The sequence below is a fragment of the Dipodomys merriami genome, unplaced genomic scaffold (genome assembly GCF_024711535.1).
Source record: "Dipodomys merriami isolate MVZ:Mamm:240054 unplaced genomic scaffold, mDipMer1.0.p SCAF_7, whole genome shotgun sequence".
Taxonomy (NCBI): Eukaryota; Metazoa; Chordata; class Mammalia; order Rodentia; family Heteromyidae; genus Dipodomys; species Dipodomys merriami.
Window position 1 is genome coordinate 72,248,553 of NW_027206290.1, and position 138,234 is coordinate 72,386,786.

Genomic DNA, 138,234 nt, shown 5'->3' on the forward strand with positions numbered 1-138,234 from the left:
AGCTCAAGTGGTAGAGTGCTCGCCTTGAGCTGGAGAGCTGAGGGACAGCACCCAAGCCCAGAGTTCAAGCCCCATGACCGACAAAAAAAAAAAAAAAAGCAACTAATTTTCTAATTTTGAGCATCTTTTCTACACTAGACACTAGCATTGTCTTCCTTTGCATTTTTTAATCTTACTTATTTTCCCAAGAGCTCTTTGATGAAGGTACCATTAACACACCCATTTTACAGATAAACAATATGATAAAAAAAATTAAGATTAATTTACTAAAGGCTAATTTCTGTCTCAACATATTTGAGGCATCCTACTACTGTGATCTATAGAAGTTGATAAGAAGATGTGGAGTGGTGGGTGGGAGGACATGGGTTATTCTAGCTTTTAGCCCAATGGGCTGGAACTTGGGGGACACGGAGGAGTCTTGAGGCAGGGCTATTGTCTGAGGACCAGGGAACGCCCAGGCCTGGGGTAGGAGCAGGGAAAGGGACTGGGCTTGCTTGGAAGGCCCTCTCCAGGGAAGAGCCCAGGGTTCCTGCCTGGCTCTCACTATAAAGGTGACTAATCACTTTGGTCCCCTCTGGTAATTGCAACCAGATGCTGCTGCTGGCAGCGCTTCAGTCCCGACATGTTTAATTACTGGGACACAGAGTCCCTAGGTCCCCTGCGGCCCCCTCTCCCCCTTCCTGTCAGCAATATTAATGTCAAACTTGAGGGAGAGGAAGGGAGTTTTGAGAAGCCCCTGGCATGGAAAATAATCTTTTCAGGCCCTTCTAGTAGGTAAAGCCTTTCACTTTTATAAATGGTTCTCCATCATTCTCTCATTGGCACTTCACAAAGCATCCTTATAAAGTCAGTAAGCCAGAATATTACTAGAGATAGGAAATAGTGACCTGAAGAAGAATTCTTTACTTAAAAAAAATCTAGCAATTTTCAAAGCAGTTTCCCATTCCTTATGCTCTCTGAAGCTCTTGGAATCTCTCTGAGTCCACTTAGCACAGCACAATGGCTAAGAGACAGCTCTGAGATTGGACAATGATTACTCCAGATGCAAAGGCCCTGAGGTAGGAATGTGCTGGGCATGAATGAGCAGGCAGGGGAAGTTGGTGGGGTTGAAGAAAGTAAGCCAGGGAATAAGTGGTGGGAGATGAAGGCACCCATCGTATATGACCTTGCAAACTATGAACAGGGAGTTTAATTTGAAGTACAGTGGTAAATCCAATGGAAGGATTTTAAGCAGGAGAAATGTAACATAATGACTTAGAGCTAAGCTCCCTGCCTTAAGTCTTGGCTCCCCAATTCACCACTTGTATAATCCCAAATTAATTATTTAATCTTTCTATGTTCCATTTTAATCATAATAAAGAACACTCTGCCTCATAGAGTGGGCATAAATAAAGCCTGAAGTTCAGTGTTTTGTACATAGTATTCTATAAATGTTACTTATTGTTTACATTTTTTAAAAAATCACTTATCTGGGGTTGAAGGTGTGGCTCAGTTAATAGAGCACTAGCCAATGAGTGAAAGCATCAGATACTGAATTTGAGTCACAGTTTTGGACCTAAAAAAATTAAGAAAGAAAAAAAAATCACCTATCGAAATTGTTTCTTTACCTGTAAAATTGGAATAACAAAACCTGTTTCTCAGAGTACTTATAAGAACTGATTGTATTTAAATATGTACTTTCCATGGCTGGAATGTGCTTCACAAGTTACAGTTTTTTTAAAAAAAATATTGCCTTGTTAGTATTGTTCTTATGTCATAAATGAGAAAAATTCTCAGAGAAGTTGAACCATTGACATGAGCTCAAACAAGCTACAAATGACAGCATTAGGACTCAACTCAGCTATCTGACTATGAGTCCATGGCTCTTACCACAGCAAAGACTGAATGATCAGCCTGCAATCAGGGGCTATCCAGGAAGAGGGTCTGGGACCGCCCATCTGTACTCTTCTAATTTGGGGATTCTGTCCTATCTTTGTACATCACTTTCAATTCAGAAGCAGCTACAGCTCAGAGCAAGTTCTCAATGGCTCCCTCTGCTGGTACCATCAATAACTGCACCTTACTAGAGTCATAGAGCCATAAATCAGCTCCAAAGTAGGGGTATTAAAATTTAAAAGTCAGAAATTGTGTGTGTGTGGTGCTGTCTGTTACAGGCAGGGGTACATAAACAAAACATTCTTTCCCCACTATTTTTTTTGGTCTGGTCATGGGGCCTGAACTCTGGGCCTGGGCGCTGTCCCTCAGCTCTTCAGTTCAAGGCTAGTGCTTTACCACTTGAGCCACAGCGCCACTTCCGGATTTTTTTCTTTTACTTATGTGGTGCTGAGGAATCGAACCCAGGGCCTAGAGCATGCAAGGCAAGTGCTCTACCACTGAGCCATCTTCCCAGCCCTCCCCACTATTTTTTTTGTCAGTCAAGGGGGTTGAATTCAGGGCCTGGGCACCATCCCTGAGCTCTTTCTGTTCAAGTCTAGAGCTCTACCACTCTGAGCCACAGTGCCACTTCCAATTTTCTGGTTGTTAATTGGAGATAAGAGTCTCATGGATTAGAAAAAGAAAAAAAAGAGGGGCTGGGAAGGTGGCCCAGTGGTAGAGCGCTTGCCTTGCATGCCAGAGGCCCTGGGTTCAATTCCTCAGCACCACATAAGCAAAAAGAAAAAAGCTGGAAGTGGTGCTGTGGCTCAAGTGGTAGAGTGCTAGCCTTGAGCTGAAGAGCTGAAGGACAGCGCCCAGGCCCAGAGTTCAGGCCCCACGACAGGACCCAATAAATAAATAAATAAAATTTTAAAAAAAGAAAAAAGAAAATAAATAACCATGAAAAAAGAAAAAGATTCTCACAGATTTTCCTGCCCAGGCTAGCTTTGAACCATGATCCTCAGATCTTAGCCTCCTGAGTACCTAGGATTACAGGCATGAGCCACAAGTGCCCACTTCCCCACTTTTAATCTTTATTTAAATTTTTTCCCTTGGAGATGGGAAAGAGGTAGGGAAAGAGAAACAGGCTGGGGACAGGGGGTACTAGCAGAAGGGGAACTAGGCTAAAAAGGATGATGAAAGTATGAATATATTTGCATCTTTTGAAAAAGAACAGTGAAATCTGTTGAAATTGCTTTGGGACAGGAGGAAAAGGGGAGAGAGTGACAGTGGGTGAGATTGACTGGAATATATTGTAAACATATGTGGAAATGTAACAGTAAAATCCTCCCTTGTATAACTAATGTAAGTTAACAAAAACAATTTTTACTCTTTTTTCATAAACCATGATTTGAACTTGGTATCTGATGCTCTCACTCATTGGCTGGTACTTTACCACCTGAGCTATTTTTCTAACCCCATTCCTTTCCTTTTCAATTTTAAACTTGTTTTAAAATATACATTTTATTAGCAGGGTGCTGGTGGCTCATGCCTGTAATCCTAGCTACTCAGGAGACTGAGATTTGAGGATCATGGTTCAAAGGCATACTGGGCAGGAAAGCTCATGGGACGCTTATGTTCAATTAACCATCAGGAAACCGGAAGTGGTGCTGTGGCTCATTACTAATTTTAGAACATGTTCATTATCCCCATTAACAGCACTCCCCATTTCCAATCTCATCTACCAACCACTAATCTACTTTCTGTTTCTAAGGGTTTGCTCATTTTTGACATTCAATATAAATGAAATATAATATACCTCAAGGGTCTAGCTCCTCTCCCTTGGCATAAAGTTTTTCTTTCCTTCTTTCTTTCTTTCTCTTTTTCTTTTTTTTTTCTCTCTCTCTGCCTCTGTCTGTCTGTCTGTCTGTCTCTCTCTCTCTCTCTCTCTCTTTGGTTGTAGGGCTTGAACTCAGGGTCTAGATGTTGTCCCTGAACCAGTCTATCACTTAAAATAGCTCCACTTCTCGTTTTCTGGTGGTTAAGTGGAGATAAGAATCTCACAGACTTTTCTGCCTGGGCTAGCTTTGAACCGCAATCCTCCTCAGCCTCTTGAGTAGCTAGGATTATAGACATAGGCCATAATGCCCAGCTTCAGCAAACATTTTTTAAAACCTGGTAAATCCGCCAACCCAGGTAGGAAAGTCCATGAAACTTAGCTCCAATTAATCACCAGAAAACCGGAAGTGGAGCTGTGGCTTGAGCAGAAAGAGCTCAGGGACAGCATCCAGGCCCTTAGTTCAAGCCTGATTACCAACATATATGTATATGTATATATATATATATAATATTTATGTATTTGTATAATATATTTGTATATATATACCATATATATAGATATAGATATAATTTTTAAGTAGTTGTACAAAGGAGTTGTCACTTCAAACAACTCTGTAAGCTGGGCACTGGTGGCTCACATCTGTAATCCTAGCTACTCAGGAGGCTGAGATCTGAGGATCATAGTTGAGAGCCAGCCCAGGCAGGAAAGCCCATGAGACTCTTATCTCCAATAAATTACTAAAAAGACCAGAAGTGGAGTTAAATGGTAGAGTGCTATCCTTGAGCAAAAAGAAACTCAGGACAGTGCCCAAGCCCTAAGTTCAAGCCCCAGGACCCGCACACAAACCAAAAAAACCCCAAAACACTCTTTGTGTGTATATGTGATAGGGAGGATCATGGGGCTTGAACTCTGGGCCTAGACGCTGTCCCTGAGCTCTTCAGCTCAAGGCAAGCCTCTACCACTTGAGCCACAGCACCACTTTCCTGTCCAGGCTAGCTTTGAACCACAGTCCTCAGATCTCAGCCTCCTGAGTAGCTAGGATTACAAGCATGAGCCACTAGCTCCCGGCTCCAAAAACTCTTTTTAAAAACCAACACATGAGGCTGGGAAGGTGGCTCAATGGTAGAGTGCTTGCCTTGTATGCATGAGGCCCTGGGTTCGATTCCTCAGCACCACATAAGCAGAAAAAGCCAGAAATGGCACTGTGACTCAGGTGGTAGAGCACTAGCCTTCAGCTGAAGAGCTAAGGGACAGCACCCAGGCCCAGAGTTCAGGCCCCATGACTGGCAAAAAAAAAAAAAGTAACACACTTGCCAGGCACCAGTGGCTCATGCCAGAAAAGTGGTAGAGTGCTTGCCTTGAGCTGAAGAACTCAGGGACAGCGCCCAGGACCAGAGTTTAAGACCCACAACTGACAGAAGAAAAAAAAAAGTAACACACATTAGGTATTTAGGATACACTATGTGGAAATGAACTATGCAATGCAACTTGTAGGTAAGGACGGGAGGGAGAAACTGAGGGAAAGTAAAGGAAGGGGTGACATTGTCCAAAAGAGAAATACATGCATTACCTGAATTATGAAATAGTAACCCCTTTGTACAACACCTGAGTAGAAACAATAAAATTATGTTTAAAAAAAAAAAAAAAAGGAATATGGTGCTGGGCACTGATGGCTCACACCTGTAATCCTAGCTACTCAGGAGGCTGAGATCTGAGGGTTGCAGTTCAAAGCCAGCCCAGGCAGGCAAGTCGGTTGAGAATTATCTCCAATAAACCACTCGGAAAACTGGAAGTGACACTGTGGCTTAAGTGGTAGAGCACTAGCCTTGAGCTGAAGAGCTAAGGGACAGCACCCAGGCCCAGAGTTCAAGCCCACGACCAACAAAAAGAAAAAAGAAAAAAAAAGAAACATGCCTTAAAAAGAAAAATAATACGAATTCACAATGAAGACAATTCCCACAGTACAAAGAATGTTCAAGAAGGGTTGAAAGAGTAGGTAATAGCCCACATGCTAAGCATGTACAAGACTCCATCTGGGTTCCAGCCTCAGAACCAAAATTAAAGCTAAAAATAAATAAAAAGGAATGCACAAGGAAAAGTTTCTCTTCCACCCAGACAGAGGTCTTCCAAGTCACTCGAGAAGCAGCCATTTGTATCAGCCTCCTGGATAGTTTCCCAGGCAGTATAGTAATATAATTGAAAAGCTTTGATTGAAGTATGATATTTATACAGAATACATTTGAAGACAGAATTAAACCAAACAAGTATGGTGGCACACATCCCTTAGTGACCAAACTCTGAACAGTGGTGACATGAATACCAGCCCCTGGGCTGGGAATATGGCTTAGCAAAAGAGTGCTTGCCTAGCATGCATGAAGTCCTGAGTTCGATTCCTCAGTACCCATACACAGAAAAAGCCAGAAGTGGCGCTGTGGCTCAAGTGGTAGAGTTCTAGCCTTGAGCAAAAGAAGCTCAGGGACGGACAGTGCCCAGGCCCTGAGTTCAAGCCCCAGGACTGGTGAAAAAAAAAAAAAAAAAGAATACCAGAGTTCCATCAAGAAATGTCAAACTGGGCTAGGAATGTGGCACAGTGTTAGAGTGCTTGCCTAGCATGCACAAAACCCTGGGTTCGATTCCTTAATACCATATAAACAGAAAAAAAAATAGAAGCAGCACTGTGGCCCAAGTGGTAGAGTGCTAGCCTTGAGCAAAAGAAGCTCAGGGACAGACAGTCCCTAGGCCCCAAGTTCAAGCCCCAGTACTGGCACAAAAAAGAAAAGAAAAGTCAAACTTAAGCGGGCTGGTCACTGAGAGCCTGACTAGGTCTGTGGGAAGGGGTTGACATTGCAATGACCCTTGACCACTGAGGCAAGAGCTCCTGAGGGTCAGGAGCAGGAAGAAAATACTCAGATGACAGAGAAGATCAGATTATTGTTGAAATGCCCAATCCAAAGAGAGTCACGGAATCCAACTAACTGTCAAAATCAGTCAACAAGGGGGCCCCAGAGGAAATTACCAACCTTCCCCATGTTCCATGATCTTGCATACCACTGGGCCTATGCACACATTCTTCTTGGAATGCCATCTTCTTTGTCTGCTCAGCATTTTTTTGTGTGTGTTTGTGGCATTGGAGTTTGAACTCAGGGCCTGGTGCTTGCTCAGCTGTCACTCTAGTACTTGAGTCACATCTTCAGGCTAGCTTTTGCCTAGTTATTTTTGGATATAGAGCCTCACAGACTCTTTTACTTGGGCTGGCATTGAAGATTGATTCTCTAGATCTCAGTCTTCTGAGATGGCATGAGCCACAATTGCCTGGCTTTTTAGCCTTTTTCTCCTTCACAATGAAGCCATAACATCTCTGTCTTGTGGAGCCAGCCTCTTCACAGAATTTACCATGCTGAATGTGTGTCACTTGCCTCCCTTGTGAGTCTGTGAACTAAGCCTCTGAGAATGGACAGGGTCTGTGGGTTATTGTTTTTTTGTGTCCCTTCCAGCACATAACAGGTGCTCAGTGTTTATTTACTGGTAAAGCAATGGACTCATGTGGATAGGCAGCAACAAGCTGTTTTCGTTCTATGAACTGGCAATACTTCAATTATCAGCTTGCAGCTAGAGGGACATGATAGTGGTGGGGAGTTTCCTCTGTTGTCCCCTTATGTCTTCCTCAGCTCCCTTCAGTCATTCAAGGTGCTGACATGGACAGAAGAATTAGGGAAAGGAATGGGAAAAACCTAGCATGATAGCTGGCTCAGTACTGTCTGGGCCTCACAGATGTCTATTGTCATCTGTCTCTGATCATCATCAAAGCATCATAGGATGCTTTTATTGGCTCTTCAGGGCTTCCCTGCTGGATGTTTCTTCTGTAGTTCCCTTTGCAAAAGGCATCTTTATCATCAGTGGTCAGTTGATGAACTTCTTATGTCTAGGATTCATTTACCCTTCTGAGATACACTACTAAACAAGACCTAGGGTGTACTCTTATAGGCTCTTAGCCTGCAGTCAGCCTACAGAAAGTATTGCCAACCCAACACAGCAGCACTGTTCTGGGTCTGCCACCACAACTTGGGTTATCTCTTTTTGCTGCATTTTCCCAGGCAGAAATGATGATAATTCAACCTGAGATTACAGGTATGCACAACTCTGCCTGGAAAGTACTTTGTATTCTTGCAATGGATAAAGAGTTAAAGAATTTTCAAGCAGATTTTAGGCTTGTGGGGAGTAGTGTGTTAATATAGCATCATACTTTGAAATTTCACACAGATAATTAAGGAACAAAAAACCCTATGCATCAGTTCAGGATGCCTCTTGTCATAGGCTAGGAAGAATGTAAACCAATGAACAAGGCTGGAGTACAGGCTCCTATTGATAATTAGGATATAAGGTACATTCTCAGTGATAGAATTTAGATGTAAAGGAAGAAGCCCAGTTTACTTGGGGACCAAGGATGGTTATCATTCAAATGATATAATATCCCTCTCCATCCCAGCTTCCTTTGAGGCCTTCTCCCCAGTCTGGTTCATCAGACAGATCTGAGCATAGCCAGGGATGTATTTGTGTTTTGTTTAATCTTTTCCCATAGTGTTCTTGAGTTCCAAATTATGAATACTCTATTATTCCAAATGATCCTAGAACACTACAGGATTTGGGGAGCCTGATGTACACTCTGTACCTAGACAATGAGAGACAATCGTACGCACTCTTGCACAGACAATTCCCATGTCTGCTTTTAAGAAGTTTTTATCTGAGAAACATACAACCTAACTCTTAACAAAGTGCCAGCCAGGTGATGATGGCTCATACCTGCAAACCTAGCTACTTGGGAAATAGACATCTGAAAGATCTTGGTTCCAAGACAGCTAGAGCAAAAAGTTATTAAAAGCCCCATCTTTAATCAATAGCTAGGTGTGGTGTACACACCGCTGCATTTCAGCTATGCATAAGAAGTTTAAATAGGAGAATCACGATTAAGGCTGGCCTGAACAACAATAACAACAAAAAGAGGTACCCTATCTTTAAAAAAATAAAGCCAAAAATGCTGTACGTATTATTCAAACATTCGAAAGGCTTCCTACCAAGCACAAGGTTCTGAATTCAAACCTTTGTACACAGGGGGAAAAAAGTGTTGCATTCTCAGGTTCACCCTCTATTAAAAATTGAGAGCCACTGAGTGGAAGATGTAGGTTGATGGGAGGTTCAATTCAAAGAAAGTACAGAACGAAATTCTGTGAAAGTCACATTTAGGCCATTGAGACTAGGAACCAATCTCTGGTGTTCCAAACGACTCGAATTAAATGCTGTGTGCTGTGTCGCTTGACGCGGATTAACGACATCAGGATCAGTAAGAGAGTAAATCCCGGAGTTGGTCGCCCCGGGGAAATCTAGTTGCGGGAACCAGGCGCGGCGGACGCCCTCCTCGTAATGGCACAGAGGTTCCAGCGCGCAGTACTGCGCAGGCGCATCTGGAGCGCAATCGGATTTACGCATGAGCAGTAAATAACTCTGAAGCCAAAAGGCATGCGTGAGATCCCGGCTTTCCCTCTTCTCAGGTCGTCCATTTCCTGGAATCCAGAGACTCGGGCTGTCTCTACGTCGCGCGAGGAATCTTAGGTCTTAAATCTAATCCCCTCTTTCCTTCTGAACCTTTCCAGGGAGTCTCCTGCCAGTACCCAACATGGCGGGAGGCCGTGCTTTAGCGGCGTGCGTCATCCTGCGGGGCGAGCCCCTCCCCTCCCTGTCCCGAAGGCTCCGGGCGGGAGTTTGGGGGGCGGGGCCTGAGCGCGGGACCCCCAGCCCCCCGCCCCCGGCGGGGCCTCGCCGTGGCTGCCGCCGCTCTTTGGCGGCGGAGCGTTCCGGGAATCCGCGGGCGCCGGTCGTGGTGAGGTGGGGCCGGGGCAGGCGGGGGGGGGGGGGTGCTCGGTAACGGCCTGGGGCCGCCCGCCTGGGCCACGGCCTCGCGTTGGGTCCCGGGCGGTCTCTGAGGCCGTGTGTGGAGCTGGAACCGATCCTAGAGCCCCCAAGACCCCCCAGGGCCTCGCCGGTGCACCGCCGCCGCTCTGGGCTCCACTGGGCGCAGAACGAGGACCTCACGCCTGGGCTCCGCAGCCGAGCAGCCCCGGCCGTGGGGCCGCGGGGCCGCTTCTCCCGCCCTCTTCCCCCCCCCCCCCCCAGCCCCTAGAGCCTTGCAGCTCCCCTTGTCTGTACCCCTCTGCCCCGGATCTGTGCGAAAGTCTGTCCCTCTGGTGTTTGAACTCATAATGTTTCCCGCTTCCCTCCACCCCCCTCACCCCACTGGGCGGGCCTCTCACCAGGATCCTCCCAACTACCTCCTAACCCCTGCACCTGAATAGTTGAGATTAAAGCTGAGCACCGCTACGCCTAGCTTTTTTCTTTTCTTCCTTTCCGTTTCCTTCCTCTCCCCTCCCTTCGCTTTTGCCGAGTAGCCAAGGCTGTCCTGGAACTCACTCGCAATCATCCGGCCTTAGAATTACCAGAGTTTACCCCTTCTCAGTACTGGACCCATGATTCAGGACTCAAGTGTCACTCCTTGGGAACCTCCAGGCGCAATGAACCTCTCTCAGCTTCTGTCCATCTCACAGTCACTTTTCCTGCCCCTCTTTCACGCCCTGAACTGTCTTTGCTCAGACTTATGCTTTGCTTTTTTCATTTTTTTAACCCAGGGTCTAGCGCATGATGATAGTAATAATAGTTAACATTAACTGAATAGTCACACAATGTCAGATGTTACTAAATGCGTGCATAGGTCCATCAAATTCTTATTATGATCTATTTTCGTGGATTCTGTGTCTTCATATTTTGCATTTGAAGAAACCTAGGCGCTTGTAGATCAAGTAATATGATCAACGAATGGAACTAGTGGGAGGGTCTGGAACCTGTCCACAGGACAAGGTGATAAATTCACTAGCTAGCCTTTGGTTTTAGTAAATGGCTGTTATATTGATGTGTGAAGATGATGATTTTCATTTTATTGTGTTAGAAGGCTTAGAAAAGAGAACTGATGTTACCCACATTAATGAGTGACTTCATAACAAACCTAAGGCTAGAAGGGGCTTGTTCTGTGCTCCTTCAGTAACATCCTGCCTTCCTGTCTTCAGAAAGCTGCAGGCATGGGTGTCATTATTTCACCATGTTAGAATTGCTTCTCGCATCAGACAATAATGTATCTGAAAGATCAGAGAAATAATGTTTCTAACCATAAGAGGACTCCTATAGATTATGACAAATGACTTGACATCTGCTTGAGTTTTAAAATGCAGTGCTAAATAATCCACCTCAAAGCTGGCTAGGGGTCTATGAAAAGAATAAGTGCCCCAAATCAAAGACTGTTGGTTGTCTCTAGTAAAAGTAAGTTTTCTCATTAAGCCAACCTGCCTTCTATAAAGTTAAAGTGTTCCAAAAAAAGCTCAGGATTTTCCATTAGGAAAGACCTGTGACGCATTTTAAAGTATAATTGTTTAGCTTCCATTATTGGTGCTGGAGATGGGAGTTTGGTGTATTTGGTTGTTGATGTACTTCAGTGCTGAGTTTAATGACATTCTTAGCTCTTAGAGCATCATTTTGATAAGATGAGCATCATCCATTTCTCTTTAGAGCTGTGGTTTGAGAAATGGCTCATGGTTAGAATCATCCTGTTTGCTGTGGACTGATGTTAGAGAACACTGAGGTAACAAATACTTATGAAAACTGGCTTAAGTCTGAAATTACTTGGTTCATGTAACTTCTACTTTTTTTTTTTTCTGCCGGTCATGGGGCTTGAACTCTGGGCCTGGGCACTGTCCCTCAGCTCTTCAGCTCAAGGCCAGCTCTCTACCACTTGAGCCACAGTGCCACTTCTGGTTTTCTAGTGGTTTATTGGAGATAGGAGTCTCACGGTCTTTCCTGCCAGGGCTGGCTTTGAACCTCGATCCTCAGATCTCAGCCTCCTGAGTAGCTAGGATTACAGGCGTGGGCCACCGGCACCCGGCTTCGACTTTTTTTTTTGTCAGTCATGGGGCTTGAACTCCGGTGGGCCTGGGCGCTATCCCTCAACTCTTGAGCTTGAGACTAGCGCTCTACCACTTGAGCCACAGTGCCACTTCCAGCTTTTTCTGCTTATGTGGTACTGAGGAATCAAACCCAGGGCCTCATGCATGCAAAGCAAGCACTCTACCACTGAGCCACCTTCCCACCCCCTAGCTTCTACTTTTGATAGTGTGGATTTGAAAAAAAAATAGTTCTTGGAAAGTTGGAATATAACCATTTTTGGTGAATTGGAAGGAACATGTTTGTAGTCTATAAATTATTTAGTTATCCTGTGCTGCTGACCTAAATATGTCTTAAGACTATTCAAGGCATTCTTCATTAAAGTCTCTGTGTGTTAATTCAACAGTTCCAATTAATTGTTGTTTTTACTTATTGTAACACAAATATACCTCCGAATATTTATTGATATTTTTACTCAGTCAGACTTGTATTCTTGGAAATAGTCTTATCAAAACTGAACTGTATTATCTCTTCAAATTGAGCTTTAAAACTATTGTCTGGTGATGGTAGTCTATAGAAAGAACTCCAAGTGGTTACCAAAGCAGCTTCCAACAATTTTCACATATATTTCCCCCTCTTCATTTTCCTGCTTTTGTCTCATCCTCTCCCACCTAATCCCGGTGTATTCCTATAGACCACTCTTGGCACTTAGTAAATGGCTGATGAAGTTATTGGTCCTTAATAGCCACAGTTTGGGATGTTGTATCCTGATCTGGATATGAACTGATGTGAGCCACTGTCCCAACTCAAACAGTATATACTGCCAGCCCTCCCCATCTCTTTCCTATGTCCCACTGCACCTTAGAAAATTAGGATCAAATCTTATCAGTAACACCACTTTTGGGTATATTGTCTTACTAGTTTCAGCCTTCAGAGTTATTTTTACAGATTGTTGAAAACCATGATGGCCATTTAGTGTATGTTTGTGTTCTGTTATTTGCCAACTGAACATCAGTTGCAATAAAACATCTTAATTCCTTTCAAATTGCACCCTCAAATCTTCCCACACCAATACCATTTGTTTTGCCACAGGATACTTGGCCTGTATTAAAAAGGCCTAGAAGCCTTTTATTTATTTATTTATTTATTTATTTATTGTTAAACATGAATACAGAGTTGGCAGTTGATGCTGAAATTTGTTAATAGCTCTTCCACAATTACACATGTGAAATATCAAAAAAATTAAATTGGTCTACCTAATTTTTATTGATTTAAAAAAATAAGAATTGCCTCTCAGAGCTCTGATATTATATAATTTGTTAGTTTGGACTCAGTTAACCTTAAAGGTATAGAATTTGTAATCAGATTGGGTTCAGTCTCTGCCTTTCCACTGATCTTTTTACCCCTTCCATTTTTTTTTGGAATCAGTCTTTTTGAATGTGAGAATAATAATCTCTTGGGCTGAGAAGGTGGCTCAGTGGTAGAGTGCTTGCCTTGCATGCATGAGGCCCTGGGTTCGATTCCTCAGCACCACATAAGCAGAAAAAGCCAGAAGTGGCGCTGTAGCTCCAGTGGTAGAGCGCTAGCCTTGAGCTGAAGAGCTGAGGGACAGCACCCAGGCCCAGAGTTCAGGCCCCACAACTGGAAAAAAAAAAAAAAAAAGAGAGAATAATAATCTCTTAAGGTTGTTTTGTTTTGCCAGTCCTGGGGCTTGAACTCAAGGTCTGGACACTGTTCTTCATCTTCTTTTGCTCAAGGTTAGAGCGTAGAGCTCTAACTTGAGCCACAGCATCACCTCCAGCGTTTTCCTGTTTATGTGATACTGAGGAATCCAATCTAGGGCTTCTTGCACACCAGACAAACACTCTGCCACTTAGCCACATTCTCAGCCCCTAAGGTGTTTTGTTTTTTTAAAATGAAGATTGCAAATGATTATTTGGATAAAGTGCTATACAGATTACACATGATCTCTCTTGTTTTTTTTTTTTTTGTGTGTGTATATGTGTGTGGGTGCCAGAGCTTGAAGTCAGAGCCTGGGCACTGCCCCTGATCTTTTGTGCTCAAGGCTATCATTCTACCAACTAAGCCACAACTCCACTTCCAGCTTTTTTTTGTTTTTTCTTTTTTGGTAGTTAATTGGAGATAAGAGTCTCACAGACTTTCCTGCTTGGGCTGGCTTCGAATCTTGATCCTCAGATCTCAGCCTCCTGAGTAGCTAGGATTACAGGTATGAGCCACTGGGCACCTGGCTTCTTTCTGCTATTTGAATGCTTATAGAACTGTCAGTGTTTTGCAAGGCTGTGTATGATAATATGGATCATGTTACCTTATGGCCTTACATCAGTCAAATAATCAGTGGGCACCTCTTAAATGCCAGGGATTGTTTTGGGAGCTGAGAACACAGCGCTAAGTAGAACAATGTTTTTATACTAGTGGGATATATCTTCTTATTACATGTAGCTAAGGATAAAGTGTGGCAAGATGAGTAGAAGTATCAATGTGTATAGAGCATTAGTGGTATTTCAGATGAGTGATTAGGGAAGAAGTGACACCTGAACAGATGTGAAGGCATAGAGGGAGTAAATTGTGAGGATAAGTAGGGAGGGGGTGGGCAAGGCCCTGTAATGTGTGTGGGATATGGGGTATCGTGTGTGCTAAGCACATAGAGCTAGGAGGGCTGAGTGCCCGGAGGGGTTTGAGGAAAGGACAGAGGAGTAGGAAGTGGAATTAAGTCATTTGGGGCTGGGGTCAAATAATTAGGATTGTATAGAGGTCATTATAAAGATTTTAGTTAGAAGGTTCTGAGTGGCATCACCTGTTTTGCTTTTGTTGTTGTTGTTGGTTGTGGGGCTTGAACTCAGAGCCTGGGCATTTCCTTGAGCTCTTTAGCTCAAGGCTAGCACTTTACCACGTTGAGATACAGCACTACTTCTGGTTTTTTGGTGGTTAAATGGAAATAAGAGTCTCATAAACTTTCCTGCCTTGGCTGGTTTCAAACTGTGATCCTCAGATCTCAGCCTCTTGAGTAGCTAGGATTACAGGCACAAGCCACCAGTGCCCAGCCTGTTTCACATTTTATTTTTATTTATTTATTTTGTCAGTCGTAAGGCTTGAACTTGGAGTCTTGGGGCTGTCTGTCCCTGTGCTCTTTTTCTCTAGGCTAGTGCTCTACCACTTGAGTCAAAGCACCACTTCTGGCTTTTTTGAGTAGTTTATTGTAGATAAGAGTCTCACGGGGGGGGGGGGGGGGGGGGCTTTTCTGCCCAGCCTTACTTCAAACTGCAATCCTCAGATCTCAGCCTCCTGAGTAACTAGGATTACAGGCTTGAAACACTTGCACCCAGCTCTGTTTTACAGTTTAAAAAGACCTTCTGACTACCATCTTGAAAAATAAAATTAGGAGGCATCACTTCTATCCAGGAAGCTTTTGCAGTAATTCAAATATATTAGTTTTTTGTGCTGTGCAAGAAATTATCCCAAAATTTAGTAGTTAAAACAAAAATCATGTATTATCTTACATACTTGTTGTGGATCAGAAGTCCAGGAACCCATTAGCTGTGTGTTTGTGGCTTAGGATTCCGCAGTCTGGGGTGTGTGTGTGTGTGTGTGTGTGGTGTGTGTGTGTGTGTGTGTGTGTGTGTGTGTGTGTGTGTGTGTGTGTGTGTGTGTGTGTGTGTGTGTGTGTGTGTGTGTGTGTGTGTGTGTGTGTGTGTCTTCAGTGACTGGTGTGTGTGTGTGTGTGTGTGTGTGTGTGTGTGTGTGTGTGTGTCTTCAGTGACTAGCTGGGCCTGGAAGATCTGCTTTCAAGATGGCTCACTCACAGGGCTGTTGGCAGAGTTCCCAGTTCCTCACCCTCGGGTTTCTTTATGGGGCAGAGCATGTGGCTTCCCTCAGAGAAAGTGATCAGAAAGAGGGAGAGAGAAGAGCAAGCAGAGAGTCCTGGTACCTTTGTGACTTTTTTTTTCATTCCACTTTATTCCAGTCCACTACCAAGTGGTAGAACACCAGCCATGAGCAGAAAAGAAACTGAGTTGTTTTCTGACAGTACTGGGACTTGAACTTGGGACCAGGGTTCTGCGCTATAGCTTTTCACTCAAGGCTGGTGTTCTACTACTTAAGCCACAGCTCCACTTCCAGCTTTTTGGTGGTTAATTGGAGATAAGAGTCTCAGGAACTTTTCTGCCCAAACTTGTTTCACTGTTTCCCCTGTACTCTTCCTACTTTGTTACAGCCCAAGACTGTTTTTGAGAACTCAAGTACATTCAGTTGCCCAGAAGCTATTGTAAATTACCAAATTGAGTTTTTCTCTATGATTCTATTATAAGGAAAACAGTTATGCAGTGCACTGATGAAATCTGCTCTAAGTATAATGGGAGGAAGCTAGAATGAACTAGAGAGTACTCCCCTGTCTGATGGGGACAGGCATTGTTTAACTGCAGCTCAGCACCTTGCCTTGTGGCAGGCATATCGAATAAGGGTCAGTAAGTAGATAATTCTGCTTTTCCAAAGGACCAGAAATAATTTCTTTTTTGGGCTGGGGTGAGGAGGGGTGAGCGAGTACTGGGGGATTGAATTTAAGACGTCACACTGCTAGACAGATGCTCTACCATTTGAGCTACACTCCCCAGTCCTTTTGTTTTTGAGTTTTCATTTCAGATAGGATCATTAATTTTTCCTAGGCTCATCTAAACTATGATTCTCCTTTCTTCTCAAATAGCTGTGACAACAGATGTGTACTACCTGTTAATAGAGGATTGCTAACTTTTGCCAGGGCTGGCATGAAACCAATGTTCTCTTGCCTTTGCCTCTCCAGTACTGGGAATACAGATGTGCATCACATGGCCGGCCCTGTTTTCTTAACCAGTAGTTGGAAGTAAAGCTAGTCCTTAACCCTCTTGGTGAGCACCTTAAGGTTAATAACATGAAAGAGCTCCCCTATTCTATCACCTGTCTTATAGGGAAATTGTGTGTTTCAGAGGCCTAAGAAATTTGTAGGTCATATAGCCATAAAGCTCTGATTTTTGAATGAGGAGACTAAAAGGGCAGTAGCATGCCTATTAGAAGCAGAGCTTGGACCAGCACCCAGAACTTTTTTCTGCTACCATTAGGGAACTAATGGGTATCTGAAGGTCACAGGCTGGCCTCTACTACCTCTTGGTGGCAAGTTGCTCTGTTTGGGCCCAGTTCCTGACAGATGAGAAATAGTTGCCATCCTGCTACAATTGCTTCCTTCCTTCTCTTTTCTGAATCCCTTGCCTGAAATGCCACTCTCCCCTTTTCTTTGTTAGGAGCCAGATTACTTGTGTTCAAATTGTTCATCTACCAAATGCCAGCTATCTGAATTGATAAACTTCCATTGATTCCATTGTAATAGTATGAACAATGACATGATCAGAGGGCATTGGAAGGTTTCAAAATTCTTGTGAAGACAAAAGCATGTAATACACTGGGCAAAGCCACTGCCCCACAGAACCATCAAGTATGAACTATGGTGGTGATGAGCCATATAGCTTATAGCTCCCCAAGCTGGAAGATGTGCCCTTCCTTTGTTTTCCATGCTGTCCTGTGATGTCTGTATGATTACACGTGCCACATTGTGTTGTAATTGTTTATTTTTCTATCTCGCCTGCCAGGCTTAATACCACCTTCACTGATTCAGTAAATGCCTGTTAGTCACTGTGCCAGATGCCAGGGATGCAACAGCAAACCAGGGGCTCCTAGTCTAGTACAATAGCCTTGGGAACTTTTTCCTGGTACATTAAATTTGGGAAATACGATGCTCATCACAGCCCTCTCTTAGAGATTAGTGTCCACCTTAGGGTTGTAAAGGTTCTAATGAGTCTTCTTGTAAAGGAATCTATTTACTTTGTCCAACTCAGATTTACCAGGCTTAAAAAATGTTTGCTGAGTATATTTGTGTCATCTAGTCAATCCTTCCAATTCTTTTATCTACTTTGGTCCCCAGCTCAAGAGGAAGTCAAAGAGGCACAGCAATGTTAGAGACACTGCTGGGAGCATAAAGCCTCTGGGTGCATAAAGACCTGCTAGCTTGCTCTCTGCTGTCCCTATGGAGACAGGCAGCCCTAGGCTGAACATGAAGCCCCAGTCACTGCAGCTGATGCTGGAGGAGCAAGTGCTGGCACTGCAGCAGCAGATGGCAGAGAACCAGGCTACCTCCTGGAGGAAGCTGAAGAACTCCCAGGAGGCCCAGCAAAGGCAAGCAACCCTTGTGAGGAAGCTACAGGCCAAGGTAAGGGAGTTACACTTCTGGGGAGAGAAAGAAAGCACCTATCAGAGCTGGGCACTGGGGTGGGATAAGGACTGGAAGACGCAGAGCTGTAGGGGAAAACAACTCATACCTAGCCAGGTTAGGAGAGTACCTTGACATCCCAGATGTCACCCATGGCTTCTCCTTGGATGTTCACAAATATTCTATGAGTTAAAAATATGTCCTTTCTGTAGATGATGTACACACAGATTAGTTTCTTCAGGTTTGTTCTATTTTAGAGCTAAGATCTCACCCTGGTTTTGCCTCTTCAATATCAGAGGCAGAGAGAAAATTTGGGGTTTATTTTTTTCTGCTTGCTTGTATTTTTTTTTTTTTTATTTATTTATTTTTTTTTTTGGGTCCGGTCGTGGGGCCTGAACTCTGGGCCTGGGCGCTGTCCCTCAGCTCTTCAGCTCAAGGCTAGCGCTCTACCATTTGAGCCACAGCGCCACTTCCGGCTTTTTTCTTTTTGCTTATGTGGTGCTGAGGAATTGAACCCAGGGCCTCAGGCGTGCAAGGCAAGCGCTCTACCACTGAGCCACCTTCCCAGCCCTGCTTGCTTGTATTTTGAGACAGGGTCTTACTACATAGGCCAGGATAGGCTATCCTGCCTTAGTCATCCATTGCTAGAATTATGGGGACATACCACTATGTCAGGCCTAATTTTTTTTTTTTTTGCCAGTCTTGGGGCTTCAACTCAGGGCCTGGGAACTGTCCCTGAGCTTCTTTTGCTCAAGGCTAGTGCTCTACCACTTGAGCCACAGCACCACTTCTTGCTTTTTCTGTTTATGTGGCATTGAGGACTCAAACCCAGGACTTCATACATACTAGGTAAGCACTCTACCACTAAGCCACATTCCAAGCCCTGACCTAGATCCTTTCAGCACTCAAAAGCAATTATAGGATGTCGGGATCTTACCTCACCATCACAATCTGCTTTCTCTATTCACAGCAGATTTGCTCAAGATCTCTGGGGGCCTTTGCTTTGGGCTGTTTGTAATAACTCAGAGCCTGTTGTTTTTTGCCTCAGGTATTGCAGTACCGGAGCTGGTGCCAAGAGCTGGAGAGGCAGCTAGAAGCCACTGGAGTAAGTGAGGTTGAGTCCCATGCTCCCTTGAGCTGTCAGTATGTGTTTAATAGAAGTCTCTCCCATCTTTAGCCCTAGAGATATCTGATCTTCTTAGGATCTTCTTTTTTTTTTTTTTTTTTTTTGTCGGTCGTGGGGCTTGAACTCTGGGCCTGGGCACTGTCCCTCAGCTCTTCAGCTCAAGGCAAGTGCTCTACCACTTGAGCTACAGCGCCACTTCTGGTTTTCTGGTGGTTTATTGGAGATAGGAGTCTCACGGTCTCTCCTGCCTGGGCTGGCTTTGAACCGCGATCCTCAGATCTCAGCCTCCTGAGTAGGATTACAGGCGTGAGCCACCAGCGCCCGGCTTTTCTTAGGATCTTCTTAGTTATTAACCTGAGAGATTCCAGTTCCTCTGTTCTCTAAGGATTAATACGTCAGGGGATTTAATAGGTGCAGTTAATGGGAGGGTGCAATAAATATAAGGGACCACATCTTTCTTCCACCAGGTGTCAGTGTTTATTTGTCAGAGGCCGCTGCAGGCATTCAAAAGCATATTTCTGTTGATACATTTGTCCTATAGGTTGGGTAGGACTGGTCTTTAAAGACCCATGTGCCTTTGTTCCAACTCTCTAAGACACTTTCTCACATTCTCCTCAGGAAAGTTCTCAAAGGAAGGGTACTAAAACATTGAACCCACTCTGTATAGGCCAGTCACCTTTAGGCTTTATCATATAATTATGTCAGTCTTCAACTTTCTGAGGAAAATGATATCACCTTTGTTTTGTAGTTGAAGACACTGTAGCCCAAAGATGATAAGTGATTTCCCAAGGTCCAAAATTAGTGTAATAGAAGTCAAGACAGCCAGATGCTGGTGGCTCATGCCTGTAATCCTAGCTATTCAAGAGGCTGAGATCTGAGGATACAGTTCAAAGTTAGCCTGGGCAGGAAAGTCTGTGAGACTCTTATCGCCAATAAACCACCAAAAAACCAGAAGTGGTACTGTGGCTCAAGTGGTAGAGTTAGCCTTGAGCTGAAGAGCTGAGGGACAGTGTCCAGGCCCAGAGTTCAAGCCCCACAAGTGACAAAAAAAAAAAAAAAAAAAGAAGTCAAGATATTGGTGAAAGAGATCTTATGCTTCTTAGGCCATCTTTTAGGAGAGGTTTATTGTTTTCCTTTTGGAGAAAAGAATACAGTGGATTTGTTTCCAGGACACAGTGGTTGAGAAAAGAAGCGGATTGTTGACAATGTGAAGAAAATTTCAAAAATGGGCTGCTGTAGACAGCATCAGGGAAGCTGGGCACTCGTGGCTCATGGCTATAATCCTAGCTACTGAGGTGGCTGAGCAGTTTGAAGCCAGCTTGGGCAGGAAAGTCCCTGAGACTCATCTCCAAGAAACCACTCAGAAAAAGCTGGAAGTGGTGCTGTGGCTTAAGTGGTAGAACACTAGCCTTGAACAAAAAGATGCTCAAGGACAGTTGTCTAGGCCTTCAGTTCAAGCCCTAGGAGCAGCAAAAAAAAAAAAAAAAGGCATTAGGGAATTGGCCTTAGTTTTAATTGTAAAGGTTTATAAGGTATGTCTCTCTCTGGCTAAGGGACCAATCCCTCGGCAGTGGGAATGCATGGAGGAGCCAAACCTAGAACAGCTGCTAATCCGCCTGGAAGAGGAGCAACAGAGGTGATGGACCCCAAATTTTATGACTTGGGTGCTTGGCCAGAGGGTGGAAAAGGTCAATGGGAAACCTTTCTTCTGAATGCTATCATGGAATAGAACCATAGATTTCAGCCTTAGCCCTCTAATTTCTAGCAATGGACAAATTCCACTGTCATCTTATTTCCCAGAGGGACAAGCATTGGACCAGACCTTTGTTTTGCACTTGTTCTTACCCCGCCCCGGTACAGGTGTGAGAGTCTAGTAGAGGTGAACACTGAGCTTCGGCTGCACATGGAAAAAGCTGATGTGGTGAACAAAGCCCTTCGAGAAGATGTGGAAAAATTAACAGTGGACTGGAGTCAGGCCAAGGATGAACTAATAAGGAAGGAGAACCAGTGGCAGATGGAACAGGAGGTAGGAAGAACTGTGCAAGGAGTGATATGTATGCAGTCTGGCACTGCCCTGGTCAGTGCAAGAAGGGGTTAATTTCAGGACTTGGTGGAAACTGAGCTGTCATTGTTAAAGCCTGTGAGAATCCTCATCCATTTCGACAACTTTGTCCTGGTTAGGCCTTCTGTAATTGTGCCATTGCATGCCTTCTTTAGGCTTTGCTGGCAGGTAGCGTGACATTTAAAGCAACTCTTCTTGTACTCCCTTTATTGTGGGAATCTGTTTATCTAGATGCTAAGAAAGTCATTAAGTTGAATGAGAAGAAAAACTGGTTATGAACCCTGGGGAAATTTTCAGATCCCAGGAAGTAAGCATTTCCTAAGCCTTTGTTCTGTGCTAAAAGAAAAAAATATGTGTATGTATGCTCAAACAGTCCTCTATTGGGAGATACACACATACACTCACACACACCTCTGTCAGACCAGGGGCTGTGGTTCACTTGTCTACCAAGCTTGAGGCCCTGAGTTTAAGGTCCAGTACCAACCTACTTGCCCTCACCCCACCAAAAAAGAATCCAAAACAAATAAAATCCAAAGGTTGGAGACATTGCTTCAGTTGGTACAGCACTAGTCAATGAGCAAAAGCGTCAGGTATCAAGTTCAAAGCCCGGGCTCAGATCAGGAAGAAAAGAAAATCCAAGGTTATTGTCTTCTCTTGAGTGTGACCTGGGTTTCTGAACACAGTTCTTCAAGGGCTATCTGAAAGGGGAACATGGTCGCCTTCTCAGTCTATGGCGGGAGGTGGTGACCTTCAGACGCCACTTCCTGGAAATGAAGTCAGCTACTGACAGGTTAGTGTGGGAACAGAAGGGAGGAGGTTTACCCCTACCAATTCTAGACTTAAGTTAGTGGGCTGCTGTAGAAGGGATCAGACATAGGGTTGGGATAGGGAAGATTTGTTGGATTCAGATGACTTCCCAGACTTGCCTCTCAGGCTTTCTGTCCCCATTCTCTAAATTCTCTTCTTTGGTCCCTGTCGGAATCTGCTCTTTTCCTTGCTTGTACTCAGAGATCTGATGGAGCTAAAGGCTGAACATGCGAGGCTTTCTGGGTCCTTGCTGACATGTTGTCTGCGTTTGACCATGGGAGCACAATCTCGAGAATCTACTGGATCTGGGAAAATGGATGACAGCGAGCCAGCCCAGCAGCTGCAACTGCTAGCCAAGATCCAGGAACTGGAGAAGGAAGCCCATGAGAGGAGCCAGGAGTTAATGCAACTCAGGAGCCAAGGGGATCTGGAGAAGGCTGAACTTCAGGATCGGTGAGATAGCTTGCAGTCCTAGGAAGAGTTCCTAGAGGGAAAGCTGACTTCCCTAGAGAGTTAGGGATAGGCAAGGGAGATATCAAGAGTATTTGCACCAGGATAGAGGAAGGAAGTGTGTCAGAGTAGTCTAGTTTGAAATCCATTGCCACACTTTGGGGCTTGTCACTGACCTCTGCACTCAGGCTACCTTGCAGCTTGATTTCTGTCTTATTAATTTATACAGGTAGCTATCCTCTATCAATAACAAATCTCTTGCTGTTCAATGCTTCTCTGCCCTCATACACGCTTACTTTGACCTGGAATGCTTTCTTCTGTTTCTCCCTGTCCTTTAGGGAAGACATGTCACATCTTCTCTGAAGTATATAACTTTAATAGCCTATTATATTACCAGACTCTGGTCTTTTTGGTCTGCTTGATACAGCATTAATCTCATTAATTGCTTAGGTTTTGTTTTTGTTTTGGTTAGGTCTGTTGATCTGTTTATTTTTGTGGTGCTGGGAATCAGAACCAGGGCAACTGTTCTACTACTGAACTACACTGTTAGCCTGCTGTTTTAATTTTTGGATTGTAATGAAATTTTTTTTAATGATGTTAAGGGCAGGAACATAAGCAGAATCCTATTGGACAAAGCTTATACCCCATGGCTAAAGTTCTTTTTTTTTTTTTTTTTTTGGGGTCCAGTCGTGGGCCTGAACTCTAGGCCTGGGCGCTGTCCCTCAGCTCTTCAGCTCAAGGCTAGCGCTCTAACACTTGAGCCACAGTGCCACTTCCGGCTTTTTGCTTATGTGGTGCTGAGGAATCAAACCCAGGGCCTCATGCATACAAGGCAAGGACTCTACCACTGAGCCACCTTCCCAGCCCCCCATGGCTAAAGTTCTATCTTCACCTATTAATGGTATACATAACTTAGAGGAGTAAAGCTAAACTTAGTGGTACAGCACTTGAAACACTAGGGTAGGAAGAAGCTAGCACAGGCAACTTAGCAAGCCCTGTACCTCCTTACCCTCTTCCCCTACAAAAAAAAGAAATTGGAGAACTATTTTGTTTTGCTTTTTGTTTTGCACAAAGGACAGTCTCACTAAGTTTTGTGTTTCTAGTGCTTTGCCCTCTATATATCTACCATGCATAGGCACTTGATGTTTATTGGATTGATATAATTATTATTTTTGTTTGTTTCCGGTCGTGGGGCCTGAACTCTGTCCTTCAGCTCAAGGCAAGCGCTCTACCACTAGAGCCACAGCGCCACTTCCAGCTTTTTTCTTTTTGCTTATGTGGTGCTGAGGAGTCGAACCCAGGGCCTCATGCATGCAAGGCAAGCACTCTACCACTGAGCCACCTTCCCAGCCCCTGGATTGATATAATTGTTAAATGAATGAATATACAGTGACTTAGGCTCTTAGAGACGATATATAAAAAAATCAGAACTTAACCATCTACACTCCTAGAGGATACTCCTTTGAGAAATACTTGTTTTGCCATCCATATAACAGGCACAGAGGTCCAAGTTGATTGTGCTACATGATAAAAATGTCAGTGATTTTGCTGAACTTTGAGATTAATATCAGAGAGGCTGATTATTCTCTTTTCCAAGTCCCCCTTCCTTTTTTCCTATCAGAGTCAGAACCTGGGCTAGAGGGACCTTGGGGCTATTCCCATGTGGCAATTCTGATGTTCTTATTGGCTTCAGGATGCTTGACTTCAAGATCAAGCGAGGCCTGGAAGGGCCTGGGCCAGGGCTTTCCTTCAGCTCTGGGGCCCCCAAACACGTGTTCCAGCCTTGAGATGTGGTAAATCCCTGCATGTGTCTGAGTGGCTTTGGCTTTCCCTACCAGTTCAAGGCTATATAGCATCATGCATTTAAGGAGTTCAAAAGGGGCTGGGGGTACCCAAGGGATTTGGGGAGATCTGCAGTGGAAAGTGGGAGTGTCTGGGTTGGGGCTTGGGTGTGCTGCATTGCAGCTCCATCCATGGGCTGTCCAGCTGACAGTGCTGTGCTCTTTTCTTTAGGGTGACTGAGCTCTCTGCTCTGCTGGCCCAATCTCAGAAACAAAATGAAGATTATGAAAAGATGGTAAAGGCTCTGAGAGAGACAATGGAGATCCTGGTATAATACACTTTGTTCTGGAAAGGAGTTGGGAGTGGGTTTGTAAGTCACTTGCTCTTTATGGACAGGCACTGCAGGAAAAAAATTAAATGTTCCTTGATGAACTCCTACAAAACTGAAAAATTAATTCTGGCTGAATCTTAAAAGTAATTAACTCATTTATGCATGCAATATATATTAACTATCCACTGTTCGAACCATATTCCTGGTGAGATTACAGTGGTATATGTATGTAATGTGTCATTTTCAGTGAGGGGTGGCACATTCTTTTTTTTGGGGGGGGTGTCTGGTTGTGGGGCCTGAACTCTGGGCCTGGGCACTGTCCCTCAGCTCTTCAGCTCAGGCTAGCACTCTACCACTTGAGCCACAGCACCACTTCTGGCTTTTTTCTTTTTGCTTATGTGGTGCTGAGGAATCGAACCCAGGGCCTCATGCATGCAAGGCAAGCGCTCTACCACTGAACCACCTTCCCAGCCCCTGGTGGCACATTCTTAGGAGGTACTGACTGGAGTATGGCTTCAATGGTATAGTGCTTGTCTAGCAAGCCTGAAGCCCTGAGTTCAAACCCCAGTTTCTGAGAAAAAAGAAAGAAAAAAGAGATACTTATCAAATTAACAAGCCACTAGGAAGGAGATACATGGAGAAATTTAAAACCTCTTCATACTGGTTGAGTAGATCAAGGGGTAGAGCACTTACCTTGCAAGTGTGAGGTGCTGAATTTAAACACCCAGTGCCACCAAAATTTTTTTTAAAAATCGGAAGAAATTTTAGAACATAGACGTTAGGGAAACCACTGAGGAATATAGCAAAGTTTAGGGTAGGTTTGAGGTAGACACAATGGCTGTCATCACATTGTTTGACAATCTGATATTTGGGAAAAGAAAGTTGATATATGTTCATTGTTTTTCAGGGAAGAACCAATATCAGTGGCTAGAAGTTAAAGGGTAGTAGGTTTGGGCTCAAATTAAATTTGTTCATTTGAACATCCTGCTTAGTAAAGGAGTGAGGGTTTGGTCCCTGACAACACTGCCTGCGATGTTCTCTAAGACTGCACATTAGAATCAAATTTTTAGGTCTCTGATTTTAGGTAGCTCCTGAACTGCTGTTCACATGCATACCCCTAATCTTTTTTTTTTTTTTTTTTTTTGACAGTCATAGTGCTTGAACTCAGTGTCTAGGCACTGTCCCTGGGCTTCTTTTGCTGCCACAGCATCACTTCTGGCTTTTTCTGTTTATGTGGTACTAATCTTTTTTTTTTTTTTTTTTCCTGTCGGTCGTGGGGCTTTAACTCTGGGCCTGGGCCCTGTCCCTTAGCTCTTCAGCTCAAGGCTAACACTCTAACTTGAACCACAGCACCACTTCTGGTTTTCTGATGGTTAATTGGAGATAATAGTCTCACAGTCTCTCCTGCCCAGGCTGGCTTTGAACCGAGATCCTCAGATCTCAGCCTCCTGAGTAGCTAGGATTACAGGTTTGAACAACAGGCGCCCTGCCTTCCTAATCTCCTAGTACAAGTTGGGTCCTCTGGAGCTAGCTTTTCTGAGTTTTTTGTTTGTTTGTTTGTTTTGTTATGCCAGTACTGTGGCTTAAACTCTTGTCTCATATTCTTGTTCAGTATATTTGCTCATGACTGGTACTCTACCACTTGAGCTATGCCTCCAGTTCTGGCTTTGTGTTGGTTAATTGGAAATAAGTGTCTTGCATTTGTCTTCCCCAGGCTTACTTCACACCATGATCTTCAGATCTTTTTTTTGTTGTTGTTGTTTTTTGTCGGTTGTGGGGCTTGAACTCTGGGCCTGGGCGCTGTCCCTCAGCTCTTCAGCTCAAGGCGAGTGCTCTACCACTTGAGCTATAGCGCCACTTCCAGTTTTCTGGTGGTTTAGTGGAGATAGGAGTCTCACAGTCTCTCCTGCCCGGGCTGGCTTTGAACCGCGATTCTCAGATCTCAGCCTCCTGAGTAGGATTACAGGCGTGAGCCACCAGCGCCCGGCTTGATCTTCAGATCTTGGCTACAAGTATGAGCCACCCTGGATTGTCTATACATTTCTTATTCCTTTTTGTCAAGAATTTTTTAATTCAAATACTTACAGGACTTAGATAATAAATTAGTCAAGCAGATTGGGTCATAAATTCTGGTTTTCTAGAACTCTCATGTTTAGTTTTCAGTTCTGCAGGAGACAGTTGAGCTCAGTATGAAGGATCCTGAAATAAAATGTCAAGTAGGCATTATACTTTTCAACTTCAGTAAATTATTTCCATCTAAGAATGGGAGCTGAAGTTGTTAACTTTTGTTTTACTTTGTTTTTCTGAGATACGGTCTCACTATATAATATAGCCCAGGCTGGTCTTGAATTTGCAATTCTCTTGCCTCAGCCTCCTAAGTGCTGGGATTAAAGATATGGACTGTCACAATCCTTAACTCTTTGAGATTTTTATGCCAAATTTTTAAATTTGTATTCACTTAAATTTTATATAATAGGCTAAACAAGATATAGTCCATAGGTATATGAGTATGAATTCATAGTATAGGTATATCCCCTAATCTATTCTTCTCAAGCAGCTAGGATTATAGGCTCAAGCCACCAGGCCTAGCTATGAATTTCTCTTAAAACATTGGCCTTGTTCTGTTCCCTGTTCAGGAAACAAATCATGCTGAGTTAATGGAACATGAAGCATCTCTTAGTAGGAATGTCCAAGCGGAGAAGTTGTCTTTGCAGCACGTAATCAAGGACATAACTCAGGTACTAGTAAGCCTTCTGTTGTGGTAACTGGGTAATGCCTTGCTTTTCTCCCCAGGCCTCTATGTCCTATGAGTCTATCTCAGTTCAAGCCATTCTGAAGTTTGGGCTTAGGGTCATGTAAAGGGATATGTTCTCTGAAGTTATTTGAAGGTTGAAACCCTAGGGGGTAGGTAAGCATTCTTGTCCTATTACTGTGTGGTGGCTCTCTTTCCTATTACCAGCAGCAGTTCTCAGGTCATAGGCTAAATCTAGGTTTTATCACAGCAATAGTCTTATCTTCCTACATTTCTTTATCTGTTATTGCTGTACAAGGAATTCTAGCCTTGTTGCTCATCCTAGACTTGAGTGACCAAAGGTGGAAAGTTGTAGGAACAGCCATTTTTGTTACCCTCAGGAGAGGCCCTGAGAAAGAAAAGCTTGGAATACTACAGGCTGTAGTATAAGACCCTCTGTGGATACTTGGCTTCAGTCATTGGGGTGGTGACCACACTGTTTTGGGTCTGTGGACAGTAGGTTTCGGTCAGTGGGTAGTGAGCACACTGTTTTGGGTTTCAGGCTTTGGTGGAAGGAGACAATATAGCTCAAGAGTGTGGTCATGAGAGCTCCCTGCCGTTGGACTCTAGTGGCTTCTCCTCTCAGTTTGACCCCCAGGACCCAGACAAGGCTCTCACTCTGGTGCATTTGGTGCTGACTCGGAGACACCAGACTATTCAGGTGAGAACCCCAGTGCCACTCAGCCATACATCTTGGAGCCAAAATGATGTGTGCCCTAGGTACTTCCCTCGCTTGGACTGCCCCTGTTAGTTGGCCATTCCTGCAATATTTAGTCAGTTCCCCAAAGTGACTATTAGAACCTCCTGTGTTTTTTGCCCTCTTGTGCTTGAGGATAACAAGCACATTCTCCAGCCAGTGACATGCTTTATTTTGCATGTGATCTTGGCATAGCACTAAGAAAAGAATCCTGGGACAGTCTGGGTGTATGTCCATCTCCCTATGCCACTGTGCATTTGAAGATGATGAATAGAGAATAGAGTCACAAAAGCCCAATAACCTCTGGTCCTCTGACTTCTCAACCAGCCCCATCTCTGGTCCAACTTAATCCTTGTTGCACCAACTTTCAGTCTCCTTTTTCCAGCCCTGCTGTCAAGCTTTTGAAATCCTTCCTTTTCTCTTAATCCTTTTGCTAATCATCTCATTTCTGCTGTTCTCCCTCCACAGGACCTACAGCAGCAGCTTTCGGGCTGCCAGGAGGCTATGAACTTCTTGCAGCAGCAGCATGATCAATGGGAAGAAGAGGGAAAAAATCTGAAAGAAAGGCTGCAGACACTTACTGGGGAGCGGGACACTCTGGCAGGGCAGGCTACTGGCCTTCAGGGAGAGGTGGACTCTCTCAGCAAGTGAGCAGATAAGCTTTTCATGCTTGCCTTCCACATCTGGTTTCATTCCTCATTTAGCCACTTATCCCCATCACTCTGTGTGTGAGTGTGTGTGTGTGTGTGTGCGCGCGCACACGCGTGCGTGTGTGTGTGTGTGTGTGTGTGTGTGTGTGTGCGCGCGCGCATGTGTCACATGTCCCCTGGGGCTTGCTCATGGCCAGGGCATTGTTCCTGAGTTTTTGTGCTCTAGGCTTATACTCTACCACTTGAGCCACAGCTCTACCTCTGGCTTTTTTGGTAGTTAATTGGAGATAGGAGTCTCACAAACTCCTGCCCAGGCTGGCTTCTAACCACAATCCTCAGATCTCAGCCTCTAAGTAGCTAAGATTACATTTGTGAGCCACTGTCACCCATTTTTGAATGACTCTTCCTGCTGTCTCTGAGACTTTGGACTGAACAAGGTTGCTTTCTTTTTTGGTCTCTTGTTTTTACATGAAAAGCTTTTGGGTTTTGGGGTTTGACATTATAAAAAATGGTTTCCTGCTCAGAAGGAAGATGAATGTTTAAAGGAAACAAGTATTTCTCTCATTTGACCCTGCTTCCAGCAAGGAATATGGGTCTTGAGATCTGCTCATCTCTAGTCTCCTCTTTACAGGGAGCGAGAGCTCCTGCAGAAGGCCAGAGAAGAGCTACAGCATCAACTGGAGGTGCTGGAGCAGGAGGCATGGAGACTTCGAACTGCCAATATGGAGCTACAGCTGCAGGGTGACACTGCCCAGGGAGAAAAGGAGGAGCAGCAGGAGGAGCTGCATCTGGCTGTCCGAGAGAGGGATCGTCTGTAAGTGGGACCTCTCCTTCTTGGAGTCTAGCCTGCCTTTTGTTCCACACCCTCCTCAATTGACTCCCATCTCTTACGAAGTGAAGACCCAGAAATTTAAAACACAGTAGGTTCAGGGCTGGGAAGGTGGCTCAGTGGTAGAGTGCTTGCCTTGCATGCATGAGGCCCTGGGTTCGATTCCCAAGCACCACATAAGCAAAAAGAAAAAAGCCGGAAGTGGCGCTATGGCTCAAGTGGTAGAGCGCTAGCTTTGAGCTGAAAAGCTGAGGGACAGTGCCCAGGCCCAGAGTTCAGGCCCCATGACCGGACCCAAAAAAAAAAAAAAAAAACCACAGTAGGTTCAGATTCGCTTACTATTCCTTCTTCTGCAGAAAGAGGGATACAAAATTGAGTAAGACAAGCCCTTATTTCAAGAACCTTATGGTGTTATGGAAAAGACAGATAAGTAAACAACTGTGACATGATGTGAGATGAAGTATGAGCTAAATAGAATTTCAAAGCAATATTTAGCACCAGTGGCTCATGCCTGTAATCCTACCTACTCAGGAGGCTGAGATCTGAGGATTGTGGATAGAAGCCAGGTCAAGCAGGAAAGTCTGTGAGACTCTTATCTCTAATAAACTACTCAGAAAACTGGAAGTGATGCTGTGGCTCAAGTGGTAGAGCACTAGCCTTGAGCTGAAGAGCTGACGGATAGCGCCCAGGCCCAGAGTTCAAGCTCTACAATCAACAACAACCAAAAAAAAAAAAAAGTAACATTTATTGAGGAGCATGTAAAGCTTTATGGGAGAAGAGGTAGACCTAGACCTACTTTGATTGATGGGAGAAGTATTTCAAAACAATCCAAACAATAGCAAACTAAAAGCAGAAAGGCTTATTCATGTTCAGAGTAGGCTGGGCTGCTAAAGAATAAGATACACTGTGAGGTAATAAGAAATGAATTGATTGAGAAGGAAAGTCCAAGCCAGGCACAGGTGGCTCATGCCTATAATCCTAGGTACTCAGAAGGTTGAGATCTGAGTATCTTTGAAGCCAGCTGGGACAGGAATGTCTGCAAGACTCGAATCTCCAGTAAACTACTCAGAAAAGGTTGGGAGTGGTACTGTGGCTCAGGTGGTAGAACACGCCTTGAGCAGAGGCTCAGGGGTAGCATCTAAGCACTGAATTCAAACCCAGGATCAGAAAAAAAAAAAGAAGGAGGAGGAGGAAAGTCCAACCAGGCACCAGTGGCTCACACCTGTAATCCTAGCTACTCAGGAGGCTGAGATCTGAGGATCATGGTTTGAAGCCAGCCCAGGCAGGAAAGTACATGAGATTCTTATCTCTAATTAAGCACCAAACAAGCCATAGGTGGAGCAATGGCCAAGTGGTAGAGCATTAACCTAGGGCACAAAGCTTAGGGACACTGCCTAGTCCCTGAGTTCAAGCCCCTGGGATAACACACAAAAAGCAAAGGAAAGTCTAAGCAAGGTGCTGGCATCTCACTTCTGTAATCCTAACTACTCAAGAGACTGAGACCTGAAAGATCTTGGTTCAAAGCTAGCTAGCATTGGCAAACAAGTCTGTTAGACTCTATGTGCATTTAATCAGCAAAATGTCAGACTGGAAGCCTGGTTCAAGTAATAGAATACTGGCTGGGAGCAAAAATGTAAAGGAAGAGGGGCTGGGAAGGTGGCTCAGTGGTAGAGTGCTTGCCTTGCATGTCTGAGGCCCTGGGTTCGATTCCTCAACACCACATAAGCAGAAAAAGCCGGAAGTGGCACTGTGGCTCAAGAGGTAGAGCGCTAGCCTTGAGCTGAAGAGCTGAGGGACAGCGCCCAGGATGAGTTAAGGCCCCACGACTGGCAAAAAAAAAAAAAAATGTAAAGGAAGAGTAAAATAAAAAGGAAGAGGAAGCCAGGCAGTGGTGGTGGCTCACATCTGTTATAATCTTAGCTACTGAGGAGACTGAGATCTGAGGATTACTGTTAGAAGTCAGTCCTGGCAGAAAAGATCATGAGATGCTTCTCTTCAGCTGGAAGTAGCACTATGGCTCAAGTGATAGAGTGCTAGCCTTGAGCAAAAGAAGCGTAAGGACAGCTCCCAGATCTTAAGTTCAATCTCCAAGACTGGCACACACAAAAAATAAAAAATAAAAGAGTATTTCAGTCAGTGGCCTCCACTGATCTGCAAATCTCTCTTATTTGATAGACAAAACAGTGATTCTGGCTCTTCAGATAGTACTGAAGGGTTGGTAGAAAGATTAGAGCAGGTTTTTTTTCTTCTGTGCCAGCATAGATCCTATTATATGGTAGGTCTTGAATAACTGATAGCAGAGGGGCTGAGAATGTGGCTTAGTGGTAGAGTGCTTGCTTAGCATGCATGATGCCCTGGGTTCAATTCCTCAGTACCACATAAACAGAAAAGGCCAGAAGTGGCACTGTGACTGAGGTGGCAGAATGCTAGCCTGGAGCAAAAGCAGCTAAGGGACAGGGTCCAGGCCCTGAGTTCAAGCTCCAGGACTGGCAAATAAATAAATAACTGATAGCAGAGCTATTTCTTTACCCTTGGTGTATACTCCTTCTTTCCTTGTACCTGTAGTCTCTGAAAGTGAAAGTTTGAAGAATTGCCATAAAGATCATGCCTTGTGTTAGAACAGATCACCCCTGTATCAGAGGAAGGATAGATAATTTAATGTAACACACCTGGCTTAATGATATGTTTAATTTTGGGGGGAGGTGCTAGTTCTGGGGCATGAATTCAAGGCCTGGGCTCTGTCCCTGAGCTTTTGCTCAAGGTTAGGACTCTACCACTTGAGCTAGAGCTCTACTTTTGGCTCTTTTGGGGGAAGTTTATTGGAGATGAGTCTCAAGGACTTTCCTGCTCAGGCTGGCTTTGAACTGCAATCCTCAGATTCCAAGTAGCTAGGATTATAGGGGTGAGCCACCAGCACCTAGGTTAATGTTTAAAGTATTAAATAATCTAAAAAGTTATACACAGAGAAGTCTCACATTTTTGCCTTTTCTATCTCATTCTCTCTCTCCTATTGGTAACTAAAATTAATCTCCTCTTTAATTTTCAGTGCTACTTCATTCAAATATAAGCAAATTTTTCTTCTTTTTTTCACAAAAGGCAGTCCATTATATATACTGTCCTGAACCTTGCTTTTTTCACTTGACATGTCTTGGATTTTTTTTTCCCTTAGGCCCTTTTTAAAACTATCCTCATTCTGGGGCTGGGAAGGTGGCTCAGAGGTAGAGTGCTTGCCTTGCATGCCTGAGGCCCTGGGTTCGATTCCTCAGCACACCACATAAGCAAAAAGAAAAAAGCCGGAAGTGACACTGTGGCTCAAGAGGTAGAGCGCTAGCCTTGAGCTGAAGAGCTGAGGGACAGTGCCCAGGCCCAGGGTTCAGGCCTCACGACCAGACCAAAAAAAAAAAAAAAAAACTATCCTCATTCTGTTGCATCAGTAAGGGAATTAATTCTTGTTACCTGTTAGGGTTTGGCTCTGTAGCCTCTTCTCTCCTCTCCTTTTTGTTTTTTTTTTCCAGTCTTGGGGCTCAAACTTTGAGCCTGGGCACTGTTCCTGAGCTCCTTTTGCTCAAGGCTAGTACTCTACCACTTAAGCCACACCGCCATTTCAGGCTTTTTTTGTTTATATGGTACTGAGGAATCGAACCCAGGGCTTCATGCATGCTAGGCAAGCACTCTACCACTAAGCAACATTCTCAGCCCTTCTCCTTCCTTCTTAGTCAGGAGATGTTGATGGGCCTAGAAGCCAAGCAGTCAGAGTCACTCAGTGAACTTATCACTCTTCGCGAAGCCCTGCAGTCAAGTCGCCTGGAAGGAGACTTACTGAGGCAAGAGCAAGCAGAAGTGACTGCAGCACTGACCAGGGTATGTAGATTTCTTCCTCCTCACTTTCTGGGTGTACAGTTTGGAAAGTTGTGTTTCCAGGAAAGGAGTATGAAGCCTGTTTGATTCTCCGCCCTTTAAGTCATCACCTTTATGTCTTCCTTCTTCAATGAGTACTCTGATTCTGGATCCTCTCCCTCCTGATATATCCTCTACATTGGACTTAGATGAGTTCTCTGAAGTTTAAATCCGATTATGTCAGTTTCTTAAAAATATCCAATGGTTTTCCAACTCTAGGGTCACAGTCAAAGCCCTTCTCTACCTGTCAAACTATTTCTGATTTCTCCATCCATGCCAAAACTCTATCCTAACTCCTTGTATCCTTTGCTCTGCCACAGCATATTTGTTTGTTTGTTTGTTTTTTTGGGTCCGGTCCTGGGGCCTGAACTCTGGGCCTGGGCGCTGTCCCTCAGCTCTTAATTAAGCTCTACCACTTGAGCCACAGCGCCACTTCCGGCTTTTTTTCTTTTTGCTTATGTGGTGCTGAGGAATCGAACCCAGGGCCTCATGCATGCAAGGCAAGCACTCTACCACTGAGCCACCTTCCCAGCCCTGCCACAGCATATTTGTATTCACAATTAAGTTTCTTCCTAACTCCCAATACTTTGCATATGCTTTTCTCCTTACCTGGACTGCTTCTTCCCTCCCTGCTTAATAACTATGATTTGTTCATCTCTTAATACCCAACTTAAGTGTCAACTCCTCCGTTGATCATTCTTGACTCTCCCAAACTGATTCAGTGCCATCTTTGACCTCCTAGAGTACTTTGTGTTTACATTTTCTATGGCATCATTACAACTGTACTTATTTATGCATTATTATAGCTGTGTTTCTATACTAAGAGCTCCTTATTCCTAAAAAAATGAATAAATGAATTAATGAAAGGAAAAATTTAATAAGAACATAAGGGAAGAGATGAAGTGATAACATCTTTGTATAAGAAAAGGAGGTAGCAGGGCACCAGTGGTTCACACCTGTAATCCTAGCTATTCAGGAGGCTGAGATCTGAGAGGATCATGGTTCAAAGCCAGCCCCAGCAGGAAAGTCTGTGAAACTTATCTCCAGTTAACCACCAGAAAACCAGAAGTGGCGCTGTGGCTCAAGTGGTAGAGCACCAGCTTTGAGCTGAAGAGCTGAGGGACAGAGCCCAGGTGCAGAGTTCAAGCCCCATGACTGACCCCCCCCAAAAAAAAGGGGGGGGCAGGTATTGGGAATGTTTGAGGAAAACTGGAAATAGGAAACTCCTTAACACTCTTTGTTTTTAGGCAGAACAATCCATTGCTGAGCTGTCAAGTTCTGAGAACGGCCTGAAGGCAGAGGTAGCTGATCTTCGGGCTGCTGCTATCAAGCTCAGTGCCTTAAATGAGGCTTTGGCCTTAGATAAACTTAGGCTAAACCAACAGCTTCTCCAGGTGAGGAAGATTTGTCTGATCTCAGGGTAGGGCTGGGCCAACTTAGGATAAACCAGAGACAGAGTTGATGCTTATAATAGGGTAGGGTGCTGAGTAGTGCACAGGATTAGATTTAGCCACTTGAAATATTTCTTTTCCATACCCCAGCAGAACTACCTTTGATTTTAAGGGTAAATCATTAGGACTAAGAAGGGGCTCCAACCCTGAAAGAAAAATATAGTTTTTAATCCTGTTAACTTGAGATATTAGTGAATACCAGAATAGAATCTGCTGAAGAGCCAAAGTTCCTCCAAATCTCTATATGTTACAAATTTTATCCTATAATTTTAATAAGGGATGTTTTTGCATCCCTGTCCTTTTGAACCCCAGCTGGATTTTACCTTTTTAAATCTCTTTCCTCAGCATCTAGCCAATCTAGCACTTATAACATACAGTTAAACTGAATGGATTTTTCCTGTGTTCATCTCTGGAGGATTGATTCATATGTCACTTGGATTCCAATCTCACCACTTGAGACTATGGAAACTATAACCGCTTGTCTTTGATACTCCATACCCCCTTCCCTTTTTGGCCAGTAGTTGGAGCAGAGCAACCAGTCTGTGTGCAGCAGAGTGGAGGCAGCAGAACAGGCAAGAAGCTCTTTGCAGGTGGACCTCGAAGAGGCAGAGAGAACTAGGGAAGCCCTATGGGAAACGAAGACTCACCTGGAGGTCCAGCTGCAGAAAGCAGAAGGGGCAGGGGCTGAGCTACAGGCAGAACTCAAATGCATCCAAGAAGAAAAGAAAGAACTCAAAGAAAAATTAAGTGAGGTAAGACGATAAAACTGACACCATCACATTAAGGATTCATTCATGCTCCTCTTAAGAAATTAAAACACTACAGGAAGGATTTAGAGTGAAAAAGTCTTACTTCCTTGATCAGACTACTGTTATTATGGCTTATCTTTCCATTGTTTTAAGAAATTTCTATAGGAATTCCTTGCTGATTCCCCACTACTTCCTACTGTCTCCCACAGTTTGTTTATTTATTTATTTATTTTGGGCACTGTCCCTCAGATCTTCAGCTCAAGGCGAGCGTTCTACCGCTGGAGCCACAGCGCCACTTCAGTTTTCGAGTGGTTTATTGGAGATGAGTCTCATGGATTTTCCTGCCTGGGCTGGCTTCAAACCATGATCCTCAGATCTCAGCCTCCTGAGTAGCTAGGATTATAGGTGTGAGCCACTGGCGCCTGGCTCTCCCACAGTTTAAATTACATGCTTCTCCTATATGCTCCACTACACATTTTCTTTTCAACCACGACTCACATCATACTATAATTGTTTGTTTGCATGGCCTTGAAGACAAGTCTGTCTTACTTGTTTCATTCCTCTAGCTTTTAGCTCTGTGCCAAACACAAGACAGGGCTCTACATTTTTTTTACTGAATCAATAAATGATCTAGCTGAAACATCACCTTCTTCTGGTACCAAATGAGGCCCTCTCATTGCTTCAGTTATTTTATGCAATCTCACTTCAGGGTCTTTCTCAAGACACTGATCACTTTCTCCCTGGCATTTTGTATGTGTATTAAAACTGAGAGCTTGGGCTGGGAAGGTGGCTCAGTGGTAGAGCGCTTGCCTTGCATGCATGAGGCCCTGGGTTCGATTCCTCAGAACCACATAAACAGAAGAAAAAAGAAGCCAGAAGTGGCACTGTGGCTCAAGTAGTAGAGCGCTAGCCTTGAGGTGAAGAGCTGAGGGACAGCACCCAGGCCCAGAGAGTTCAGGCCCACGACTGGACCAAAAATAAAATAAAACTGAGAGCTCGGGGCTGGGAATGTAACTTAGTGGTAGAGTGTTTGCCTAGCATGCATGAAGCTCTGGGTTCGATTCTTCAGTACCACATAAACAGAAAAAGCCAAAAGTGGCACTGTGGCTCAAGTGGTAGAGTGCAAAAGAAGCTCAGGGACAGTGCCTAGTCCTGAGTTCAAGCCCCAGGACTGGCAGGAAAAAAAAAAACAAAAAACTTAGAGCTCCTTGGGGCAGGTCTACTGCTATTCCTAGCACAGGGTCGTTCTTGTCCATTGAAGGGTATCCTTCCTAAGTTATCAGCTCTCTGAGTTGATAAAGGAGATTAATATATACTATTCCTTATTGAGTGAGCATTGCGCAAGCTTATAGTGTTGGGTTCAGAATCTTCGAAGAGCCGATGGCCCTCACCTGGTAGTAGCAGCCCTACAATTCTGCCTGTTCTCTGCCTCTCACTAATTTCTTCCCTTCAGGCACATCACCAACAGGAAACAGCCACAGCTCAGCTGGAGCAGCTTCATCAGGAGGCAAAGCGACAGGAAGAAATACTTACCAGGGCAGTCCAAGAGAAGGAGGCCCTAGTACGGGAGAGAGCGGCTCTAGAGGTGCGGCTGCAGGCTGTGGAACGAGACCGCCAGGATCTAACTGAACAACTTCTGGGACTTAGGTAGGGGCCAGACCTAGGTCAGCCAGGCACAGAGAGCTTTGCAAGGCAAAGCATAGCCAAGCTCCCTGCCCTAAATATATGAATTCGCTTTTTTTTTTTTGGTCAGTCATGGGGCTTGAACTCTGGGGCTGAATGCTGTCCCTCAGCTCTTCAGCTCAAGGCTACCGCTTGAGCTACAGCGCCATTCGGCTTTTTCTGTTTATGTGGTGCTGAGGAATCCAACTAGGGCCTCATGCATGCGAGGCAAGCACTCTACCACTGAGCCACCTTCTCAGCTCCATATATGAACTTTGTATCATGAATTTATAATTGCCCTCCTCCTAAATTCTCTAAGAAACCATTTTTTAGAACCCAATTCCTCTTAAGAAAAGGTCAGGGGCTTGATGGGTAAGAGCTCTTCTCAACTGAATCTCACAGCTCAGCCAAGGAGCAACTGGAGAGCAGTCTGTTTGAGGCTCAACAACAGATTTCTGTAATAGAGGTCACCAGAGGGCAGCTGGAGGTCCAGATTCAAACTATCACTCAAGCTAAGGAAGTAATCCAAGGTAAGAGTCCAGCTGGAATGGGACCATTCCATGGAGATGTCGAGAGCCAGGCAGCAAGATATTGGGAGGCCTTCTCTAGCCAGGCTCGGGTCTGCCAAGATGGGAGTTGCTCCTGAGGTTAGAAGAGTAGAGTGGAAAGCAAGAGAATATCATGAGGTAAAAGCAGCTGGGCAGAGATTCATAAAGCTGCTTCTTCCTGGTTTCCTAGGGGAGGTAAAGTGCCTGAAGCTGGAACTGGACACAGAAAGATGCCGGGCAGAGCAGGAACGGGATGCAGTTGCCCAACAACTGGCCCAGGTTGAGCAAGAGGGACAGACTGCCTTAGAGCAGCAGAAGATGGCCCACAAGGAAGAAGTAAATCAACTCATAGAGAAATGGGTAGGTGGTTGAAGTGGCTGGTAGGGAGGAGCAGACATGGCTTCCCTTTTGTGATTGTGCCATCAGCTGACTCTTGGTCCATGATTACAACTTAAAAGAGGAAAATTTAGTTACCAAAGTGTAAAATCTAATTTTTAGCTATTAAAGGAGTTAATATATGAATAAACATCAAGAATAGTTTATGGCTGGATACTATAGCTCATGCCTATAATCCTAGCTACTAGGGGCTTAGATTTGAGCATTGTGATTTGAAGCTAGCCAGGCCAGGAAAGTCCATGAGATTCTTACCTCCAGTTACCTACCAGAAGACCAGAGTGGAGCTGTGGCTCAAAGTGATAGACTGCTAGCCTTGAGCATAAAGGCTCAGAAACAATGCCCATGACCAACAAATAAAAATAATAGGTTCTGGCCGGGCACCCCTGTAATCCTAGCTACTCAGGAGGCTGAGATCTGAGGATCGTGGTTCAAAGCCAACTGGGCAAGAAAGTCTGAGAAACTGTTATCTCCAATTAACTACCAGAAAACCAGAAGTGGCTCTGTGGCTCAAGTGATAGAGCGCTTGCCTTGAGCTAGGACAGCACCCAGGCTGAGAGTTTAAGCCCCACAACTGACAAAAAAAAAAAAAAAGTTTCTGGTTAGTTAACCATTATTATTACGGTTTTGTTTTTTGTTGGTTGCGGGGCTTAAAGTGAAGAATGGACCTGGGATTGATAGCTATTAAACTGGCTCAAGATTATACATTTTTTGGTCAATATTCTTTTATGCATGCTAGACTTTCTATTTAATTTATTTTTCTTCTTTTTTTTTTTTTTTTGGTCATGGAGCTTGAACTCAGCCTGTCCCTAAGCTCTTCATATCTGCTGATTGAAAGTGTAGACTACAAGTTTATAACTTCTTAAAATATTCTGAGTTAACACATATTCTATTTGTGAGGGGATTTTGTTGCATTTTGTTTGCTAGAGTGTGAACTCTGTGCCTTGTGATGGCTACATAGGTACTTTACCACTGAGTCTTGCCTCCAGGACCTCATTGCGATTTTTTTTTTTTTCTTTGGTTGGTCATGGGGCCTGAAGTCTGGGCCTAGGCTCTCTGTCCCTCAGCTCTTAAGCTCAAGGCTAGTGCTGTACCACTTGAGCTACAGCACCACTTCTGGCTTTTTCTGTTTATGTGGTGCTGAGGAATTGAACCCAGAGCCTCATACATGCAGGGCAAGCACTCTACCATTGAGACACCTTTCCAGCCTTCACTGTGATATTTTTATACATGAATACAGTAAACTGAACAACTTCACACCTCCTCCACCATATTCCCACTGCTTCCCTCCCCCTCTTACAAAGCATATTTCCTAGCCTTCCACCTGGTGCCTGTGTTCCCTGAATAGTAATGATATTTGACATTTATTAAGCACTTCTGCATGCCAACCACTGTGCTGAATACTTTATTGATATAATAAGGAGATACATGATTAAAGAAGTCACTCAGGTATATGGCCAGTAAGTGGTAGACTAGGGATTCAGAGCTCAGACTGCTGGTCTCAGAATGTAGCTCATTGGTAGAATGTGTACTTAGCATACCCAAAGTCTTGACCAAAAACAAACAAACAAAAAAAAACCCCACAAAAAACATAATGGCTCACTCCTATAGTCCTAGCTACTTAAGAAGCTGCGATCTGGGAATCACAGTTTGGATTAGCCTAGGAAGGCAATCCATGCAATTTTTATCTGCAGTTAACCAGTAAAAAGCCAGAAGTAGAGGAGACATAGATCAAGTGGTGGACTATTAGTCATGAGCAAAAGAGCCAAGTAAGAGAGATACCTTCAGAAAAAAAACTCCTAACCATGTCTGCTATGTCTATATGTCTACATTTTCCAAATGGTTGCTTAGCTTCTGTTTTATTTATTTATTTATTTATTTATTTTGCCAGTCCTGGAGCTTGAACTCAGGGCCTAGGCACTCTCCTTGAGCTTCTTTTGCTCAAGGCTAGCACTCTACCACTTGAGCCACAGTGTCACTTTTTTCTGTTTATGTGGTACTGAGGATTTGAACTCAGGGCTTCATGTATGCTAGGCAAGTACTCTACCACTAAGCCATATTCCCTGCCCTTATTCCTTTAATAGCTGCCTATTTTATTTCATGCCAGTACTAAGGCTTGAACTTAGAGCCTATATACTGTCCCTGAGCTTTTTCTGCTCAAAGTAGATTCTCTCTCTGTCTCTCTGTCTCTCTCTGTCTCATCTCTGTCTCTCTCTCTGTCTTTGTCTCTCTCTCTGTCTCTGTCTGTCTGTCTGTCTGTCTCTCTCTCTCTCTCTCTCTCTCTTTCTCTCTCTCTGTCTCTCTGTCTCTCTCTCCTTGGTCATGGGGCCTGAACTGTGGCTCTGGGTGCTGTCCCTCAGCTCTTCAGCTTAAGTTTAGTGCTCCACAACTTGAGCCACAGCACCACTTCTGGCTTTTTCCGCTTATGTGGTGCTGAGGAATTGAAACCAGAGCCTCATGCATGCAAGGCAAGCACTCCACCATTGAGCTACCTTCCCAGCCCAATGCTCTATCTCTTGAGCCACAGCTCCACTTCTGGCTTTTTGGTGATTAATTGGAGATAAGAGTCTCAAGGTGGGCTATGGCTCAAGTGGTAGAGTGCTGCCCTTGAGTAAAAGACGCTCAGGAACAGTGCCTAGGCCATGAGTTTAAGCCCTAGGACGGGCACCAAAAAAAAAAAAAAGTCTCTTAGACTCTACTGCCTGGGCTAGCTTTGAATCATGATCCTCAGATCTCAACCTCCTGAGTAGCTAGAATTATAGATGTGAGCCATCAGCACCCTGCTGAGGTGGTAGCTTTGAAAATAACATTCATAACTCTATATGAGGAACTTTAGAAAGTACAGTTACCCATATTGAGTAGTAGAGATTCCAAACCAGTTCTGCTTCCCCTTCTCACTCATTGGTTTCTAACAGTATCCTTTCCTTTATATGGCCAGAAGAAAGAACGTTCTCTGCACCAGCAGGAGCTGGATAAGGCTCTGGAGAACCTAAAAAAGGAAAGAATGGAGCTGGAAATGAAGCTCAGGGAGCAGCAGACAGAAACCGAGGCTATCCAAGCACAGAGGGAAGAGGAACGGACCCAGGCGGACAATGCCCTCTGCCAGGTGGGAAGCTAAGATTGGAATTGCACATCTTTCTGTAATCCCTCAATCTTTGTCCACTTCCTTTTCTACTTCCAGAAGGATGCCACTCACTTTGCCACCAGTAGTAGGGTGGTCTATTAACTGAAAGGCAGGCAGTATGTCATACTTCCTGAGGGAGGGTTTACATTTACCACATCCTCTCAGTCTGCAAACCAGTGGCAATCTTTGTACTTCCTGGTTCTGAGTCATTGTGCTCAGACTTTTCTTTTCCTTCAGCCTCCACTGTTTGCTGGAAGAGCCCTGGAGCAGCTAGGATGTGCATATAGCCTCCTGGATGAGCATGATAACTTGGAGCCAAATAGCACTTGCCTTTCTGTCCTCCACAGATGCAGCTGGAAACAGAGAAGGAGAGAGTGTCCCTCTTGGAGACACTGCTGCAGACCCAAAAGGAACTTGCAGATGCCAGCCAACAGCTGGAACGACTAAGGCAAGACATGAAGGTTCAGAAGTTAAAGGAACAGGTATGGAAGATAATTCTGGGTGTCCACTCACCCATTCGACAATGAATAATCCTTTGGTACTTTGTAAGCACTATGCCTTGTTCCCGGTGCTGATGCATTACAGGTGCATAAAGGTGTGACCCAGTAGGCAATAGGATGGACACAGTCTTTGTCTTCAACTTGTATTCTGATGGCAGAAACAGATACAAAATGAGCAGATCCAAAAGTAAATGAGATAGATTTTAGTAAGTTGGAAATAAGTAAGATGACATAATTGAGAGTGATTAGACAAAATGATCAGGGAAGACCTCACTGAGACAGTGATATGCTAACTGCAACTTGAAGTTCAAAAGAAGTCAATGCCATGGCACAATACATGCAAACTTAGAAAACCGTATGCCTAGCTGGATGCTGGTGGTTCATGCCTATAATCCTAGCTACTCAGGTAGCTGATATCTGAGGATCGCAATACAAAGCCAACCCAGGTAGAAAAGTCCCCATGAGACTCTGATCTCCAATGAACCCTCAAAAACCAGAAGTGGCACTGTGGCTCAAAGTGTTAGAACACTAGCCTTGAGCAAAAGAGCTCAAGGACAATGCCCACGCCCTGAGTTCAAGCCCCACAGTCGACAAAAAAAAAAAAAAAGAAAACTATGCCAAGGGAGAGGAGCCAGACACATGAGGTATATTATATTCTATTTATATGAAATGCCCACAATAAGCAAATCTTTAGAAATAGAAAGTAGATTAGTGATTGGGAGATGAGATGTGGAATGGGGAATATCTGTTAATGGGGGTGCTTTTGGGGGGTAATGAAAATGTTTAAAACTGATTATAGTAATAGTTGTAAAACTCTGTGGATATACTGAAAAATATAGAATTGTAAAGTATGTCTGAGTGAATTGTATGGTAATCATTATGACTCAATAAAACCTTGAAAAAAGAAATCTGGCAAAATCAAGGCCAGACCCTGCGTCATATTTAAAAAAAAAAAAAAAAAAAGGAGGGGGGACTGAGAAGGTGGCTCAGTGGTAGAGTGCTTGACTTGCATGCCTGAGGCCCTGGGTTCGATTCCTCAGCACCACATAAGCAAAAAGAAAAAAGCCGGAAGTGGTGCTGTGGCTCAAGTGGTAGAGCTCTAGCCTTGAACTGAAGAGCTGAGGGACAGTGCCCAGGCCCAGAGTTCAGGCCCCCCAAAAAAAGAGGAAAAAAAAAAAGGAGGGAGGGAGGGGGGTTGAGTTGGCTTAGCATACATGAATCCCTGGGTTTGATTCCTCAGTACCACATAAACACAAAAAGCCAGAAGACAAAAAAGCAGGAATGACTTCTGGGCAGGGATGTAAAGGGGAAAGTAGAGGAAAGCAAAGGAAGGGGTGACAATTATCCAAAAAAGAAATGTACTCATTACCTGATTTATGAAATGGTAGCCCCTCTGTACAACACCTTAATAATAAAAATTATATTAAAAGGGGAAAAAAAGCATGAGTGATGAGCTCAGGGGCAAGTGGAGAGGTAGGTAGGAGTCGTTCCTTAGTCATAGTAGTTTAGATTTTGTTCTAAGGTCAGTGAGAAACTGAGGGATGGCATTTTAAGATCAGGGATGAGATAGACCTTTTTTTTATGGTACTGGGATTTGAATTCAAGTCCTCATCTATTGGGCTGGTGTACTACAACTTGAGTCACGCCTTCAGCCATTGGTTATTTTAAAGATGAAGTCTAGTGAGGTGGGGCTTTGTTTTGTTTTTTGTTATTTGGGGGGGGGCAGGAGGAGTGTCTGCACACGCGGGCATGTGCTTGTACCAGTTCTAGGATTTGAATTCAGAGCATGGATACTGTCCCTGAGCTTTTGTGCTCAAGGCTAGTGCTCTACCACTTGAGCCACACCTCTATTTCTAGCTATTTTGGTTAGTTAATTGGAAATAAAGAGTTTTTTCTGCTGCAGCTGGCTTTGAACACAATCCTCAGATCCCATCATCCTGAGATTACAGGCTTGACTACCAGTGCCTCACTCTAACTTTTTTGAACTCAGGGCCTGGGCACTGTCCCTGATCTTCTTTTGCTCAAGGCTAGCACTCTACCACTTGAGCATCAGCACCACTAAGCCACATTCCCATTTCACTTTTTTTTTTTTTTTTTTTTGGTTGGTTGGTTGTGCATCTTGAGCTCTGTGCCTGGGAGGTGGTCTCTGAGCTCTTCAGCTCAAGGCTAGTGCTCTACCACTTGAGCCACAGCATCATTTCTGGTGTTAATAGGAGATAAAAATCTCATGGATTTTCCTGTCCAGGCTGTCTTTGAACCATGGTGCTCAGATCTCAGCCTCTTGAGTGGCTAGGATTACAGGTGTGAGCCACTGGCACCTGGCTCTAATTAACTTTTTTTTTTTTAATTTTTATTGTGAAAATACTGTACAGAGGGGTTACAATTACATGGTCTAATTAACTTTTATACTTGGGCTTTCCTTAAACTGTTGTCCTCCAATCTCAGCCTCCTGAGAAGCTAGGATCATAGGCATGAGCCACTGTTGGCCAGTTTCACACACTTCTTTGTAGTACTGGAGAGCAAATCCAAGGCCTTCTGCATGCCAAGACAAACCCAACCACTAAGCCTTCCATATATATTTAATACATTCCCTCAGTTGATGAGAGGAGAGCAGAGGAGGGCAGACTGACTGTGTGAGTAGGAATCAAATCATCTAGTGGTAGGATATGGATAGGCTGTTGCAGTGGTCTGGTGGTCTGGAAGAGGGATTATTACAAAGAAGCATGGATAAGCCTAGATACTTTATGAGGACAGAGGGATACGAAGTGAGAAGTTGAGGTAGAAACAACTGGATTGTTGGTTCTTACCATAGCTCTTGCCCAACCCAACAGAAAGACATTTATACAAGTAGATTTCAAGACTTACTCCCTCCAGGGCAATCATTCCTGCACTTACTATTGCTTCCCCTCTGCAGGAAACTGTTAGTATGCTACACACTCAACTCCAGGAGGCTCAGCGGGATCTGACAGTGGCAGCTCAGCGACACGGAGAAGACCTTGCTGCCCTCCAAGAAAAGGGCAGCACTCTGCTACAGGACAAAATAAACCTGCAGAAACAGGTTCCTCTTCCCAGTCCTGCCCTACAGCCCTTCCCAGAACAGCCAGTACTTCCACCCCCCTCTGCAGGACCCTGCTGCCTGAGCTTGAGAGGTCAGAGACAGGCCCCAACCCTGAGTGGAAAGTTGAAGACTGCTCAGAGTTAAGCACATGCTTCTCAGCCCTGTCTCTGACGATTCTATATCCAGAGATTGAACCGACTGTCAATTGAAAATATTTAGGGATAAAAACTTGAATCTGTACATTTTTTGTCTTGATATTCTCTAGGACAGTGGAGTATAACTATTTACCTAGCATTTATATTGTATTATGTATGACAAATATTACTGAGATGATTTTAAATTAGGAGAGAATGTGCATAGGTTTTATTCAACTACATGAACTGGAGCATCTGCAGACTTTGGTATCTGTGGAAATTGGTTCCAGGAGACCAAAGGACCACTAATATCTTTGTCTGGGGGTGGTCACAGAGCTTAGATTTTCTCAGGCAGATCTAGTTTTCTTTTGTTTATGTTGGTGCAGCTTAAATTCAGTGCACTGTGCTATATTCAGCTTTTTCTCTCGTGGCTGGTACTCTACTACCTAACCATACTTCCAGCAAAGCTTTTTTGCTACTTAATTAATAGAAGATAAAGTCTCTTGCTCAGTTTTAAATCATGAGCCTCCATTTTCAGCCTCCTGAGTAGCTAGAATTACAGGTGTGAAACCCTGGCACCTGGTGGAGCCAGGTATCAATATTTTTTTTTATTCTCATCCTAAATCCAATGCTTTTGCTTATTTTTTTTTAACAGTTTTAACAGTCTGTAGCCTAGGCTGGCCCCAAATTTTAGCTTAGTGTAGTGGTACATGCCTGTAATCACAGCTACTTGGAAGACAGAGGCAGGAGAATTGAGAATTAAAACAGTATCAGGAAAGTTAGTTAGATCCTATTTCAAAACCAATTATAAAAACAAAAGGCTGGGGACATAGCTCATGTGGTAGAATGCTTACCTAGCAAGTGTAAGGCCCTGTGCTTAATCCCCAGTATTGGGGGTTGGGAGGGAAACACCTCATAATTTTGCTTCAGCCTCTAGTGCTAGGATCTTGGGTATGTGCCATCATGTCTAGCTAAGTCCAATGGACTTGAACTCAGAACATCATGCTTTCTCAGTTTGCTTGCTCAGCTGGCATTCTACCACTTTAGCCACTCCTCCAACATACCTTTGTGCAGGTAATTTTGGAGATAAAGTCTCATAGAATTTTCTGGCTTCAAACTGCAGCCAGTCCTGGGCTGGGAAGGTAGCTCAGTGGTAGAGTGCATGCCTTGCATATATGAGGCCCTGGGTTTGATTCCTCAGTACCACATAAGCAGAAAAAGCCAGAAATGGCACTGTGGCTCAAGTGGTACAGCGCTAGTCTTGAGCTTAAGAGCTGAGGGACAGAGCCCAGGCCCAGAGTTCAGGCCCCATGACCAACAACATCAGCAAAAACCTGCAGTTAGTCCTCCAGATCTGAACCTTCTAGGTAACTAGGATTATAGGCATGTGCCATTGCTGACTGATTTAAGTCCAGTTATCTTACATACCAGATTGTATTCCTTACTCCAAATCCTGTAACAGATGATATTCTAATTTTTTATTTAAAAATATATAGTCAACAGCCAGGTGCCATTGGCTCATGTCTATTTCAAGCAAACCAGGGAAGGAAGGTCTAAGAGCCTCCATCTCCAGTTCACTACAGAATGCCAGATTGGAGATGTGGCTCAAGCGAGCACCAGCCATGAGCCAGCAAGCCAAGTTGACAGTGTAAGGCCCTGGGTTCAAGCCCCCTGGTACTATGGGAAAAAGATACTGTCACTATAAATTTACTCCCCACTTTGCCTTTATGTGTAGTTGTATTCAGACAAGATTTTTATTCATATCTACTTTTATATAGTATTTGTGAGGCTGAGAGATAGCCAGGCTAGATGCTATCAGGGAACAAAGAGGTTAAGAACAGTTAGAAGGGCTGGGAAGGTGGCTCAGTGGCAGAGTGCTTGCCTTGAATGCATGGGGTCCTGGGTTTACTTCCTCAGCACCACATAAGCAGAAAAATCTGGAAGTGGTGCTGTGGCTCAAGTGGTAGAGTGCTAGCCTTGAGCTGAAGAGCTGAGGGACAGCACCCAGGCCCAGAGTTCAGGCTCCACAACTGGCAAAAAAAAAAAAAAAAACAGATTGGAATCTCTAGTGTTGTAGAGATAGGCCATTCCCTGTGCGAGACCCTAAAGCCCTAGGCTAGAAGGATACTCCCACTGACCCTCTGCTCTGCCATCTGGTTCTTATGCCTATAACCTTGCAGGTGGAAGATCTGAAGTGTCAGCTGGTGGCCCAGGATAACTCCTACAGGCTGGTGGAGCAAGAGGTTCAGGAGAAGCTGAAAGAAGCCCAGGAATATAGCCGAATTCAGGAGGAACTAGAGAGAGAGAGAGCCAGGTAGGCTAGACACAGAGGTGGCTTTTGCCTTTCTGACTGCAAGGGTTATGTGGCAATAATCTGACAGTTCTTTTCTCTGGTCACATCCTCTTTCATGTCTAGCTCTGGTATATATATGCAGCCATATAGAGAAGGATGTATTTCTGCCCTCAAAGCTGAAATTTCATTCAGAGTAAATACTTGGAGACACTATGCCAGAATTGGGGACACAGTGATAAACAGGACAGTGTGGTCCCTGCCTCAGTAGAACTACAGTTTTGTGGGGAAGACTTTAATCAAGTAATTATTATAGACTATGATACTTAGTGTGGAGAAAGAAACAGTGTGAAATGGAAATAAGAACAGAGATCTGCTTTGGAAAGGTGTTTGGGAAAGACTTTCTCAGACGGTTGTATTTAAACTAGCACTGAAGGTTGAATTGGAGTCACCCACACAGAGGAGTGAAGGAGAATTCTAAACAGTAAAATCAGAAATCCTGTTCAAAGACCCTGAGATGAAGTGTGGAACATGGTAAATGAAGAAAGCTAGACAAATCCATCTCATTCAGGATATTGTAGACAATGGCAAAGGGTTTATGGATTTTTGTTTTTGTTTTGTTTTTTGGTGCTGGTGCTGGGGCTTGAACTAAGTGCCTGTGTGTGGTCCCTGAGCTTTTGGTGGTGGTGGTAGTGGTCATAGGGCTTGAACTCAGGACTTGGGCACTATATCTGAGCTTTTTGCTCAAAGCTAGCACTCTACCACTTTGAGCCACAGCTTCACTAACAGGTTTTAGGTGATTTATTGGTGATAAAAGTCTCCCTGCTGGCCTTGAACCACAACCTTTAGATCTCAGCCTCCTGACTGGCATTACAGGCATGAGCTATCAGTGCCCAGCTCCTGAACTTCAGTTTGCTCAAGGCTAGTGTTCTACCATGTGAGGCAGAGCTTCACTTCCAGCTTTATTTTTGGGAAGAGGTCATTTCATTAAAAATTAGAGTCTCACAGGCTTTCCTATCTGGGCTGCCTTTGAACCACGATCCTCAGACGTCAGCCTCCTGAGTAACTAGGATTACAGGTATGAACCACCTGTAATTATTGTTTAGTAGAAAAATGCTGGAGAATTTCAAGCAGGAAAATGAATATTATCCAATTTATGATGTATTAAAAGGGTTTAGTAATGGTATGAAACATCAGGAGTAACATAAGACCATTCAGAATGGAAAGCAACATACATTTTCAGTGTTACCAGAGTTTGAAAAGTGACAGATCATTTTGGTAGTAACACTAAAGGCAGAAAGAACATCTGGAAACCAGTACAAATACCCAGAAGAGATACTGAGTTTAATCCTGGGTAGGTAATTGGGAAGAGGAGGATGGAAAGAGTCTAAGAGATGTTCAGAGAATTATGTGTAGTGATGGGTTAGATATGGGTAGGATGAAGGAGAACTCTGTGAAGAGGTCAAGGTTTCTATGTTGTGATCCTGTGATAAAGAGAGGCTAGAGAGAATAATAGGAGATGATTAGGTTAGAGTTGAAGGTTCAGAAGGCATGGGAAGATTGGACATACCAAATTTGATACATGTGAAATTTAGTAGAGAAGGATAGGTAAGTTGAAATGAGGTAATTTACCTAGGAGCACTTAGTAGGTATTCAATAAATGGTACCTTTTATGGTGACACTGATTGCTATTACTATTTCTATTTTAATAGTGCTATGAATTAGAATAGACCAATTCTTACTCCTAGAGAGAATGACATACCCTCTGACTCCTTTATTTTTAGCTTGACTCTGTCACTGGTGGAAAAGGAACAGAGACTCATTGTTTTACAAGAAACTGACAGTGTTCGACAGCAAGAGCTGAACTCCTTGCACCAGGCCACGCAGGAGGCCCAGAAAGGGCAGAAAGAGCTCAGTATGCAGGTACGTTCCTCTATGGCTATACACCCTGCTTCTTGGTGGAGGACACATCTCTTTTTCCTAATAACAGGATAGGCTGGGCCTCAACAACCCTGTCAGAACAGCTGGGCAAGGTCAGGGTTAGGGAACATGACTCAGATGAGAATGGACCCTGTAGGGAACCTGACAGTATGAAACAGTGTCCAGAGCAGCAGAGCCCAGGCAGGCCTAGTCCTTGTATAGTCACTTGCACATGTGCTTGGCCTTTTGGCAAAATATAGCAGTGAGGATTGAACAGTGAGAAATACTAGAAGTAGGTAATAGCAAGGTAACCTTCAGGGATTCATTCTTCTCACAGCTGTACCCTTGGAACTTGAGGGGAAGTGAGGGAGTAAAAGTGAGACAGGTAAAGACAAGTTTCCTTTTAGACAGTCTGCATTTGACTATACTAGGGGTTTCAGAGCTGAGATCATAACACGGAGTTGACAGATCTGTCTACTTGGGAAGCCAGAGCCTGAGCCCATTATTGTAGTCTGGGCCCAGGTGTCTGGGCCTAGCTGGTCATCTCTAGATGTCAGAGTGCTACTTATTCAGAGTCCTCCCTACCCACGAGAGAGCTGAGTCTTCTGAAACCTTTCTTGCTCTGGTCAGGCTCTGCATAGGGATTGAGTAGACTGATGCCTGGAAGAATATCTACTCCCTACTCAAAATGAGTTCACTTCCTCCCTGGCAGGTGGAATTGCTCAAGCAGGAGGTAAAGAAAAGGGAGGCCGACTTTGTGGCCCAGGAAGCACAGCTGCTGGAGGAGCTGGAGGCCTGTCGGCTCACAGAGCAGCAGCTTCGAGCTTCCTTGTGGACCCAGGAAGCCAAGACAACTCAACTGCAGCTACGCCTGCACAGCACTGAGAGCCAGCTGGAGGCTCTGGCAGCAGAGCAGCAGCCTGTGAACCAGGCCCAGGCCCAGCTGGCCAGCCTCTACTCTGTCCTGCAAGAGGCCCTGGGATCTGTATATGAAAGCAGACCTGAACTAAGGGGAGGAGGGGACTCTGCTCCCCCACTCTGGGGCCCAGAGCCAGGTGAGGCTTAAGTTCTTTGGACCAAAACCAGGCGTAATTCCCAGGGGAGAAGTGAGAGAAATGTAGATCCTTAAGCAATAGTGCATCAAGGTTAAGGCCACAGGCTCTGGGATTCATTCTACATGAGTTTGAACCCCATCTCTGCTGTTTGCTAGATGTGTGACCAAGGAAGAATCCTATAATTTCTCTGAGTTTGATTTCCTCAACTGTAAAAGGAGAATGTTCAAAGTATTTACATACCTTAGTATTTTTCCAAGGAGCTAGTAGCTATAAGTAGCTCCTGCAATTCCTGTCATGTAAATGAAACACTAGCTAACATTATATAGTTCCCACCACAGTGTCTGACATGTATGTGAATGAATTGCCAAGAAAGCATTCTTTGAGGACAGTAGAGGCCAATAGGAAGGCTATCTCTCCCTGTTGGGGAAGAGATAACTGTTTCTTTACATAATGGCAGCCAGGTGAGAAGATTTTCATTTCTTCAGATCAGAATGGAGCTAGGAACCTTTTTAAGAGAGGACCCCTCCTGACTGCTTTCTCAGCTGAGGCCGTGGCATCTGCCCTCCACAAGCTTCACCAAGACCTGTGCAAGACTCAGCAGGCCCGGGTAGGTTCTCTGTCCTCTTTCCAAGAACTCTTAACTCTGCTGAAAGTCTGAGACACACTATGCAGTTTGGAATATGCAGTTTGAGATTCAGTTTGGGATGACTGCCCTGTCTGTTACTTACTGCCTGGCAACTGGGACCAAAGCAGTTGGATCTCCTGGGCCTTGTTTTCAACTACAAAGTAGGGCAGATAAGGCCTACCTCCCAGGATTATTGTGAGGATTAAGTGACTAACTGCAAGACCTGAATACACATGTCATTTTGTTTTGCATCATTTTCTCAGCCATGAATTTAATTTTGGTACCCAGGCTTCCAAGAGAAGCGTGGGAGGTTGGAGACCACTAAGATTTGAGGTTGCTACTTATAAACTCATTCTAGGCATAAAACGGAACTAAAGGTCCCACAAATTCCACCTTCAGTGCCACTCATACACCAGCCACTCTGAGCAGGTGATACAAAGAGACCTGATCTCTTCTGTCCTTAAGAGGGCTGTTGGTTGAGAGACCAAACTTTATTCTGATAGAAAACATAACTGATGAGAGTAATTGGCTTCTTCACAGTCGTGAATAATACACTGTTGGAAGTAGGAGAGAGAAACAACTTCTCCTAGTAGCTTGGAGAGGTCTAGAAAGAAAAGGTAAAAAGGTGACTTTGGGCTGACAAATTTTAAGGTAGGCATTTGGGAGGGAAGAAATGTACCCTATGAACAGTTCTGTTTCAAAAAACTTAGACAATAGGTCAGAGAGTCTTTCTGATTCAAATCAATTAGAACAAAACTCATCTTTATGTCAGGGAACTAAACACATATAAGTTCAGATTTTTTTTTTTTTTGGTTGTTTAAACAAACAAAAATCCTCAAGGAGCTGAGACTGGGGTTATAATGGCAGACCACCTCAGAGCCTACGAGTGAGAACAGAGCTTGAGCCCAGACTGGGATAGATTTGTACAGATGAGGAGCTCAAGTTCAAACCTTCCCTTCCTTTCCCAGGATAATCTGAGTGACCAGGTCCAGAAGTTGGCCCAGAGTCTAACTAGTGTTGAGGCCGAGAAGAACCAGATCCAGTCAGAGTTAAAGGACCTGCAGAAACAGCTCTTCCAGAACCAGGAAGGTGAGGCATGCAGGTGGGCAGATGTGAAGGAGGACAGATAGGAAGACTTGAACTGGCAGGAATTAGCTTAGCAGCACTCTACATTGTTTACCCACAACTGTGAGATGACGTCTAATTCATCTGCAAAGAGATGATGTCTAATTCATCTGCAAAAGGCAATGAGTCCCTTGACTGTTGTTCTGCTTTGTGAGCCACCTTGGGAAGGGATTAGAAGGGAAAGATTTGGCATACCGAGACTTCAGTGTTCTGTCTTCAGTTTTTTAATATAATTTTTATTACTTTTTTTTGGTTGGTTGTGGGGCTTGAACTCAGGGCCTGGGCACTGTCCTGAGCCTCTTTTTTTTTCAAGGCTAGCACAACCACTGGAGCCACTACTTCCTGTTTTTGAATGGTTAATTGGAGATAAGAGTCTCACGGGGACTTTTCTACCTGGGCTGGCTTGGAACTGCAATCCTTAGATCTCAGCCTCTTGAGTAGCTAGGCTTACATACATGAGCCACCAGTACCCAGCTATGTGGTACTGAGGTTTTTATATGGTACTGAAGAATTGAACCCGGACCTCATAAATGCTAGGCAAGCACTCAGCCACTAAGCCACATTCCCAGTTGCGTTCATAGAAATTTTAAAACAAAAATAAAAAAACCTAGAAATGTAAGAGTTGATAAAAGGAGACCTCCATGCATTTTGAGGAGAAGAGAGTTTATTGGGAGAACCAGCTTACCAGCTTGTAGCAGATGTATGTGTGCAGATTGAGAACTAATGATTATATAGGGGAGGGAAGAAGGAAGTGTGATTGCAGCATATGAGGAAGTGACCTCAGAGGATGAGGAAGTGACCTCAGAGCCTAGGGGACCTCCTACTGCCCCCAGGTGTGCCAGTTACCTGGGTGACAGGTGCTGGATGGGGGTCTTTGTAGAGAGGGCCACATGGAGTCCTACATGGAGAGAGAATGGGCCATTTTCCTGTGCAGACCTAACATTCCAGCCTTTTGATAAAGAAATGATGACTCTCTCTGGCCTACTTCCTGCTGACAAGGAGCATCTACATTAGGAGTAGAAGGTGGAGATGTCTTCCAATCCAGGAGATGGCAGCAGTAACAGTTCCTTGGTGGTGAACGCATTCGCTTGATAAAGTCTGAAAGACATCTTACAAGGCAGGGGCTGAACAGTAAGAAAAACAGCCAGGCACCAGTGGCTCATGGGCCTATAATCCTAGCTACTCAAGAGGCTGAGATAGAAGGACCACAGTTCAAGACAGCCTGGGCAGGAAAATCTGTGAGACACTTATCTCCAATAAATACTCAGAAAAAGGCAGAAGTGGTGCTATGACTCAAGTGGTAGAGCACTAGCCTTGAGCACAAAGAGGCTCAGGACAGAGCACAGACCTTGAGTTCAAGCCCCAGGACTGGCAAAAAAAAAAAAAAGAAGAAAAAAGAAAGAACATATTAGATGGCCTACAAATGGCAGAAGGGCAGAAAAGAAAAACTTGGATGACTTGGCCAGTTCCTGTCTCCTGCATTCCAGGCAGTCCTGGAGTTGGTGGATCATATCCCTAACTGCTTCTGACTGATTAACATCTGGTGACTGGGTAGGGGAGAGCATGGTGGACCGGTTAAGAATAACCAGTCAGAAGCTGGGGCTGGATTTGAGTGGATAAGGGACCAGTAGGAGGCCTTGATCATTGCCTGTAATGGGACTATAGATGTCTGAACTATAGAGTATGAATGGGAGACCTAGGATGGTGCCAAGGCAAACTGTCCTGAGTCAAAGACTCACTATAAATAGAAATACCTAACAGAGGCAAGAATGTAAGTTCCTGTCCAGTTAGAAGACAGGTTCGAGCATTAGATAAGCATGTTTATTAACTATTTTTTTGACCTCCCAGTTCTGGTTAGTTTTGAAAGGGCAAGCACAAAATTACTCCATCCCCTTATCGGTACAGTTCTTTGCAACTGCCTCTGAATGATTACTCCTCTCCATGATCCTTCCTTGCCAGGACTAGCTTTGTCCCATCCCTCTTGCTGGGATGATGTCGCACTTGGTGTTTTTGCTCATTGCTGGGATGGTATGTCCCAGTTAGTGTTTTTGCTCTGCTATTTCTATTTATAGTGAGTCTTGGACTCAAGACAGTTTGCCTTAGCACCTTCCTTCAACAGTTTGGGTTCGAGGAAGCATATTGACTCTTGGAAAGATAGACAAATGGAGGGGATGGGCTGGGAAGGTGGCTCAGTGGTAGAGCACTTGCCTTGCATGCATGAGGCCCTGGGTTCGATTCCCCAGCACCACATAAGCAAAAAGAAAAAAAGCTGGAAGTTGTGCTGTGGCTCAAGTAGTAGAGCGCTAGTCTTGAGCTGAAGAGCTGAGGGACAGCGCCCAGGCCCAGAGTTCAGGCCTCACGACCGGACCCAAAAAAAAAAAAAAAAAAAGTGGAGGGGATCCAGCAACTCCTGACACTATCCCCTCCCGGGTTTCAGCACCAGATGTAAGGGTTAGTGAAAGAGACCTCTCATGATTCAGGCAGAAGAGTTTATTGGGAGAATCAAAATGCCAGCCTGAGCCAGATAGAGGTGTGCAAAGAGAGGACAAATGGCAGAAAGAGATTATATAGGGGAGGGCAAGAAGGAGGCATGACCGCAGTGTATGAGGAAGTGACCTGGGGATCTCTCCCTACCCCCAGGTGCACCAGTTACCTGGGCTACAGGTGCTGGGTGGGGATTTCTTGGTAGGGTCACATGGGATCCTGTACAGAGAGGGAAGGGGCCATTTTCCCGGGTGGGCCTAACAAGAAGCACTAGAAAATAGCCTGAACTACAAAATGAGCCAGGGTTAACTTGGGGTGCATAACAAGACCCGTCTCAAAAGCCAAAACAAGCAAATAACGCCCCCCCCCCACCACCACCAAATGGAGAATTTTGTTTTACCATTTATCTGTATTCTTTTTGTGGGAGTACTAGGAATTGAACTCAATCTCACATTTGCTAGACAGACACTCTACCAACCACACTACCAGCCCCACTTTTTAAAAACATTTTTTTGGTTGGTTATGGTACTTGAACTCAGTACCTGGTCACTGTCCCTGAGCTCTTTTGCTCAAGGCTAGTGCTCTACCACTTTGAGCTGCAGCTCTACTTCCAGTTTTCTAGTTGGAGATAAGAATCTCACAGACTTTCCTACCCAGGCTGGCTTTGAATCACAATCCAGATCTCAGTCTCCTGAGTAGCTAGGATTACAGATGTGAGCCACCCGAGCTCAGCTCCCACTTATTTTTATTATTTCTAATTATGCCATTAAAATAACTTTAGAGGGTAATATGATCATGGGCTTATTTGGGAGAAAGCAAGGAGATGGAATCTGGGGACAGCATATCTCTACCCTAGCCTAGGACTAGGGGGGTGATAACTATTTGGAAACGAGAGGAGGGGGAAGGTTCTTGAGGCTCAAGTTTCTATTGTAGAAGAGAATAAGGCATTTGGGAGTGAGGGAGGTGCTGGGCCTTTTGAGGACAATTTTGATGGCTTCTCAAGATCCACACACGGAGCTGCCTTTTAGAGCATGTTGCAGAAATGAGCGGCAGGCAGCAGAGCCACCAGGTCTCAAGGAACCTCTACAAATTCACATAATTGGGGGCTAGAAGGCACTTCCGTTACCAGCTAGCTCTACCCTGCCTGGAGTTTAAGGTTGAGGATCTTTGTGATAAGGAGGGAAAAGTGTTAGGATGATTACTAGGATTGGCCTGTGAACACAGCAGGGAAGCTAGACCACAGGAGCAGCTGGCAGATGAGTGAAGTCTTAGGACACTGGATGTAATTCTCTCCCTCCTGGCCTCCTTCCCATTTGCTTCTGTGCTCTATCCTCCATCTGCCTCTTCTACTCTGTGTTCTCACACTCCCAACCATGGCCTTGACTCCACTACCTCTGCTCTTCCCAAAGAGAAATCCAAGTGGGAAGGAAAACAAAACTGTCTGGAATCTGAGCTGAAGGACCTGCATGAGACTGTGGCATCCTTACAGAGTCGCCTACGGCAGGCAGAGCTGCAAAGAATGGATGCTCAGGTGAAGTGATACTGGTGTTGTGGGAGGGGTGCCTCAAGGTTTCTACCTTAAGGCCCAAGACTTGACCTCTCAGGCTTAATCTTGGCCTGTGGCTTTATGCTCAGCTTCCTTCAGCAATACTCAGTTCCTCCGGCTGTCCAAATGTCCCTGAAGACCAGAATTAAGCTCCTAATAATTCCTTCAATTACTTTTTTCTGAAATGTGGATGAGATTTTTATCACTTGCTCTGTAAGAACAGAGTCTGAGATGACTCATTCACAGTAGACCCTTTCTCCTGGGAATAGCAGAGCCATACTTGTGTGGTGGTACAGATGCTCATTTACAGGATCAGCAAAAATGGAATGCATCACTTACTTTGCCCAAGGTACCGCTGAGACCACAGAATAAGGCAAGTGCTAGAGTGTATTGTAGTATCAGGGACGTATCCCAATCTAAGGTAGTTTTGCCCCTTGTTTTCCAGAGTGAGCAAGATTTACTTCGGGCAGCGAAGGAGAACCTAATGGCTCAAGTGGACCGCCTGCAAGCATGTGTTGCAGAAGCCAGGGCCCAAGCAAATGTGGCTGAGATTCTGGAAGAAGATCTGCGAACAGCTCGCTCAGCACTGAAACTGAAAAAAGAAGAGGTAGAGAGTGAACGGGAAAGAGCTCAGGCTCTGCAAGAGCAGGGAGAGCTGAAGATGGCTCAGGGCAAGGCTTTGCAGGAGAATCTGGCTCTACTGGCCCAGACCCTGTCTGAAAGAGAAGGGGAGGTGGAGACTTTGCAGGGAAAAATCCAGGAACTGGAGAAACAGAGGGAAATGCAGAAGGCTGCTTTGGAACTGCTGTCTCTGGACCTGAAGAAGAGGAATCAAGAGGTGGATCTGCAACAAGAACAGATTCAGGAGCTGGAGAAGTGTAGATCTGTCTTAGAACACCTACCTATGGCTGTGCAGGAGCGAGAGCAGAAGCTGACTGTGCAGAGGGAACAGATCAAAGAGCTTGAGAAGGACCGAGAGACCCAGCAAAATGTCTTGGAGAATCAACTTCTGGAACTGGAGAAGAAGACCCAAGTGATTGAGTCCCAGAGAGGACAGATTCAGGATCTAAAAAAGCAGTTAGTAACTCTGGAACGCCTGGCCGTGGAAGTGGAAGAAAGCCATCACAAAGTGGAGAGCCTACAGAAGATGATTGAGGAGCTGGAGGGGCAGAGGGAAATGCAGAGGGTGGCCCTGACGCACCTCACACTAGACCTGGAAGAAAGGAGCCAGGAGCTGCAAGTGAAAAGCAGCCAGCTCCATGAGCAGGAGAGCCACAGCACCCTTCTGGCAAGAAAGCTTCAGGACAGGGACCAGGAGGTAAAGTCCCAGCGCCTACAGATTGAGGATCTGCAAAGGCAGAAGGAACATCTGACTCAGGACCTAGTGCAGAGAGGCCAGGAGCTGATACTGCAGAAGGAAAGGATTCAGGTTCTAGAAGATCAGAGGACATTGCAGACCAAGATCTTAGAGGAGGACCTGGAGCAGATCAAACTGTCCTTGAGAGAACATGGCCGAGAGATGGCCTCTCAGAGACCCTCAGTACAGGAACGGGTAGAGGAAGCAAAGAGTCCTAGTAAAGCACAGCGCGGGAGCCTAGAGCACATGAAGCTGATCCTGCGTGAGAAGGAAAAGGAGGTAGAATGCCAGCAGGAGCACATCCAGGAACTTCGAGAGCACAAGGAGCAGCTGGAACAGCAGCTCCAGGGCCTGCATAGGAAGGTAGGTGAGTCCAACCTGCTACTGACCCAGCAGGAACAAGAGATAGTGATCCTACAGCGGCACCTGCAGGAAGCAAAGGAACAAGGGGAACTAAAAGAGCAATCACTTCAATGTCAGCTGGAAGAGGCCCAGAGAGCCCTGACCCAAAGGGACCAGGAACTTGAAACCCTAGAACGAGAACAGCAACAGGCACAGACCCGAGAGGAGAGTCTGAAGGAAAAGGAAAGTGCACTCCAGGCAGCTCTGGATGAGGCCCACAGGACCCTGAGGGAGCACCAAGGAGAGCTGGAGGAGCAGAGAGAGCAGGTACGAAGACTCCAGGAAGAGCTGGCACTGGAAGGACGGCAGGTGCAGGCCCTGCAGGAGGTGTTGGGAGATCTGAGGGCCGAGTCTCGGGAACAGGAAAAGGCTCTACTGGCCCTTCAGCAACAGTGTGCAGAGCAGGTGCAGGAGCATGAGGCCAAAGCCAGAGCCTTGCAGGACAGCTGCCTCCAAGCAGAAGCCACACTCAAGGAACGGGACCAGGAGCTAGAGGCTCTGCAGGCAGAAAACCAGACCTTTAGGCAGCAGGAGAAGGCTGCATGGGGTCAGGCAGAGGCTCTGCAGAAGGCCCTCAGCAAAGCCCACACCTCCCTCCAGGAGAAGGAACAGAGTCTCCTTGAGCAGGCCAAATTGAGCCACAGTCTAGAGGCCAGCAGTACTACCCTGAGATCCACCCTGGATGCCTGCCAGGCACATGCCCGACAGCTGGAGGAGGCCCTAAGGATTCGAGAAGGTGAGATTCAAGACCAGGATCTCAGACATCAAGAGGACATGCGGCAGCTCCAGCAGGCACTTGCCCAGAGGGATAAAGAGCTGAGGCAGCAAAAGGAACAGGGACAGCTTCTGGAGAAGTCTCTGGCCCAGAGGACTCAAGAGAAGCAGAGTCAGGAGCAAGAAAGAAAAGAGACCAGGGGTCTTCGTGAGAGTCTAAGGGAGCTACAGCTGATTCTAGCCCAAAAGGAAGAGGAAATCCTGGAGCTGAGAGGGGCCTTTTCCCCCAGCTCCAAAGCCTCCCCAGTGGAGGAACCATCCTCAAAACTAGATTCTTTAGGGCCCAAGCTGCAGCTGGAGTTGGAGCGACTACAGGTAGCCCTGAGACAGACAGAAGCCAGGGAGATTGAGTGGAGAGAGAAAGCTCGGGACTTGGCACTGTCCTTAGCCCAGAGCAAAGCCAGTGTCAGCAGTCTGCAAGAAGTAACCATGTTCCTACAAGCTTCTGTCCTGGAGCAGGAATCGGAACAGCAAAGATTGCAGGTGAGTCACTCCAGGGGGAGTAAGGACCAAGGACAGAGCCTATCTGGCTAAGCTCAGAGGCTGTCGGCCACCTGGGCCTTGAGGCACCTTAAAAGTAAGCATACCAGGGTTGGGAAGGTGGCTCAGTGGTAGAGTACTTGCCTTGCATTCATGAGGCCCTGGGTTTGATTCCTCAGCACCACATAAGCACAAAAAGCCGGAAGTGGCGCTGTGGCTCAAGTGGTAGAGCACTGTCCTTGAGCTGAAGAGTTGAGGGACAATAACCAGGCCCAGAGTTCAGGCCCCAGGACTGGCAAAAAAAAAAGGAAAAAAAGTGAGCATATCTCCCCAAGAAGAAGGCACTCATCAGTGAAATTCCTTGTCTGTTTCCATCCTCATAGACACAGCAGAAAAAGAAAAAACAGCATGTAGCTGGTGAGGAAGGCATTTCCTAGCCATGCTCATGAGTTACTGCACAGTGTTCCCTCACTGATATAACTGGAGTAGGGCATTTCACCCACTCTTCCTCAAATACTCAAAGGCATCTTTTAGGTACAACTCTTCATCCTTTAAAGCATTTTACATGCCAGCCCCACTTTCCCTTTCTTTCACTGTCCTGGAAAAAAAGGAACTGACACTACTCATTTTATAGTTGAGATATGGCAATCAGAGGTTAACTTGTTTCAAGTCATAGCTGGTAACTGGCCAAAGTAGATTGGATCTAACAGTCTGATTCAAACTCAAGCTCTTGCCAGGCACTGGTGGCTCACGCGTATAATCCTAGCTACTCAGGAGGCTGACATCTGAAGATCACGGTTCAAAGCCAGCCCAATCCATGAGAATCTCATCTCCAGTAAACCACCAGAAAACTGAAAGTGGCGCCATGGCTCAAGTGATAGAGTGCTCGCCTTGAGCCAATGAGCTGAGGGACAGCGCCCAGGCCCATGACCGCCCCCCCCCCCAAAAAAAAAACCCTCAAGCTCTTCCTTTCACACTCTACCACACCCACACTCCTTTCCTCTGTTCTGACCTCTTTCTTGACTGTTACTGTTTACAAAACATAGGGTGCCTAAAAATGAGTTACATTTCCCCATTCATCCATATTTTTTGGAACTTGTAGTCACTTGTAAAGGGGAAATTTGGAGTTTGGAGCAAACTCATTTTTTGACCCAAGTCATTTAGTTAATAAGTGGTAATGTTGCATCCCACTCTGCATGACTCAAGTCTTTGCTTTCCGGAACATGTCAATGTCCCAGGTCATCACCTGACTTTATTGTGATCCAAGACGAGATGGGAGTTCTGAACCTAGTTCACTTGAATGCTCACCCTGAAATCTTAGGAATATTCCTCGTTTCATTCATCTGGAAAATGAAGGTTCTAGAATAGCTAAGAGGTTCCAGGAATTCTAAGTCTACTCTCTGTAAGGAAATGGAATTTGTTTTTATGAGGATGGAGAGAGCAGAGGAAGATCTGACTAAAAAATTGGCAAGTGTGATTTTTGTCCCTTACCTCCATATTCCAGGAGGAGCTGGCACTCACCAGACAGACTCTAGAGAAGGAGCGGCTACACAGCCCCTGCTCAGCCTACCCAGCAGAGCAGGAGCCCCGAGCAGAACAGGGAGTACAGCCTGAAGAGGTGAGCTGTTGGGAACTCCTAACAGAGCATTCCTGTCAGGGCTTTTTCTCCTCCTTGGGGGTTGGATCCCTGATGCCCAACCTGCCATACTGTTTCTTTTGCTCTCCATTTGATCCCCATAGCTGCATGTTGGGCTGTCCAGGTGAGATTCACAAGTCTTCTCCACAGGTCATAGGAGCAGAGGCTGAGCCTAGTACTTGTATGGAGGAGAAGCAGTCATGGAAACAAAGGCTTGAGCATCTACAGCAAGCAGTGGCACGGCTAGAGATTGACCGAAGTAGGTTACAGCGCCACAATGTCCAGCTGCGGATCACCTTGGAGCAGGTCAGTAATGTCTGCTGTCTTCAGTGAGTATGTATGTCTACTCACATCCCAACCTGTAGGACAAACCCACCTATTTCTCAAATACAATTTTAGGGCTGGGCAGGTGGTTTAGTGTTAGCCTAGCATGCTTGAAGTCGATACCTTAGCACCACATAAACAGAAAAGGCTGTGGTACTGTGGCTCAAAGTGGTAGAGTGCTAGCCTTGAGCAAAAAGAAGCTCAGGGACAGTGCTCAGGCCCTGAGTTCAAGCCTCAGGACTGGCAAAAAAAAAGTTAAAATACAATTTTATTGGATCACAACCATATGTTGTCTGTGGAAGTTTGCCCATGGAGATGGGCAGTTGTGAATGGCCCATAAAACCTGAGATACTTGTTACAGAAAATGTTTGCTTACCTTTTCTCTAAGAGCCTGAGATATGGCTTACCTCCTCTGCCCCAGGAACATGTCTTTGCTCTCCCCAGCCTAAGGAGTCTTGAATCCTATTGCTATCCCTTTATACTCACCACTGTACATGCACTGCTCCAAGCCAAGATCTGATTTCTCACTTGCATGTGGGCAGGTGGAGCGAGAGCGGAGGAAGCTGAAGAGGGATTCCATGCGCACATCCCGAGCTGGGTCCCAGGAGATGAGTGAAGCCATGGCCTCTTCACCCATACAACAGGTTTATCTCTTTTCCCATCTGCACCCCTAGCTATCAGAAACTCAACCCTTTCTAGTGCATGTTCCAAGCCATCCTCCGATGTAGAAACAGCCATTGTAGCCACTCCTGATTGGATTCCACACTGCTTAGTCTGTCCTAGCCCTGAGAAAGGAGGCCCAAGATGAGTTGGTGGGTGAAGGCTAGTAGCCCTGCATTCACAGGAATTTGTATCTGTACATTCTCAGGCATGCATCTCTGGCTCACCTGGGAAATAACAGAGGAATCCTTGGGAGAAGGAAGCTAGCCAGAATCTTGGGCATAGGGTTATTGATCTCCGCTTTGGAGATTTCATAGATGTCTTTATAGAACTAAGTTTATAAGATGTAGGTCTGTCATTTCAGGGAACAGCATCCCTTTTTCTCATAAAGAGGTTTGAGACTTCCTAAACTATCACTAAGCTGAGGTTTGCCCTTCAAACCTCAACAGGCTTGGCCTGTTGAAGAGGGACTGGCAGAGAGGGACTATTTCTGATGATTTTATGTCTCTAGCTCTCCAGCTCTCTTACAGAGAAAGCTTCCCAAGGGCAGGCATCTTATCTTTTTTCACCCTGGCATCCTCACCTCACATCCCAGGCTTGGTATAAAGCAGATGCATGGTATATTTCCGTTAAATAAAAAAAGTTCTTGGGCTGGGCATGTGGCCTAGTGGTAGAGTGCTTGCCTAGCTTGCATGAAGCTCTGGGTTCAATTCCTCAGTATCACATAAACAGAAAGGCCGGAAGTGGCTGAAGTGGTAGAGTGCTTGCTTTGAGCAAAAAGAAGCTCAGGGACAATGCTCAGGGCCTGAGTTCAAGACCGAGGACTAGCAAAAAACAAACAACACAAAAGGACCTCACAGAAGCAAATACCATTCAAGCTTTTTGGACATTTAGCATCAAGTCCCCCATGGCAGTGCCCATTATACTGCTGTGGGCCCTCTTGTCTCCTTACCCCAGGCTATGCCCTGTAGAGGTTTAGTCTTGAGTTCAGGTACTTCTAGGCCGTAGCCCATGCCCAGCCCATTGCAACAAGACAGATGTTTGTCTTCCTCAGGATGATAAAGGAGTACAGAGGGTGTCTTCAGATGCCAAGCATGTGATTGAACTGCAGAAAGAGGTAGGTGTTGGAAGGATCCACCTTCTAAGCCCCTTTTCTCTCCCTTACATGTAGGCAGTAAGGGTTTAGTGTCTATTGTGTGTTTGGCCCTTTGTGCGTCACTGGCAAGAAGAGGGGCTGTAGCTCCTGCCTTTAGAGAAATTTGTCTTCAATGGATACAAGAAAGACTTCAGTGCCAACTTCACCTGGGGACAGTCACAGAAAGCATAAGGAAAAAGGAAGGAGCTGAGGGGAACACAGAAGTGTAGAACCGGCTAGAGCAGGCAGTTTGGTGCCCTGGAGGCACAACTGTCACCAGCAGAACAGAAACAGGAGCTGGGATAGCTCTGCCATCCTTGGGGAAACTACGCCTACTTGTCTCATGAGGCTCCCATATCTCTTTTCAAAGACTGAGAGTAATAAGTGTGGGATTTTGATGTGTTTTTATTTTGTTCTTTTGATTTTTTTTTTTTTTTTTTTTGGGTCCGGTCGTGGGCCTGAACTCTGGGCCTGGGCGCTGCACCTCAGCTCTTCAGCTCAAGGCTAGCGCTCTACCACTTGAGCCACAGTGCAACTTCCGGCTTTTTTTTTTCTGCTTATGTGGTGCTGAGGAATCGAACCCAGGGCCTCACGCATGCAAGGCAAGCGCTTTACCACTGAGCCACCTTCCCAGCCCTATTTTGTTCTTTTGAGACAGGTCTCACTGTGTAGCACAGATTAACCTCAGTTCTCTATCCTCCTGCTTCTGTCTCCTGAATGTTGGGATTACAGGAGTAATTTTTATTTCTAGCCCTCTTTCAATAATCATTCACAGGGCTGGGAATGTGGCCTAGTGGTAGACTGCTTACCTAGCATGCGTGAAGCCTTGGGTTTGATTTTCCTCAGTACCACATAAACAGAAAAAGCTGAAAGTGATTCTCAACCCTGGCTGTACATTTGATCTACTGGGGAGCTTTGAAAAAGTACTAATACCAGGCCTCACCTCAATCTAATTGAGTTGGATTATTTTCTAAAATATCCCAAAAGGAGAATAATAGGATTTTCTACAGAGATTAAAATAATCTGTATCAAATCAGGCACTGGTGGCTCCTGCTTGTAATCCTAGCTACTCAAGAGGCTGAGAGCTGAGGATCTCTGTTCAAAGTACAGGCAAGAAAGTCCATGGCACTGTTATTTTCAATAAATTTCCAAAAAGTTAAAAGTAGAGCTCTGGTCCAGGCATAGAGTTGTGGTGCCAGATGCTGGTAGCTCATGCCTGTAATCCTAGCTACTCAGGAGGCTGAGATCTGAGGATTGCGTTTGAAAGCCAGCCCGGGCAGGAAAGTCCATGAGACTCTTAGCTCCAATAAAAACCACTCAGAAAACCAGAAGTGGTGCTGTGACTCAAGTGGTAGAGCACTCACTTTGATCTGAAGAGCTGAGGGACAGCACCCAGACCCAGAGTTCAAGCCCCACAACCAACCAAAAAAAAAAAAAGTAGAGCTGTGGCTTAAGTGCTAGAGTGCTAGCCTTGAGCAAAAACGCTCAGGGACAGTGCCCGGACCCTGAATTTAAGCCCAGGACTGGCACATGCACGCATGTGCTCACGCACATGCGCGCGCACACACACACAGCTCCGAATCTTGGTTAGGATAGTACATCCATCAAAATATACATATATCATCAAATTGTATACTTAAAAACCTGGACACATGGACTGGGAATGTGGCTTAGTGGTATAGTGCTTACCTAGCATGCACGACCCCTTGAGTTTTATTCCTCAGTACCATATAAACAGAAAAAGCTGGAAGTGGCGCTATGGCTTAAGTGGTAGAGTGCTAGCCTTGAACAAAAGAAATTCAGGCCCTGAGTTCAAGTCCCAGGATTGGCATGAAAACAAAAAAAAACAAAAAAAAAAACCTGGACACTTTATTACATGCATATTTTCCTGTAGTAAAGTTGATGGGTCATGGGGCCTGAACTCTGGGCCTGGGCGCTGTCCCTCAGCTCTTCAGCTCAAGGCTAGCGCTCTACCACTTGAGCCACAGTGCCACTTGCGGCTTTTTTCTTTTTGCTTATGTGGTGCTGAGGAATCGAACCCAGGGCCTTGAGCATGCAAGGCAAGCACTCTACCAATGAGCCACCTTCCCAGCCCCTTTGTTGCTGTCTTAAGCTCTTGATTTATTGTACATGTGCAGCCAGTAGTGAGAATCACTATGTTCTCTCTTAGTTCATAGTATACTTTCCCCCAAACACTCTAAAGCCTGATTTGGAGATCCATTATATGGTAGATTCATTCCAGTGGTGTACCAAGAGCCACATGAACACAGAGCAGAAGAATTGGGACTACTTCAGAGTCCTTAATTGCTGTCCTTGGTTTTCCTACCCATTAGGTGGCCCTGCTGCGGTCCCAGCTGGCCTTGGAACGGAAGCAGAGGCAGGATTACATCGCTCGCTCAGTGCAGACCAGTCGTGAACTAGCAGGCCTGCACCACAGCCTGTCCCACTCACTTCTCACTGTAGCCCAGGCCCCAGAGGCCACTGTCCTAGAGGCTGAGACCCGCAAGCTAGATGAGTCCCTAACTCAAAGTCTGACATCCCCCGGACCACCAGTCCTGCTACACCCCAGCCCCAGCACCTCCCAGGTCACCTCCAGGTAGCACCCACAGCCAGGGAAGGATACAGTCTAGCTTGGTGGCTTACACTCAGATGACTGTAAAATGGCTCATGGGCCCTTCACACAGCTATAAGAAAGGATCTGGTATTGTTCCCCAACCCAGCTGCCATTCCTAGGAAGAGGATGGAAACCTGCAAGGCTGGAGAAGGCCCCAGCTCATGTGGGAATGAGGCAAGTCACCTTTGCCTGCTAACATACAGTGCCTGGGGAGTGCTTTCTCCTGACCAACAAGACAGCCCTGCTTTCTTATCACCTGATGAACCTACTAGTCCACACTAGGCCTGGAGGCTCCAGTGATACACACAGCCTGTGGATGGTATGTTGTGAACATTCTGCGTGTATCAAGTGCAGGGAGGTCCAGTTTACTTCCTGTCTGGAATGTATTTTCCCAGCACTTCAACAATAAACCCTGGATCTGTGTGTCCTTGGCTGCTATCTCTCTGTGTACCTGGATAGCAGAAGCTCTTCAGGGAAATTAAGGAAAATGTACAGATTCCTGTCAGGTTGCAGGAATTTCTGCCTGAGATGATGTAATTTGGAAAAGCCACTGACAGCCTGGAGGCCAATTGATTAAGACCAGATTAACACTCATAAGTGAATCAGAGAATTAGGTACACTGGCTAGAAGAAATTTTAGGGACTGAGGAAAGGAGGCATGCTCCGGTGCTTGAAGGACGGGGGAAGCTGAGCTAAGCACACTGGTGGGAAGATCGATCTGGTTGTGACAGAGAATGGAGGCTGAGATTGGGAGAGGTAGATTATGGAGGCCCTTCAGTTCTAACTCCTAGACAATGAGGAACTACCAAATGATCTTGACTTAAAAGTTCTGGACCTTTCCAGGTGCTGGTGGCTCACACCTGTAATCTTAGCTATTCAGGAGGCTGAGATCTAAGGATTGCAGTTCAGAGCCAACTTGGGCAGGAAAGTACATGAGACTCTTATCTCCAATTAACCACCATAAAACTGGAAGTGGTACTATGGCTCAAGTGGTACATGCTCACCTTGAGCTGACAACACCACCCCATGACCGACAAAAAGAAAATATGACATTTGTCCTTAGCTGAAGTTAGATGGAGTTGAGTCTCCATCTGTCCTCATTCTCCTTGATACATGGGTGTGTGCACAAATACCTTTTTTGTGTGTATGAGCTGGTCCTAGGGCTTGAACTCAGGACTTGGGCACTGTCCCTGAGCCTCTTTGTGCTCAAACTATCATTCTCCCACTTGCCACAGTGCCACTTCCAGCTTTTTTGAGGAGTTTATTGGAGATGAGAGTCTCACAGGAACTTTTCTGCCCAAAGTGGCTTTGAACTGTGATCCTCAGATCTCACCCTTCTGCCACCGGCACCCAGCTCACAAAAACCTTTTAAGTGTCTCTTCCTGGATACATCAACTAGAACTGACTCTCGTACCCATATATTCAGCCAGTCAAGAAGATTGATTATGGCAGAACTGGTCATTTATACATGACCTGGTAGACACAGATTACACTGAACCCAGCTCTTGGGCCTAAGACCATTGTCAGTCAACTTCGTCAAAGCTGAAGAACAACTCCTCTTCTGCCTCCATTCTTTGTATGTTGGAGCAACAATCTTTGTGCCATGCTCACCTGTACTCTCTGGTTTCCCATCCAAGATGTCCAGCATCTTGGTCACCAAAAGCTATCTAGCATGAAGTGCATACTAGAGGAGAAGCTACCATTGTCTGTTGGGATGAGGCAGGTGGGATCATTTGATCACAGCCTAGTGTGAAGGCACAGTCCACTTGCCACTAAGAAGTGAAGAGCATGGACTTCTAATCACTCACTCCTGAGTTCTAGCACCAAACTTGGAGGCCCCATTGATCGAGCAGAGAAAGTAGTCAAGGACAAGGTGCAGCTCAGAGCCCTAAACTGACCCTCCACCAGCCTCTAAAGGCAAGATGGCCTCCAGTTCTATCAAAGGTTCAGGGACTTTTGGAAGCAGACACCCCCTGCTGGTTGAAGCGGGTTTTGTAGCAGGCCTACCAGGTTTAGGTGCCAGAACCTCCACAGCACTTGGGCCAGCAGCAGGACTTCAAGAAGTTCCTGTGGAGCTGGAGGCGTCAAGGCAACCTCTCAGCTCAGCTCTGCTTGCAGGTGTCATCATGGTCCATGGGACAGGTCCCCTGCAACTAAAGTCTGACTTGAGAAGAGAGAACACCTTCAGCTCTCACATCCTGCCTCCTGACCCTCTACTCAGAAGAAAAGGGCAGAAAGAAACAGGAGCTTCCAGAGTGCTCCACAAAGTGAGCCCCCTGTGACTGAACATTGTGAAGGAGCGCAAGCTCAATTCTGCTTACTACACATAAGACAGTGGCAAATGAAGAAGGACCACAACACAGACTCCCAAGGCCCTGGGATTTTATTCCCTCCACCTGCTGGGACCATGGTTTGCCAGGACAGAGAGAGAGGTAAAGACTAGAGGTGAGGCTTCCCTGGACTGTGCTCCCGCCTCACTGTCCCTATTCTATTTAGTTGCATCAGTAGACTATTTCCAGAGGGAGTTTTATGGCCTCTTCTTTTCCTTAGCCCTTTGCTATCAATGCCACTGGACTTTTAGATGCCTTCATAGGGACTGAAGCTTGCTCAGGCGGGAGGACTTGGGGTAAAATATTGAATGGCCCAGGAGTCAGGAGAAAGTGTGTATAAGGCTGAGAAGGGTGTACCTGAGAATTCTTAGGAATCTCTTGCCACATAGCGACACTCCCAGGTAAGATGGGCTGTTGCTGCCCCTAATCCAGCTCCTCATTCTTTTGACAAAGCTCCACAATGAATACTGAAAAGGAAGAGCTTAGCTCCAGGAGAAATAGAATCAGTACCCAGGCAAGCACTGACACAACAGCCTACATGCCAACAAGAGACCTCTGGTGATCCAATGAGGCCAGGAAAAGGGCCATGGAAGATTCTGGAGGAAGAGGAGATGGAGGGCCCTTCCCTAGTACTTGTTAAGAGCCAGTGAGAATCAGGCATGATAGCTCAAACCTATAATCCTAGCCACTTGGCAGATTAAGGGATAGTGCTTTGAGGCCAGTCCTGGCAAAGAAAGTTTACAAGGTTTCATCTCAGCTGGGTGTGATGGCTCACACCTGTTAATTCAGTAGCACAAATGGAAGGATCACAGTCCAGGCCCGAGCATAAACTGAAAAACTCAAAAGTAACACAAAAGGAGGAGGTGTTGGGGTTGCTCAATTGTTCTAGCAAGCATAAGGCACTGAGTAAAAAGAAATAAAAAAGCCAGACTGGGGAGGTGGCTCAGTGGTAGAGTGCTTGCCTTGCATGCATGAGGCCCTGGGTTCAATTCCTCAGTACCACATAAGCAGAAAAAGCTGGAAGTAGTGCTGTGTCTCAAGTGGTAGAGTGCTAGCCTTGAGCTAAAGAGCTGAGGGACAGCGCCCAGGCCCACAGTTCAGGCCCACAACTGGCCAAAAAAGAAAAAGAAAAAATCCAACTAAAAGAGTAGAGTCAAAAGATGAATCTATTGGTCCAGGAGCAATATCAGGCTGTCAAGGAGAATCAGCTAGCCCATTCAGGTTAGCGCTGATCCAAAAGCAGAATTCCCCACAAGTGAGCATCAAGACTTCCCAGGAACATCAAAGCCCCCATTAAAACTACATTCTTGGTCCAGGCACTAGTGGCTCACACCTATAATCCTAGCTACTCAGGAGGCTGAGATCTGAGGATCGCAGTTCAAAGCCAGTCCGGGCACAAAAGACTCTTATCTCCAATAAACCATTCAGAAAACCAGAAGTGGCGCTGTGGCTCAAGTGGTAGAGTGCTAGTCTTGAGCTGAAGAGCTGAGGGACAGCACCCAAGCCCAGAATTCAAGCCTCAGGACTGACAAAAAAAAAAAACTATATTCTTGGCCAGGCATGAGCAGCTCACGCCTGCAATCCTAGATTCTCAGGAGACTGAGACTGGGAAGATTGTAATTTGAAGCAAGCAAGAAAAGTCTGCAAGATGTCATCTCCAGTTAAATGGCAAAATGCCAAACTGGAGGAGGCATGGTTCAAGTGGTAGACTGCTAGCCATGATTAGGAAAGCTGAGCAAAAGTATGAAGCCTGGGTTCAAGCCCTGTGCCCTGGTACCAGCAAATGTACATACATACACATATACATAAAACCCTACATTCTTGTTCTGTGTGGCAAAGCACATGGTTAGTGCAGGCTGAGGGTGACACAGGCAATGGACATGTAGGGAACTCTGGTTACAAACTCTACCAGCATATCACTGCCCAGTTGACTTCCATCCCTCTCAACCTTCCAGCACCTTACTGCTTGGCTGTCCACCTGTTAGGTCCTAAAGGGTGCTCTACTGGAAGATTAGGGGAGGGAGAAGAAAGTGGCATTTGGTGGTGTGCTGTGGTCTGGTTTTTTTTTTTTTTTTTTTTTGGTTTTTTTGGGGGTTTTTTTTTTGGTTTTTTGGTTTTGCTTTTATTTTTTCCAGTCATGGGGCTTGAACTCAGGGCCTGGGTACTTTCCCTGAATTTTTTGACTCAAGGCTAGTGTGCTACCACTTTGAGCCACAGCACCACTTCCAGGAGACAAAATTCTCATGGACTTCCCTGCCAGGGCTGGCTTCAAACCATGATCCTCAGATCTCTCTCCCCCCCACCCTCTCTCTCCATACATATGTGTGTACACACACACACACACACACACACATATATGTATATACATATATATGTATATATATACATATATATGTTCTGAATTTCTTTTTGGCTCCTAGTAATGTTAACATAATTTACTCCATGATATTATATAGTTTCAATAAATAATACCAACACTATATTAAATGTAATAAGTGAAGTTTCAAATTATATATTTTTTTCATCTACAGAAAATAAGCCTACAAAAGACGCCTAGTCATGTATAGCACTCTTTGTGTTATTGTTGGTTGTGGGACTTGAACTCAAGTCCTGGGCACTGTCCCTGAGCTTTGTGCTCAAGGCTAGTGCTCTACCCCTTGAGCCACAGCGCCACTTCTGGCTTTTTCTGTTTGTGTGGTGCTGAGGAATCAAACCCAAGGCCTCATGAATGAGAGGCAACCACTGAGCCACCTTCCCAGCCCTATGTATAGCACTCTTTCTTTTTTCTTTTTTCTTTTTGTCAGTCATGGGGCTTGGGCACTGCCTCTGAGCTCTTGAGCTCAAGGCTAACTCTCTACCATTTGAGCCACAGCACTACTTCTGGTTTTTTTCTACTTATGTGGTGCTGAGGAATCGAACCCAGGGCCTCATACATGCAAGGCAAACACTCTACCACTGAGCCACTTTCCTAGCCTTTGTATAGCACTCTGAGAGGAATCTGAGAGAAGTGACTTGGGTTTTATTCAGTAGCAGAACGATCTCTAGCAGGTCCACTTGCAGCTCCATCACTCTCGCACTCCAGTTCCCTTTGGCTTCCTGCCTGCCTCCTTGGGCCTCGAGTGGAACAGTTTCCACTGGAGATGGCTACCTTCCCCTCAGTACTGCAGCTTAATGATGACCTGTTCTTTTGGGAACCTTTGCATGATGTCCTTCAACACATAGCCATCATCCCAGTAATGGGACTGTCTTTTGAGATAATCAGTCCCCAAACTGAACAGGGATACCTGGGATAAGACAGAAGATAGTCATGGCGGGCTGGATCCTGCCCTCACCCTTGCCACTCCAGGAAACACACACCAACACTGAGGGTGCAGCTTTCTTCTTGGGGAAGGAATTCATCTTCTGGGAAAGTAGACTCTGAAAATCAGAGTAACCGCAGAGCCCATCATTACCCATCAGACTGAGGGTATAGAGGATTTCCCAGGTGTGTGAGAACACATAAGAAATCTGATGTGTAATTCTGGCGCTGGTGGCTCACACCTGTAACCCAAACTACTCAGGAGGCTAATATCTAAGGATCACAGTTCAAAGCCAGCCCAGGCAGGAAAGGCCTTTTTGTTGTTGGTGGTGGTTGTGGGGCTTGAACTCTGGGCCTGGGCACTGTCCCTCAGCTCTTCATCTCAAGACTAGCGCTCTACTACTTGAGCCACAATGCCACTTCCGGTTTCTCTGGTGGTTTATTGGAGATAAGAGTCTCACAGACTTTCCTGCCTGGGCTGGCTTTGATCCTCAGATCTCAGCCTCTTGAGTAGCTAGAATTACAGGTGTGAGCCACTGGTACCCAGCTTCTTTGAGACTCTTATCTCCAATTGACCAGAAAACTAGAAGTGGCGCTGTGGCTCAAAATGGTGGAGCATTAGCCTTGAACAAAAAGAGCTCAGGGACAGAGCCCAGGCCCTAAATTAAATCCCCATGACCAACAAAACAAAGAAAGCTGATGTGAAAGAAACTCCAAGGCACCCTGTGTGGAAGCCTGGAAGAGAGGAGAGGAGCAGTCAGATCATACAGGGCTTTGAAGGCCAGGCAGAGTCCCTGGGAAGACAGAAATTTGGGATGGAATGAAGATCTGTGAGTAGCAGATGCCTTACCCTGGTCACAAATGTGCAAGGCATAAGCTAGAGCCTCAGACCCCAAAGACAGACACTGACCCTGGCTTCTCAGCCAATATTCCTGGATTTATACAAGAAGGAGAGGTGGATCACCAGAATCTGGAGAAAATGGAGGAGAGTGCTAACTAGAAACCTGTCCCTGTGACCCTACACAGCCACATCCTCCTTTCCCTTTTCCTTCCTGGAGACCTCACCTCATCTTTGTTCTCTGATTCCAAGAGGAAACTTGACTATCCAAAATGTTAAAAGGGATTGGCATGGGGGGGGGGGGGAGGAGTAAGAAGATATTAGAGTCATTTGACACACCAAGCTCAAGTGCCCAGGATTCAACAAGGCTCTCTCACAAGTCCCCACAGTCTCTTGACCTCCAGGCAGAGCTCTTTTCCCATAGTATTTTTATGACCCACTCTGGATGAATTCAGTGGAAGCAGCAGCGGCGGAGTGCCAAGGTCCTGTGCACTGGTAACCTCAGGGGGCATCATGTGCAGTGGTCTCGTTCCCCACATCTGCCTCAAAGCCTTGGACAGGAGGGGCCCAATTTCTCCTGGAAGGAAGGGCAGGATGTTCATTTGGAAAAGAAAAAATAGGAGGTGGAGGAGGGCTTGGCCTGATTTTACCTCCTCTGCACTCACCTGAGCACCAAGTCCTGTTGGTTGATCATGGAGCCGACACTAGAGCTCCACAAGGATCTTGAGATTCCCACTACTGCACAGGTCCAGCAGCTAGATCCCACAAGGTGCAGGGGGCGTTTGGGCGGTACATCTGCCAGCTGACTGCTCTCCACCTCCTTCTCAGACTTGCCTCTCTGCAGATTCTAAGGAGCCGTGGGGGAAGGAATTTAGTTGTTCAGCCCATGTCTCCTTGTAGAAGGTTAGAACCTGAGGTTGGGATGCAGGGGCCAGATAAAGACCAAGAATGTACTGACCAGCCATAAGAGCAGAGCATCATAGGACACGGAATTTGATCTGTCCAGGAGCTGGATGACCCTTCTGAAGACTCTGTCAACCCCATCAGACTCTCCAGGAGCCTGGAGGCGGGCAGTGCCCGCGTAGCCCTCACACAGGCAGCTGCACTTTCTGGAAGAATTTTTGGAACTGTGGCAGGACCTTGACCATATTCTGTTCATATGATGGAGATGGTTCTGGTTGAACTTCTGGTTCGGGAAGGAGGCCATCAGCCACAATGAAAATATACAGGCAGCTACTAGACCCACATTCCAGTATCGAATCATCTCTGACCGCAATGACAGTGCCCCTGACAAGTAGTGAATTTGCTTTGATAGTTGGCCTAGGGAAGGAAGAAGACTGAAGGTCACAGTAATTCTTAGTGAACCTTGTCCTGGTGGCTTCTTTCTTCTCCTAGTCCTCCACAGCACACCTTCCAACACTTCACTATGGCCTCCCTACTCCAGATCACCACTCAAGATAGTGATCAAGGCCTGAGAGGTAGAATGGGCAGGTGGTACTCCTTGTGTCCAGTGGCTCCCCCAAGGACATTGAGACCTAATGAGGTCTTCCTAGCCAATCCAGCTATATCAGGGTCCTACCTCCTCACAAAGGCTGCATTGTGATTTCCTCTATATAGACTCACAAGCAAGGCCTCCTCCTTCACTTTACCATTCACACCAGAGCACAAGGAAGGCTTGGGAGCAGAGCTTCATGGAACAGAAGGATAAAGAGTGTGAAGATGCATGTCAAGGCTGAACTGGATGAGTAGGAGGCAGAAAGGGACAAGGGAGGTTACTTGGAACAGAGAAAATTTATCATATTGATAAAAGGGACTAGAATCAAGTCTTAAAAAAATACAAAAAACCTCCCAGAGTAGACTTTATTTTCTGATTTATTTTTGGATCTTTCATTGTTGTTATTAGATAAGACCTGTGTGTTGGCTGGAGGCCTGGCTCAAGTAGCAGAGCACCAGCCTAGCAAGTGCAAGGTCTTGAGATCAAACCCTAATTCTGGGGCGCGTTGGTGATCTAGTGGTATAGATGCCTTCCAAACACCAGTTCTGAAAGAAAAAAAAAAAAGATTGTGCAGTCCAGACTGACCTTGAACTTGAAATCTCAGCCTCTTGAATTATGGGATTAAAGATATGTATCACCATACCTGGCTTTCTTTTCCATTTGACAACTGTTACCAAGGTAAATACATGTGATTTTTTTTTAAATCACATTGTTGGGGCTGGGAAGGTGGCTCAGTGGTAGAGTGTTTGCCTAGCATGCATGAGGCACCACATAAGCAAAAAAAAAAAAAAAAAAAAGCTGGAAGTGGCGCTGTGGCTCAAGTGGTAGGGCTCTCACCTGGAGCTGAAGAGCTGAGGGACAGTGCCCAGGCCCAGAGTTCAAGCCCCACGACCAACAAAAAAAAAAAAGTCACATTGTTCAGAAAGGGTTTTTGTTGCAGATGTTGATTTCTGAAAAGTTTTGTTTTTCTGTATTTGTTTTATGGCACTGGAGCTTGAAGAACTCAGAGCCTAGGCACTGTTGCTGAGCTTTTTTTTGCTCAGAACTAGGGCTTTACTACTTTAGCCATAGCACCACTTGTGGCTTTTTGGTGGTTAATTAGAGATAAGAGTCTCAAGCCTGTCCAGGCTGACTTTGAACCTTGATCCTCAAATCTTAGCCTCCAGAGTAGCTAGAATTACAGGCATGAGCTACTGGTGCCCAGCTAAAATGTAATTCATAAAGGGGCACTTATTTTATATCCTAGAATGAGATTCCTGAACAGCCAGCACTTGTAACCCAGCTATGTGGGCCTCTAAGATACAGGGATAGTTTGAGTCCAGCAGTTTGTGTCCAGCCCAGGCAACAAGCAAGACCCTATATCAAAACAACAAACAAAATTCTATGTGTACTTTTAGTTATACAGCTGTTTTTATTTTCTTACATTCCCTTTTTTTTGGTCTGTAACAGTTTGAACGTAGGATCTTAGCTTTTGGCTTTTTTCTATTCGTGACTAGCATTTTATCACTTGAGCCTCACTCCAGCTCCAACTTTTGCTGGTTAATTAAGAGATAAGAGTCTCTCAGATTTATCCCCCAGATCTTCAACCTTCATACATTCGGGTCTCAGGCACCCAAATAGCTAGATTATAGTCCAGGGCCCATAATCCTGCCTAGAGACAATGGATTGCAATATGAAGCAGCAGTGGAGGTGCTTAACCTCTACACCACTTGGGTCTAGGCCCGGAGGGGTAGAGTATGCCAGTGAGGAGCCCAGGTTCTGAAAAACGATTTGAAGTAATCAAGAAAGCAGCGTTCAACAGCGGTACTGGAATGATGTTTGAGTAAAATTAACCCAAAAGGCCTTGCTTCCAAGATTTCTTTGAGGTGCAGAACTGGGTTGGAATCCAGTCCTGATATTAATCAGCTTGCTCTTGGGAAAGGGAAGTTAACACCGACTTTCCAAGAGGGAAGCTCACAGGTTAACTGTGTCAGAATCTTCATGGTGCCATCCTGGGTTTTCTGACTGGTTGATGAGAACCAATTATTTGCATTTCTAATTAGTTCCCAGGCGATCTTTGCCGCTGGTCAGGGGACACTTTGAAACCACTGTTCTAGGAGGTCAAGAATTTAAAGTGAAAACACTTGGCACAGTTTCTGACACAGGCAAGTGAACGCCAACATGGTCCCTGTTTCTAGCTGGCAGAGATCTCCTCCTAGCAGCCCCGTCGCTCCACTAACTCAAGTCTGGGAGCCTCGCGGGTAGCGCCCTGTTCCAGCTAGGGGGCGTGGCACCAGGGGCCGGCCGCCTGTCACGTCGCTTATTGAGTCGTGAGGGCAGGCGAGCGAGCGCACCGCTGCGCGCCTGCGTGAGGGAGCGAGGGGGCGTGGTCCCGGCCTCCGGGCCGGAAGCGGGAGATTGCAAGGGCGGGCCGACTGGCATTCCCCTTTCCGGCAGGTCCCCATGGAGGCGCTGGGGAAGCTGAAGCAGTTCGATGCCTACCCCAAGACTCTGGAGGACTTCCGGGTCAAGACCTGCGGGGGCGCCACGGGTAGGCCTCGGCGGGGCCGGGGTTGCGGGGAGGGGGTGTCTCAGAGCTCGGCCCGGACGCCTGGACCCTGACCGGCCCGCTACAGTCTGAGGGAGTAGAAGAGAGGCCATTCTGACCCTCGCTTCCCGCCCTGCAGTGACCATCGTCAGTGGCCTCCTCATGCTCCTACTATTCCTGTCCGAGCTGCAATATTACCTCACCACGGAGGTAAGGGGCGGGGCCTAGGGCAGGGGCGGGGCGCCCTAGGGGCAGGGCCGCGAGTGGGAGTGGGGAAGAGGAGGCTGGGGGCCGGATCTTACAGAGGTAGCGCTGCCCCAGGTGCATCCTGAGCTCTACGTGGACAAGTCACGGGGAGACAAACTGAAGATCAACATCGATGTTCTCTTCCCACACATGCCCTGTGCCTGTGAGTACATCACCATGGATGGGAGTTGGTAGTCCCAAGTTCCCAGATTCACACCTCCAGCCTTAGGTTCTGGACCCAGGGACAGCCTCCTTTGCCCTTAGCCAAGTTCTGCCACAAGACAAGTTCTTTCCCTCCAAGACCCAGATCACCATGCCTCCTGAGTCCTAGCGCCTTAACTTGAGTTCACACTTCCAGATTTGAGCATTGATGCCATGGATGTGGCGGGGGAACAGCAGCTGGACGTGGAACACAACCTGTTCAAGCAACGACTAGACAAGGATGGCATCCCCGTGAGCTCAGAGGCTGAGCGGCATGGTAACCAGGGGAGGGGGACAGGTCTTAGATCCCAGAGCTGTAAGTACCCAATCCCTACCTTCCAGCAAGTAAGCTGTTGGAGGCACAGTGACATATTAACAGTCAACATCTAGGACAGTCAACTGCCTTGCCTATGGCTCCTCAGCTATTAAGAGTCAGAGTGGAGGGCTGGGAAGGTGGCTCAGTGGTAGAGCGCTTGCCTTGCATGCCTGAGGCCCTGGGTTCCATTCCTCAGCACCACATAAGCAAAAAGAAAAAAGCCGGAAGTGGCGCTGTGGCTCAAGTGGTAGAGCGCTAGCCTTGAGATGAAGAGCTGAGGGACAGCTTCCAGACCCAGAGTTCAGGCCCCATGACCGGACCCCAAAAAAAGAAAAAAAAGTCAGAGTGGACTGAAATCCAGACTTCTAGACTCTGTATGTTCAGTTACTCTGTATGCTTTCTTAATTTGAGTAACAGAAGCTTGAGGATGGGTCTTATATGTCATAGTATTGGTGGAAATTCTTTAGATAACAAACTCTTTTTCACCCCATTGGCTGAAATCAGCCTTTGATGTTTGTCCCCAAGAGTTTAGATTCTCAAATCCAATTGTCTGGGTTCCTAGCTAGCTTTGCCTTTTGCAGTCTGAGCCTCAACTATAAAGCAGAGATTAAAGAACAATACCAATCACTTTGGAATAGAAGGATCAAATGAAATCCATACAGATGATTCCCAGCTTCAGGCTGTTCAATTTAAGAATTTTTGACTTTATGATGGTATGAAAGCACACACATTGTTTTCCTCTTTCAGTTCAGTATTCAGTTACCTAAAGTATTTAAACCTTATCATAAAACAGGTTTTTTTGTTTTTGTGTTTTTTTGTCAGTCATAGGGCTTGAACTCTGGGCCTGGGTGCTGTCCCTCAGCGCTTCAGCTCAAGGCGAACACTCTACCCCTTGAGTCACAGTGCCACTTCCCGTTGGTGGTTCTGGTGGTTTATTGGAGATAACAGTCTCACTTTGCTGCCTGGACTGGCTTTGAACTGAGATCCTCAGATCTCAGCCCCCTAAGTAGCTAGGCATGAGCCACGGGCACCAAGCAAAACAGTCTTTCTATTGGATGATTTTCCCCAACTGTAGGGGCTACTATAAGTATTCTGTGCATGCTTAAAGTAGGGCAGGCTAAGCTATCATGTTCAGTAGGTTAAGCATATTAAATTCTTTTTTTTTTCTTTTTTTTTTTTTGTCAGTAATGGGGCTTGAACTCTTGGCCTGTGCATTGTCCCTCAGCTCTTCAGCTCAAGGCGAGCACTTTACCACTTGAGCCACAGGGATACTTCTGGTTTTCTGTGGAGATAAGAGTCTCACAGACTTTCTTGCCCAAGCTGGCTTTGAACCATGATCCTCAGATCTCAGCCTCCTGAGTAGCTAGGATTACAGGCATGAGCCACTGGCACCCAGCCTTAAGTTCATTTTTGATATGATATTTTACAGTGGTTTATTAATATGTAACACCATTGTACATGGAAGAGTATTTATGTATAAAATATCTGGTACAGGGTGGGTGTTCATTTTTAACTTCTTTTTCATGCTCTTAGTGGTATCCTGTAATAGATGTCTGTTAGCCAGCTTCAGATCAGTCATTATGGGGACAAGGTACATAAACTACAGTGACCGGTAGCCAACGAACACTTAGTGTCCACGGTTACAGTTTTATTTTTTCCTTTTTTCTACACTGGTGTTTGAACTCAGGGCCTCATGTTTATTAGGTAGGTGCCTCCAGCTCTTTTTTGTGCTGGTTATCTTGGAGAAAAACTCTCACTTCATGTCCAGGTACATTCTTGGACTGCAGTATGCTTGTTTTAGGCATCTCATTGTAGTAGGCTATGCTACCACAGGATGACAGACCTGTTCCACCACACCCAGCTTCTTCCGTTGAGATGGAGCATCACAATGTTTTCTTCCTGAGCTGTCCTTGAACCAAGATCCTTCTGCTCTCAGCCTCCCAAATAGCTAGGATTATATCTGTGAGCTACTGGCACCCAGCTGTCACTATTTCTTACTATTGTATTGAAAGACTTAATATGTATATAGAAAAACCTAATGCCTGATCTATAGTATAGTATCTATAGTATAAAATCTAGGTACTATTTTAACTTTGATTATTTCCAACTCATTGGCCAAGACTGCTCACGAACTAAGACTACAGATGTACCACTATCATCTGTCCCCAGCTCATGTTTCTGCCTTCCCCGTAGAACTTGGGAAAGTGGAGGTGACAGTGTTTGATCCAGATTCCCTGGACCCTGATCGCTGTGAGAGCTGCTATGGAGCTGAGTCGGAAGACATCAAGTGAGCCAGGCCCTGGGGGTGGGTAGATGGGTTCTCAAGTGCTGATAGCCAGCCTCAGCCTTGGTCATATTGTGACAGGTGGGGAGAATAGACTAAAAATTTAGAGGACTAGGGTACATGCCCCCATCAGGGATCATGGTGCAAGTGACTAAGGCTTTCTAAGCTAAGCAAGCTCTGCCTGGAAACTGCAAACTAGGGGTGAGGCTAAAGAGGTCCCTGCTCTTCAGCCTAGAGAAATATTCCAGTGGTGTTCTCTAGAGTCCTTCTGCCTTGCATCCTAGTCCCAGTAGTAGCACCTGTCTATATGAAGAAGGACAATTGCGTCCCCCCTTTACTTATATTGTATGTGAAGCTTTGAGGTAGAAGGTCTAGCCCAAATTAATAAACTACAAGATATCGTAACTGTTGTGTTATTTGTTACCCATGCCCTGACCTGAGAGGCTGACACAACAGGTCTGGGTAGGACCTGGAAATACATACTTTAAAACATTTATTTGTAAGGGGAGGATGTTCGGAGTGTGGCCATAATTTGCTTGTACAAGGCCCCTGTGTTTTTTGTTTGTTTGTTTGTTTTTTTGTCAGTCATGGGGGCTGAACTCTGGGCCTGGGCGCTGTCCCTCAGCTCTTCAGCTCAAGGCTAGCACCCTACCACTTGAGCCACAGTGCCACTTCCAGCTTTTTTCTGCTTATGTGGTGCTGAGGAATCGAACTCAGGGCCTCATGCATGCGAGGCAAGCACTCTACCACTGAGCTAACTTCCCAACCCCTGTTTGCATCCCATCACCACACTCACAAAAAATGGTTTTTGTATTTCTTTGGTAGTCAAATACATGTGGCAGAAAATTTGTCATTTTAACCTTATGCAACATTTATGTTTGTATATGGAATGGAAACCCATGTTTTGAGCAGTGCTAATACCTCTGTGGAACATTGAGAACATGTGGTGGTCAGGGATGAGGCTAACAGAGGCTCCATGGCAGACAGAACTGATGGTGCCCTTCCCTCCCTCCCCGCCAGGTGCTGCAACACCTGTGAAGATGTCCGGGAGGCGTATCGCCGTCGAGGCTGGGCCTTCAAAAACCCAGACACTATTGAACAGTGCCGGCGAGAGGGCTTCAGCCAGAAGATGCAAGAGCAGAAGAATGAAGGTTGCCAGGTGTATGGCTTCTTGGAAGTCAACAAGGTACCAGGAAGGACTGAGGCAAGGCAGGGGAACTGGTTGTGCTGGGCTGGAGCTCCCACCATGAACCAAGAGACCACTCAGGCCTTCAAGCGAAGGCAGGACATGGCTGGAGAATGAGAGGACATATCCCCCACAGGTGGCTGGCAACTTCCACTTTGCCCCTGGGAAGAGCTTCCAGCAATCCCATGTGCACGGTGAGTAGTCCCACGTCAGCTGGGGCAGTATAGACCCTAGATGAGCTGGTATGCCTCTAACCTGCCTGACGCTCTTGTCTTTGCCTTCTCTGGGCCAGAAGCTTGGCCCCATCGTTAAGAGTGGACGCTGAAGAGCCAGACTGGCTGGGTTCAGATTTCAAACTTCTGGCTGTGTGACTCCAAGAAAGTTTCTTAATTTTTTTTTTTGAGTTTCAGTTTCCTTCTTTATAAAATGGTGATGATTAACAGTACTTACCTTACATGGAGTTTGTGCAGGTTAAAAAGTATAGCTCAATGGTAGAGTGCCTGCCTAGCACATGTAAGGCCCTGGGTTCAATCCCTAGAACTAACAGAAAGAAAAGAGAAGAGAATAGCACCAAGCCTGGGTTTCGTAGGCACTCGTATCAATGGTAGCTCCCCAAATCAAATTATTTGAGCCAGGGCAGGTGGTATCACAAAATGTTAATATGCTGTCAGAAATTACCATGTAAAGAGAGCAAAGGTGATGTTCCAAAGAGGAAAGAAAAAAAAAAAAATCCCTGGAGTGAAGTTCTTGAGAAGGAGAGAGAAAGAGAGTCTGATGTCAGACATGGAGAAAGACCAGATTCCACAGTCAGAGGAAAGAAGACTCCAGGCACAGGCAGGGAAGTAGCTAGAGCACTAAAAAGCCCGTGAACAGCCTCTTCTAAGCTGTTCTTTTTCTTTGTGATGTAAGTCACAAGGTCACCAGCTGAGGATAAGACGGTAAGGGAAATGTAAGTAGTACTGTGAGAGTGAGAGAGAACATAGACCATGAAGTGGAAATGGGTTGCTAGGCAACCCCAGGGCCTCCCTGGTACCCAGAGCAATGATTGGAAAGTAAGACCCCCTCATCATCAGGGCAGCTGTTTGGGGTGGCTTAGAGTGAGTGACACAGCATTGGGATTACCTCTGTGAGTGTTTCTAGGCACTTATAAAGGCAAGGGAGTCAAAGAAATATGTAAAGAAGTGTTCTAGTGCTAGATCGTGGGCAATAAGATGGTAAAGGCAGAAGTGAGACTGTAGGGGCTTGAGGTGAAAGTGGACACCAATGAGCAAGCAAAAGAAACAATGCACCCTTGGTATGGGGCCAAAGAATCGTTGGGTTTGAGGTACTGGAGAGAAGTGGGAGAAAATTAGTGGTAGTTGAGCATAAGGTACTTGAAGTTACCTGAGGCATGTAGTTATTGTCAAAGTTTAGGGAACCACCCAGCAGAGCTGGTGGCTCAGGTAGGTAGAGGATAAGTCCAAGAAGAAGGGGGATATGTAGGAATTGAGAAACCAGGGAACACTGGAAAACTGGTGGACGTGACTATAGAAATCATGAGGAGCTTCAGGGATGGGCTGTTGCTAAAAACCTTGGGAAAAGGTATGGAAGAATTGTTCCAGGAGTTCTCTGTGGGCTTTTTTTTTTTTTTTTTTTTTTTTTTTTTTGTCGGTCGTGGGGCTTGAACTCTGGGCCTGGGAGCTGTCTCTCAGCTCTTCAGCTCTAGGCGAGCGCTCTACCACTTGAGCTACAGCGCCACTTCCGATTTTCTGGTGGTTTATTGGAGATAGGAGTCTCACGGTCTCTCCTGCCCGGGCTGGCTTTGAACCGCGATCCTCAGATCTCAGCCTCCTGAGTAGCTAGGATTACAGGCGTGAGCCACCAGCACCCGGCTCTGTGGGCTTTCTTGACTAAAACAAGTAAGGACTGTTCTCTGTGAGCTTTGGAGCTGGGACTTTAAGGGAAGATCAAAGGTCATAGATGTGAAAGTGGAAGTAAGGAGCCAAGACCTCCCTTTTGGCCAGAGGGGATGGGTGTGAGAGACCAAGTGGCCAGCTGTGGAGAGTGGAGGGGCTAATCAGAGGTTGAAGACAGGTGTTACCGATGACTGAGATGACTGAGCTGACTGAGCGAGCAGCCCAGTGAGAGGTCAGCTGGGGAGAACAGGAGTCAGAATTACATTGAGGAGCCAGGTGCCAGTGGCTCATGCCTGTAATCCTAGCTACTCAGGAGACTGAGATCTGAGGATCATGGTTCAAAGCCAGCCCAGGCAGGAAAGTCCATGAGACTTATCTCCAAATAGCCACCAGAAAACCGGAAATGGTGCTGTGGCTCAAGTGGTAGAGCACTAGCCTTGAGCTGAAGAGCTGAGGGGCAGCGCCCAGGCCCAGAGTTCAAGCCCCATGACTGACAAAAAAAAAAAAGTATTACATTGAGGATAAGTGAAGCCACGTTGTGAAAAGCCCTGGGAATGAGCAAGGGCTGTGTCAGCCCTGAGCTACTCCAGGTAAAGGAAGCAGGCAGGAAGAGGGGTCCTGTGTGATATCCGTGTTGTCTTCCAGAAAGCCCGTTGAATAGGGAGGGCAGAAGTGGTTCTGGAGGACCCTGTTAGTCCCGAGGAAGCCAAGGGAGAGCCGCTCTCACTGAGACTATGGGAAGGTGTTCAGGGTCAAGCTGTGACTCTGAAACTTGCAGACATTGAGTGAGAGGTATGGCTGAGAAAATAGTAGCCTCTCTGCCTTTCTGCGGGGGCTGTCATCAGGCCATGGACCCCAGAGCAAGGCGTAACCAGTGATCTGCCTGAATTTAGACCTGGGACCGACTTTCTGACATCCTGTTGTGACTAGGGGTATAGTATAATCTTACATGGTAAAATAGAATCTTACATTGCAAAATTGATAAATACTTTCTTCTCTTAGATACTATCAGAGTCTTAGGATAGCTCCTTGTGGACTTGAACATAGACCCAGAAAGAGCAGTGATTTGCCCAAAGTCACACAACTAGGAAAGGGATTCCTGGGCTCTAGGTCTATTGTTCTTACTAGGCCACCAGACTTCTGTCCCTAAGACCTCAAGCAAGGAAGAGTTCCCTTTAGGAGGGAACTAAAGAGAGGCCTGTTGGCTGGGCCAGACCCTGTTGCTGAGGCAAAAATAGTGTGATCCTATGTATCGTGTTCCATAGATCTCATTGTGAACCTCTGAATCTTTGTTCTCTTCCTCCCGTCCCTCTCCTCCCTCCCCCATGCTGCAGTACATGCTGTGGAGAGTAAGTGGTCCTGCCCCCCCAGGAAGGGCAAACCCCTACTTCTGGGGCAGCCTGTCCTAGATGGGGAGAGGTTTGCATGGGTCTGGGATTGGGCCTTCTTGGCCTGGCCTCTAGGTGGCCATAACAAGCACAGGATGTATCTTGGAGGTAGGGTTCCTTGTAGCAGGAGGGGGTTGGGTTTAGCAGACAGGAAGGGCTTGTTGTGGAGCAGTTGATACAGGGTGTCCATGGGATTCCTTTTAGGGAGCTGTGAGAGGAGAATCAGAGAAAGCTTAGATGGCAGTCTTGGGTCTCTCCTTACTTTGGAGTTAAGTGATTTGTCATATCCAGTTAATGTGAGATCAGAATCAGGGTTTTGTTTCCTTAGACACAGGCAGGATTTGGTGGGAACAAAGGCCTGATTTTCCCTGTATATGTCAGCTAAGAAACCGGGTCTGTGTTGAGTTTACATGGACTCAGGCAGGCCCTCTCTGGTTGTCCTTAAGTAGGATCAGGAAATGCCAGGCCGGAGGGTGAGTGGGTTTGGGGGGGGGGGGGGGAAGGGGGATGTTAACGGAGAGCCAGATAGACCTTACTGCAGAGGGAGGAGGGTGGAGGGAAGAAGACGCAGGGTGCCGGGAGACTAGTCCTGCTCCCCATGCTGACCCTTTCTCCCTTTTCTCCTAGTCCATGACTTGCAGAGCTTCGGTCTTGACAATGTATGTACCAGGTGGAAGCCACGGAGGTCAGGTGGGGTTGAGACTGGGCTGCTTCCTTCATTTCTCTGAGGTGGGGTTGCATGTAGATCACTATATACCCAGTCTTGCAGGGGGCCCAGTCTGTGGGTTGGGTGAGAGAAGGTCTTCTGGACTAAGATCAGAGCAGGCTAGGGGATGCAGTTGGACAGGAGCAGCCCCAACAAAGGGAACCTCGGGACAAAGTCTCAAGGAGTGTGGCGCTGGTCTGCCAGGGCAGGTGTGGATGGAGAGGTTGATGGGGCCAGAGCACACAGGACTCAGGCTACACTCAGGAGTCTGGCTTTCCTCTGAAAACAGAGGGAAGTTGTTGGCCTACTTTAACCAAGGGCATGATTTTAATCAGATTAGCATTTTTTTTTTAAAGATTCCTCCAGGGGGCTATGAAGGTAGCTCAGTGGTAGTGCTTGCTTTGCATGCATGAGGCCCTGGGTTCGATTTCTCAGCACCACATAAGCAGAAAAAGCTGAAAGTGGCGCTGTGGCTCAAGTGGTAGACTGCTAGCCTTGAGCTAAAGAGCTGAGGGACAGCGCCCAGGCCAAGTTCAGACCCCATGACCAGCAAAAAAAAAAAAAAAAAAAAGATTCCTCAAGTGGCTGAGTTTGCTATAAAATAGAGCCGGAAAGAAGCAAAAAAGCTGGAGATCAGAGGCCTCTAGCCTAGCCTTCATGACTTTGACCCTCCCAGCAGAGCTAGCACCCGCCATGTAAGTCAGCAGCTGGCCTGTGCAACCAGCAGATGAGCGAAGCCAGTGCCTTAAACCCTGGAGTGTCAAGAGTGTAGACTGTGAGGAATTCACAGGCAGGTTTTCTCCTTAAAGCCATAGCTTCTCACACACGGGACCTCCTGCCTTCATCATTCTTCCTCCACACACGACAAATCCAAGCATCCCTGTCAGCTACTGTAGTAGAGCTTTGCCTGGGTTGGGGACTCAGGCCTCAGGCACTGGCATTGTTTGCAGATCAACATGACTCACTACATCCAGCACCTTTCATTTGGGGAGGACTATCCAGGCATCGTGAACCCCCTGGACCACACCAACGTCACTGCGCCCCAAGGTACCATCTTGGGAGGTAGCCCCTTGCTACCAAAGCCCTGCCTGGCACCTATGCCCAGTGCTGTCTTCTCCCCACAGCCTCCATGATGTTCCAGTACTTTGTGAAGGTGGTACCCACAGTGTACATGAAAGTAGATGGGGAGGTGAGTCTGAGGGAGTGCAACTGTCAGTCTCCTGCCTGGTGCCAAGCACTTGAGGTCCTTCATTTAGTCCCTTCAGCCTGGGGAGTAAATGCTGCTCTTATCCCCATATAATGGAGGAAACATTGAAGTTCAGAGGGTAGGTGATTTACTCTCACAGGCCAAGGTCAAGCCTGGGGTGCTGCCAGTGCGGGGGCAGTCGGGCTGAGCGTTCTGGGCCAGTTCCATTCCTGCTGTGGCCTGTGGAGCAGCCTCTCCAGAGTGGCAGAATGCAGGGGGCTGAGAGTGACAAAGTCAGTCCAGCCTTAGGGTACATTGTAGGGGACCTGCCTCTCATTCCTGGGCCTCCAGTGAGAGCATGCACCAGATGTAGCTGGGATGGGTAAATGGTAAGGAGCTAGTGACTGGAGTGGAAATCAGGATGAAAACAATAGGCCAGGGGACCTGTTACCAAGCTAGCACCTCATTTTCTCCCTTTACACAGTCAGGGTACACCAAGACAAGGGGCAGGAATGGCAGTGCTGGGGAAGGTCGGGTGCCAGATCCTAGACCTAACTCCAGCCCTGGCTCCCTTCCCACTCCAGGTGCTGAGGACTAATCAGTTCTCTGTGACCAGACATGAGAAGGTAGCCAATGGGCTGCTGGGTGACCAGGGCCTTCCTGGAGTCTTTGTGCTGTATGAGCTCTCACCCATGATGGTGAAACTGACAGAGAAGCACAGGTGAGGGGAGGCGTGGGGTGGTGGCGAGGGCTTGTGTCTGTAGGAACAGGACGCCCACTGAGCCCCCCTGCTCCCTCCGCCAGGTCCTTCACCCACTTCCTGACCGGCGTGTGTGCCATCATTGGGGGCATGTTCACAGGTAAGAAGCCCCACGGTACCTGTTTGGAAGTTGGGGAGTGGTGGGAGTCTGAAGCTGGGGTGTTCCAGATTTGGGGTTGGAAAAGAAAGGGGTACCTTGAGAGCTGGTGGAGATGCTGGCCTGGCCAGGAGGCTCAGGAAGTCAAACCAAAGCCCCAAATGGGCCAGTGCCAGCCCTTCTCTCTCCCCCCAGTGGCTGGACTCATCGATTCACTCATCTACCACTCTGCCCGAGCCATCCAGAAGAAAATTGAGCTAGGGAAGACAACGTAGTCATCTTCCCCCTTCCCCCTACCCCCTTTCTCTTCTTTCTCTTTGACCTGTGGTTATATCCTCTACCCTCTTCCACCTGCCCCACCTCCCGCCTCCTCAGTCTACCCCAGCCCAAGGTTGATAAATATGGATTGTGATAGTACTATTGGTCTCTGTGTGATTCTTGGCCAGAACCTAGGCACAGCCACCCATCTTAGCCATGTACTGAAGTCAGTCATGACTGACAAGTCACAGCCCAGCCCTCTGGAAGCCCCCCATGGGCATCCCGTGGCAAATAGGACTCTTTCCACATCAGATTGCTGTCCACTCCACGGTTCTGCCCTCAGTTTCTCCATAGGGACCAGATGGACCCTTCCAAGTGAGCATCCTAGATCCACGGGCTCCCTGGCCGATGGAGTAGCTAACTCCAGTGCCATGTGCAGGGATCCTAGCGCAGTTGTGGTTTGTCACTTCAATAACAGCCACCTCAACTCAGCCCCCTGATGGCATCTTGTTCACTGTCCCTGCCCTGAGCCAAGCCCCAACTTAGCTCTTGGCACAGAGAGAAAAATCCTTGTAGGTCCCTTCAGGCTCCTGAATGGAAGCAAAACTGAAAAATGAGGGAAGATGGAGGTGCCATCATAGAGCAGGGCCAGCACCAGGACCCTGGCTCAGGACCTAACTAGGGCTTCCCATTAAGAGTCCTTTCTGCAGGTTGGCCTTGAACTGCAGTCCTCTAATCCCTGCCTCCTAGGATTACAGGCGTGAACCACCCTGCCTGCCCCTCCTTGGACATGATTTAATCCCCCTTCAGGCATACCAATCTATGGGAGTGGAGAAAAGACAGGACTGGCTACAATGAGCCTTGTGTTTTGTCACCCAGGGACCCTTCTCCTCACCAGTATGCTGAAGTTCCTCTGGGAACCCCTCTCTGTCCGCTCAGCTACAGGACTTGAGAGGAGGGTTGGTCTCCCACCCCAAACTCACCAGAGATGCTCACAGCCTGCACATCCCCCCCTGGCCACAGCAGCCAGGGCAAGCCAAGCCTGTCACCTTGCAGATCCAAGGGGGAGAACCTGCCTACAGACGAGCTTCCCCTGCGGGACAGCACAGCTTGCCAAGTGGCAGAGACAACCACACCCTGTGACAAACTACATCAACCAAACTGCACCTTGCTGGTTTAATTTGGGCTGGGATTTCTGTCGCTGCTGCCGAGTTCTGACACTAGAACTTCCATACAGGTGTGCTTACCCTCAGGGCTGGTGAGGGACATGTTAACTGGTTTATTTCCCAGTTCACATCTAAGAATGTCATGGAATGCCCTAACCGCTTCGGTGGGAGGGCCCCAGCCACTGAGCACTGGCAAGGATAGGAGCAGCAAATGGGCTGTTTGGAGGAAAGAGCCACTGAGTGGCTCTCAGCCTCCCTCCAAGGTCCCAATCTGATTTGAGGGGTGTGAGCAGTCTCCCAGTGTGTTTAGCAACCCCCACCCAACACCTGTAGCAGCCACTCAAGAGCATCTGTGCAGCCAGGCATCGGTGGCTACTCAGGAAGCTGAGATCTGAGGATCACAATTCAAAGCCAGCCCGGGGTGGAAAATCCATGAGATTCCTCTCCAGTTAACCACCAGAAAACCAGAAGTGGCGCTGTGGCTCAAGTGGTAGATCCCTGGCCTTGAGCTGAAGAGCTGAGGGACAGTGCCCAGGCCCAGAGTTCAAACCCCATGACTGTCAAAAAAAAAAAAAATCTCTGCCCTACTCCCTGTTGGAGCTGGTCCTGCAGACATATAATTCATGGTCGTTGGTACTATAGGGTTTATTGAGCACTGAACTCTGGCATAACTATTATTAGGCTGAAGAAATTCAGACAGGGGGGGGGGTGCTGAAAGGGTGCTGAAGGTCAGTCAGAGTCAGAGGATTTGTGGAGAGGGCTAAAGATGGCCTTGCTGATCTGTCCCGGAATGGTGTAGAAGACGAGGAGGAGGAAGATGGTGATGAGCAGCAAGAGGAGCAGCAGCAGCAGGATGTGCCAGTACCGGTACCAGATGAAGAAGATGAAGGTCTTCAGCGGATTCACCAGCCAGTTGAAGGAGGTTTTGGGGCGGCTGTTGGGAGAAGGGAGGAATCAGGGTGATCAGAAGCCTCGAGCCCTCTGGCCCAACAAGGACCAGGCTGCCTGGGCTCCACTCACTTGGGTTTCTCCAGGGGCTCCGGCTCCTTCCGCCCCTTCCCCACTGGCCTTTTCTCTGCCTCTTCCACGGGGAGCAGCTCGAACTCAGCCTCCACCTTCCCCTGGGAAAGAAGAGACACTGCGTCGCTGGGAGCTGAGGCCCGGCCTGGCCAGGCCTGGTGACTGCTGGGCTGCGCTCACTGCTCGCACCATGAGCGCATAGACATGGCCGCCGCTGTCTGTGAATTCCAGGTCCTCTGGGCGCCCCTTCCTTCTCCTCTTCCTCCTCCTCTTCCTGCTGGCCTCACGGGCCTCACGGGCCTCATCCTCCGCCTCCCGCAGCTTCACCACTGGCCACCAGCCCCGCAAGCGGCGGCAGCGGAACAGGTTGCACCTGGGTCCAGCCCCATCACGGGCCAGTTGAATGGAGCAGAGCTCTGGGGTCCGGGACCCCCGTACCATGTCAGGTAACTGCAGCTCCAGGGATCCTGGAAGAGCAGAGCTCACTGTGTTAGGCAAATCCAGGCGGGCCAGGTGGGGGAGAGGCAGCGCACCTGGGCTGAAGTTGGGACACCAAAAGTGAGGATGCCCGGGTCAGGCTAAGGCCACCCACTACCAGACCACAGCCCAGCTGCCAGCACGTGGTCTGCTGCCTGCCAAAGAGGGCCTTGGGCCGGGATCAGACTTCCAAGCCTGCCAAAGAGGGCCTTGGGCTGGGATCAGACTTCCAAACCAAGGCCCAAAGGCTACCACGGGGAGGGTCCCAGGGAGTCTAGGGGGACTTCAGTAGGATCAAATCAGGGATCTTCCTTAAATGTTGATGACTGTGGTCAGGGCTTAATGAGAAAACAAAGGTTCAAGCCTGGAGTCTGAGAGCCCAGGACTTGGAGTTAAAATAGGTGATCCAAGGGTTAAGGAGACAATGAGGTAGTAAGGATAGATACTTGAGGTTGGGAAAGGCCAGGCAGTACCAAGGAAGTCGTTGGCAGAGATGCGGTCATAATCCCAGACCTGCAGGACCAGCACGGCTGGCTGCCGGAACTCAGCCTCCTCCAGGGTGAACGGTCCAGCCTTGCGACGGACGCTCACCTCCCGCTCGGTGGGCAGGTAGTCAAAGCGAAATACAAAGCGCCAGTTGAAGTTCCCCTCCCCAGTCAGGGAGTTGAAGTGGACATCTGTCTCCTGTTTGTCATGCTCCAGCCCCTTCACCCAGCTGGGACCAAGAGGAAGGGGACAAATCAGGGCCCATGGGTGTCAGAGCTGGGACAAATGTAGAACTTGGCTTCTTACCTAGCTCTAGACTTAAATAGAGGCCCGGAGGACAGGGCTCTGGATTTAATCCCATTAGGAGACAGCAGACACCCGTTTGGCCAGCCCCATTTATAGCCCTACCTTTTTACATAAATGTCACTTGACATCTCTCCAGTGAGTGGATTCACATCATCCAGAACTACATCTTCGGTGTTCCAGATGACAACTCTGAGCTCATAGCTGGGGGACAGGTTGGGGGATGGTTAGCAGACTGCAAAGAGGGGTCCTGGGAGGGACTGTGAGAATGGGAAGGACCTGGGCCAGGGCCACTAACATTCACTGATCACTCAGTTTGGGTCTGGCCAGGTAATCAGGATATCTGTGGTTCCATGAAGGGTTAGCCCAGATGACCACTGACCACCCCCAGCTACGGTGAGGGCACCAGGAAGAGTCTCCTGACCCACGCCAGTCCAGTGAGGTTCTCTTTCCCTTATGTTGTGCTGTATGGTGGTCACTCAGGTCTAATGAGGTGAGCTGAAGTTTGGTGGTACAGAAAGTAAGGAGTGAGGGGCTGGGAATGTGGCTTAGTGGTAGAGTGCTTGCTTTGAGCACAGAGAGGTTCAAGGACAGTGCCCAGGCTCTGAGTTCAAGCCCTAGGACCAGTGAAAGAAAGAAGGAGAGAAAGAAGGAAGGAAGGAAGGAAGGAAGGAGAAAGAGTAAGGAGTAAGCAGAGAAAGCCAGTGTTGCAAGGAGAAGTAGGAAGATGGGGGATAAATACATGCAGCCATGGGGGACAGAGAGGCACAACATTCTAGACTCCACCCTCATGTGGCCCTGTCACATGTGGCTGTCACAGAATTGCCTAACGCTGTTTTCCCTGGATATCCATTTTCCTCGCCCAGCATCAATCTCTCTATGTTGTTAACAATATCCTGATTTTCTGCTGATAACCCTCACTAGGGTCACATCATCTATCTATGTGATTCTGGTAAGATAGGATCCTACCTGGCTATAGGCTTGGGGACATCAGCTAGGGCTGGATGATCAGTGCATTACAGCCCCTGAGCACAATAAGAGGTCCAGGGAGCAGCATTTGACCCAAGCTAGTCTAATGAGGAGTGACTCTAGATTTGGCTCTACCTAGGAAAAAGCATATTTTTTGCCTTGTATTGTTTAAAGCCACTACAAAAGTTGGGCATTGGAGTCTCATACCTATAATCCTAACTACCCAGGAGGTTGAGATCTGAGGGTCGCAGTTCAAAGCCAACCCAGGCAGGAAAGTTCATGAGATTCTTTTTTTTTTTTTTTGGGGGGGGGGGTCCGGTCGTGGGGCCTGAACTCTGGGCCTCAAGGCTAGCACTCTACCACTTGAGCCACAGCGCCACTTCCGGCTTTTATCTTTTTGCTTATGTGGTGCTGAGGAATGGAACCCAGGGCCTCAGGCATGCAAGGCAAGCGCTCTACCACTGAGCCACCTTCCCAGCCCCATTCATGAGATTCTTATCTTTGGTGAACCACCAAAAAGCTGGAAGGAGACTGTGGCTCAAAAGGTAGAATGTTGGGGCTGGGAAGTTGGCTCAGTGGTAGAATGCTTGCCTTGCATGCATGAGGCCCTGGGTTCGATTCCTCAGCACCACATAAGCAAAAAGAAAAAAGCCGGAAGTGGCGCTTTGGCTCAAGTGGTAGAGCACTAGCCTTGAGCTGAAGAGCTGAGGGACAGCGCACAGACCCAGAGTTCAGGCCCCACGACCAGATCCCCCCCCCCCAAAAAAAAAAGGTAGAATGTTGGCCTTAAACAAAAAAGTTCAGGCCCTGAGTTCAAGCCCCAAGATTGGCACAAAAAAAAAAAAAAAAAAACTACAGAAGTCTTCCTGAGAGAGGAACTAAGGAAAGCAGAGTCCAGAAATAGATACCATCTGTACAGATTGATAGGCCCAGCCCTGAAGTGTCCAAACAGGGCTCTGCTCATATTAGCTCAGGTGGGAACACTAAAGTGTTTGGATTCTCTGTTTACAAATGACAGATACCTGGCTCACTGGCTTGTGTGGGGCAGAAGGGGCATTTAATGACTCATCTATTACCCATAAGCCTACCTTCAGAAGTTTCTCCTGCTTCAATGGGGGCTTGGATTTCCAGAGAACCCTGGTACACTAGAGCAAGACATGCTCTGCTCCTTGGGAGGCAAGGCTAGAATTCTCTCACCTGATTGGCTGCCGAGGTTTGATGTCAACTGGAGGTGGGGCAGGCACATCGCTGGGGAAGATGTCAATCCACATATGAAGGGATCCCTAGGAGCAGAGGATTAGGCTTGGAGGGTTTTACTAGGGTCCCCACCTCCTTTGACAACCTGTGGCCCAGAGGCTGTGCCTTGCCCCAGATGGATCTTGGGGGAAAAGGATGGAGGAGGAGACTGAAGTAAAGATTCCGGTGTCAACGTCAGGTCAAAGGTTTGTTTGGGTTTGTTTGTTTGTTTGTTTTTTGTCGGTCATGGGGCTTGAACTCTGGTCCTGAGTGCTGTCCCTCAGCTCTTCAGCTCAAAGCTAGCGCTCTACCACTTGAGCTACACAGTGCCACTTCCGGCTTTCTGGTGGTTTATTGGAGATGAGTTTCATAAACTTTCCTGCCAGGGCTGGCTTTGAACCTCAACCCTCAGATCTCAGTCTCCTGAGTAGCTAGGACTACAGGCATACGCCACCGGCACCTGGCTTTTAGGTCGAAGGTTAAGGACAGGTCCCAGAAGTGAAAGAAAATTGAAATTGAAAGACATGAGGTCAAAGGCCCCAAGACATAGGAATGCTGGCAACCTGCAGGTAGAGAGCTACCCAGGCAGAGGTCTTGAGGAAGGGGCATCCTGAGACTCAGACCCACAATCAAAGAGAAATCCCAGGATTCTGAGAGCTTTGAGAGCTCTGGGTACCCCTCACCTGCAGCAGTCCTGGGCTGTGGGGATGGTAGAGGGGCCGTGTTTCTACATGCTCAGGTACCAGCTGGATCCCAAGCCCTGGCATCTCCTGCCAACGCCGCAGCACAAGCAATGCCTGGGCCTCCTCAGAGGCCCCGCTAGCCACCTTGGAACCCACATCACCTGAAACAAAAGGTGTGTGAGATTGGATTCCACACAGTTCCCAACTCCCCTCTCCTCTCTTTACCCCTCTACAGGAACTCTAAGCTGAGGCCACTACACTGGATAAAAGCTTAGAAGGGGAGGGCAAGTCTGCCATACACAAAAAAGGAGATGTGGTTATGTGGTTGCTATTACAACAATTCTGCCAGTGAAGAGCCAGCAGTCATGGACATCAGGACAGTGGAGAGCCTGTAGCTTCTGCTCAGATCCTATTCAAAAACATCACTAGCCATGTTTGAGACAGCAGCTCAATTCTGCTCAATTGTGCTGTTGTCAGAATGCTCAGTGGGGCTGCCCTGTGTCCTGGAAACTTGATTAATTGTGATTCTGAGAGGTCCACTGAAAGATCATTTTCTTCCCAGAACCTTATCAAAGAACCTTATCCTTAACCAAATATGTTCTCTGGCTGCTGCCTTCAGCAGGTTATTTTGGGGAGCACACTACACTGACACCAAGGAATCTCTACCTCCATCTTGTTCCCTTTGATCTGTCCAGAAGAGAGGGGTTGGTACCTGGGGGCAGGGTCTCAGGCGGTGTCAGAAATACTTTGCTGCCCACCTTGACAGCCTGGACTCTGTACTCAGGAGCAGGGAGGCCACACCGCTGGCACAGCCCTGCCAGGATCTGCGAAGGTCGGAAGGCATCCCGCCAGGTATTGTACCCATCCCTGCAGGTAGGAAAGGAAGATGCCTCATCTGGGACCAGTGCGTGGACACAGGTGGGCACAGGGAAATGAAGACCCTTGAAGACAGGAATCCAGTTAAGAACTCCGATGAGAGACAGGTTAGGGGGCTTGGAAGTTGGCTCAGTGGTAGAGCGCTTGCCTTGCATGCCTGAGGCCCTGGGTTCGATTCCTTAGCACCACATAAGAAAAAAAAAAGCCAGAAGTGGCGCTGTGGCTCAAGTGGTAGAGTGCTAGCCTTGAGCTGAAGAGCTGAGGGACAGCGCCCAGGCCCCACAACCGGACCCCCTCCCCCCAAAAAAAAGAGAGACAGATTAGTCCTCAAAGAAATGGTAGAAAATCAAAGGTGCTTCTAGGAAGGTATTAGGATATAATCTCTATTTGGCAAGGAGGCTGAGCAATTTATCCATTACAGGACCTTAACAACTAAGTCCAAATTCTGGCCATTAAATTCAGTAGAGAGGTAGACAGTTTCTCTTCTATGAAAACCTAAGACCTAGGGTCCAGGAGTGGAAATGTGAGCTTGCACGTGCTTGGTCAGAGATTAAGAGCAGTTCCTGAAGACACTGTCAGACTCACATGTCATACTGGGAGGCCAACCCACAATTTGCTCTGTGGTGGCTATAGAATCGGTTCTCCAGATCAATGTGAGTCTCCCCAATGAGGTCATCAGAACCCACGAGGTCGTGATCAAATACAGCCACTGTCAGCTCTGGTTCAGCAGGGAGAGAGATGCTCAACTCCAGGACCCTGACCAAGTGAGAGAGAAACTGAGGACATGGCCCTGCCCTGAGAGGGTGCTGGGGTTTGGGAGTCCACTCCCTCAACATCACCAAGACAGCCACTTGGCGAGAGCACTTAGGCCCAAGGGCTCCCACATCCCCAGCCACCGGGCCCAGCCTCACTCTCCAAAGATGGGGTTGAGCTGCTTGGGGATGTAGCGCTCCTTCGTGTCTTTCCGCTCCTTGCCAGCGCTAACCACAACATAGGGGTCTGCTTTGCCATTGGGGTCAGCAGGAGCCAGGTTTGTAGCCTAGGAGAACAATATGGAGTGAATCTGGAAGAAAGCATCATCACAGCCCTGACCCTTGCTGAACCGCATCTCAGGGTAAGTGTACACAAAGGGCCCGACGGGGTGTCTCACATTGAGAGTGAGCAAGACAACTTTTCTCTTCAAAACTGCCTAGGAAATATGTAAGACAGACAGACAAGTGTAATGAAAAAAACATAAAGAAACCAAATATTTGGAAAGGTAGATCTTTAACATAATAATCTCTCATGATAGACTTTTTTTGTGTGTGTGCCAGTCCTTGGGCTTGAACTCAGGGCCTGAGCACTGTCCCTAATGCTTCTTTTTGCTCAAGGATAGCACTCTACCATTTGAGTCACAGCGTGAATCACTTCTGGCTTTTTCTGTTTATGAATTGAACCAGGGCTTTGTGCATGGTAAGCAAGCACTCTACCACTAAGCCACATTCCTAGCCCTAAAAACACCTGGCATTATTGCTATATTGTACTTCTTTATTATTGTTGTTGGTTGTAGTGCTTGAACTTAGGGCCTGGGCAGTGTCCATGAGCTTTTTTTGTGTTGTCGGTTGTGGGGCTTGAACTCTGGGCCTGGGTACTGTCCCTCAGCTTTTCAGCTCAAGGCAAGTGCTCTACCACTTGAGCCATAGTGCCACTTCCAGTTTTCTGGTGGTTTATTGGAGATAAGAGTCTGATGGACTTTCCTGCCCAGGCTGTCTTTGAACTGTGATCCTCAGATCTCAGCCTCCTGAGTAGCTAGGATTACAGGTGTGAGCCTGGCTGTGCTTTGTTTTTATGAGCTAACATTCATTTAAAAGACAGTTTAATCTGGCATTTCTACATTATTTTTTTGGTCCGGTTGTGGGGCCTGAACTCTGGGCCTGGGTGCTGTCCCTCAGCTCTTCAGCTCAAGGCTAGCACTCTACCTCTTGAGCCACAGCGCCACTTCCAGCTTTTTTCTTTTTGCTTATGTGGTGTTGAGGAATCAAACCCAGGTCCTCAGGCATGCAAGGCAAGCGCTCTACCACTGAGCCACCTTCCCAGCCCCCGGCTTTTTTCTTTTTGCTTATGTGGTCCTGAGGAATTGAACCCAGGGCCTCAGGCATGCAAGGCAAGCGCTCTACCACTGAGCCACCTTCCCAGCCCCCATTTCTACATTTATTATACAAGAAATTTCTCTCAGAACATCTAGCCTATCATATTGCTAGAAACAGGTGAAGAAGACCCCATTACCTAGTCTTAGATTAGGGTAGAACACACATGTCTCTTCAAATGGCCCCTTCTTCAGAATCTCTATGTTTAAACCACATACAAGTAGCCAGGCACAGGTGGCTCATGCCTATAAGTCCTAGCTTCTCAGGTAGCTGAGATCTAAGGTTCACAGTTTAAAGCCAACCTGGGCAGGAAAGTCTGTGAGATTCTTATCTCCAGTTAACCACACTCAAAAAAGCTGAAAGAAGGGTTGGGAAGGTGGCTCAGTGGTAGAGCGCTTGCCTTGCATGCATGAGGCCCTGGGTTCGATTCTTCAGCACCACATAAGCAGAAAAAGCTGGAAGTGGCACTGTGGCTCAAGTGGTAGAGGGCTAACCTTGAGCTGAAGAGCTGAGGGACAGTGCCCAGGCCCAGAATTCAGGCCTACAACCGACAAAAAAAAAAAAAAAAAAAAAAGCTATCCTTGACCAAAAAAGCTAAAGGACAGCACCCAGGCCCTGAATACAAGCCCAAATACCAGCACACACACACACACACACACGCGCGCACGCACGCACGCACGCACGCACAGAACTGATACATGAAAAAATTGAAGGCTGATGCCCAAGGCTCCTTCAGAAGTCTTCAATCCGTGATTTCATGTTCATCACCTTTTCTAGCACTGGAGGTGTGTCAGGGCTATGAACACTCACCTTTACAATGTAAACTCTGACCAGGAGCTTGATGGGTCGGTTCTGGGGGATCCCTCTGGATATCTGGGGCTCAGAGAAGGTCAATGCCTCTGACTCAGGGTAAATGAGAAAGGAGCCCTAAAGTGGAGGGAGAAAAAAAAAGGACTGAATCTCTTGGCCTGTGCTCCTGTGTTTCCCTGGCCTTCCTGAAACACACCTTGAACTTGCCCACTAGGTTTCTAGACCCCTCTTGCTCTCCATCACCATCCTGGCCTCCATGCCCTCGGTATAGGGGAAATACATTCAGCCAGTCTTCAAAGTTGTTGAACTCTTCCTCCAGGGTGCTATTGTAGATCTGAAAGGTGACAGACAGCCTCAGATACAGACCAATATCCAGAATCCCGGGACACTCCCCTCTCCCCAGCAGCCCATCACCTTCAGGGTGGCAATGGATTTTTTCTGAGATGTAAAGCCTTTGACATCAGCTTCACCCTGGTCCTGGGCCTCCCCATCCATAGAAATGAAGTTGGCCCCATCTGGGAAGAACAGGAGTGACACAGGTCAGTGGGGAAAGGGTAAAAAAAATGAATCAAGAACAAGAGCAACAACAACAACAATAAATCTCCTACCTGAATCCCCAGGATCGTCCATTTCATCCTCATCCAAGTTGGGCTAAAACCAAAGGTCAGGACAGAGATTTCATCTCTACCATCTTCCTTAGTCTACTCCTTTCCCAGCATAGAGTTCTAGCTGTGTAGTCCCTTTTTCAAAGACTTCATTCATCATCTGCCCTTGCCTTATCCAAGACAGTCATCACTGATACATGTAGTTTTGAAACTGTTAAAATTGAGATGTGTTGTGAGTATGAAATATACACCAAAGTGGCTCGTGTCTGTAACCCTAGCTACTCAGGAAGCTGAGAACTGAGGATCGTGGTTCAAAGCCAGCTCAGGCAGGAAAGTCCCTGAGACTTTTTTTTTTTTTGCCAGACCTTGGGCTTGAACTCAGGGCCTGGGCACTATCCCTGAGCTTCTTTTATTCAGGGCTAGCACTCTACCACTTGAACCAGAGTGCCCCTTCCATTTTTTTCTGTATTTGTGATACTGAGGAATTGAATCCAGGGCTTTATGCATGCAAGGCAAGCACTCTACCACTGAGCTACCTTCCCAGCCCCACCCCATGAGACTCTTATCTCCAATGAACCACCAGAAAACTGGAAGCGATGCTGTGGCTCAAAGTGGTAGAGTGCTAGCCTAGAGCAGAAAGAACCCAGGGACAGTGTCCATGCCCTGATTTCAAGCCCCAGACTGACCCCAAAAAAAATTGTAATAAGGAACTTTGAGAAACTTCAGTGCTCCAATATTTGAAGATAATGATTATTCTTCCTGCATTTCTACCCTCAGTTCCCACTCTGGGCACCCCCCTCACCTGCCTCTGGAGCTCCTGCAGCGAGGCATAGTACTTGGACCACCAGTCAAGCTCTTCTGGGTCTGGAATGTCCTCTTCCAGCTCCGGACCTTGACCTAAGAGACCTCCCAGGGCGAGTTTCTTCAGAGGAGTCTGAGGGAAAGAGGTCACAGTCTCACTAAGGCAGCACAACCCAAGCCCTGCCAGCCCTTCCTGCACAGCACAGCACCTTCAGGAGCCCTCTGGATCTCCCCGCTTCATCCAGAGCAGGATCCAAAGACTTCTTTCCTGGGAGGCAGGAAATGGAGCCATGAGGGGCTTAGGCAAGTCTCAGTCAGGCACTATGCCCCCTTGGAAGGTCCCGGAGCCATCTCTGTCAAGAGCCAGAGGGGCTGCAGGCTTGTGACACCTCAGAAGAAAGCCCCTAACCTTGAGGTCTCTTTGGCATTGCGTCCCCTGTCTCTTCCTCCTCTCCTTCCTCTTCAAGGGGATCTTCATGACCATGGAGTGTGAATCGCAGCATGTGGGGGACAATGTGGGAACCTACTAGGACTGTGCGGCCAAAAGCCCGACGCTCGATCACCAGGATGCTGAGCGGGGGCTGCAGATATGGCTGTTCCGGTAAGTCCTGAGCAAGGAGAGAGGAATGTCTCCACAGCGCTAGAAGGCAGTACGGACAGGTAGGAGAACAACACATCTAGACCGGCATTCTACACTCAGCTCTGCTGCAGCCTCAGTGACATCTCTGATATGTCATTGCCTGGGGCCTAGACTCAAATTATCGCTTCAAGGGCTGGGAAGGTGGCTCAGTGGTAGAGCGCTTGCCTTGCACGCATGAGGCCCTGGGTTCGATTCCTCAGCACCACATAAACAAAAAAAAAAATATTGCTTCAAGTCAGCACAGTGGGTCACACTTCTAATCCTAGAACAGAGATCCAGAAGATTGGGCTTTGAGGTCAGCCTGGGCAAAAACATTTGGAAGACCTTATCTCTAACAATAAAATCTGAGTGTTCACAGCTATGAACAGAAGCATAAATAAGAGGATCACAGTCCATGCTAGACAAGGACAAAACTGTGAGACACTATTTGAAAAATGACTATAGCAAAAAGGATTGAGGCTGTAACTCAAGTGGCAGAACATTTTGTTTGTTTGTTTGTTTTGTCAGTTGTGGGTCGTGAACTCTGGGCCTGGGCACTGTCCCTCAGCTCTTCAGCTGAAGGCTAGAGCTCTATCACTTGAGCCACAGCGCCACTTCCAGTTTTCTGAGTGGTTTACTGGAGATAAGAGTCTCACGGACATTCCTTCTCGGGCTGGCTTTGAACCGAGATCCTCAGATCTCAGCCTCTGAGTAGCTAGGATTACAGGAGTGAGCCACCGGTGCCCGGCTGGCAGAACATTTTTACCTCACAAGTTCAAAGCCCAAGATATAGAGTTTAAACACACTAATATATATAATTATATACATACATATGTGTATATATAATATATACATGTGTGTATATACATATATGTATACATATCTGTGTTACTGCATTTATCTTTTTATATATTTGACATAACACAAATGAGAAAGGAAAAACAGAGCTATACTGAAAAACAGTTTCTATAATTCACTGGAATTAAATTATTATTAATCAAGCTGGGCACAGATGGCTCCTGCCTGTAATCCTAGCTACTCAGAAAGCTGAGATCTGGGGATCATGGTTCAAAAACAGCATTGGAAGATGTCTGTCTGTAAGATTCTTTTTTTTGGGGGGGAGGGGTCCAGTCATGGGGCCTGAACTCTGGGCCTGGGCGCTGTCCCTCAGCTCTTCAGCTCAAGGCTAGCGCTCTACCACTTGAGCCACAGCGCCACTTCCGGCTTTTTTCTTTTTGCTTATGTGGTGCTGAGGAATCGAACACAGGGCCTCAGGCATGCAAGGCAAGCACTCTACCACTGAGCCACCTTCCCAGCCCTGTCTATAAGATTCTTATCTCCAACTAACCCTCAAAAAGCCGAAAGTGGAGCTGTGGCTCAAATGACAGAATGTCAGCCTTGAATGTAAAAGCTAAGGGACAGCACCCACACCCTGAGTTCAAATCCCAGTACTGACACAAAAACAAAAAATTAACACAAATATGAAATAGTTCTGAAACGTCTATATTCCTATTATATCTTTATTTTTTTGGCCAGTTTTAGGGCTTAAACTCAGGGCCTGAGCACTGTCCCTGAGCTTCTTTTTGTTGAAGGCTAGCATTCTACCACATGAGCCACAGCGCCACTTCTGGCTTTTTCTGTGTATGTGGGTGGTACTGAGGAATCAAACCCAGGGCTTCATGCGTGCTAGGCAAGCATTCTACCGCTAAGACACATTCCCAGCCCTCCTATTATATCGTTAGAGCAACAGCTAAGTAAAAATCATCAAAGGAATTTAAGTAGGACACTAATAAACATCTACTTAGCATCAGAGAAAGCATTGAAGGGGAACAAAGGTACACAGGACATAGAACACGAGTATCAGCAACAGCAGATGTAAACCCTAATATCACTAATAAATAAATGTGATGACTGGATTAAACACTAATTAAAGTACAGAGACCCCCCCAGCTGGAAATTGCCCCCTAAACTGCCCAACTCCTTGCTCCCAACCCCCACCTCACCACAGTCAGGTGCCGGACGAGCTCAGTGAAGTTGGGGCTTTCACGGTAGTTGGCCAGGACCTCAGAGTCCACACGTCGCCCTGCCACTTCCAGCACAACCTGAGGCTGCTCCACTTCAAACAGGTGCACACGACCGAGACCCCTCAGACCCCAGAACAGCACCTAGGTGCAGGAAGGGAGAGATTCAGAGGCCTGCAGCTGACAAATGTCAGGGATTGGGGACATTGAGCTCTTGGGGCTACCTCCACACGGAACTCCCTCAGTACTGGACGCACGCTGGGTGGCAGGGACAGGCGGCCAGAGAGGGGCTCAAGCAGGGATGTCAGATCCTGAGGCTCCACGTCACTGGGCACTGAGGGCTGCAGCAGGAAAGAGGTCAGACGTCAAAGAAGAATGAGGTGAAAGGAGGGAAAGTTGTGGTTTGGAGAAGGGACATGGGGTATTGCTGGGTAAGGACAAATGCTGAAGATCGGGCAAGGCCAGGTTGCAGGAGCTGGGTCTCAGGAAGCAGCCAGATACAGGAAGAAGGGCAGGAGTCTGAGGCTTGCAAGACAGGATGACTCCATGATGAACCCACAGCCTGGCTTCTCCGTGGATAGAAGCCTGGCAAGGTGAACCTAGGGTCTGTCCCCTTAAAGCACACCCTGTAGTCCGGATGACAAATGAAGGACTGGAGGCATGGCTCAAGTGGTAGAGAGCCTGCCTACCGAGAGCAAGGCCTTGGGTTCAAACTCCAGTACCACTAAATGAATAAAGGAGTGAATGTATGAGTGAATGAGTAAATAAATAAATAACATCTAACCTAGGTGATCCAAAGATGTGAGCTCAGGACAAGACCTACATAGCCTGCATTTAACACCTGCAGAAATGTTCCTGGACAAACCCATGCTTTCTTTTCTTTTTTGTCGGTCATGGGGCTTGAATTCGGGGTCTGGGTGCTGACCCTGAAGGCTAGCAATCTACCACATCATTAAGCCACAGCACCCGTTCTGATTTTCTGGTGCAAACCCATATTTTCTATTCCCTGAGGGGGGATGGGCTGATGTGTAACAAGATGGTCCCACCGACCATGCCAGCCAAGGCAGGCTATTCGAACCTCCAGTCCGCTACCATAGTCGAGTTCAATGAGTTCAAATGTGGCAATGAGCTCTCCGGCTGCCCGGGGTCCTTTCCTGAGGGAGAAGAACTGCAGCTCAGGGTGCTGGTATGGGTCCTCTATCAGCTTTACCCGCGGAGCAGCCAGTGCTCTGCCCAGGAACACTGGAGGACCCTGCAGGGAGCAGAGCAGCAAAGACATAAGAGGAAGACGCGCAGGAGCCGGGGGCGAGGCAGCAAGACAATCTGTAGGGTGGGGCCTGGCCACACTCACAAATTTGTTGTGGTCAAAGACATTGATGATCACTAGGGGCAGCTCCTCCTGCAACTGCTCCCGCCTGCCATCCACAATGAGCTGCTCAAACACCAAGAGTTCGTCCCACAGGGGGCTCAGTGTCTGCTCCAGGACCTTGGGGAGCACCAGCAGGTGTCAGAAACCAACTCCCCATGCACGTGCCAGGTGAGCAACTCTCACCCAGAGTGACTTGGTGTGTGTGTGTGTGTGTGTGTGTGTGTGTGTGCACGTGCATGCATGTGCCAATCCTCAGGCTTGAACTCAAGGCTTGAGCACTGTCCCTGAGCTGCTTTTTGCTGAAGGTTAATATTCTGCCACTAGAACCATGGCACCATTTCCAGGTTTTTGCTCAATCATTGGAGATAAGAGTCTCATGGACTTTCCTTCCCCAAGCTGACTTCAAATCATGATCCTCAGATCTCAGCTTCCTGAGAAGCTAGGATTACAGGTGTGAGCTACTGGGCACCCGGCTTCAATGTGAAACTTTTCTTAACTGCATGTCCTCAAGGAGCAGGAGTGGCTGAAGATGAAAAGCATCCTCAGTTTGGGGGTGAGGCTGCCCTTGGGTCTCCCTCCTATCATCTGCCATTCTCAGAGCCCAGCCTTACAATCTGCCCAACAGGATGATTCTTTTCCCTGCAATCTCTGGTTCTGTACTGGCTCCAAAGTCACAACAGACTTATCCACTCTCAGAGCCTCAGTGCCGTCCCACCTTACTTTGTCTCCCAACTCCTCCACACATCCCAGCCCCCGTCCTCACCTTGGTGGTCTGACAGTGGGTAGAGATGAGAACTCGAGCAAACGGGTCTGAGAGGCCACTGTCATCTGCGGCCAGCACACCTCGAGCCTGGTAAAGGTGAGCCCGAAGCTGGAAGTAGCTAAAATCTGGGGTGAGGGAAGGAAGGGGCCAGGCTTGCTTGAGCAGCCATTTAGGCTCCACTGACTCATGAGCTATTTGCCCACCTTGGATAAACGGTGAGACAGGTCCTACATGGGCTTGTACCCACCATCCCGGTACAGGCTGTGGGGCAGCCCAGCTGAGGGCTCAGGCAGCAGGTCTGGAGGCAGCTCGGAGGTGCAGGCCTTGGCTTGTTTGCCCAGCCCCAGCCACAGGAAGAGCTCCAGCTTGGCACAAACATCCCCAGGATTTGCTCCAGGCACCTGTGTGGGAAGCAGCGTGCTGGGACCCCAGGTGCCTCCTGGGTTTTTTTTGTTGTTGTTGTTTGTTTGTTTTGGTTGGTCATGGGGCTTGAACTCTGGGCTTGGGCACTGTCCCTGAGCTCTTCAGCTCAAGGCAAGCACTCTACCGCTTGAGCTACAGAACCAGTTTTCTAGTGGCTTACTGGAGTTAAGAGTCTCACAGACTTTCCTGCCCGGGCTGGCTTGGAACCGTGATCCTCAGATCTCAGCCTCCTGAGTAGCTAGGATTACAGGCGTGAGCCACCGGTGCCTGGCTGTTGTTTGTTTGTTTGTTTGTTTGGCCAGTCCTGGGGCTTGAATTCAGGGTCTCCGGCACTGTCCCTGGGCTTCTTTATGCTCAAAGCTAGCACTTTACTATTGAGCCACAGCACCACTTCCGGCTTTTTCTGTTTCTTAGTACTGAGGAATTGAACCCAGGGCTTCATACATGCTAAGCAAGCATTCTACCACTAAACCACATTCCTAGTCCAGGCCTGCTTCGCCCCCCCCCCCCAAGGATGGCACTCTACCGCTTGAGTCACAGTTCTACTTCTAGCTTTTTCTTTTTTCTGGTTAATTGTAGACAAAAGTCTTTCAGATTCGTCTGCCGAGACTAGCTTTAAACTGCAATCCTCAGATCTCAGCCTCCTGAATAGCTAGAATTACAGGTGTGAGCCACCTCATGTGGCTGCTGCCTTCCCTTCTATCTTCACCACACATGCATTCTCTGTCCTCTTTCCAGAGGGACAGTTTCTCAGCACTAGAGATGACACTTCATTTAGATGTATGTTGCATAGGCTGGGAAGGTGGCTCCGTGGTAGAATGCTTACCTCACATGCATGAGGCCCTGGGTTCAATTCCTCGGCACCACATAAACGGAAAAAGCCAGAAGTGGCACTGTGACTCGAGTGCTAACCTTGAGCTGAAGAGCCGAGGGACAGCGCCCAGGCCCAGAGTTCAAGCCCCATGACCAACAACAACAACAACAAAAAGAAGTATGTTGCTTGCACCCCATTTATACTTGTTAGATGCTAAGTAATCACTGTCTCTTTTCTGTTACCCTGCCTGTGTGACAGAGCCTTGTCAGCCTAAGGCCAGTGCAGGCCCAGGGCTCACAGCTTTGCTGGCATTTCCAAATGGTTCTAGGCAAAGCCACATTCATCTTTTGCTTTTAGGGCAGTTGAAAAGAATCTGGAAACTCCTGATTGGGAATCCCAGGACTCTACCCCTCGTGCCCCACTGCCTCATGCGTGCCCCGCTGTTCCCAGCACCCCCACACCGGGCCCCCTCACTGTGAGCAGCAGACTCTGGATCTTCCCACAGTCTCGACCTCGCTCTTCCTCAACCACAGAAAACAGCACGTTCTGGGCAGGGATCCGAGCAAAGGCCACACGGCGCTGTCCACTGAGCATCCAGACCAGCACGTCGGGCAGAGGTGGCTGAGGCTGTGGGTAGAGAACAGGATCTGAGTTCAAGACCTACAACTGCGAGAGGGAGAGGGAGAGGGAGAGGGAGAGGGAGAGGGAGAGGGAGAGGGAGAGAGACAGAGACAGAGACAGAGACAGAGACAGAGACAGAGACAGAGAACTTTATTGGTCATGAATGAGGCAGCTTGCCATATATAAATCCCAAAGACTCTGGTCACAGAACAAGTCTTTCTCCAGCTTCTCCTACAGACCTGAGGTTTTCAAAAGACTGGGTGCAAGGAAAGAGATTCTCCTTCTGGGTTCTTGAAGGGCAAAGTAATACCCTTAGCAGGAAGCAGAAAAGTATGTGAGCTCAAAGAAATCCACCAGTGAGTGGCTCTATGGGGTTTCAGCTTCTGAAGACTGAAAGAAATTACCCCCACCTGGCTTCCAGCTAGCTAATGCTGAGACACAGCTGGAGTGTCCACAGAAAGGCCTAAAAGCATTCTGCCTTTCAAATGTTCAGGATAAGTCTCCTCCCAGACTAGCAAAAAAAAAAAAAAAATTAGTAAAAAAGGTCATGGAAAGGGAAAGCAAGACTAAAGATCTCCAAAGGCCAGGCGCTGGTGGCTCACGCCTGTAATCCTGGCTACTCAGGAGGCTGAGACCTGAGGATCTCAGTTCTAAGCCAGCCCAGGCAGGAACATCGTGAGACTCTTATCCCCAATTAACCACTAGAAAACCAGAAGTAGCACTGTGACTCAAGTAATAGAGCACTTGCCTTGAGCTGAAGAGCTCAGAGACAATGCCCAAGCCCAGAGTTCAAGCCTCATGACCAAACAAACAAACAAACAAACAAAAAATCTCCAAATGGAGCTGGGAAAGTGGCACAGTGGTAGAGTGCTTGCCTTGTATGCATGAGGCCCTGGGTTCAATTCCTCAGTACCACATATGCAGAAAAAGCCAGAAGTAGAGCTGTGGCTCAAGTTTAGAATGTTAGCTTTGAGCTGAAGAGCTGAGGGACAGCACCTAGGCTCAGAGTTCAAGCCTCATGACTAACAAAAATAAAAATAAAAAAAAATTGTAACAATGAGAAGTACAAAATGTCATGTCAAAACCAGCTTTACGAGCCGGGCGCTGGTGGCTCACGCCTGTAATCCTAGCTACTCAGGAGGCTGAGATCTGAGGATCGCGGTTCAAAGCCAGCCCGGGCAGGAGAGACCGTGAGACTCCTATCTCCAATAAACCACCAGAAAACCGGAAGTGGCACTGTAGCTCAAGTGGTAGAGCGCTCGCCTTGAGCTGAAGAGCTGAAGGACAGAGCCCAGGCCCAGAGTTCAAGCCCCACGACCGACCAAAAAAAAAAAAACAAAAAAAAACCCAGCTTTACAATGTTGGTGTGTGGGGGGGAGGGGGGTATGATTGGGTGGGGGGGAGGGGGGAGGCTGGGAAGGGAGGTGAAGGGTAAACAAAGGAGGAGGCTGCAATGCTTGGTAAGAAATGTATGCATTATCCTGCCCATGTAATTGTAACCCCTCTGTACAGTATGTTCTCAAATAAAATAAAATTTAAAATTAAAAAAAAAAAAAGATCTCCAAAGATGCAGAGAGAATATAGGACATAGAATGAAAGAGAAATAAAAGTGGGAAGACATTACCTCCTGAGCCAGAAAGTGCAGTTTTGCCAAGAGTTTCTTGGCCAGTGCCATCTTCTTTTGCATATTCCCCTGTCCCAGACCCCGCAGAAGCCTCAGTCCTTGCTTTGCCAACAGGTTCTGGAAGGGCAAGAAGAGAGCATGAGTGGAGAGTCCCAGCTAGTTGCCCTTCTTCCCCTCTTCCATCTATACCAGGCTGTGCATTAACAGTTTCCCTCGACATCGATCCAGGGCATTGGGTCGGGTCATCGTTCTGTGTTTAGCATCCCGACAAAATTGTCTGCAGGAATCAATCAAAGGAGAGAACAGGAGAACATCTTGGAATGTCTAATCTCCAATAATTTCCATTAAACTTCTTTTCCATTAAACATCTCTTTTTCATTCTTCTGTAAAAAAGCTGCGCAAATGAGCCAGACACTTGTGGCTCATGCCTGTAATCCTAGCTATTCAGGAGGTTGAGATCTGAGGATTGAAGTTTGAAACCAGTCCAGGCCGGAATGCCTGTGAGACACTTATCTCCAATTAACTAGCAAAAAGACAGAAATAGAGCTGTGGATCAGGTTGTAGAGAGCTAACTTTAGCACAAATGCCCAGGGACAGTGCCAGGGCCTGAGTTCAAGTCCCAAGACAGGCACCCCACCCCTCCCCAACCCCCCCAAAAAAGCTTGAGCAAATAAAGCTGAAAGTCATATTTGGGTCAAAATAGCCACTGTGAGTCCTGGAGCTTTGGGGAACTGGGGAGATAGAGGACATAACTAAGACAACTATTGGGGCTGGGTCTCAGCTCACCTGCTCCCAGCCACCAGCTCTTCCAGAGCCTGTTTGAGCCGGTCACAGGCACCCAGCCCAGACCTTCGTTGTATCTTCTCAACTTCCTGTAGCCCCTGGTCCTGTAGGCAGGGGAAGAGAGGGTTGGAGTCTTTAAGTCCCTGATCCTCACCTTCCCACCCTTCTCCCCTAAAGCTCCATTCCTCACCTCTTAGTCTACCCTTGTTTGGTTTCATCAATTCTGCCTCAATTGTTTTAGGCGTCTATTGATTCCACCCCGGGGGGCCCAGCCATCAGTAGCCATACCAACCTTCTTCATCCAGCCCCTTCCTGGATCCTACAGTTCTGAATTTCTGTCCTCCGACAATTTGAGGAACAGAAGCTATGCTTTTTGCCTCCTGCTCCCCTCTGGCCTTGCTAGCTCCCTCCTGCCCCCCCCCCATTAACAGCTCTGGAGATCCCTCAAAGGCCAAAGTTTCCTGGGGTCTTGTGACCAGCCTTTCCCTACAGCCACCCACCCTGTCCTCACCAGCCTCTCTGCCACTTTGCACACGCAGTTGCTGCTCTGCAGGCGCCACGTGTAATCCTCCCAGCGGCTCCACACCTGCACACAGGGCTTGCGGTGACGCAGCGGCAAGCAGAGGTAGGACCTGGGCCAGACAGAGAAATGGAGGTTTCCCAGTGTCTTGAATGCCCGAAGAACCTCCCAATATCCTCCTTCCAGCTACCACGAGTACTCACCCACTACCATCCACTAGCTCAGGGCGCTCAGCAGGGGTCCCCAGCGCCTTCTCTACTTCCAACTCAGCCCCCATGTTGTCAGACTCTAGGAGAGGCTGTACTTCCGCCACTGTGCCCTCAGCTTTCTCCCCATCCCTGGAACCTCGGCCCAGCTGCTCTTCTCGGCGGCCTGCACAGCCTGCCCCAGAGCAATAAAGATTAGAAGGCAACAGACTGAGAGTCAGACACTTCTCTCAACAGAAGTCAGAATTTACCCTTACTGAAGGCCAATAGCCCCTTCCAGGGACCTCACGTCTGAAATAAGAGTGGCTACCTTCAAACCCGTGACCCTGTGGGATTCAGTTAGGTCACACACCAATGGAAATCTCAAAGCTGATGGGCTGCAGGCCTACAGCAGGGTCAATCATAGTGGCCTCGAAGAGCACTCCAAAAAGCAGGAAGTCTTCACAAGACGCCAAGGCATTCTGGGGAAGGGAGTCAGGTTGGAGTCAGTCCCCGGCTTCCAAAGGAACAGCTTGGACTATACTTGACCACAATGCCCATAGGGAAAAAAAAATCACAACTAGACACAGACATCCTGTGGTATCCATTCTCTCTCTCTCTCTCTCTCTCTCTCTCTCTCTCTCTCTCTCTCTCTCTCTCTCTCTCTCTCTCTCTCTCAGCTCTAACACTTTGGCTCTGAAGACTGAATCTCTCTAGCTCACCTATGATCGGTCAGACATGTGTACAATCTCTCACACACATATGTACCTACATGACACTCTTCACCCAAGTCATCAAAATTGAGAACCAGCCTGTCATCCTAGCTACTCAGAGGGCTGAGATCTGAAGACTGAAGTTCAAAGCCAGCCCAGGCTGGGAAAGTCCATGAAGTTCTTATCTCCAATAAACTACCAAAAAAGCTGGAAGTGGAGCTATGGCTCAAGTGGTAGACCACCAGCGTTGAGCATAAAAGCTCAGGAACAGTTCCTAGGCCTGGAGTTCAAGCCCCAGGATGGGCACACGCACACACACACATATTATTATTATTATTATTATTATTATTATTATTATTATTATTATTATTATTATTATTATTATTTGAGAACTATTCCCCAGTGTTGTTTAGTGTCTGAGAATGGATTACACCCTCAGAGCTGAGTGACTCCAGCCAGCCCTACCTCCGGCAGGGGCAGCAACTCCTCCACCTCCACCTCCATCGCGCTGGGAACCTCAGGCCCATCCGCACTGGAGCTGGTGTTCATAGGCTGTGGAACTCCAGCTGAGGTCTGGCCTCCTCGCTTGGCTTTCTTCTGCTTCTTCTTCTTTCCCGTAAGCCGAGACAATCTGGACCCCTGGGGGGTCTTGGGAGCCTCAGGTTCAGCTCTCCCTTCCAATACCTCCATGGACACAGCCACGAGAAGTCGGCCACGGAACCAAACGCCTTGGCCATGGCCTTCATTGAGCCTTTGAAGATTATCCCGGAACCCCCTGCTGGGGAGCGAGCCATAGAGGGGCACCCAAGCTGGGCCAAAGGTGGGGTTGAACCCCGCTGTGCAGAACAAGAACAAGGTTTTGGGGGTAAGTTGAGGGTAGGTGGCTCCTAGATTAATCTGTGCTCCACATCCTTTTCGCCTCCAAGTTTTGGAGGGTCGGCTGGGGGCCACCACCTGAGACACCTCTAAGCAAGCTCAGCTCCTCAAAGCTCTGCTGATTGGTGGAGGCTAGCCCTGAGGGCGGAGCTACGCGTGGCGGGTAAATTCCGGGAGAGGGGTGCGGGCGAGGGGGCTGGCAGGGGTGCAGATCTGCGGAAGGGAAAGGCTGGAGCTGATCTTGGGGGCGGGGCGGGGTTAGGTGCGGACGGGGCACGCTGGGAGCCGTTCAGTTTTATTGGGCGGGCCCGCATTTGAACGCAGAGCCTCGCGCCTCCTGTCCCCGGAGCAGTTCGTTTTGTGGAGAGGACTCCCCTTAAAATCGACCTGGAGCCGGGCGCCTGTCATCCTAGCTACTCAGGAGGCTGAGATCTGAGGATCGCGGTTCAAAGCCAGCCCGGGCAGGAAAGTCCCTGAGACTTTTATCTCCAAATAAACCACCAGAAAACCGGAAGTGGCTCTGTGTGGTTCCAGCGGTAGAGCGCTCGCCTTGAGCTGCAGAGCGCAGGGACAGCGCCAGGCCCAGAGTTCAAGACCGACGCCCCCACCAAAAAAAATCCACCTGGGTCCCCATAACGGGGTTTGGCTTGAGGGCTCAGAGGGGCGGGAGCGATTGAGGCAGGCCGGGGGACTGGGTGTCGGGGAAGGACGGCCCGGGCAGACGAGCAGGCGCTCACCCGCGCGGCCGGCGTTGGAGATCTGCCTGAGGTCCAGCACGTGCGTGGCGAGCCCCGCGTCCTCCAGGGGCGCGTCGTCCCGCAGCTGCAGCCGAATGCCGCGCGTGAGCGGCGGGAAGAGCTCCACGAAGCTCAGCTGCTCGTTCCACTCGGGCGCCGCGGTCTCGGCGCGCACGGAGGTCTCACCCTGAAGGCGGACACGGACGGAGGGGGGTGGTCAAGGGATGAGGGCCCAGCCACGGAGAAAGGGGACCCGGGAGCCACTGACCTGCTGCCCCAGGAAGGACACCCGCACGTAGGGGTCCAGGAGGACGTGCTGGTCGTACAGGGCCCGCGCCAGACCGCGCAGCAGGCCCGGGCGCAGCGCGGGGAGCCCCTCCGCACGGTACACGCGCACGCGCAGCCGCGCCCACGGCCTCTCGGCCCGCACCCCGCGCGGCAAGAGCAGGTTCCTGGAGAAGCACCGGTAAGATGGGGTCTCAGCGACACCCCCCTCCCCGGTCACACCCCATCTCATCCTCCCTGCCCAGGTCGCCCCAGCTCACTTCTCTATGTCTGCACCCCCGGGGCCGGGGGGGGGCAGTGGAGGGGGCAGGTCCCCGCGCGTCCTCACCGACACAGTGACCTTGACGAAGCCCTTGGTCCCGGCGCGGGTGTCCCGGGGGTCATGCAGAGGGGCCCACTTTTGGTAGAAGTGGCCATCTAAGGGGCAGAGGGACAGGCTGGGGCCAGGAGACACGTGGGAGATTCACCCAGCAGCCACCTAAGGCCGGGTTCCTGGTTGGCCCTGGCCAGGAAGAGCAGGAGTGCAGGAAGGGTCAGCCTCCAGGAGGGATAAAAGTGTTTCAGAAGGCCAGCCCCGGTGGCTCACGCCAGTAATCCTAGCTACTCAGGAGGCTAATATCTGAGGATGATGGTTCGAAACCAGCCGAGTCAGGTAAGTCCATGAGACTCTTATCTCCAATAAACCACCAGAAAACTGGGAAGTGGTGCTGTGGCTTAAGTGGTAGAGCGCACTGGCCTTGAGCTGAAGAGCTGAGAGACAGCACCCAGGCCCAGAGTTCAAGCCCCATGACCAATAAAAAAAGTGTCTCAGAAGTTACTCGTGGTGGAGTCTGTCACCAGTGTCCTTATTGGTGCAGCTGTGTCTCAGTAAGGGGAGGGTTCAGTACCTGGCTGGTCAAAGACCATGCCAAGGTCCATCCTGAAGGTGCCTATCCGAGTGGCCATAAACGGAAGGGTCTGCGAATGGAAAGCCTGGGGAAGGCGGTTGGTGTTAGTTATGGAGTTTGCCAATCCTCCCACCTTTTCTTTTTTTCCCTAAGGGAAATTGCCTTCCCACCCCCCTCTTTACCGTGATCTCCAGCAGCAAGTCTTGGAGGTGAAGCTTGGTCTCATGAAATTCGAACAAGAAGTACTGGGTTGAAGTAGGGGGAGAGGTTAGATGTCTCCTGTGAGTTTGCGCCAGCCTCCCACCATGCCTCTTGCAACCATTTGCTGGATTAGTCCCCCACCCCATCCTCAACCACAGGCCCCACACCCCTGCAATACTGCATCCAGGTTAGGACCCCTCTGGGGACTACTTGCATCTGGGTTGCTCCCTTTGTCTCAGATCCACTCTCCTCCTTGGTGGAACCCACCTCATTGTAAAAGGGGCAGTTAGTGCCACGCTGTGTGGCAGTCATTCTTCTCTGTTCCCCAACGCGTACAGCCACATAAGGGTTAATGTTGACTCCCACCAGCTTCTGAGCCTCAAGCACAGTGACCCCCACCTGAGGGGTGAAGAAAAGGAGAAAGGAAGCTAGATCTTCAAGGATAGGGGGAGGAAGGAGTTTGTACTCAGAGCGTGAACTCTAAGGGAGAGAACCTGGAAGGAGAAAAGTACCTGGAAGTCCTGGGTTCTGGACACCTGGAAAGGATCCCCACGGGCCAGGTTCCTGGTTCGGCTGTGGAGAGGCTTAGGGTCAACTCTGTTTTTCCACTCCCCACCAACACACACACACACACACACACACACACACACACACACACACACACACACACACACACACACGCATGCACACACGCACGCACTTGCTTGGTGATGGGAAAGAGATCTCCTCTGAACTTTCGGATTCTGAATCCTTCTGGGCTTGTCTTGCCTTGCTTCTATCTCAAGTCTACACGCAGAATTTGACTCATTCCTGAAGCCCTGAAACCATTCATTTGCTCAAAATATTTATTGAGCATCTGTTATGTGCCAACACTTTTCTGAGCACTGAAACACTTCAGTGAAGAGGCAAAACTCATCCACATCTAATTTTCATCAACTATGTATGTGTGCCATGTCACTGACTTGAAATGTGATTCTGTATCTGCCTATGAACGAGTGATTCTTGTCCTAGGCTGTCCATTCTCCTCCCATTCCTGTGAAGGGTGGGAGCCCACGTGCATGACCCATGAGACGGACTCACTGGCTGTGTGGAGAAGTAGGTACTTCTGGGTGCAAGTTACCTCCTGAGGGGGCTGAACACCACTCCAGAAAGCTCCACATCTGGTTCATCCTCCAACTCCAGCTCCAGCTCCAGTTCGTTCTCCTCATCATCCTGTGTGCCTAGGCTTCGAGCGAGCCTGCGGCCCAGAGCTACTGCCCGTTGCTCTAGCCGAGCCTCCTCTGGCCTAACAGGAAAGGATCTCAAAGGACATACTTAGGAACTGTCACCCATCCCTGAACATCACTGGACCTCACTGATCCTAGGACTGATGTTTGACCCCCTAAACTGATCTCAGGACAGAGTCTTAACCTGTTACCCCTCTAATTCCAGAATTGACATCTAATTCTAGGACTAGCTTTCTGACCCTGTTCATTTGGTCCTAATTCTACACCCTTAGCTAACCTTGGTGGCACTAGCCCCTAACCCCAAGACTGACCCTGGTGACTTTATGTCATCCCAGTACTTACTCTAGCTCCTGGAAGCCCACATTGGGGATGATCAACTCTGAGCTAGGAGAAGGGGAAATGGAAGGAGTGAGAAGGCCAAGCCTGGCTATAAAGCTGCAGCCCAACTATATTCAGTCTGAGGGTCCAGGGATCCATCAGACCCAGTATGGTACTGGATGCTACGGCTCTTCCCATGATCCATCTACACTGGCATTGATAGGCCTTGCCCAGGTTGCTAGAAGGATTACCTGTCCCTGAGGGGCGTCCCAAAGTCCTCCTCTGCCCACGCTCCAGCAGCACCCTCTGGGGGCTGATACTTCAGGTCAAGCTCCACCTGGATCTGAAACCAGATACAGTGTCCTCTAGTGCCCCTCAAATTGTTTTGGGGGCAAGAGAGGCCCAAGGATGATGCCTTTTACTCCATCTGTAAACAGACACCTTTCTGGCCGGCATCTGGAGTGGGCTGTGCTTGCCCTCTGATCATTAATAATATCAACTATGTTCTTTTTTTTTTTTAATTGTCGGTCGTTGGGCTTGAACCTGAGCACTGTCCTTCAGCTCTTCAGCCCAAGGCTAGCGCTCTACCACTTAAGCCACAGCTCCACTTCTGATTTTCTGAGTGTTTTATTGGAGATAAGAGTCTCACAGAGTTTCTTACTCAGGCTGGCTTTGAACCACAGTCCTCAGATCTCAGCCTCCTGAGTGGCTAGGATTACAGGCATGAGCCACCCGCGCCTAGCTTCAATTTTTTTTTCCAAATTTTTAAAAATTAATTTATTATCTTTCAATAGTTGTACAAAGGAATTGCCATTAAACAAAGCAGTTTATGAATACAATACATCTTTCGGCATTCTCAATCTTCTAAACACCTTAATGCACAAGATAACCTTGTGGGATGAACCACAACTCCGAGGTTCCCTCCGTGTTATTGAAAGACACTATGGCCTTCACTTTTCCGTATGGTCGACTTCCTGCCAGCCTTTCCAGCTCCATCTCGTTCTGGGTTTCTGCTCCTGTTCTCTACCCCAGCTACGCTCCTTCTGGGTGTTGGGATTTTAGTGTATTCAGGTTCCTCTGTTTGGAACTCTGTCCTCTCTCACTTAAAACTATAATGCTTCCATTCAAAATTCAAGCACTACTTCCTTAGAGACCCAGTCCCCAAATGGTTCAGGTGCCACAGTAAACCAGCTCTTTGGAAGTACCCACTCGTTTTTTGTTTGTTTGCTTTATGCCACTCCTGGGGCTTGAACACTGTTTCTGAGATTTTATGTTCAAGGCTAGCGTTCTAGCACTTGAGCACAACTCCACATCCACATTTTTGTTCTTAATTGTAGATAAGAGTCTTGTGGACTTCCCTGCCTGATCCTCCAACCTGAGATCCTCAAATCCCAGCCTACTGAGTAGCTAGGATTACAGGTGTGAGCCACCAGCACCTGGTTGAACCTGGTTTTTATAATCACTGAATCCCCATCGTTCAACATCACAGTTATATAATACTAAGAGCCTAACCAGGGACTGAATAAAAGACTCAACACTTTAAAAAAAAAACAATTCAACACTTGCTATGACTGCATATTGTGTAACTGAAGAAACAACTTAGAATGCTAAATAACTTGTCTATGTTCTGACAAGTCATAGATGTGAAACCAGGTCTACTTCTTTGGGCCATATAATCTTCCACGAAATACCAAGAAAATCCAGCCAGGTCCATCTGTGTCTCCCACAAGAAGTGAGTTTATGCCGGGCGCTGGTGGCTCACGCCTGTAATCCTAGCTACTCAGGAGGCTGAGATCTGAGGATCACGGTTCAAAGCCAGCCCAGGCAGGAAAGACTGTGAAACTCCTATCTCCAATAAACCACCAGAAAACCGGAAGTGGCGCTGGAGCTCAAGTGGTAGAGCACTCGCCTGGAGCTGAAGAGCTGAAGGACAGTGCCCAGGCCCAGAGTTCAAGCCCCACAACCGACAAAAAAAAAAAAGAAGTGAGTTTATGCCAGAGTAGGGGTGTGATGGGGAACGCTGGATCTCCTAAACTGCCACACCCTTAGGCCTCAGAGGCAAATCGGGTTCTGGCACATATATTACTCGAGCAGGCTTGCCACCAAAGAAGCCCTAGAATGGGGGATGGTTGTTACCACTTTGGGTCTTGAATTTTCCCTGGGGTTAAATGGCTGGCACACTCACCGGGGATACTCTCAGTTTCTCATCCACCAGGGCCTCCCGAAGCACTAATCGCCCAGCACTCTGTAGCTGCTGCAGGGAGATCACCAGGGTCCCCAGAGGCCTGGGGAAATGACATGGAGCAGAAGATTAATTGATCTAGAGCAATGATACAAAGCCACCCCCAGATTACCTAGGCCTATTTACCTGGGGCTGAACACATGGCTGCAGTTGATCACCTGTACAGACAGACTCTCCCCAGCCAATGGAGCCCCATAGTGGGGCCAGCGGAACAACTGGAGATAGAACAAAGCTTGTGATACCCGATGCTGGGCTGACTCCCCCCCCCCCCCAAGGCAGAACCTCTTCCCGATCCTGAAATAGAAACCAGCCCTCCAAACACGAGCTAACGCTGGGACTAATATCCTAACGCTGATATCACTGGGTGCTAGTGGTTCATGCCTGTAATTCTAGCCAGTCATGAGGCTGAGATCTGAGGATTATGGTTTGAAGTCAGCCTGGGCAGAAAAGTCTGTGAGACTTTTATCTCCAATAAACTACAAAAAAAAAAAAGCACCAGAAATCTAGCTGTGGCTCAAGTGGTAAAACACTAGCTCTGAGCAAAAGAAGCTCAGAAAGAGTAACTAGGCTCTGAGTTCAAGCTCCAGGACCAGCAATATACTGTACATACACAGCTAAAGTGAATATCTTTCTATTCAAGGGACTGATATGTCCCCCAATGGATCTGATCTCTCAAACCTGAGACTCACCCCACTTCTGGAGACCACTCCTTCCCAAACCCAGGAAGGATCCCATGGAAGGGTCCCAGGATGGGCCTGGAAAGATCCATCTTTTTCCATCCAGGGACCAGTGGTACTGACCTGGCCGATGTCTGCTTCTTGACCACAGTGAATTTTTCTTGTTTTCTGGGTAAAGCCTGCTCAGAACTGAAATGGGTCATTCATCTGTCCCTACACACACACACATACACAAATATCTCCTCCCACTGCTGGCCCACTTGTCCAGTTCCCCTTGATTCACACTTAATTTTAAAAGTAAAAGAGGGAGAGAAAGAGGGCCTTAGAGGAATGGAGCGCTCAGGTGGGGGAGAATGAAGACTAGCTGGGCCAACAACAAGGATTTGGTTAGAGGTCTAGCCACAGAACCCAGAGCGCCCCAGTGTAAAACATCTTTAGAGTACTCTTATCACCAACCTTACCTCGGAAGCTGAGCTTCACTTGTCGGTCGTGGGTGCCGGGCAGCCCTGTTAATCTCTTCACACATACAGTCAGAGCCATGGTCTCAGAGCCACTGGCTCTCCTTCTGCCCGCTTGCCCTCCTACCCACCTGAGTTGTGACTCACTGGGCTCACCCAGCAGGTTCCACAATCCCTGCCCTCTAGTCAAATACACAGGTGGTAAGCCTGGGGTCATGGGTGGAGAGGGAGAGAGGACAGGGAGAATAAGGTCCCTGAGGCCAGCGCGGTGCTTCCTGCCTGCAGCAGCTATAAGCTGGAAGATGCTTTGATCAGGGAGCTAGGATATTGTTTCCTACTCACCTCTGTGTTCTCTGCTTAGGTCAGGATGGAACATATGGTAAGACCCTGAAAACACTGGCCAAAGTACAATATGGTCATACATGCCTGTACTCCCAGCACTTGAGGCTGAAGCAGGAAGATATCCGATTCAAGACCAATTTGGGTTGCATAGGGAGATCCTATCTCAAAACAAACAAACAACAATAACAATAAAACAAAACAAAACAAAAACCCTGGGTAGGAAAATGGATGGATTAACAAATGAATCCCCTAGGCCCTGTGTTAGTGTTAGTGTTCAGGCATTCAGTACAACTACTGAGTTAACAGGTAGTTGAATGTAGCCCTAGCTTGCACATATGATAGTTTTTTTTTCTTGGCTTCTTAACACATGAACCAAAGGTACTTAACTTAGGTTTCTAGAACTCTAATGAGACAAAAGATAGCCTTCAAGGAGTCTTCAATGGCTGGGCGCCAGTGGCTCACACCTGTAATCCTAGCTATTCAGGAGGCTGAGATGTGAGGATTGCAGTTCAAAGCCAGCTTAGACAGAAAAGTCCCCATGAGACTCTTATCTTGAATTAACCACTCAAAACCCAGAAGTAGAGTTGTGGCTCAAGTGGTAAAGCCGTAGCCTTGAGCACACCCCAGGGACAGTGCCCGGGCCTAGAGTTTAAGCCCCACAGCCGAAAGAAAGAAAGAAAGAAAGAAAGAAAGAAAGAAAGAAAGAAAGAAAGAAAGAAAGAAAGAAAGAAAGAAAGAAAGAAAGAAAGAAAGAAAGAAAGAAAGAAAGAAAGAAAGAAAGAAAGGAAGGAAGGAAGGAAGGAAGGAAGGGAGAGAGAAAGGAAGGAAGGGAGAGAGAAAGGAAGGAAGGAAGGGAGAGAGAAACAAAGAAAGAAAGAAAGAAAGAATTAAAGGGAGAAAGAGAAAGAGAGAAAGGGAGAAAGAGAAAGAGAAGAAAAGAAAAGAAAAAGAAAAAGAAAATAATAAGGAAAAAAAGAGTCTGCAAACCTTTGAACTAGTCTGGAAAATGTCAAGTATGTGTGCATTTTCCCAAACATAAAGATCCTGGCTTAGGTTAATAACCCTTAACAGGTATGTAATAATTAAGCTCAGCTATGGGTGAATATATTTAACAGTCTGAACCCATAATAGCTGACAGTAATTATGTGTGAGTGTATTTCATAACCAACCACTTATTCTTTTTTTTTTTTTTGTCAGTCATGGGGCTTGAACTCTGGGCTTGGGCGCTGTCCCTCAGCTCTTCAGCTCAAGGCGAGCACTCTACCACTTGAGCTACAGCACCACTTCCAGTTTTCTAGTGGTTTATAGGAGATGGGAGTCTCACAGTCTTTCCTGCCCGGGCTGGCTTTGAACCGTGATCCTCAGATCTCAGCCTCCTGAGTAGCTAGGATTACAGGCGTGATCTACCGGCACCCAGCCACTTATTTTTAAAAGTATTCTCTCTTCTATGTTCGAAATTGTCAGATGCCCCAATATGTGGTGTAACCACAGAGATGACTCAGATGTGTTCTCCATCTTTCAGGAGAACCATAGGTGCCAATAGATAACATAGCCTAGAAACAACATCCCACAATTACCATTACAGTAGGAATGGGGCCAGACATGATAGTACATGTCTGTAATCCAAGCACTTGGAAGGATGAATCAGAAGCATTTTGAGTTCTAGGCCAGCCTGGACTACATGGTAGGACTATGTCTCAAATAATATAATGAAGTATAGCAACACAGAGTAGAAAGATTTGACTGGACATCCGTAAGAAGGGAGGGCAGAGGGACTTTGCTGAAGAGTGATTGTGTGTGTGTGTGTGTGTGTGTGTGTGTGTGTGTGTGTGTGTGTGTGTGTGTGTGTGTGTGTGTGTGTGTGTGTGTGTGTGTTTTGCCAGCCCTGGAGCTTGAACTCTGGGCCTTGAGCTTCTTTTGCTCAAGGCTAGCACTCTACCACTTGAGCTATAGTGCCATTTCCAGCTTTTTCCATGTATGTGGTATTGAAGAATCAAACCCAGGGCTTCATATATGTGAGGCAAGCACTCTACCACTAAGCCACATTTGCAGCCCAAGCGTGAGTGTTTTAAATGAATTTCTAAAACAAGAGTTAGGAGAAGAGATGGGCATCCAAGCAGTAGAAAGGAATGCAGGGTTGTTCTGGGACCGGTGATTTGTTTGGCTTGAATAAAAGGAATACATAGGCCAGCAGCAACACACAGCATTCAGGGGTGAGAGGAAGTGGGTCTTCCTATGTAACTTTGGGGTAGACAGGCTTCTGTCTGCCTCTAGGCCTCAGCTTTTCCATCTCTATTCTGCCTCTTTCTGTCATTAGATAACCAAATGCATTTTGGAATCTATAAAACATTAGACTAGCTGGGCACTGGCAGCTCGTACCTGTAATCCTAGCTACTCAGCAGGCTGAGATCTGAGGACTGAGGTTCAAAGCCAGGCAAGGCAGGAAAGCACGTGAGATTCTTATCTCAAATCAATCCCAGAAAAAGCTGGAAGTGGCACTGTGGTTCAAGTGGTAAGTGCTAGCCTTGAGCAAAAAGGAGCTCAGGGACAGTGGCCAGACCCAGAGTTTGATCCCCAGGACCAGTAAAAAAAAATTAAAGAACAAATAAAATGAAAACACCAGATAAGGGCTGAAAATGTGACTCAAATGGCAGAGTACCTGTCTAGAAAGCACAAGGCCCTGAGTTCAAGACCCAGCGCTGCCAAAGAAAGAAAGAAAGCACAAAAAAGGTATAGGCTGGGAGCTGATGGCTCATGCCTGCAATCCTAGCTACTCAGGAGGCTGAGGTCTGAGGATCATAGTTCGAAGCCAACCGGGGCAAAAAAATCCATGATGTTAGGTCTACCGGGGAGAAACGGCTCCTTCCCTAGTTCTCTCCCCAGCACCTGAAAATTCCCCACTCAGCACCAGTAACCCAGGCAACTAGCAGGCCTGGGGCAGTGGGAGCCTCCAGCCTCTCATTTCTCTCTCCTCTGAGGTCACTGTGGCATCTGTGTGGTCACACCTCCTCCATTTAACCTTTCTCCTCCGGCTATAAACTCTTTTGCTCTGGCTGCCTCCATCTTGTGGGGTTGGCAGTTTAGTCTCTCTGTCTCTCTCTCTCTCTGTCTCTGTCTCTCTCTCTCCCTCTCTCTCTCAATCAACCCTCTTCCCCTAACTGTGTGTAAGTTCTCTTTCAGATTCTATGTCCAATTAACCACCAGAAAACCAGAAGTGGCGCTGTGGCTCAAAGTGCTAGAGCACTAAGCCTTGAGTGAAAAAGCTCAGGGACAGCACCTGAGCCCTGAGTTCAAGCACCATGAACAATATATATTTCTTTTTTAAAGCAGAGTTCAAATTAGATCTCCCCCGCTCTCTGTGTGCATGCACCTGTGAGCACACACCAGTACTGGGGCTTAATTTCAGGACCTGGACTCTGTCCCTTAACATTTTTATGCAAGGCTAGTGCTCTACCACTTGTGCCACACCTCCACTTCAACTTTTTGATAGTTAATTGGAAGTAAGAGTCTCTTGGATGTTCCTGCTGGGGTTGAGTTTGAACACCGAACCTCAGATCTCAGCCTCCTGAGTAATTAGGATTACAAGCCTGAGCCACTGGTGCCCATTCCAAGTTATATCTGCTTTTTTTTTTTTTTTTTTTTAATACTCTGTTTTTGAGAGACACTGTGAACCAAGGGACTTCACAGTCAAATAGGACACAAGGTAAGAACAGAGGGGATGTTTGAAACATCATTTTTATTTTTTGGGGTCCGGTTGTGAGGCCTGAACTCTGGGCCTGGGCGCTGTCCCTCAGCTCTTCAGCTCAAGGCTAGCGCTCTACCACTTGAGCCACAGTGCCACTTCTGGCTTTTTTCTTTTTGCTTATGTGGTGCTAAGGAATCGAACCCAGGGCCTCATGCATGCAAGGCAAGCGCTCTACCACTGAGCCAACTTCCCAGCCCCTGAAACATCATTTTTTTTTTGAGCCAATACTAAGGCTTGAACTCAGAGCTTTGTGCTCTTACTTGGCTTGATTGCTCACAGTTGGTACTATACCACTTGAGCCATGCTGACAGTCTAATATTTTGCTAGTTAACTGGAGAGAAGATCTCATGGACTTTTCTACCCAGGCTGGCTTCCAACTGCAATCTTCAGGTTTCAGCCTACTGACAAGCAAAGATTACAAGTGTAAGCCACTGGCACCTGGCTTGGATCAGAATTTTTTTAATATATAATTTTATTGTTACTATTAAGGTGCTGTACAGAGGGGTTACCATTTCATAAGTCAGGTAATAAGATGGATCAGAATTCTTTTTTTTTTTTTTTTTGTCAGTTGTGGAACTTGAACTCTGGGCTTGGGCACTGTCCCTACACTCTTCGGTTCAAGCAAGTGCTCTACCACTTGAGGCACAGCACCACTTCCTGGACCAGAATTCTTAATTTGCAGTACTGTGGCCTTCCTATCCTTCTTCCTCTTGGGTTCTGTGGAATCTAATCAAGCAACATGAGGGCTGGCACAGGTACCGCCCCTCTGAGCTAACATTTTAAGGAAGGTGAGATTGGACGACAGTGTTGGGCTAGAGGGCAGGACTTTGGAATTCTAATCTGTCCTGTGTGTAGTGCTCTCAGGGAAATTTCTTTCCCTCTTTGGACCTGTTTGCTTACAGTGTAATTTGTACTGATCCTTAATCAGGATTGTGCATGTAGTTCTTAAAAATGTAAATCCCTGGGAGGAGGGCAGTTTGAGAATATAATAGAGGAATTGAACTTGTTCAAAGTACACTGTACAAGTCTATGCAATTATCACAAGGAAAGCCCCCTGAACTATTAATGTATGCTAATAACAAATGCAAATTCTGGCCAGGTACTAGGGGCTCACACTTATAATGAGGTTAAAATCTCAAAATCTTGATTCAAAGCCAGCCCAGGCATGAAAGTCTGTGAGACTCATCTCTGATTATTCAGGAAAAAGCTAGAAGCAGAGTTGAAAGTGCTAGCATTGAACAACAACAACAACAACAAAGCTCAGGAACGGTGCCCAGGCCCTGACTTCAAGCCATGACTACCATGCATGTGTACACACACACACACAGAGCAAATTCCTGAGCCCACCCAATTTGTGAGAATCTGAATTTTTTTCTAATTTATTTTTTAGATTGAAGTCAGGGTCTTGTGCTTGCTTAGCAGGCACTCTTGAACTTCAGTGACCACTCTTTATGAGACAGGATCTTAATTATGTAGCTCAGGCTGGACTTGAACTTGGAATCTGCCCACCTCAGGCTCCTGAATGCTGTTATTAGAGGTGTGTACCACCTGGACAACCTAAAACCCTGTATTTCTTTGAGATGTGTTGATATTCTGTTGCATGTTAGGAGTTTGGGACCCTCTGATCTGTGCTCATTTGTGCTTCATAATTCCCTTCCCCAGAGACGGTGTGTGTGTTCTGAATGTGGATATACTACAATCCATCAATGTGGAATTGACATACACACACGTACCCGCACACATGCTCCCAGACCTGGCTAAGAATGTCCTGAGACAGGGTTCTTTGGCCTGAAGACTAGATGAGAGAAGGCTGAGGCATCCTCTGCTCCTTCTTACTTATTCCCTCACAAATGTTTGAACATCTACTACAGGATAAGCCCATCTTGGTGCTGGAGGAGACAATAGGGAGCAAAACAAACAAAAATGCCCATCCTCAGAAAGTTTACATCTTAGTGGGCATGGTAAAGCTATGGTAATAAACGTCTAGAGCACGTCAGTGTCAAGTGTTGAGCAGAGAAATACAGGGAAAGGTTGGAAACTGACTGCCAGTGCAATTTATTTATTTAGTCGGTTTAGGCCTGAACTCTGGGCCTGGGCGCTGTCCCTCAGCTCTCCAGCTCAAGGCGAGCGCTCTACCGCTTGAGCCACAGCTCCACTTCCGATGTCTAATGGTTTATTGGAGGTAAGAGTCTGTCGGACTTTCCTTCCCCGGGCTGGTTTCGAACCGTGATCCTCAGCTCTCAGCCTTCTGAGTAGCCAGGATTGCAGGCGTGCGCCGCGACGCGAGCGCAGTCTTGGGTGAGTGTCCCGAGTCCGCCGTTTCCAGGGCTCGCGGTGACGTCACAGGCAGCGCGGTGACGCGCCGCCAGGGCTCGCGGCCGGGCCCATGGTCTCCTCTGTGACGGCAGCAGCCGGGCCGGGACACGGGCGGGCGAGAGGGCAGAGTCCGGCCGCGGGGCCCGCCGGCTCGCGCAGGGTCCGCGGGGTCCCGGCGGCGCGCGGCGGCGGCGGCGGAGGGCGGGCCGAGGGCCTGGGCGGCTGCGACAGCGACTCTGACGTCCGTGAGGGGCGGCCCCGGGCCAGGATGCGGCGGAGCCCCCGCCAAGGCTCGACCGCGTCCCCGCACAAGCACACGCCCAACTTCTACAGCGACAACAGCTCACAGAGCGTGACTTCGAGGGACAGCAGCGGGCACCGGTCGGCCGGTCTGGGGCCCGGGAAGTTCGAGGGCAGAAGGACCAAGGGCTCGAGCTGCGGAGAGCCGGCCTTGACCCCAGGAATGCCTGCAGGAGTCCCCAAAGCCGGAAGCCTCCGGCCGAAGCCGACGTCTCGGAGCCACAACGGGCAGACCCCCCGTGGCGCGGCAACCGTGAGGGGCGGGGCCTCGGGTGCGGGCGGGGTCGAACCCGGGGGCGCGAGGGCGGGGCTGGACCCTGCGGGGCGGGGCCTGGCGTGGATCGGGAAAGAATGTCCGGGCCCCCGGGGGAAAGTGAGGGCAGTCCGTAGACATAGCTTAAAAACAAAACAAAAAAATCCCCTAGGGGGCGGGCCTCGGTGTGCTGGATGGTCCTGGAAGGGGGCGTGGCATCCTGTGATTGGTCACCACTGAGAAGGCCCCTCAGTGCTGGCGAGAGTGGTTGGCTGCCCGCGGAAGCGGCCAGCGCCAGAACCTTAGCTTGGGGCGGGGCTTCTGTTTGAGGCGGGACCAACTTCGGATGGTCCTACGTGGGCCCCCGGCGAGCGTGGGAACCTGGGGTCGGGGTAGAAGCCCTTTTGAGAGGCTGTCTGGAGCTAGACTCGGGAGCCTGCGACTGGGCACTGGTGGAAGAATGAGTCAGCGGTACACAAGGCCTCAATGGAGTCTTTGGGCTCCTACAGAGCTTGCGGAGCCTCCTGTAGTCTCTGAGGAACAGCAGCAGCTCGACCTTCTCTCCACTCTGGATCTGAGACAGGAGATTCCTCCCCCGCGGGTGTCCAAGAGCTTCCTGAGTACGGGCCAGGCCGATCCCGACTCCCCCTGACCCCCCAACTCCGCTTTCAGAATCCGGTTACCCCGCCTGAGCCCCTGGCCCCTTCTTTGAGTGTCCAATCCCTTGTCTGGGTCTCAGCTCGTCCTATTGTCCACTCCGCCTCCTGACACTGGACCACCGTGCTCTAGGAGCCGGTCCCCGGGATTCGCCCTCTCTGAGCCGGTCCTCCTTTCTCCAGGCCTCCTCTTCCAGGTGCTGAGCGTGTTGTTATCCCTGGTAGGAGACGCGCTGGTCAGTGTGTACAGGTCAGAGGGAGGGACGGGGGCGGCCCAGGGCTGCTCTTTGGCAAGGGAGGGGAGCAGGGCCGGGCCCGGCTGAGGCTTGAGTCGTGTTCGCAGGAGCTGGGTCTAGGACCCTGGGGTCGGGGATGGGGGTTGACCAAGGGCCTCGGGCCTCAGCCTCCCGGCGGTTCCTCAGGGAGGTCTGCTCCATCCGCTTCCTGTTCACCGCGGTGTCGCTGCTGGGCATCTTTCTGGCAGGTGAGGGTTGGCGATTCCCTGGGGCCCCAGCTCTACAATTTCACAGCCAAATCCAGCTCCCCGCCTTCCCCTTTGTCACTGGCTCTCTCAGCCCCTTCAAAATCCTTTAGTGCTACCCCGGTCTTACATGGCCGTCCCCAGCCCCAGCCCCTCAGGCCTCCGCCATCTTCACGGTCTTCTCCCTTCCCCTGAGATCTCTCTCTTTTCTCCAGCACTCTGGTGGGGACTCCTGTATCTGGTCCCTCCTTTGGAGAATGTGAGTTGGGGAGACTGTCCTGGGGCGGGTGAGGGAATGATGGAGGTCCGTGGGAGCGCAGTGCTAGGACAGATTGCTAGGAAGCGCTGGGTGAGACCAGGTGTGGAGGAATGGGGCTGATTCTCAGAAAGCAGGGTGGGAGAGGGGGCTGCACAGCGCTGACGTGCCCCTCTCCCTCACTCCCAACAGGAACCTAAGGAGATGCTGACGCTAAGGTGAAAGGGCTCTTGGGGTGGGAAGTAAGCTGTGTGGAAGTGCTTCTGGGGGGGGGTATAGGGAGGGTGCATGGGGACAGGGAGTCAATCGCACAGCGCCCCACTCTCCCCTCCAGCGAGTACCATGAGCGCGTGCGCTCCCAGGGTCAACAGCTGCAGCAGCTCCAGGCGGAGCTGCACAAGCTGCACAAGGAGATGTCCAGCGTTCGCGCAGCTCACAGCGAGGTGAGCACCTGGGAAACCTCGGGTGGGTCGCGCCCACTAGGGGGTTTCAGCCTCCAACCCAGATCCTCACCGCCCGTCTCCGAGGCCCCCTCAAAGTCCACACTGGAGCACTAAGTTGCCTGCGCGGCCACCTGTACACCACCACCTGTACACCACCCTACCAACTTGGCCCAACCTCCTGCAGAGAGTGGCCAAGCTGGTGTTCCAGAGGCTAAATGAGGACTTCGTGCGGAAACCTGACTATGCGCTGAGCTCAGTGGGTAAGAGGCGGACTGACCCCTCTCAGCCGTGGGCTAGGCTTAGGGGCGGGCTGAGCGTTCTTCTCTTTGCCTTAGGCGCCTCCATAGACTTAGAGAAGACATCCGACGACTACGAGGACACGAACACTGCCTACTTCTGGAATCGCTTCAGTTTCTGGAACTATGCCCGGCCACCCTCAGTCATCCTGGAGGTGGGCCTGTAACCTGAATCTGGGATGGGACCAAGAACTGGAGCAAGGGAAAAGACCTTAATGAACTTGGTAGAGTCCTGGTTGAGATGAGGGCATCGCTAGTGTCCAGGATATAGCTCCCTAGAAGCCTAGGCTCCTTAAACAATCTTGAAACAGTACTGACATATCTATGCAGGCAGAGACTAGGGCTGGTGGACTCTCCGAGGGCTGAGAGGGATGCTCTGTCAGCCCACTGATGTATTGGATCTGTTTTTGTTGTTGTTTTTGCCTCTGCCTCGGGGTCTTACCAGGTAGCTCAGGCTACCTTCAAACTCACCATCCTCCTGTCTCAACTTCTTGAGTGTCCATGGGTTCTGATATTCTTCCCCCTTTCCCCTGTTTGCAGCCAGATGTGTTCCCTGGAAATTGCTGGGCTTTTGAGGGTGACCAGGGCCAGGTAGTGATCCGGCTGCCAGGACATGTGCAGCTGAGCGACATCACCTTGCAGCATCCGCCAATCAGCGTGGCACACACTGGGGGAGCCAACAGCGCTCCCCGTGACTTCTCAGTCTTTGTGAGTAGAGACAGACCAGGAAAGGGAGGGGGATATTAAAAAAAAAAAAAAAAAAAAAAAGCAGAACTCCCAGACATGGTTGACTCACGCCTGTAATCCTAGCTATTCAGGAGGCTGAGATCTGAGATCATAGTTCAAAACCAGTCGGAACAGGAAAGTCCATGAGACTCTTATCTCCTATTAACCACCAGAAAACCAGAAGTGGCACTGTGGCTTAAGCAATAGAGCACTTGCCTTGAGCTGAAGAGCTGAGGGACAGCGCCCAGACCCATAGTTCAAGCCCCATGACAAAAAAAAAAAAAAAAAAGCAGAACTAGCCCCAGCACTTGAAACTTTACTTACTCATCTGTAAACTGGACATCCTATCTTTTGCCTCTCAGGGCACATGACAACTTATGAAATACTAAGGTAACCTCTAAAAGGAAACATTATCTGCTCAGTCACACACCTAACAATGGGACAGACTTTTGATCTAGTCTTTTAGAGCCCACATTTTACATTATACATTCTTCCATCAGAACATGCATGAGAAAACAAATATAGCCACTGAACACAGAAGATCCTGGATAAAGTTGTTTTGTCTTCTGCCTGTGCCTCATTGCTCCTCACCTTTCACCCACCAGGGCCTCCAGGTTGATGACGAAACTGAAGTTTTCTTGGGGAAATTCACCTTTGATGTGCAGAAATCTGAGATTCAGACTTTCCATCTACAGGTGTGTTTATCTCTGGGGGTGAAGGTAATAAGGCAATGGGCATTGAGAAGATGGCTGGGGAGGGCAACCTTGAGAGAGCAATTCTTGGCATGATCCATTTGTCTTCCCAGAATGACCCTCCATCTGCCTTCCCTAAGGTGAAGATCCAGATTCTAAGCAACTGGGGCCACCCACGTTTCACATGCTTGTATCGAGTCCGTGCCCATGGTGTGCGGACCTCAGAGGGAATGGGGGAAAGTGTCTCAGGGGCCACTGGGGGGCTCCATTAAACATACTGATGATTGGAATAGAATTGAGCTTTGTGCCAAAGAAAGCTGAATGAGTGCTTGGAGGTGTTCTGTTGAGGAGGTACCTAGCTGGCATGTAAGTATGGTAGGACCTACCTTTCAACGCATTCTTTCCTTAGAGAAGCCCAGATCAATGTAGAGGCAGATGATGATGTTTATGGAGGGCTTGCCAAGAGTAAGAGACAGTTTGTTGGGCTTTCAACACTAATGAGTTCAAGCCCCCAGACTGGCAAAGAAACTCCCCCCCCTCAAGATTATAACATCCTTAAAATACTGGATTATAACCTGTTTAATAAGAAGCCATAAAGACATATCAATAATCAGGGAGAAGAGAGAGCCCTTAAGGAACACGGAAAGTGATCAAGAGACTTGTTCAAAGTTGTGTTGCTAATAGAGGACATCAGAATAGGACCTTTCTCCAGGGATAACCCCTTTAACTGTAGAATTGCTAAAACCTCACTTGCACTCAACTTCTATCCCAAATATCTAGGAAGTGCTCCAAGGAGTACAGGGGAAACTTTAGGCAGTCAAAATTAAGGGGACATGAGAAGCCCTAGAAAACTTTTTTGAAGTCACAGAACTGATACAGGCCTAGCAGTCATGATTTTTGTTTTTTGTTTTTTTTTGCCGATCATGGGGCCTGAACTCTGACCCTGGGCACTGTCCCTCAGCTCTTCAGCTCAAGGCTAGCACTCTACCACTTGAGCCACAGCACCACTTACGGCTTTTTCTGCATATGTGGTGCTGAGGAATCGAACCCAGGGCCTCATGCATGCAAGGCAAGCACTCTACTGAGCCACCTTCCCAGCCCAGGCCTAGAAGTCTTTACACAGGTTGTCTACAAAGTCCTTAGTGTCTAGCTGTGTGCTAGACATAGTGGAGGTGACTGTGTTCACCAGACCCTGTTCTCAGGGAGTCAAGAGAGAAAAGATGCTCTGGGAAGCAGAATTATTCACGCACTGATACAAGTAAAATTGAACATGAGTATAGTAGAGTTGGACATGCCAAGAAGATCTCAAATCTGAGGACAATCTGAGCAAATCTCAAAAAAAAAGTAGAATTAAAGGAGAAAATTAAACACCATGAAGGACACAAAGGATTAATAAGCTCTACCTAGAGGTGGAAAAGAGAGCTGCATGAGAGAAATATGGGCTGAATGCAAGTGGCTTATGCCTATAGTCTTATTCAGGAAGCTGAGATTCCAGGATCAAGGTCTGAAGCTAGCATGGGAGAAAATTCTAAGAGATCCTTATCTCTAAGTGACAGCTTGAAGTCCTGAATTCACATCCTATGACTGGTACACACACACACAAGAAATATGGAACCAGGCATCAGTGGCTCACACTTGTAACCCAGAAGCTGAGATCTAAGGACCAAGATTTGAAGCCAGCCTGGGTAGGGAAAATCCATGACTCATCTCCAATTAACCACCAAAATTTTGGAAGTGGAGCTGTGAGCTGTGGCTCAAGTGGTAGAGTGGTAACATTGAGCAAAAAAACTGAGACAGGACTGGGAATGTGGCTTAGTGGTAGAGTGCTTGCCTAGCATGCATGAAGCCCTGGGTTCAATTCCTCAGTACCACATAAACAGAAAAAGCTGGAAGTAGAGCTGTGGCTCAAGTGGTAGAGTGCTAGCCTTAAGCAAAAGCAGCTCAGGGACAGTGCCCAGGCCCTGAGTTCAAGCCTCCTGCAAAATGGGATATCTTGAATGTTAAAATCCTTCTCGGTGTCTGTTTTGGAAGAACCCAGTTCCCTACAAAGTAGAACATGGGAGTATCTAATACAAATCTGTGTTTTGGTGGATTGGAATACCTACCCATCTGTTTTAAACTTAGGAGATAAAACAAAAAAGAAGACCATATGAAAACGTAAGGTTAGGGATAGGGGATATGGCTCAGTGAAAGAGTGCTTGCGGCCCCCTGACTGTGACACCCAGTACTGGAAAACAAAAATATGAAATACCTACCAACCCTCTAAGGTTAGAAATAGATTAGGACTAGAGGTGTAAATCAGTGGTAAATCATGTAAACAAAATTCTCTGACATCCTAGTTTTGATCCCATCTCCAAAAACATAAAAATACTATATAATACTAATAAAATATTGTATTCAAGACTCCATATGTAGCTCTGTAGTATAGAGTGCTTATCTTGCATGCAGGATAATTGATAATAGCAATAGTGGTAATGATAAAAAGCAGAACTGTAGTTTAATAGAATTGTAGTTTAACCAGTGGCTCATGCCTGTAATACTTCTGAGGAAGAGTTCAAAGTTGGCAAGATTCCATCTCTAGTAACCTGTAAAATGCCAGACAGGAGTCGTGCCTCAAGGGGCAGAGTGCTAGCTAGAACCAGAGAGAAAGAGCATGGAGTTCTGAGTTCAAGCTCTGGTATAGCACAAGAAAAAAAATAAAAAATGAAAAAACAAAACAACGGTATATAGATAGCTTTTTAAAAAGCAAGTTAGGCCAGGTGTGTCCATAATCCTAGCTTCTCAAGAGACTGAGACTAAATATCACAGTTCAAAGCCAATCTAGGCAGGAAAATCAATGAGACTTTTATCTACATTTAACTATCAAAAAAGTCAGAAGTAGAGCTCAAGTGGTACAGTACCAGCCTTGAGTAAAAAAGCTACAACTGGGCTGGGAATGTGGCTTAGTGGTAGAGTGCTTTCCTAGCATGCATGTAGCCCTGGGTTTGATTCCTCAGTACCACATAAACAGAAAAGGCCAGAAATAGTGCTGTGGCTCAAGTGGTAGAGTGCTAGCCTTGAACAAAAGTGGCTCAGGAACAGTGCCCAGGTCCTGAGTCAAACTCTAGTACTAACAAAAAAAAAAAAAAAAATCTGTAAGTTACACAAGCATAAATCAAAATGTAAATTTTACATATAGAATTCTATATACAGCCAGGTTCCACTGGTTTACATCTATAATCCTAGCTATTCAGGAGGCTGAGATCTGAGGCTCACGGTTCGAAGCTAGCCTGGGCAGGAAAATCCATGAAACTCTTATCTCCAATAAACTATGGTCTTTTCTGTTTATGTGGTACTGAGGAATCAAACCCAGGGCTTCATGCATGCTAGGCAAACACTCTACCACAGATTTTTTCTAGCCCAGCTACTCTTATCTCTAACCAGCAAAAAGCTGGAACTGGAGGTATGATGCAAGTAATATAGCACCAGCTGTGTGTGTGTGTGTGGGGGGGGGAGTGCAATTCAGAGCCCAAGGTCCAGAGTTCAAGCCCTAGTTACTAGCACAAATAATTTACATGTCTAAGAACAAATCCTTTGGAAATATCCCAGTAAATACACAAAGATAAATGTATAAAAGGATCCCCACTTTTTAATACAAATCCCTATAAATAATGAATTAGCTAAAGTTGGGCACACTCACATGAGAAAATAATATGTAGGCATTAAGAAGAATGAGGTACTGGAGGCTCACGCCTGTAATCCTAGCTACTCAGGAGACTGAGATCTGAGGATCACAGTTCAAACCCAGTCCCTGAGACTCTTATCTCCAATAAACCACCAGAAAACCAGAAGTGGTGCTGTGGCTCAAGTGGTAGAGCACTTCCCTTGAGCTGAAGAGCTGAAGGATAGCACCCAAGCCCAGAGTTCAAGCCCCATGACCAACAACAACAAAAAGAATGAGGTGAGATGGCAAGTTCTGATTAATAAGACACCAAAAATAGATTAAATAAGGACAAAATACAAATATTCTATCTATTTTTTGTTTGTTTTTGCAGTGCTAGATTACAACTAAACTACATCCCCAGTGACTTCCTTATGCTCTATTATCTATTTTACTCCATTTTACTTTTTTTTGTCAGTCATGGGGCTTGAATTCTGGACCTGGGTGCTACTAACTGCAATCCTCAGATCTTAGCCTCTTGAGTAGCTAGGATTATAGGCACAAGCACCAGTGCCCAGCTCCATTATCTATTTTAATATTTTATTTGAAATGATCTATGCAAATTTGCACTAGTACACATTTTAAATTTAGAAAACATAGTATGTATATAAATGTGCATAAAGAGTAAAAGATTTGTAATAAATAGGTTTTTAGGAGTTTTGATATCAGAAGTTCAAGACTAGCCTGAATGATATGGCAAGACTCCCCCTACCCACACAAGAAAAATCTCTACAATGAAAAAACATTTTTTTTTTTAAAGAGCCCAAGCACTGGTGGCACATACCTGCAGTCTTAACTACTTAAGTGGATAAGATCCCAGATCAAGGCCAGCTAGACTCTTACTTCTAATTAACTAGTAAGAAGCCAGAAATGGAGATGTGGTTCAAGTGATAAGAGTGCCAGCTTTGAGTAGAAAAAGCCAAAACAACGTAGAGCCCTGAGTTCAAGCCTCAGTACTGGCATTGCATGTGCTCATGCATACATACGTGCACGTGCATGCATGTACACACACACACACACACACACACACGATTCCCTCTTCCCTTCCTCATGAATCTAATTTAAAAATAATAAAAATTCAGGATTATAAACTAGGTGTGGTGACACATGTCTAGAATCTGAGTGTTCAGAGGCTAAAGCAAGAAAATTTTGAGTTCAAGGCCAAACCTGGGCCAAATAGCATAGGCTAGCCTGAGCTACATGGTAAGACCTTATGTTAAAACAAAGGAAAAAAAAAACCCCCAGCATTTCAATCAGAACTATTATTACTCCCTTCCTCCAGGAAGTCTAATATAGCCTTTGTTCCACCTTTTTTTTTTTTTGTCAGTGTTGGGGCTTGAAATCTGGGCTGGGCGTTGTCCCTCAACTCTTCAGCTCAAGGCTAGTGCTCTACCTCTTGAGCCACAGCGCCACTTCTAGTTTTCTGAATGGTTTATTGGAGATAAGAGTTTCACAGCTTTTCCTGCCTGAGCTAGCTTTGAACCAGGATCCTCAGATCTCAGCCTCCTGAGTAGCTAGGATTACAGGTGTGAGCCACCACACCCAGCTGTTCCACTTTTTAAATTAGCTCTGCTTCCCCTTTGCAGCCTCTTGGTGGGCATAACATTTTCTACCTTGCTGTGTTCCAAGCTCAGCTCCGTTCTAAGGAAGGGAAGGCTACATTTGCTGTATAACCAAATTTTGAATCTTCAAAAAGAGTATCTCTAAAATCAACAAATATTTGAATAGATGAATGAATACCCAATTTGTTTGGGTAGGAATATTTTATTTGATCTCCTTTTAGAGCTGGGTGCCAGTAGCTCACACCAGTTATCCTAGTGAGTCAGGAGGCTGAGATCTGAGGTTAGTGGTTCAAAGTTACCCTAGGGTCATGGGAATCTTCAATGAGTTTCCAAAACGGCAGAAGGGGAGATATGGCTCAAGTGGTAGAGTACTAGCCTTGAGCAGCGAAGCTTAGGGACAGCGTCAAAAAAAAAAAAAAAAAAGTGACACTCCCCACCCAAAAATACACAGAGAATGATGTCAGAGACTTGTCTTTACTGGATGACAAGCATATGGATCAAGAGCAGCAATAGCAGAAGCAAGTATAAAAGTATCAAAATATAAAGTGCTAGCAATGGGAAGAGTGCAGGGTTGGTCCATGGCCCAGAGGATCCTGGCAGAAGGTTGAAGACTGGCTACTGCTTACCCTCCAGAGAGGCTAGGCCAGAGAGGCCTGTGCTGGGCCTTTGGCTGGGGATGAAGGTGGCACTTTGAGTGGGGCCCAACCTTGGGCCTTGAAGTAGGATACCAGCTGTGTGGGCACTTCTGCAAGCACAGTCTGTGCTAATGCCTCCTGTGTGGCCTGCCAGGAAAAGGGCAAGGTCAGTGGTATTCTGCATACAAGGTCTGCACCCACAACCCATTCAGTCCTGCCCAGCATTGGGGTTTTAACCTCCTCACATCAGGGAGAGGTGGAAGGGCAAACCTTTAGATCTGTCCTAAAACTTGACTCCACTCACATTCTGGAATTGGCGGTAAGGCACAAACTGTACAATGTCACGGGCAGCTGCCTCCCCAGAGCGTGTACGAAGAGGTCCACCATCTGCATCCAGTTGCTCCATGGCCTGAAAGTCAGCACTACCCACACCAACAATGATCACTGACATGGGCAGCTTCGAAGCACACACCACAGCCTCACGTGTGGCCTCCACATCTGTCACAGCACCATCAGTCAACAGCAGCAGCACGAAGTATTGCTGGGGACAAGGCCATTCATATACTGAGCCAGATCCTCTTTCCCAACCCCCACCACCTACCCCAGATACATTCTCACACTGAAATGAAGTCCGATTTTTTTTTTTTTGTGGGGGGGGGAAGAGTTGGGTCATGGGACTTGAACTCTGGGTACTATCCCTCAACTCTTCAGCTAAAGGCTAGTGCTCTACCACTTGAGCCACAGCACAATGTCTGGCATTTTCTGTTTATGTGGTGCTTAGGAATTGAACCCAGGGCCTCATACATTTGAGGCAAGCACTCTACCTCTTAGCCACCTTCCCAGCCGCTGAAAGGGGTCTTTTGTTAAACAGTTCTCACCCACCCCGTTGTCTTACCGAGGGAGTGCCTTGATACGCAGCCTGAGCTGCAAACCTGGCCACATGGTTGATGATGGGTGCAAAGTTGGTGGGGCCATAGAGGCGAACTTGGGGCAGAGCTTGGCGGTATGCATCCACAATGCCCTGTATACCTGCAAAGGAGGAAGGAAAAAAATAAAATCCTGCATCCCTCAAGATTAGGCTAGATCTGAAATTACCTCAACTTGACCAAAGTGGTTTAGGAACTTGTATCTCATTCAGCCACCTCTGTAACACAGGATATTTTATACTATAATTGAGGAAACTAAAGCTCAGAGAAGAAAGGTGCTTTCCAAAAAAATAAAAAAAGGGGGGGGGCTGGGAAGGTAGCTCAGCGGTAGAGTGCATGCCTTGCAAGCATGAGGCCCTGGGTTCGATTCCTCAGCACCACATAAACAGAAAAAGCCGGAAGTGGCTCTGTGGCTCCAGGGGTAGAGCGCTAGCCTTGAGCTGAAGAGCTGAGGGATAGTGCCCAGACCCAGAGTTCAGGCCTCATGACCGGCAAAAACAAACAAAGCCAGAAATAAAACCCCAATGAATGGGCTGGGAAGGTGGCTCAGTGGTAGAATGCTTGCCTTGCATACATGAGGCCCTGGGTTGGATTCCTCAGCACCACATAAGCACCACATAAGGAAGTGGTGCTGTGGCTCAAGTGGTAAAGCGCTAGCCTTGAGCTGAAGAGCTGAGGGACAACGCCCAGGCCCAGAGTTCAGGCCTCACAACTGACAATAAATAAATTTAAAAAAAAATAGTTACCTGTAATCCTTGCTATTCAGAAGGCTAAGATCTAAGAATCATAATTTACAGCTAGCCTGGCAGGAATGTCGAGACTTTTTTTTTTTTGGTCAGTCACGGGGCTTGAAATCTGGGCCTGGACGCTGTCCCTTAGCTCTTCAGCTCAAGGCTAACGCTCTACCACTTCAGCTATAGCATCACTTCCTGCTTTCTGGTGGCTTATTGGAGAGTCTCACAGACTTTCCTGCCCTTCATGGCTTTGAACCGCGATCCTCAAATCTTAGTCTCCTGAGTAGCTAAGATTACAGGCATGAGACATGGCGCCTGGCTTCCATAAGACTCTTATCTCCAATTAAATATCAAAAAGCTGGAAGTGGAGCTATGGCTTTTGGTAGAACAGTAGGCTTATTGAGCACATAAGCTAAGGGATAATGCCCAGAGTTCAAGCCCCAGACTGGTGCCCATATACAAAATACCCAATACAGGGGCTGGTAATGTAGCTTAGTGGTAGACTGCTTGCCTAGCATACATGAAGCCCTGGGTTCGATTCCTCAGTATCATGTACACAAAAAAAGCTAGAAGTGGCGCTGTGGCCCAAGTGGTAGAGTGCTAGCCTTGAGCAAAAGAAGCTTAGGGACGGTGCCCAGGCCCTGAATTCAAGCCCCAGGATTAGCAAAACACACACACACACACACACACACACACACACACACACACACACACACACACACACACACACACACACACAAGATTATAACATCCTTAAAATACTGAATTATAATACATTTAATAAGCCATACAGATGTTAATAAACAGGGAGAGGAGAAAGCCCTTAAGGAAAAATTAGAAAATTGGCAATCAGAAATAACTGATTCAGGTAAAAATCATCAAAGGGTAGAAAATCTAAAGGAAAATAATTTGATAATGCATATTGATTTAAAGTTTGTTCTCAACAGGTATTAATTATAAAGAGAAAAAGAATACTTGTAGACAAATCTGGTAGGCCTAATTATAACCAAGTAGTCAGATGGTTAACATGACTAGTAATAGTACAAATTAGTTCAATGAACTGAGGGGGAAAAAATGATATCCTGATGATAGCTTGAGAACACACAGACTGACAAAAATGAAAACTCTAATCCTGAAAATATATATATTTTTCTCAGTTGTAGGGCTTGAACTCAGGGCCTGGGTGCTATCTCTGAGCTCTACCACTTTGAGCCATAGCCACTTTCGGTTTTTGAGTGGTTAATTGGAGAGAATATATTTGTGAGAATATATTTCAAACCAAGAGACACCCTAGAAATTATCTGGCATAAATTCTTTAAAAATGTTGGTGAAAGCCGAGCACCAGTGCTCACGCCTGTAATCCTAGCTACTCAGGAGGCTGCAATCTGAGGAATGCAGTTCAAAGCCAGCCTGGGCAGGAAGTCCGGGAAACTGGAAGTTGCGCTGTGGGTTAAGCTAGCTTTGAGCTGAAGAGCTCAGAGATGGCATTCAGACCCAGATTTTTTTTTTTTTTTTTTGGGGAGGGGGGTCTGGTAGTGGGGCCTGAACTCTGGGCCTGGGCGCTGTCCCTCAGCTCTTCAGCTCAAGGCTAGTGCTCTACCACTTGAGCCACAGCGCCACTTCCGGCTTTTTGCTTATGTGGTGCTAAGGAATCGAACCCAGGGCCTCATGCATGCAAGGCAAGTGCTCTACCACTGAGCCACCTTCCCAGCTCCCCAGGCCCAGATTTCTTTTTTTGTTGTTTTTTTGGGTCCGGTTGTGGGGCTGAACTCTGGGCCTGGGCTCTGTCCCTCAGTTCTTCAGCTCAAGGCTAGCACTCTACCACTGGAGCCACAGCACCACTTCCGGATTTTTCTGCTTATGTGGTGCTGAGGAATTGAACCCAGGGCCTCATGCATGCAAGGCAAGCGCTCTATCACTGAGCCACCTTCCCAGCAACCAGGCCCAGATTTTAAACCCCACAACCAACCAAAAAGAAAGTATTGAGTAGCTGGCAAGAAAGCTCCCTGCAGGGAGATACCAAGACTGTCACTGATGCTCAGATAAGTCCCTTGAGTTTTTAGGCATAGATAATAGAATTAACAGTATTTTTTTTTTTTTTTTGGTCGGTCGTGGGACTTAAACTCTGGGCCTGAGCGCTGTCCCCCAGCTCTTCAGCTCAAGGCGAGCGCTCTACCACTTGAGCTACAGCGCCACTTCCGGTTTTCTGGTGGTTTATTGGAGATAGGAGTCTCACGGTCTTTCCTGCCCGGGTTGGCTTTGAACCGCGATCCTCAGATCTCAGCCTCCTGAGTAGCTAGGATTACAGGCGTGAGTCACCAGTGCCCGGCAGCATATTATTTTTTCTTTACTTTTTTTTTTTTTTTGCCAGTCTGGAGGCTTGAACTCAGGGCTTGGGCACTATCCCTGAGCTTCTTTTGCTCAAGGCTATCATGCTGGGCAAGCACTCTATCACTAGCCACATTCCCAGCCCCAGCTATTTTTTAGAAAGCACTATATGCCAGTGTTGCTTCACATTTACTGTTTTGCTCATATTCTACTTGAACACTCAATATCCTTTGTAATTTTTAGCTTTATTACAAAACCAAAGCACACAAAGGAAAGCCTAAGTAGGTAGCAAGTAGCAAGATGAAGATCTGACTCCAGAGGGTTAGTTCTAATGTCCATTCCACTGGAGAAAGGAGGCAGGTATTCTCCCATAACTCTTTTTTGCCAGTACAGGCTTGGACCTCAGGCAGGAGGATTAGAACTTACCAGTGCAGTAGGGATTACTTGGATTGAAGTTCAAGGCAAATTCATGTGAGACCTGAAGATAATAATAAAAATCAGATTCTTCCCTGGGAACTTTTTTGTGCTGAGAAAAAAAAGCACTGTACGGGTTCTGTAGTAGTTCAGAAAAACTATGGCATATACCAAGATTCTTTTTTTTTTTTTTGGGGGGGGGTCCGGTCGTGGGGCCTGAACTCTGGGCCTGGGCACTGTCCCTCAGCTCTTCAGCTCAAGGCTAGCGCTCTACCACTTGAGCCACAGCACCACTTCTGGCTTTTTTCTTTTTGCTATGTGGTGCTGAGGAATTGAACCCAGGGCCTCATGCATGCAAGGCAAGCGCTCTACCACTAAGCTACCTTCCCAGCCCTATACCAAGATTCTTATGGGAGCTATTTAGTCCTGAGCTTGCTATAAATATAAACATCCCTAGCAAGGATGAATCCTGCATCTCCCCTTCAAGGTAGGTACCAGGCAGCGAATAAGTTCACCAAAGACCCCAAAATCAAGATTCAGAAACTGAAAAAAGGAATGAGGAAGGGAAAGAGAGCTCACCTGCCAGTTGGGGGGTACCTGAGCCCCAAATCCAAATGCTGGGAAAAGCTTGTCCCTGTGGGAGGACAATGAGTTGAGGGAAGAGGCAGTGAGGGGATTGTATACCCACAGGCAGAGGTGGGGACAGCTGAAGAGACTAGTTACTCACGAGTCATAATCCTGAATGACACTGCCCACACTCCACAATGCTGTCAGGTACTCGTTGACTCCTGTAGGACTCAGGTAGTGCAGAGAATCAGGTGAGGAGGGATCTCCATTGGAGCCAGTGAAATCTATACCCACCTGGGAGGAGGACAAAACAGGAGCTGAAACTCACCTTGAGCCCCAGACCTGATCCCTTGCCCCTAGAGTAAGGAACTTACAGTGAAGTTGATTTGGCAGCCTCCCATCACATAGTCCAGGAAGGAATAATCTGTTTCTACCTGCAGATAAAGTCACAGTCAGGCCTTGGATGACAGGGGATTGGAATTATAAAGCTCACAAATGAAAGCCCGGGTTATCACAGGTTACTGTGTCACCTTGCAAATC

The 138,234-nt window shown here is 47.3% G+C and overlaps 6 protein-coding genes across 18 annotated transcripts in view; 3 read left to right on the plus strand and 3 right to left on the minus strand.

Annotated features, from left to right (window-relative positions):
• The first annotated feature begins 9,282 nt into the window (after positions 1-9,282).
• Cep250 (centrosomal protein 250) lies at positions 9,283-70,038 on the plus strand. Of its 7 annotated transcripts, XM_070007149.1 has the most exons (34): positions 9,437-9,569; positions 13,807-13,901; positions 17,640-17,924; positions 18,973-19,029; positions 20,604-20,686; positions 20,911-21,076; positions 21,796-21,902; positions 22,121-22,372; positions 24,383-24,479; positions 27,119-27,220; positions 27,776-27,934; positions 28,439-28,617; positions 29,252-29,434; positions 33,166-33,310; positions 34,594-34,740; positions 35,319-35,549; positions 37,000-37,193; positions 37,611-37,738; positions 37,947-38,116; positions 41,088-41,255; positions 41,621-41,755; positions 44,688-44,831; positions 47,146-47,279; positions 49,040-49,178; positions 49,888-50,230; positions 50,716-50,837; positions 51,824-51,944; positions 55,874-55,995; positions 56,456-59,026; positions 60,528-60,641; positions 60,810-60,965; positions 61,526-61,627; positions 62,698-62,760; positions 65,112-65,815. In XM_070007149.1, the coding sequence occupies exons 3-34, from the start codon at positions 17,742-17,744 to the stop codon at positions 65,376-65,378; spliced, it is 7,284 nt and encodes a 2,427-aa protein (XP_069863250.1). In that variant the 5' UTR covers positions 9,437-9,569; positions 13,807-13,901; positions 17,640-17,741; the 3' UTR covers positions 65,379-65,815. The 7 variants fall into 7 exon arrangements, with proteins under 7 accessions (XP_069863251.1, XP_069863250.1, XP_069863253.1 ...); XM_070007150.1 differs by lacking the exons at positions 9,437-9,569; positions 13,807-13,901 and adding an exon at positions 9,283-9,301; XM_070007152.1 differs by lacking the exons at positions 13,807-13,901; positions 65,112-65,815 and adding an exon at positions 67,510-70,038.
• A 2,163-nt stretch (positions 70,039-72,201) lies between these two features.
• Positions 72,202-73,399, minus strand: LOC138817340 (CMP-N-acetylneuraminate-beta-galactosamide-alpha-2,3-sialyltransferase 1-like). Its single transcript, XM_070007830.1, has 3 exons — positions 72,816-73,399; positions 72,523-72,704; positions 72,202-72,434 (listed from the first exon to the last, which is right to left on the minus strand). Exons 1-3 carry the CDS (start codon positions 73,119-73,121, stop codon positions 72,359-72,361), a joined length of 564 nt encoding a protein of 187 aa, XP_069863931.1. The 5' UTR covers positions 73,122-73,399; the 3' UTR covers positions 72,202-72,358.
• A 2,281-nt stretch (positions 73,400-75,680) lies between these two features.
• Positions 75,681-86,561, plus strand: Ergic3 (ERGIC and golgi 3). 2 transcript variants are annotated; one of them, XM_070007155.1, is made up of 14 exons: positions 75,681-75,882; positions 76,019-76,089; positions 76,201-76,288; positions 76,484-76,603; positions 78,836-78,929; positions 79,947-80,112; positions 80,249-80,306; positions 83,342-83,356; positions 84,023-84,054; positions 85,052-85,148; positions 85,226-85,290; positions 85,872-86,008; positions 86,092-86,147; positions 86,340-86,561. In XM_070007155.1, exons 1-14 carry the CDS (start codon positions 75,795-75,797, stop codon positions 86,417-86,419), a joined length of 1,167 nt encoding a protein of 388 aa, XP_069863256.1. In that variant the 5' UTR covers positions 75,681-75,794; the 3' UTR covers positions 86,420-86,561. The 2 variants fall into 2 exon arrangements, with proteins under 2 accessions (XP_069863256.1, XP_069863257.1); XM_070007156.1 differs by lacking the exon at positions 83,342-83,356.
• A 1,642-nt stretch (positions 86,562-88,203) lies between these two features.
• LOC138817341 (fer-1-like protein 4) lies at positions 88,204-116,404 on the minus strand. The gene is made up of 45 exons (XM_070007831.1): positions 116,326-116,404; positions 115,988-116,043; positions 115,314-115,402; positions 115,131-115,230; positions 113,197-113,288; positions 112,970-113,011; positions 112,522-112,686; positions 111,914-111,974; positions 111,669-111,800; positions 111,383-111,445; positions 111,201-111,285; positions 110,574-110,730; positions 110,297-110,480; positions 110,029-110,215; positions 108,881-109,251; positions 108,076-108,184; positions 107,721-107,898; positions 107,509-107,629; positions 107,001-107,101; positions 106,404-106,491; positions 106,215-106,331; positions 104,444-104,596; positions 102,980-103,133; positions 102,733-102,857; positions 101,952-102,086; positions 101,679-101,852; positions 100,825-100,941; positions 100,583-100,744; positions 98,370-98,568; positions 98,170-98,228; positions 97,962-98,093; positions 97,163-97,205; positions 96,969-97,069; positions 96,751-96,888; positions 96,555-96,671; positions 94,530-94,657; positions 94,204-94,374; positions 93,455-93,609; positions 92,743-92,903; positions 92,021-92,106; positions 89,960-90,058; positions 89,539-89,780; positions 88,778-89,055; positions 88,589-88,689; positions 88,204-88,502 (listed from the first exon to the last, which is right to left on the minus strand). Exons 1-45 carry the CDS (start codon positions 116,402-116,404, stop codon positions 88,298-88,300), a joined length of 6,012 nt encoding a protein of 2,003 aa, XP_069863932.1. The 3' UTR covers positions 88,204-88,297.
• Positions 116,405-122,850: 6,446 nt separating this feature from the next.
• On the plus strand, positions 122,851-127,123 carry Spag4 (sperm associated antigen 4). Of its 2 annotated transcripts, XM_070007157.1 has the most exons (12): positions 122,851-123,297; positions 123,788-123,898; positions 124,118-124,184; positions 124,357-124,418; positions 124,631-124,674; positions 124,864-124,889; positions 125,006-125,114; positions 125,299-125,374; positions 125,450-125,565; positions 125,951-126,118; positions 126,742-126,831; positions 126,942-127,123. In XM_070007157.1, the coding sequence occupies exons 1-12, from the start codon at positions 122,994-122,996 to the stop codon at positions 127,098-127,100; spliced, it is 1,332 nt and encodes a 443-aa protein (XP_069863258.1). In that variant the 5' UTR covers positions 122,851-122,993; the 3' UTR covers positions 127,101-127,123. The 2 variants fall into 2 exon arrangements, with proteins under 2 accessions (XP_069863258.1, XP_069863259.1); XM_070007158.1 differs by lacking the exons at positions 124,357-124,418; positions 124,631-124,674; positions 124,864-124,889 and having other exon boundaries at positions 122,852-123,297.
• Positions 127,124-132,550: 5,427 nt separating this feature from the next.
• The window catches only part of Cpne1 (copine 1), a 48,397-nt gene continuing 42,713 nt past the window's right edge, over positions 132,551-138,234 (minus strand). For all 5 annotated transcript variants that reach the window (XM_070007163.1, XM_070007164.1, XM_070007162.1 and 2 more), the window contains 8 exons: positions 138,225-138,234; positions 138,069-138,128; positions 137,855-137,988; positions 137,707-137,761; positions 137,140-137,191; positions 133,621-133,754; positions 133,030-133,266; positions 132,551-132,872 (listed from right to left, as the gene is read on the minus strand). The exon at positions 138,225-138,234 is cut by the window's right edge and continues 77 nt beyond it. In XM_070007163.1, coding sequence (XP_069863264.1) covers positions 132,729-132,872; positions 133,030-133,266; positions 133,621-133,754; positions 137,140-137,191; positions 137,707-137,761; positions 137,855-137,988; positions 138,069-138,128; positions 138,225-138,234 — 826 coding nt within the window. In that variant the 3' untranslated portion in view covers positions 132,551-132,728. The remainder of the gene's footprint in view (positions 132,873-133,029; positions 133,267-133,620; positions 133,755-137,139; positions 137,192-137,706; positions 137,762-137,854; positions 137,989-138,068; positions 138,129-138,224) is intronic.

Bases quoted from the DNA above. Each gene is read 5' to 3' on its own strand.
- LOC138817340 (XM_070007830.1), bottom strand. From the start codon at position 73,121: ATGATTCGATACTGGAATGTGGGTCTAGTAGCTGCCTGTATATTTTCA. The intron at 72,705-72,815 runs GTCAGTACATTC...ACGGCTCCTTAG, and splicing joins ATGCTCTGCTCTTATGGCTG to AATCTGCAGAGAGGCAAGTC. The intron at 72,435-72,522 runs GTGAGTGCAGAG...CCTTCCTTCCAG, and splicing joins CAACAGGACTTGGTGCTCAG to GAGAAATTGGGCCCCTCCTG.
- Spag4 (XM_070007157.1), top strand. From the start codon at position 122,994: ATGCGGCGGAGCCCCCGCCAAGGCTCGACCGCGTCCCCGCACAAGCAC. The intron at 125,566-125,950 runs GTGGGCCTGTAA...CCCTGTTTGCAG, and splicing joins CACCCTCAGTCATCCTGGAG to CCAGATGTGTTCCCTGGAAA. The intron at 126,119-126,741 runs GTGAGTAGAGAC...TTCACCCACCAG, and splicing joins CCCGTGACTTCTCAGTCTTT to GGCCTCCAGGTTGATGACGA.
- Ergic3 (XM_070007155.1), top strand. From the start codon at position 75,795: ATGGAGGCGCTGGGGAAGCTGAAGCAGTTCGATGCCTACCCCAAGACT. The intron at 76,090-76,200 runs GTAAGGGGCGGG...GCGCTGCCCCAG, and splicing joins AATATTACCTCACCACGGAG to GTGCATCCTGAGCTCTACGT. The intron at 85,149-85,225 runs GTACCATCTTGG...TTCTCCCCACAG, and splicing joins CAACGTCACTGCGCCCCAAG to CCTCCATGATGTTCCAGTAC.
- LOC138817341 (XM_070007831.1), bottom strand. From the start codon at position 116,404: ATGGCTCTGACTGTATGTGTGAAGAGATTAACAGGGCTGCCCGGCACC. The intron at 104,597-106,214 runs GTAATGTCTTCC...CTCTACCCACAG, and splicing joins TGCACTTTCTGGCTCAGGAG to CCTCAGCCACCTCTGCCCGA. The intron at 92,107-92,742 runs GTGAGGGGTACC...CTCTGCTCCTAG, and splicing joins ACAGCCCAGGACTGCTGCAG to GGATCCCTTCATATGTGGAT.
- Cep250 (XM_070007150.1), top strand. From the start codon at position 17,742: ATGGAGACAGGCAGCCCTAGGCTGAACATGAAGCCCCAGTCACTGCAG. The intron at 20,687-20,910 runs GTGATGGACCCC...GCCCCGGTACAG, and splicing joins CTGGAAGAGGAGCAACAGAG to GTGTGAGAGTCTAGTAGAGG. The intron at 27,221-27,775 runs GTACTAGTAAGC...TTTGGGTTTCAG, and splicing joins TAATCAAGGACATAACTCAG to GCTTTGGTGGAAGGAGACAA.